Here is a 124,817-nt window from a genome sequence, read left to right on the forward strand (position 1 = left end):
TGCTGAGGTTCCCCGAGGAAGGCAGCGGCCCAGCACACTAACAGGAAAGGATTTCCATTTCTGCACCTTCAGCAGAGCAATTTGTAGCTGCCAGGATCTGACAGGATCCCGCTGCAGAAAGAACTGCCTCCTCGTGCGAGCTCCCAACGCGCGGGAGCATCAAGGCAGGGCAGGGGAGGGGACGAGGAGGGCCAGGGCGGCTGGAGTTCTCTGCTGCGCACTGAGGTGCAGCCAGGTGCAGAAATCCACCAGCAACATGTGTTAACGAAGGCCCCGCGCCGGCGGAGGTGAGGTGAAACGTGCCTTCAGATATGCCCTTAGTTCAGTGTATTCTTAATGTCTTCAAGAGCTCTTGCTGGTGTGCTCAAGGCACAAAGCAGTGCTGTCACACCTTTCACGGAACCAGAGACTCATTATGGTTGGAAAAGAGCTTCAAGATCATCGAGTCGAACCGCAAACCGCTTTGCTGCCCGTTTCCCTGGGAGCAGAACTCCGACCTGGGTGGAAGAGTTTTCCAGCACTTGGCCAGAAGATAAAAGTCTTTCCAAATACAAAAAGACTCAGGCTCTGGACACAGAACTTTGCTTTGCAGGATGTCCCCAAGATCTTTCTCTTTTGCATCTGTCCCTGGGTGGGCACCAAAGTCTGGAAAATCATGTCCTTCTAATCACGGGCTAAGACAGAAGCCCTTGGCTAGAAGATGAGCTGGGACACGACGCTGCTGGAAGAGCCCTGAGAACCTTATAGCCAAGGTGATTTATCAGCGGCTCAAACGAGCATCTCCAAACTATCCGTGATTGCTCCTCGCCTCAACGGGTGTTGCAGCAAATCGGAGCTATTGCAAAATCTTCTCCTGGGAGGCTGTGTGCCTTGCTCCCGGTCTCCCCACAAACTTTATTGCCAGAACATAAGTGAAAAACCACCTCAGCTGAAGTATGAGAGTGGGGTGGAGCTCGGTACCTAAGCAAACTCTGCAGTGAACTCCTGTGCAAATCAAAGGAGCCAACAGCTACAGAAATCAACCAGGGGATTCTGCCACTGGATAGGAAGATGCTCTATCTGTCTCTAAGTGACAGCTCCTTCTTGGCAGGCCTGGGGCTCTGGACGGGCGGAGGGAGGCAGGACCCGCAGCTCAGCTCTTCGCACAACACCCGCTCCGGCGCTGCTGTTAGCTCAGAGCTGACCTGCGGGGTAGCCTGTGTCAGCCCTCCGGCTCCGGGAGCCGTTTAGTCGCTCCTTGCTCCTTCATCACTGTGAAATCTTACCAGTCAACACGGAATTGCTACGGCGCCCGCAGAGCTGCTTCACGGGATGTGCGAGTGGGGTGTACGTGGCGGCGATGCACGCGGTCACATCCCTCCGGCTGCCTCCCAGAGAACAGTGAAGGAGAAAGACGCGGTGAGGAAGAAGCAGCACAACTTAAATGCTCCTCTTTGATAACATTTACATAGACACCTGCAAAGCGGTATGGAAATATCAAAAAAGGCAGCCCACGGGGACAGTTTAGCGAGCTCCCTCTTCCCGCGGGTCCTCTTGCTGCCCTGCAGAAAGGAGCCCGGCCGGCTGCAGGCCGCGCGGAGCCGAGCGGGGCGCAGCCTCCGCCCTGCACGGCGACAGGGGAAATCCAGCCCGCGCTTAATACCCACGGCGCAAAGCCAATTTAAAAGTCTTTAAAAATCTATCTTTGATCGAAAGGAAGATGTTGTTTAATTGAAAAGTCTCCTTTTCTGGAACAGCTGGATTTTCCGCAAGCTGCAGCCACTTCAAAAGGATTCCCAGTAATGTCAGAGCTTCTTAGGTTTAAACTGTCAGCATCGAAGGGCTGCTACAGGCTTTCGTCTCCTGCAGGTTCCTAAAGACCCCGAGTGTATAAAGATCCATTTTAAATAATATAAGTGCTTTAAAAATACAGAAGGGAGGGAAAAATGCTAAGAAAAAAAAATTCCCTCCATATATAAAGTTATCATGGTTTCTGCTTAGGACTGATTTCTGTAGCAGCTGGGTATTTTTTAAATACTTTTTCCCCTTCATTTGCACAACATATCATATTACTATATCATATTACTATATATAGTAATGAGGAACCTGTTGCTGAATACACACAAGAACATGTTTTGGAATTGCTGCCTTGCTTCGGATGCGTTGCATTTAAATGCAGATGGAAAATGCACTTAGGCAGGCATTATTCTTGAGGAAAGGGTGCCCTGTCATGTCTCATCATGCTTGACTAAAACTTTGCAACTCTGGCATCGCTGGCATAAAAATCGGGATGTGCCAGGATGGGGATGGAGACGTGACATTCTCCTCCGGGGAGAGCAGACAGCAGCTTAACACAATTGATGTCATATCCAAACTCCACAAAGCCCTCAAAATAAGACAGTTTGGATTTTTTAAATCTCAGAATTTCCCTCTGCGCCTTAACTCCCATGACCCATGTGAGGATTTGCAATTTTTATATTAAATTTAAATTCCTGGCATACACTGTCTTTATGCAGCAGAGAGAACCACAGACGAGGGGCTTTGGAAACAATTCCTGCACTTGGACAATGCTGAAGTCTGTTCAGGATTAGAGCAGATGAGGGGGCAGGATCAATTCCCCCGTCCCCTCATCTCTCTGCCTTAAGTCTGTGACTTAAGTCACAGGGAGCCTTAAGTCACACATATTCAGGTGACCTGATCTCCGTGTCTGCTGTGCCTTTTCCTGTGCATTGACTCCAAGAGACTTTCCTTCCAGCAGCTCACATAGATGTGGGGACTTTCCTTCCCGGGACTTGCATCTTTGGGGTGAGATCCTGTGTGAATCTTGTCCTTGCGGTTTTTGACCTTGTGTTTAAATTCCTCGTTTGCACACTGGGAACCGCAGGACTTTAGAGGCTGTTTGGGAGAGCAAGCAGGGCTGCTCAGCCCGTAAGAAAGGTGGGACACGCCAAAACACTGGACACCACATGCAGAAACATACGCTCAGACATATGCATATAGCTAATAACAACTGAGTTTTAGGTCCCCATGCATAAGCACCAGCAAAGAATCTTCTCTAAGGTCACGCTGTGTCAGTCACAGCCAGGTCAGCATCTGGGGGGCTGGTTTGCTCCATGTTCATGTTTGCTAGCAGCAGATTTGGGAGTGGGCAGCAGGGGGAGGTCAGGACAACTCAGAACTGAATCCATTACTCATAACTTATATTGCTGTGCCAGCCTTACCAAAGCAAGTCTACTGCTCGTGTAATTCTGTTAAGTCTTCGGAGTAGCAGCAGGGACAAATTTGGCTCAATATGCTTAAGTTTTTTTTTTCTTTTTGTATTTGATACTCATGGCTGTATTTATATCCAAAGCAATATGTCTCTTATTACAAACATAAGTCTTTGTAATGGCATAAGCTCTGAATGCATAGAACATTTAGCCCATAAAAACAGCCAAGGTCCCATCCAGTTTCCACTGAAATCATCTACAGACCTCCCCTATTTGTAATGGCAACAGAATCGGGCCCCAGCTCCGCTGCCCTTGGCGGGGCGGGCGGCGTTCGCGGTTGCTGGTAGCAGCCCCAGGCCGCGGAGCCGCTCGCTCTGCAGCACAGAACAGTTTGTGCAGCGCAGAACCGCCCTCCCTGCGCCGTTCGTGTTAGGAGGGGATCTCGGCCCGCGGAGCTCCCGCCTGCCCAGCTCGCTCCCAGCCTGCCTGCATGTTCGCTGCGGTAACGAGCGCTCAACGGGAGCGGGTGATACCAGCAGATCCCAGGTGGAGAGCGAGCTATGGGCTAAGGTTTCGGTGAGCGAGCGTTTCCCTCAGCCTGCCCACCCCATTTCTGCAGCGTCTTGATGAGGTGCTTGGTAAGCACAAGAGCGCGTACCCTTGGAGTGCCCTTTCACTCTCACCCGGCACTGTGTGGGACAGGGAAGCTTTTCAAATATGTAATTACATGAGCAAGGGCGGCCACCAAGACACCGCTAAAGCGTGTAGGCACCTCGGCCTGCAGCACCCGCTCCAGCACGTGCTGGGAAAGCGGGCAGGGTCACGCACCGGCCTGCGCTGCAAGGCGGGCCGATGCCCAGGGTCACGCACCAGCCTGCGCAGCAAGGCGGGCCGATGCCCAGGGTCACCCACCAGTCTGCGCAGCAAGGCGGGCCGATGCCCAGGCTCGTGCACCAGCCTGCGCAGCAAGGCGGGCCGATGCCCAGGGTCACCCACCAGTCTGCGCAGCAAGGCGGGCCGATGCCCAGGCTCGTGCACCAGCCTGCGCAGCAAGGCGGGCCGATGCCCAGGGTCACCCACCAGCCTGCGCAGCAAGGTGGGCCGATGCCCAGGCTCGTGCACCAGCCTGCGCAGCAAGGCGGGCCGATGCCCAGGGTCACCCACCAGTCTGCGCAGCAAGGCGGGCCGATGCCCAGGGTCACCCACCAGTCTGCGCAGCAAGGCGGGCCGATGCCCAGGGTCACGCACCAGCCTGCGCTGCAAGGCGGGCCGATGCCCAGGGTCACGCACCAGCCTGCGCAGCAAGGCAGGCCGATGCCCAGGGTCACGCACCAGTCTGCGCAGCAAGGCGGGCCGATGCCCAGGGTCACGCACCAGCCTGCGCTGCAAGGCGGGCCGATGCCCAGGGTCACGCACCAGTCTGCGCAGCAAGGCGGGCCGATGCCCAGGGTCACGCACCAGCCTGCGCAGCAAGGCAGGCCGATGCCCAGGGTCACGCACCAGTCTGCGCAGCAAGGCGGGCCGATGCCCAGGGTCACGCACCAGCCTGCGCAGCAAGGCGGGCCGATGCCCAGGGTCACGCACCAGTCTGCGCAGCAAGGCGGGCCGATGCCCAGGGTCACGCACCGGTCTGCGCTGCAAGGTGAGCCGATGCCCAGGGTCACGCACCAGCCTGCGCAGCAAGGCAGGCCGATGCCCAGGGTCACGCACCAGTCTGCGCAGCAAGGCGGGCCGATGCCCAGGGTCACGCACCAGCCTGCGCTGCAAGGCGGGCCGATGCCCAGGGTCACGCACCAGTCTGCGCAGCAAGGTGGGCCGATGCCCAGGGTCACGCACCAGCCTGCGCAGCAAGGCGGGCCGATGCCCAGGGTCACCCACCAGTCTGCGCAGCAAGGCGGGCCGATGCCCAGGGTCACGCACCAGCCTGCGCAGCAAGGCAGGCCGATGCCCAGGGTCACGCACCAGCCTGCGCAGCAAGGCGGGCCGATGCCCAGGGTCACCCACCGGCCTGCGCAGCAAGGCGGGCCGATGCCCAGGGTCACCCACCAGCCTGTGCAGCAAGGCGGGCCGATGCCACGCCACCCTCGGGAGCACGGCCCGCGCCGGGCCGCGGCGGAGCGAAGGAGCCGCACTGCCAGCACCGGCAGGGCACGTAGGAACAGTTAATTCCCGCGGATTAAGGCACAAATTTGCATTGAGATAAAGATGTATAAGTGGATAGGGCATCAAATGATCTAATCGGAGGGAGGCTGTGTTCCTCTCCCGAGCTGTGGCCCATTTTGTAGGCACCCAGCAAGCCGTTACCTTGGCCACTTGCTCTCTCTAGTGGCCGCTCTGGAGAATAACCCTAGCCCTAACACAGAAGAAAGACAAACTACAAGCTCTAAACGGGCCCCATTAAACACGGAGGCTGCCACTGAAGTCCCTGCTGTGTCACCACCCCACAGGGGAGAACCCTTGGAAATGGGGCTGGAGCATCTGACTATTCCCAGCAAACCTCCTGGAGCTGCTAATTTAACCCCCCGCTGCCATTTCTGACTTGCTCGGGGTGTTTTAGGTGCATGGGCACTGCACGGGATGGCTTTAGGTGGGGGAGAGGTGGATTTATTTAAAAATATATACTGTCCAAGTCGTAAAAATCCCAAACCTGGCTAGCTCTCATCCCCCTTGTGGAGCAGGCGTGTTGTAAAATATTAGAATAATTACAAATCAAGAGCAGCAAAAATCATGTTCCTGGAAATTAAATTTGGGCTCTGAAAAAAAAAAAAAAAAAAAAAAAAAAAAGGTAAGTGTAAATTAAACAAGGACTTATCGCATGAGAGCAAAAGGAAAGACGGTGCCAAGGTTTTCACTTTAAGTAGAATATTCTCACTCTGGATCATTTTTTTAACCCAGAGACTGAAGTTAGAAGGCACTGCCTCGGTCTAATGTTTAATGACATTCATAACTATAATAGTATTTTGCAGAAATTTCTGCTCGGGCTTAATATTTCTGATTATGGAATAGACAATACGGTGATGTCATGTATACCAAGTTAGTAAATTATCATGTCATTTGGGTTTAAACAAGAGTATTCCTTCAGACAATAGGCGTGATGAATATAAGCGCAAATGAGCCATGAATCTCTTGTTATTTAGATTCATTTTCCTATGAATTTTCATTGAACTCCGACACAATCTCTTCACTGTAAATCAAAGGCAGCCCTGCCTTGCAGTAACGCGTCTACCTAGCGCCGTGAAGAAACACGGTCGTCCAAAACAGCACTGCTCTGTTCCAAGGATCCTCTACAGCAGCAGGCCCTTGTGTTTGAGGGTACAATCTTGTCCTTCCTGACATGGATCTGCTGCCACGAGCGTGGGCTCTGCTCGCGTTGGCAGTGCCGAAGATGTCCCCTTTGGCTGTCCCCCTTGGCCGGCAGCAGACACCATGTTTCCCAGCACAATCCTCGTCCTCCGTCCAGCTCGTGCCACCTTCTGGGTTGAAACCGCCAGGAGATTCCCGAGCTGCTCCCGACGGCTCCCTCTTTCCACGTACCGGGGCCTCGGCTGCAGCCCCAGCCCACGAACGCCCCTCCGTTCTCCGAGGGGCTCCCAGGGCTCCTGCGCGGCGCCGGGAGCCGCTGCAGAGCTGTGCCATGAACCCTCTGCGTTGCTTTCCCCTCGCCAATTCACCTCGTGCTGCTCCGTGGCACTTCAGTGCTCCGCTTCAGCAGCCTCGGTGGCACTCGGGTGGACACCCTGTCCCCAGGGGGACCCTGCTCACCACGGCCGCTCCTAGGGCAAGCTGGCGGGACAGGCACGAGGCGAGGAGATAATCAGGCAGCCGCTGTGGTCTGAATGCAATCCTCGTTATCTCTTCATGCATTCTCTCCTCAAATTGTATGACCTGCATTTCAGGCACCCTTGGGCTTGGGATTTACATTTTTAATATTGGGGGCTTGTGACGCTGTCCTGTTGTTGGTTAATTGGTATCAGAGAGCAAGTGTTTTCCCTTCCACTGAAATAAATCTCCCCTAAAGCTGCAATTGCTCATTCTTTTGTTCCATCCTCATTTGAAATGGGTTCTGCAAAGCCTCCACTCCACGCTAAATAATCTTCAACTCTCACTTTTTAAAATCTGTTGGTTTATGCCTTAATGGCTTTGATGGGCTTTGCTATTCAGTCTTGTTACTTAAACCACTTTCCTCATATTCCTAAACTCTGTGTTTTCATTCATCCTTACCACAGTGGACCCTTTGAAGCTGAAAGGATTTATTTATTATCCAGAATACTTTTCCCCCTGATTTTGGAAACATACCTTTTTAAATGACAATGTGACACACACGGTTCAGGATATTTTCTTAGTCTAGAATACTGAGCCTGAAACAAACGCATTTGGGGTTCTGCTTTGCTCAAAAATCCATCTGCAGCTCTCAGGGAATCATTTTTCCAGGGGATCTTGTGTCAGCTCCAAACAACAGAAATGCTGCACTCGTGCCTTTATCATCATTTGAAATAACGTTCTGTGTGAATTCGGCTCTTAGTGGCGTTAATAGAAGCCAAGCAGGGACAATGGTGAATTTCTGCAAGGTTACTGCATATGGACTGTGCTTCTGTGTCTTCAGTATGCATTGCATTTTTAAATTAAACTAATTTGGACATGCATAGGAAACGTCAGCCTGGGTAACACTGCGTAAACAGACTGAAGTATCACAGAGGAGGATCAGGAACAAATAAAATTTTCTGTGTGACTTTGTTCTTAAATCAATGTTGACACTTTCTCTGGTCCTACAGTGATAATGTAACTTGCAGTTCCTTCTTCATGTGCTGGCCTTCTTGTGCAATTATGGAAATCCTGAAATGTGTAATCATCATTTTGTCAGTCATTCATTTTAATATCGCTCTCCAAATATTTGAAAATATTGAAAACAAGGGCAGAATTTCTGAAGCTCATCTATCAGTTGGAGGCACTTGGCTTTCTCTCCAACCCACACGCTGCTTCTCTGCAATCTGGGAAGACGTCCATGTATTTGAGACATTGCCAGTTGCTGCTAGGCCAGACAGCAGATGTGCCCAGATTCCTCCGTTCCCTAGGAAAAGAAAACACAGCTAGAACCAGGAACCCTAAGTTGTTTCATTTTACCTTACATTTTAACACTCTGTTTCCAGAAAGAGAGACGGTGTCACAAAATACTTTGGTAAAAAAGAGGTTTTCTAATGACTTAAGCTGTGGCTCAGCCCCAGAAGACACTGATCTTGAGTCAGCCTGAAGCCAAAGACTTCACTTCTTCGGGTTTCTGGTGGGAAAGGACTGAATCCATGTGAAGGCCCCGTTCCTGTGCTGACACGGAATATCATAGAGGCCTTTTGCTTCAAAGAAGTCACCTGCGCACACGGGGCTGGCCAGAGACCTCTGCCTTCTGTGGCCTTGCCAGCACGCGCCGTGGCACTGAATGGACCCGTGACTCTCCGGTGTTGCAAAGCGGCCCCGCAGGGCCCTGCTCTCCCGGGCTGGGACCCGCCGCGCTCGCGTGCTCCGACCAGGAGGCAGAACCATTGGGTTTGATGTGCTCAAAAGCAGAGGCAGGAGCCCAGGCTGCCCATCCGCATCGGCTGCCGTGGGGCTAACGCACAGAACGGCCTCAGGTCTGTCTGTCCATCCTCTTTCTGTTACGTTGGGAATAATAGCACCCATTTTAGTGTCCCGCCAGGGAGGAAGGCCTGCGAGGATCCGTTGGTGCTTGCAGAGTACAACACGACGACACGAGCCTCTCCTTACCCAGTCTGCTGGGCAACAGATTTTTCCAGCATGAAATTTCCAAGCCCTATAGTTCCCTGCTCACGTTTTGGTTTAAGCAGAACTTGGAGGAATCTTGTTCTCGGGCAGAAAAGGCCAAGGGCAATGCTGTGACAGCACATGTTATTTTCCCCTTTGTCCAGGACAGCACCTTGTTCACCTGAATGCAGACCCAACGCCACAGCACGCAGCTCTGGCGGGACTCCCCACGCATCCTGCTCCTCGTCCCACTGCTCCCACATCCTTCTCCGTGCCGTGCAGAGAGGCCAAATCTGGGTGGCCAGCTCCTGCCTGGCGTCACTGCGGCCACTGGCTCTCATTTTCCTGGGATGCTTCTTCCACCCTGGCAGTACCAGGCCACAACTTGGACACAAAACCAGCCTCAGCTGCCTAGGAGGGACAACATTTTCTCTGTCTTCACTCCCTGATTAGTATTTTTTATCTGCCTATACTCCCCTTAAAACTTACAATTCAAGAAGTGGAAAAAAAATAGCCCTTTTCATTAGCAATAATGGCCATATGAAAAAATACTTGTCTAACTAATTACGGGCATTGCGTTCACAGTCCATTTGCTCTCGATCACCGCTGCCTCTCAGCGACTCCTCGTGCCTCCTCGCGCTCAGGGTGCTCAGTGAGCAGGGCCGGCAGCACAAGGGGGCTCCTCCTGCTCCCCTGCTGGTTCTTGGCGTCCTCCTCCTCAGTGAGGCTTTTCCATCTCCTTCCCTGCGGGCTAATTAGGTGGAGCATCAAAAATAATCAATTCTTCCTCTTAAAGTTTAGGGGCAACAAGTCCTATGTAATATTACTCTTTGGTGACATAGCATATCTATGCCTGGAGAATAGCTCTACAGGCAGTGGTATTTTTCCATGGAGCTGCCTTTATCCCAAAGGCAAAAAAAGAGGAACCCAATAAGCTGAGTCTTGCAAGCCACCTAAACTGATTATTACTTCCATGTTTGTCTGAAGAAGGGAGACAGGACAAGATATCTCTGCACTTAAGAAATGAAATTAGAGAGAAAGATGAGCTCAGCATTCCAAACTGGGGGGAAAAAAGAAAGGAAAAAAGGCAGTGATGATTCCAAACTGCTTTCTGTTCATCTTATTTGCAAGCAGACAAACCTCGTTAGAGCTGGATTTCTGCAGAGCATCAGGGTGACATCCAGTGGCCCGCTCCTGAAATGTGCATTTCCTCCAAGAAGAACGGAGCTGGAGCAGCAACCCGCCGCGCTTCCCGACTCACTTCCCTGACAACTGCACACCCGAAAAACAAGAACCACAACAGCGAAGGAATCGCTGCGTGGGGATCACCAGAAAAGGTGCGAGTGAGCCAAGAGAGGAGGCAGCTGCCCCCGAGGCTCCGCAGGGAAACGTTCCTTTCCGGGGGGCAATCCCCGAGGACACGGCACAGCCGCCCCAGCAGGGCTCCCCAGCAGGGCTCAGCCGCCGCGCTCACGGCTCTCGCGCACAGAACATCTCTTGGAGGCAGCTGGAAAACACATCCCGCCATTTCCCTTTCCAGACTCAGCCGGGCCCTGCGGAACTGCTGCGGAGCAGGATGAATCGGGAAATGCCCACACCTCCTTTCAACCGCTTATGTCTTTGAACAGCAGGCACCATCTCATAGTTAGGACTGCTGTATCCAACTCTATTCTATAAGGAAAGCAACATTCCTTTTAAAAGGACAGATTCCTTTTAAAAGGACAGATTATTCCAAACCATTATCTTATTTTAGACTATAGCAATGAAAAAAAAAAAAAAAAAAGTAGAAGTCATTGGCAAATTGGACTGTTGTTGAATATGCCAATAGATTTGTTTTGTTCTGCAAAAGGGAAGCCGGATAATTGCTTTGGCAAGACTGCACGTTGGTTATTGTACAGAGCTATTGGAAAACTTCTGATAAAGAGGGATTTACCAAAGTAAAGGTTTCCAGAGACTCTGGAGCCTACTCCTGTGCTCCCAGCACCCTCTTTTTCTACCTCAAAATCTCCCATCTTTCCTCTATCCATGACTCCTAAATCAGCATCAAAACTGAAACGTGACAAAGCTGCCCATGAAGGTATTTGAAGGAAAGGCAAATGAGAAACAAATCCTAAGCAGATTTTGGCCATTTAAAAATATTTAAAGACAGCAACCACAAAATGCAAGTTCTGAGTGTTGGACCCTTTTCTGTACTGGACTAACTGAAAACAGCTTTGTATAAAAACAGGGCTTTGCAGCCAGCCCCCTGCACAGGGAACTATCCCCCCAGGCTGCTCCTGCAACGCCCCTGCCCAGCAGGGACTTGTCCCCTTCTCTCCTGCGCTCCGGCTGGCAGGACGGGAGTGACCCAGCGTCTCATAAACCTCTAAGCCCTCGAAATACCCGCGGCGGCCAAGGCAAAGAGCGGGAAAAGCCCTTTATTTCGTCCTCGTTTCCCTTTGGGGAATCTCGGCGTGAGCTGTCTCTGGACCCAGGGCTCAAGGGCAGCTTCGGTTCACACTCCGCAGGGGCTTCCATTGACTTTAGCGGCTGCAGAAACTGGGGGGCCAGGAACGAACAGACGAGCCACAGCCCCCCCGCTCTTCAGAGCGGATCACTCCCCTCTGCAACAGCACTGCAGTTACATTGCCCCACCATCAGCCCAACTCAAAGAAAAGCGCAGGAAGAGTGAAAAAATAGCTCCGACTTGCTCTCCTCTCGCCAGTCAGTTCACCGCGTGTGTTCGATGGCGCTTCACGAGGAGCTGGAGACCCTGCGCCTGCAGCGACCCCCGTGCGCACGCACGACACGCGCACCTCGGCCAGAGCTTCGCCCCGACGGGACGCGGCCTCGCTCCGCACTCGGAACGTGCAGCCCCACCTCAGCATCGGGGCAAGCAGAAACACAGAAACATGTTCTAAAAATATTTCAAAGAACGTATTTTTAAAAAAACAGTGTAGCAGATTCTGAATGCTCTGTTTCTATGAAATACTTCCCTTGTGCTTTACAAGTGCATTCATCCCGTGGCGCTGGCCGCTGTCCACAGAGCAGACCCCAGCCCGCAGCACCCCCAGCTCCCCCGCCGCTGCCGGAGTCGAGGGACTCAGCACCCCTCTGGAGAAGCTGCAGGACTGGCTCGCTTTGATCCCAAATAAGTGCTCGCATTGTTTGTGATTAAAGCTGCTTTCCTCAAAGCCCCAAACTTATCCGTTCTCCTCGTATTCGCAACTTTATTGAAAACAATACATGAGAAATCACTAGCACCACACATCGTATTGAAGATGAAGTTAATTTACAGAATCCAGCCTTCAAAATACAAGGGTTTCACAACAAATGTGTTGCCTTAGCAACAGAGTAAGCTTATGTGAACTTCAGGCATTCATATTCATAGAAACTCCTCAAGCAAGACTGACTGTTGGCCATAACATCCCTCCTCTTGCCAAGTTTCAAATAGTGCATGAATTATGCCAAAAATAAATGGGTGTGACTAATACAAGCACACAGAGCACGGAGAGAAAAGAGCAACACCCAAGCTTCTGCCTTCAAGGCAACATTTGCTGATTGAAAAGACGGGCATTTGGAGCACATGTCTTTCCCTTCTATCTTTTTGCTTTACTGGCCCTTCATCGAAGCCCCACATGCACGTTTGCCTCCCACAAGCAAGCTGCCAGGCGCGTGCCCGCATCGTCCCGCTCCCCTTCTCCTGCACACCTCTGCCCACGCGGGTTTACCAAGGCCAGCCTTTGGCAAGGTAACGCTGGGCACGGAGGTTCCCAAGCGCCTGCTACTGCCCGGGCCTGGCTCCTGCAGCAAGCTCCAAACTGCGGAGCGCCCGCGGAGGGAGGAGGGCAGCCATCGTCTCTTGCTCGTAGGGACGGGTTCCAACGGGACCAGCAATCCAGACTAACGATACGTGAGGCACCCGCCGTGACTCACGAGAGAGCCCAGGACACGCAGGGGGGAAGAAGATGAAGAGAAACAAGAAAAACAAGTAAGATTAATGCCTGAGCTCGCCATGGGTCGCACCACTCCATTAGGAGCTCACCTTCCTATGCTCTCTATAGAATAGGGGAGTCCTGGCAATTTTGGATCCCAGAGATTTATTCCAAGCTACGCACCCTCCCTTTCTCCCGGTCCCAGCTCCTTTTGCCAGGCCGCACACCAGCCCTGTTTCCCATCCCACCTCGTCCACAGCCCAGACCAGCACTTGCTCCGCTCTCCAGAACGCAGGAAGCGCTCTGGGCTCCCACGGACTCCGCAGAGGCTGAGCACCACGTTACTCCAAACCAACACACGGGCACTGAAATCCCCTCTCTACCTCTCATTTCATCCCTTGGGCGCTGGGATGCTCTTACAGTCTTCACCTCTGCCCAAACCCTGGGTTTTGCTTCATGGTGGAATCCAAGACATGTCAAGAGGATGACAGGACACGGTAGGGTGCAGAAGAGCCAGGTGGAGGCCAGCAGGGAGCTAAGGTCTTACTGGCGCGGTGTAGAAAGCCCAGGTGCCCACAGGACTATCTCTACAAGTGATCTTGCACTTCAGCATGGTGCTAGGGAGGAGGATTCCTTCTCTTCATGCATTTCCTCAGCATCCAGTGCCCCTCCCCAGATCAAGCTAACGTTCGGCTCCGAGTTCACAGTCTTTCACAAGGTGTTTGGAATAGCAGCACAGCGGCCTCTGACATTTCCTGTCAGGCATCACGTCAAACGGCCACCAAAAAACACAGCAGTTAACACCTGCACGGCCAGAACTTTTCCCAGGCTTTACGATGACCACCTCTCATTCCCTGCGAGATGATCAGCACAGTTATTTTTCATTCATCTCATTCCTAAACAGCTTTCAAGCCATCGGAAGAACTGCCCATCCCAGAGCCTGAAGAGCGACTCTGATAGGACTCAGCTATGACAAGAGCTGGACAAAACGGCCGACCAAACGGGATACATTAAGCAAGCAGCAACTTGCTGCAGCCTTGGCTGCTTCAGGACTGCTGCCACTTGGCTGGGTTTCCCTGCGTGTGTTTCACTTTTGGGGAAGGCTGTTTACTGATTTAGACATTAGGCTGAGTTTATTGCTTGCTCCTGCACAAAAATAAATATAAGAAAGCTGCCCCTATTTTGCTTGCTAGTTATACTATTTTCTGTTGGGATGGTTGCAAACTTTCAAGAATGGGTAGGTCAGAATTAGTAAGGATATTATTTCATACTCCTCAATAATGTTTACGGATTAGGAGGATGAGAACAAAACTGGACAATCCCTTTTGACCTTGATTTGTGCATGGTGGAAAAGAGCTGATTCTAACTTCTAGGAGCAGGGCCTGGAAGCTGGGAGACTCTGTGTGAAAAGATCACAACAACAGAAAGACAAGGAGGAGGGGAAGGAGGTGAGAAATCACAAAAAATACTTGTGGTCCTGGGATTATTTAGGAGCAGCTACGTTACCCGAACACTGGCCCTTGCTCTGCCCTGCGTAACTCATAGCGCTGCCCCCAAGCCAGCAGTGGCCAGGAAAGCCGCGCGGGGTTAGTCCCCGTGCCGCACAGCGCACGTGGCCACGAGCCTTGGCCTGGCGGGTGCCCGTGCCCCAGCCACGAGGTGCTAGGCAGCTCACCCGCCGGCCTCCTCCTGCAGAGCGTGCCGGGCGCTCCCGGCTCCCTGCCCGAGGGCTCGCTCGGGGCTCAGCGGGATTCAAAGAGCCCGCAGGGCGCTCCCCCGGCATCGGGCTCTCGGGGGAACCAAGATGTGGACTCTCCCGCTAGCCTTCGCAGGACTCATCACACATGATCCACTTGCCACTTGTATCAGAGGCTTCCCCAGCCCAGCTGAACTCGGACATCTCACTCTGTATGGCTGCATCTTCTTCTCCAGTGCTATAATGTCAGCAAGGTCTAGCAAAAGGGCCTGGACCTTGCTTTCCTCCTTACCCGTTGCACATTTTTGCTGCCCGCTGCCTTTTGGCAGAAATATTGAATTAACAAAGAACAGAAGCAAATTCCTGTAGCTTCATTCTCACAGCAGCCAAGACCGTGTTGGCATGGCAGGTAGTGCCCATTGCCTTTAAATGCATTCATCCTGCTGTTGGAAGAATTATGCAATTGTGTCTTGGCAGAACAAGGATTAACATTTCTGAGAGCCTGCCCTGTAACTGTAGTTTAGCTTCAAGAATTACAGGTGTTCTAGATGAGGGCCACCTTTTTCAAAACGGTACTATTAATACCAATTCCCAGAATTGCCCAGGACTTGGAGCTCTGCCTTCCGTTGTCATTTTGATTAGTTGGCATTTCTGGAAACTCATGCTTTCATCCCAATCAAGCTGCTATTTCCATTACTTCCTTCTAGAAGAGATACATGTACTGCTAGGTACCTGTTTGAAAGAGCTTTACTCCTTGCCTTCACAAAAATGTTGGTGACCTCCAGCCTGCAGTTTCTGGAGAAAAGGAAACACTAGTTTCAGCAAAAACAAAACAAAACAAACAAACATGCACTTAGTTTGTGGCTGGTACAGCCAGAAAGCCGTTGCTCTTCTGTGAGCAGGAAGAGCAGTCTCCTTCAAAAACAAGTGTCAAATGTTCTCGACACCGGCTCCAAACTGCCTCCCGCCCGTACGACCGTGTCCGGGACAGCCCAGAGAAGCAACGCGGCAGTTTTGGCCAGGAGCTTGCAGGCCTGCCTTGCCAGGGGAGATAGGGTGAGCCCAAGCACCTCACGGGCCTTAACCTGCAATACAGACGGTATCCAGAAGCCTTCTGATACTTCGCCTCCAGGTAGGTGCCCAAGTCTTGGGAAAGACATAGTCAGGGATGTGAAAGGCGGCCACTGCTAAGGGCGCATAGGTGAGACCTACTACTTGCATGAAAGGAGCTTAACTCCTTCTAAAAGAGAGGAAGGAAACTCCGTGCCTAAGTATTATTTAACATAACTCCAGTGCTCCCAGTAAGTGCACTAAATACCCAGTGAAGTGCCAGCTTCAGAATCACTCTGCTTTTGCTAAATGAAGGCTTCAGTTTTCCTGGTAGCAAGATGGAGATGCGGTGAATGGAGATGAAAAACATTTCTCTCATTAATTTCAATGGCTCTGCCTGGAGACCCAAATCTTAAGCACATGCTTCTGTACTTGATTGAACACAGAAAGAACTTAAGCACATGTTTAAGCGTTTTGATGAGTGTTGCCATATGAATTTCAACATGGATTTACAGATCTATGACTTGACTGACAGACTCAACCCTTTCAAACATATATTATCTAATTAGTGCCTGAAGGGGAAAGGCCCAGATATAGAACATTTGTCTTTTAGCACACAACTCACACAGCATTTCACGACGTCTTGACACTTATTAATTGCGTTCAGCTTGAATATAAACACTGTCACATGATGCTCAATCGAGAATTGGCTGAAATACCATAAACAAAGGATTATAACCAGAAAGCACGGAGGATGCGGCTCAGGGGATGCCGTGGGGAACTTTGGTTGTGCCCAGTCTTGTCCTCAAATCGTAAAGAAAGTGGAATGAAAACCGAGCCAGAGTTTTCAGGTGACAGAAAACAGGGAGGAGAGGGAGTTTAAAAAAAAAAAAAAAAGAAAAAAAAATGCACAGCACTAACTATATTTGAAACTCGATGAAAAAAAAGAAAAGAAAACGAAGAGTTCTCAAGGAGAAGGAGGAGGAAACTGGTATCTCCTTCCTTTCAGCGGTTACAGAGACAATGCACTCAACACGTTCTGGCCAGAGAGTGAAGAAAAACCCACGCATAACTGGAGCATGCCCAGGGAACATGCAGAGACAGGACACAGCCCTGTGGAGCAGCAGCGCAGAGACCCTGTCTCCAGGAACCAGACAGAGGGAGAAGGTTCCCACCAGCTGCTCTGTCTCCTAGGGAAAGCCACGCAGCAGCAACGGCAGCTCCAGCTGTCCCCCACCAGCGCCTCCGGGGCTGCCCCAGCTTGCCACTTCCAGCCTGTGGAACCTCTGGATTCAGGCTCCCATCCGTTGTCACGGGGTGCCACTGTCGAGGCAGCAAGGGGAACCGCTCCTCCTTGCTTTGTCGTGGAGCCTCCCAGAGTCCTGCCTCGGCGCAGGACGTGACTGTCCCCAAGGGGCGGCGCGCGGCAGGCGGGGACGTTGCGGTGGCCGCGCTGGCCGGCAGAGGCTCCGGCAGGCACCCGTGTCCTTGCGTGCGTTCACGAGAGCGCGGAAACCTTCACGGGGCGGCAGGCCGAGGGCCCGACCTCGCACCGGGAGCAAAGGAAACAACTGCGAGCCCTCGGCCCCCTTTCCAGACGGATCTCCCTCTGTCCCTGAGTACGAGGAAGCAAAACACCCGCTTTTGCACTTGCAGAGCTGCAAGAAGTTAGCCCAAAGACATTTTTTCACATTAGCTAGGCATTTGTTAAAAGCCATTTCAGCTGCAGTTAGAGCATATCATTTTTCAGATGACCAAACGACTTATTTTCATCTGCCTGTCAACTAATGAATTTATCGTTTGGACCTTCCCTTTAAGCGAAAGTGTTCTCTCATGACTTTCATACCATTGTAAATTTTTACCATGTGAGGGAATCGAGCAACATTCATCAGAGCTTTCAATCAACGTGAGATATATATGGGTATATATAGATGGATAGATGAAGAAAGTGTGGTAACAGCATTAAATTTCAGTGCAAAATCATTTATTCTGCCTAACAATGAAGCTGCTATCTGGAAACAAGAGTGATTATTCATAAAACTCCCTACTGCTATTACCAGAACTCTTTACAGCCCCCAATAAGCTTTTATCCTACATGTTTTAACATGTCAAAGCCAATTTACCTTTCCACATGTATAGTCCGTAACGTTACTTAAGCAGACCTCAGACATCCAAGTATTCTATAGCAAAGACATTTGTTTACATTTACTTAACACTGTCCTTGCTCTCGACAATTCCAACACTAGAAATAACTGTGATTTCTTTAGGGAGACATCACCCATGAGTAGTTCTATTTTGTCTACGCAGGTTATGGCAGAGCATTGCCGTTTTAAACTAAGATGAAAAATAGGGTAATTATGCATCTTTATAGCCACGTATGGCAATACACAGTATATATTAGAAATCCAGACTTAAAAAGGGGCAGGTTACACCTGCCACCTCCTCCTCGCAGCTCTCAGACAAAAATGAAAGACTAAGGAAAGTTTATTATCTGTGAAACACAGACTTACTAAAAAAAAAAAAAAAAAAATACAGAACTGAATTGAAAGCCATTTTGAATTCACCATCTCTGCTAATTTAATTGAAAGACCCGCAGGAATGCAGATACTGGAGCACAGGCTAAGCACACCTAGCTGCAACCTCATTTCCTTCCTGTTCCTAGGGAAGTGTTCCTGAAACAACCGCATCAAGAGCCAGGATGTTCCTCTGCCTTCCCACCACCAAAACCATCATCAAAATCTGACCTACCATGGATAAAATGCTTCTGGAAAATTCAGTGTAAACTACACAGATTTCCTCTTATTGCAGAGCACTGCATACATCCCCATGCCCAAGAGGATGCTGTAACACAATGTTTTTCACTTGTGTTCTTCTGAATAAATATGGCAAATACTAAAGACTTGCCCCAGTCTTACTGTCAAAAAGCTCCTGGATTCATTCCTGCAGTCTCCGAGTACCTCCTCTAATTACTGCAACACAAAGACCAAGTTTGTGTCAGAGACACAACCTTACAGCTCAGATAAGAATCATTTTCATGTGTCTAATAAAAGACACATTAGCAAATGCAGACTAATAAGAGCTACATTAGCAAACACAGACCATGCATAACTATTTCCTTGCGACAGAGGTCTGACCGGTACACAAAATGAACTTGAGACCCCTTTAATATAAATCAAGAGCCATTTCTTTTTTAATTATCATCATTATTTGAAGTATCAGACAGGTTCTTTCAGTGCAAAATGAAATGAAACTACACTTTGCCTATTGACAGCACATACCTTGGACAGCGCTGGAAAAAGTGGGGGTAAAAAGGCCTCCCAACTAACTTGGATTGAATTTTACTAACAATTTGAATTAATGAAGGCAAGAAAACACCAGAATCATAACAGCAGCCCTGTTTTATTGGTAGGTTACTGGAAAAGGATCCATCTGTTGGCCAGGAGTGCAAATGAAGATAAGTGTAAGTACCAGCCTGGGGGCTGGATTCTGCTCTCGATTAGAGCACGGAGGTAACCACACGTACTACAGCGGGCAGGCCCTGCGCCACGCAGCTGCTGAGCACCTCACACAGAATGCAGCCCCCAAGGAGAACGTGGCTCCGCTTGCCGCCAGCCACATGCCCCTCACTAAAACTAGCATTAGAAAGGAACCCTGGGCTCAGGTTTTAACTCTGCCCTCCTGCACGCTGCTCTACCTCCCTTAGAAAGTTAGCACTGTGCCTGGGAGCATGGAAAAGTAGGAGGGAGAAAAAGCTCACAATTATTGTTACTTGTCAGACTCAAGAATTTAAGGTGATTCTGACTGATGACGGCATAAAAAGATCAAATAACTTGAACAGGTAATAGCAGTACTGTTAAGGCCACTGGTTTACAGGTGGCAGACTTTTATCCCAAGGAATGTTTGGCATAGAAAACAATTTTCAGGGTGAAACATGGGAAGCTGCTCAGAAGTAGGTAAGTAGATCTGCTCCTGGAATTGTTTTCTATCTCAGTTGCTCTGGAAGGCTCAAGCACCAAAGGCACCCAAGCCAGCTGGCACACAAGTGCCCACATCCTGGCAGCTTTGTGTGCCACACTTACTGTAAACATCAGCTACTGAACATTCACCTCATGATCCTTTCAGAAAACAGGGATGGTTCTGGAGTATTTAAAAGGTATGTGGCACTCCAAAAAATGGATACATTTTTGACTTGTCTTAAAACCAGGGGCAAAGTGTCTTCAACCAGATAAACTTTAATCTTGTCTTGCAAAGTAAAAAATGTCCTATAAACACCCTCACACACACAGAGATGCACATGCTCAAAGAGAAAATTTTTAACAATATTGTGCTCAAGTACCGCCACTACCAAAAAATATCTGGGCGTTTCTTTTCACCACAAATCCCTAAAGACAGATAATGGGAGGGACCCTCTGGGCAGAGTGGGAATTTGGCAATATGAACTCGCCTGCAGACTTTGGCACTGGAGTGGGTGCACATCTCCTGCAGCCACTGCCTGCCATCTTAGACAGCCTCAAAGCATCTAGCAAGTTGGACACAGGCAGCTGGTCCTCTCCCTGCTTTTGTACAGAGTGTCTCCGAGGGAAGGGAATGGGAAATGTGTGTATGGGATCATGTTGCCCTCTAGTGACCACAACGCAGCGAATACCCAAGGCCTAACACTCCCACACAAGGACAAACCCTGCCGGGCACAAGGCAACGGGTTTGCATAATCTGGACCACGGGGGCAAGTCTCCACAGAAGAGTTTCTCATTTGATTTGGGTGACACGGAACTGAAAACCTGCAGAGGGGGCAGTTTTGCAAGGACCATTTTGTGTCACCCTTCAGCTTCAGGGACAGCTGGCCAGCCCAACCACACCAGTCCCATTCCCAGCAGAGGTACCAAACTGGACAAGTCTTCCCTGGCTGCCCCTCCATACCTCGGATTCGGCAGTGGAATACAGCAGAAATGCAGGTCTTTCCTACAGCCCAGATGACACAGATGCCCAGGACTCATTTTGTTAAATGACCAAAATAAGAGAAACAAAACTGCAGGATTCTGCACAAAGGTACTTGTCTAAATACACCCTCGGGTCTTCAGTCCTCTTTTACCCATCCAAGGCCAAGCCACTCAATCACAGTCCAAGATGCTCAAGGGTTTTTCAAAGACCCCTCTGGGGACAATTTGAGAAGGCAACTTTCTCTCATCAACATGCTTGTACTCTGCCCCATTTCCATGGGAGAGAGCTTTACAGATATGTATTTACATATAGCTACATATACACACACACACACAGCCTCCTTCCCAGGGTCAAATCTTTTTTCTCCTGTATATGCTTTGCTATGCAGGCAGGTATAAACACCTGGTAAAGGAAAATGAGATGCTGTTATATGTGGCTTTTTGTAGTATTTCTTAGAAGTTCACCTAAGTGCCAGTCTTAGTCACCTGAGAGATTGCTTCACCCCACGCTTTCAAGATTTGGGGAATTTCTCTTTGTTTCCCCCTTACCAAAAGAAGCCCTTCTGTTTCTGCCTTAACAGACTCATACTTTAAACAGAATCAGTATCGGCCTGTTGGTTTGCTGATCCTTTCTATAAGGATAGAAACACACACACACAGTTACAAAAAGAGTTCATGTGGTTTCTTGTTATTATTCTCTGTGCCATCTCTTCCTTTTGCTCTAGGATCTAAAGAGCTACTAATTTGTTTTTATTAAAATGTAAGTAAATCTTAGGCATACAGTCCTTGATCAAATACAGACAATGAAAGCCTAATTTCAGCATTCTTTTCTCCTTAAACTGTTATAGGAGTCTCAGTGTGGTCTCCTGAGAGATACGATACATTTGAGAACTGCTAGCAGATATAATTTACTGGCTCCAATTTATTAGAGATCAAAGAATGTGGAAAACAAGCCTCATCTTTCCTTATTCTACTTAGCAGTGGAACTTTAAGATCTCTTAAAAAAAACGAAAGGCAAAAGAAAAAGGACCAATGCATGAAGATATACAATTGCATTGGGGAGAAACTCCTGACTGCACTGAGATGTGTAGAGGACCCACAAACGGCTTCCAAAAGCCTTGGTAACCATGAGGTGCATAAACCAGGTCAGATACTTTTACCTAGCACCATGGACCTTATCCTTAGCAGGATAAATCAATCTCCAGGTATCTATGCCAATACTAGCATCTTTCTCCACTGTGCTGACGCTCCAGGGTCTGGGAGTAGGTTAATTCCCGAGGAACATGGAGGAGAACATGCAACTGCACAGATTTCTGCCTGGCCAATAATGAAATTGCAATCGCATTTCTAATTTTTTCCAGCAAAATTCCCTAGTTGGTGAAGTTGGCCTCTGCCACTGCTGAGATTTGCTCAACTTTTCTTGCTGAGCACAAAAAAAATAAAAAGAAAGGAAAAACACATGGACCAAATGAAGCACAACCACATGCAAAATTGCTCGTTTTTTTCCTTTTTATATTTATACATCCATGTTGTCAGTTAACTGCCCCTCAAAAGTAACTCACTAGTCAGAAAGAGACTGAAGTCTTATTCTCTCCTCTTTGAATTTATGTTCCCTAGGCAATTTGTTAAAACAGGTCTTCTACTCTTGGTTCCTTTACAGGGAGACCTTTCAGAAGAAATTAGGAAGTTCTGTAGTTTCTTACTCTTTGAAGGGTTGAGCAGAGAGTTCAAGCCCTGGCCTTTCCCAGCCACCAAGGAGTTAATTTGTCGAGCAGCTACTTCAGGATCTGCAGCTCTGTACATACTGATTAGCAGTGGTTGGAACAAGAAACTATAGCCCAAGCAAGGCGGAGCATTCTCAGAAAGAGCAGCCTGGCAAGAAGCTGTCCAGGGAACAGATTCAGAACCCCCAGGAAGAATGGGATGGACTGACTGGGAACAATTAAGGAAAGCAGCCCCATTCTCTACCGAGGGGAGAAAGAGCATCTTTCTGAAGCCTCTGCTGTTGGGTCCTTGGAAATTCCCCTTAACGTGAGATACAAAAGTGACTAGAAGACAGCAGCAAGTCCTCTCACAGGGAAAGAGTGGAAAGCCTTCCCCATTATTCCCCATTATTAGCTCCCTATTTAATGTGTTAACGATGGTAAGAGTCCTTCTACAGCTTATTTCTGGGAGGGTAAAGGGGGATGACTGAACAGACAGGATAGCTGTCGTTTATCCACCCAGCTATGCAAAATTTCAAGTAGTAAAGTGGCCAGTCTCCTCATTCTGGAGGTGCAGAGGCTGCTCTACACTGCTAGGAAAAGCTGTCCCAAAAGGCAAAAAGTAGGAGTCCATCCCCAAGCCCATTAATACTCTGACTAGTTATTGACAGTGCTAACGATTAGCAATGACTATGGGGAGATGTGTGATTGAACTGCCTAACTAACCAATGTCAGCATCCCAATTTATACTGGCACCTGAATAACCTGATCAAATCTAGGAACTTTCTCACTGAATCCCACCCAGGTTCAACTCAGAGAGCAACAGTCATCCCAGAGAAATATGCAGGACTATATAGATGAAGAATAATCTGTTCCTCTTCCTTTTATTTGGATTTCATCTTGATACTATGAGTTTTCTTCAGAAGAAAAAAAAAAAAAGCTTAACAAACTATTGTGAATCTGCCTCTTGCTGAGTTTTGGTCCCAGTATAATCTATTGGCAAAAATGTGTACAGCCTTATTACATGTCATGTGAAGATGCCTTACCACAGAGCGACTGTTATCCATCCTGGGAATCAGCAGTTTGGAAGTTTGTTCCGTTCCAAGAAGTATTCCTCTCTGGCCACCTCTGCACCCTTCTTTCTTCCGTGTGACCTCACGGCACAAGGGCCTGGACCTGGTCCTCTGTCACAAGATGAACAACACAATTACAAGGAAAAAATTACAACACTAAAACAAGCTCCCTTGCAAAACAGTTTATTGAAACTACTAATGACCAACATGGAGCTGGTCTCCTTAATAATCAGAGAGCCAACCGGATCCAATTTCCAGCTGTTTTAGTGGAAAGGAAGCTCTCCTGCTCAGAGCCTTTGCAGCTCAAGTGCATTTTGTGAGGACAGGTTGCAGAGCAGCTCGATGCCTGGCATAACCTCAGCCCTTGTGGCAAGTGCTCCACTGCCTCCACTCTTGTTTTTGGAGAGAAAAAGGGGCAAAATCTGTAACATGCATCCGGTCAATCAAGGGGCATCCCCAAATTCCCTTGGGCCAAACAAGCCTGAGTAGAGGAAAAGAGACAACCCTCTTCTCCTAGAGGAATACTCTCACATCTGATGTGGAAATGGCAGGCAAATCCAGGGTCTGGATTTCAGAGGCATTTGGCCTTGCTCCTTTTTCCATGGGAAGAATGGGTGCTTTAAGGGCGGTGTGACTTACCCAGGGTTATTTCAGCACTCCATACCAGAAGCAGGCTCCCTTGGCCTCATCTCTAGGATAATCAGATCTGTAAGGCGGCTGCTAATGAACCTGCTCCCTTCACGGAGCCCATCACCTCGTGATTCCCAAGAATCACCTGGCAGAAGACAAAACACCTGGAGACGCTCAGCCAAAAATCACTCCTCCCCACACAGCTGGGGCACCCCGGTGCAAGGGGCTAGAACAGCTAACGCAATTTAGCGCTAGTCTGGAGTCATTTCGGGGAAAGAACGGGGGAATTTAAGGATTTTGAGCGTTGAGGCGGGCCACAAGATGGCGCCCGCCCCTCAGGCAGGCGCGGGATGGCGGCAGTGCGGGGGGCCCCGCGGGCCTGGTCCGCGGCAGCCCCTTCTCCGCTCGCGGAAGGCCGGGCCGGGCCGGGGGTGGCTCCGTGGGGTCCCCGGGGGCTGCCGGCCTCCAGCTGGCGGCGGCCGCCCCGGCTTGGTGGGGAAGGAGCCGCCGTGGAGGCGGCCGCCATGTCGCGGAGGCGCTGCAGGCCGCCCCGGAGAGGGGGGCGCCTCTCCCAGCCCTCCCGCCGCCCCGGGCTCTTGGTTTGGGCCCGGCTCTTTCCCCATCTGGGCCCGGCCTCCCTCCAAAAATGATTAAATGCAACAGTTTGATGCTAAAAATCAATATTTTCCCTAAGGATGATTGCATCTTTCTGTGGGTCCATCTCCATGTCCTGCTCCCAGGCCATCACCCTGTAGTGGCACCACTGCCTGGCCCAGCAGATGAGCCAGAGTGGGAAAGGGCTCACTCCTAACCCGCTTCATCCAGGGGCTCCCTGGATGGCTTCACCCACAACAGCTCATTTCCTTGCTCATTCCTAGTGCCTTTTATTTTTTGTAAAAAAAAAAAAAAAAAAAAAAAAAAAAAAAAAAAAAGAGCAGGACTCCATTAAAGAGGAGACAGGATAAAGGGAACTGCTGTGTTCTGAGTACCAAGTGGTTTTATCAAAATCCTCCTCTTGGAAAGAATATGGAATAACAAAGCCAAGAGTAAGGATAACTCCCTCTCAAGCACACCAGTAACCTGTAATTAGGGATTCTGGAGGAGCCCTCCAATCCCCACTGTACAAAGCATCTACCGCAGCCCAGACCAAGCACATTAATACTCCGACTATTAGTAATACGGGAAGTTAGAGAGTTATATGGAAATTTAATGCACCACAAGGAGATAATCAAACCTGGAGCACAGGAAAATCCTATGTAGCTGACTGCCAGGATTAGGTTTTGTTGACAACCATTTCAAGGGGAAATTAAAATGAGTTTAGGAAAATACCACACTTCATTAAAACTTTGCCTGTATCTGTAATGAATTAAGTTCTAAACAAAACATGCTTCTTTGTTGTCTGTGCTTATCCAGATAGAATTTATAGATTGAAGCACATTCTGAGGAGGTTGTTTTTGTTTCCATGGTAAAGATAATTTTAACTGTGTATGATCAGAATTGCCTCCTCTGTTTGCTCATAACTTTTTCTACTCCTCCATTTTCCCTTTCTAAATATATAAACAAACTTTTTTTCCCCCTCCCCTCTTCCTGTTGCTTATGTAGGTAAAGGAGCAACAATCCCTCAAACATACCCAGCAGTGACACCTGTTCATTAACTGGTTTGGAAAAATAACAGCCCTGTTTGTATAGGTAAATATTTGAGCTGAAGCCAAGATTTGTAATGGCTAGAGGTTAAATTGTAGAAGCTGTTCATATAGGGTTGTGGATCCAGGGGCATGGGATGAAGATGCACAGGGAGCCAAGCTCGTTATGGCAGCAGTACCCAGAACAACTATTGCAGTGACGGATGCTGCCCACGTGGCTGCAGCCACCTTCAAGCAGCACCATAATCCCAAACCAGCACAAATGATTCTTCTCCCCCAAGAATACGCCTTGCCATTCTACCCAAGCAATTTGAGCAGAGCACAGCGGGGAAGATTCTCTCCATGAACTACTGAGCAGGAATATCCCTTATCTTGCACAGCCACTGCCTCCAGACAACCTGTGTCATGCCCTTTGCTTCCTGGGTGGGAGCCAGCCCTGCTTGAGCGATGAATCAGGAAGATCCATAAGGAAAATGAAATGGAGGTACCTTATTTGGTACCTTTCCCTTTCGTTAATCGCTGCTGTATCTGATCCCAGCCCTGCCGAACTGCAGGGAGGGTGACTCAGCTGCAGTGTACGTGCTCAGAGGAGCAGAGTCTCCCTCCTGGGGAAGGGTGAGGATCCCCTCACAAACCCCAGCGCTCCTCAGGCTGCTCGGTCACATACACCCTGCTGCAGGTCCTGCCCGTCCCACACGGGCTCCCTCTCTCATCCCGCGCCGCCAAGCAAATGGATGAGGACCAGGACACCGACAGCATCACGGGCCAGCGAGACAACGCGCTCACAGCAAAGCTCTGCAAGGAGACCCTGGGCTTTGCTCTCCTGTACGCTACCACTGCCCCATCCAATATTGCTGGCAGGAGAAACAGCTCTGAAACCAGAAACACTGTTCTCCCAGCCCTGCTGCAGAAAGGCCAGCATCGAGATGGGCAATGCACATCAAGAAAGGCACTTATTTCTTTGGGAATGGCACTTAAATCCGATAGTTTGGCTTGTCAGTTGTGAGTCAGTCCTCAAGAAAGCATGTGCCTTCAAGGTACGGTAGAGATGCTTCAGCATTGACATCTAATAAGTCAAACTATACATGGAAAACTTAACCATTGCTCTTCCTAAGTAGAGATTATGCTAGATGGAGGGGTTTGCATTACTGGTAACTAGAAAGAAGGAGCCAAAATAAAGTTAATAAGATTTCTTTTGAGATAACTGCTGGGTCCTTCTCCTCAAAATATCCATATATTTATACATAGATATAAAATTAATAAAGGCCCCATAGGTAGAAACTGAAGGAAAAAGTTGGTGAATACAAAACAAAAAGTGAACAGCAACAGAAATTGGAAGCATGTAAAGCAAAGACAGAACAGACAAGACTTTCCAAACTTCGCCCTTCAGCCCAGCTCCCAGAGACTGCGTACAGGGGAGTCATTAAGGAAAGTTAACTTTTCTCCTTTCTGTGCTCTGTAAAGAAGCATTTTGAAAATGTAACATAGGAGTTCTTTAAAGAAAAACCCAGAAAAGGCATTGAAATTTGGTTGGCACAATGCTCTCTACACAGGAACAACCTGCTTCTATGGTATTTGCCCCACAGTTTTTGAACACCGAGGAAATACTCAAAGTATTGGTGATACTGCGTGGGTTCCGCAAATTAACAGTTTGTGCCCTGGAAATACTGCACAGCTATACTGCTTTCTAGGCATAATGAGATCATTTTCATAAGGTGTCTACATACAATTACACTGCCATCAAAAAAAAAAAAAAAAATGGTGTCAAAAAAGAAAACTATGAAGACGGATGTCTGGAGACCTGCTGAAGCCTGTAAGGGTCTGCATTATAAAACCAGTATTTCCAGGTGTGTTGCAGAGGGTCCATTCGTGCTGCTGAGACCCCACTCACACCACAGGGACAAGGGGACACTTACAACAGTGACAGTGGCAGCAAGGCTTCTCCAATTGGGATGGGTCAGGGCTTAGAGGGATTTTTCACCAGCCACCACAGTCCCTACAAGGCTGGGGCACAAGCATCAAGCTGACACCTGTATAGGTCTATTGCCAGCATTTCATTTCCAGTCAACACAAAGCTTTGAAAGGGAAACTATTGCCAGGAATGTCTTTTTTTTTTTTTTTTTTTTCCCTCTTCGCCTCCTCTTTATCTCTCATTTTAGCCCGTTTCCCAGCTAGGTTTACTAAGGAACAAGAAAATCAAACGACTTGCATGGAGGTCACAGAGTGAGTCAGCAGCTCAGCCCAGTGACGGTCACATAATGCTTATTTGTAAAACTATAATTTTATAGTGCTGTACCACATAGCTTTAAAAATGAATGTATGGGAAAAATACACCCACATATGACAAACGTACTTCTACTCTCTCCGCTTTGGGTGGACGTTCTCTTAGTCACAGAGGAGCATCTGTGCAAAGCTTTTTTTGTTGCTGCTTTTTGCTTCTTTAGACGTTTCATCAAAATGGTCCCTGAGTCAGAAGAAGTGGGTTTTGCTATTAAAGTCTGTGTGGAGGCTGCATTCCAAAACTGTTGGAGGATTCAAAGATAAATATCCTTACTTTCAAAAAATAAAATAAATCTTTTTTTAAAAAAAAAACACACACAAAACAACGATGATCCAAATTGCATGCACTGTTCATGAAGACAGCAACTAATGATCCTGTCTGCTTGATAGTCATTTGGAAGTGAAAAATCAAATCCAGAGGAGTTTCATTAAAGCATAAGTTCCTTTAAAATTGCTCTCGACTGTATAACGTACATGCCCGCTGCATTAAAAAGGTATTGATTCCCGGTTCATGCTTCGTGCTCCTCCGGCTTCATGCTAAGAGCGCCCCGGTCGCGGTGGTAGTAAGAAACGCGTTGTCCTTCCTCACTCACTGGGGCTTTGCATCTCCAAGAGCTGCAAGTCTCAGTCCCACCACACGCTCAGGAGAGGGCCACGAGCCTCCAAAACTGGAGCTTTGAGCGACTGAGGCTGCACAGAGAGGCTGGGAAACGGGGACACGTTTTTGGGAGCAGCTCTGGCCCCAGCCACAGGTTGCCCTTCCAGTCCTGGCCCAGGGAAAAGCTGTCCTGGTGCTAAGTGCCCTGCACCTCGTTTCTGATGGACAACCAAGGCAGTTACCCTCATAGCCAAGAAAAGCCAGGAAGATGAATGAACAAAAGTGCTGAAGTATTAGATCATCAGTAGAACAATGAAAACCTCAAAAAGATTTTTTTTAAAAAATGGCAGTAACGTTGTTTGTAACTACAAGCTGAAAACCTGTTGGGGCCAGAATTTCTTTGGAACCGTGCTACTGAATGTGCCTATAGTTAGGAGATAAAAAAAGGAGGTGTTAAAGCTGCTAGGAGATGCGATCACCACAACCAGGGACTGGTTGCAGCCTGCAGGAACCTGAGCAGGGCCTGGGGAGCGCGGGCGTTTGGAGACATTGCTATGACAACACAGCAAACCACCCCGGAGAGAAGAGATGAGAAGAGACGAGAAGAGCAGGTATGTGCGGCCGTGCCAAGAGCATAGGCACGGAAACGTATATCCCCAGGGGGGCAAATGAAACAGGGGCTTGGAAAACAAAATGATGCCCTCGGCGTGATTCCTTCTTTATCCGTAGCATAATTTCTTCTCTATCCGTAGCACCTCTTCAGGAAAGGCGTACCCTTGGCGGAGGGAAGGAACTTTTCTCCAAGCACTTCTTTGCACAGTCCCTGTGCTTTGAGGAGGCAGCAGGAAGATCTATGTTCACAGGCTTAGGTTTTAGCTCGCCCAGGGCCGTTTTGAGCAAGTTGCCCCTAAGGAGGTCTCTGTGCTTGTCTCCCAACTAACACCTACTGAACTTGTGAACAAGTTTAAGTCTAGCTTCCTTACATTTCCCCTCCTTCCGAAACCCCAAGGCAACAGCCAGGGCTGTTCCATGCTTCCTCAACAAGATTCCCAGGAAAACAACTCCCCAAAACCATTTCCCACACGGTTCCTGGAGACCAACCCCGGGCCTTGTGCAGCTGGCACTGCTCACGTGGCTCCGAGCTCGGTCCAGCTGGTTCTACCCAACTTGCCAAGGCCTCTGCAGCCCCACTAACACATATCCCAATATTACCCGCTAATAAATATGCCCATTTCCATCATATCAACCCAACCTGAGCGAGAAGGAGCACTTACTTCAGCTCAGAGGCATCAAGTACCACGTTCCTTTGGAGACAGGACTCCTCCGTGCTGCCCCTCATCAGCACAAGGCTGGGGGTCACTCTGGATCAGCTCCCAAATCAGCTGGATTAATTTAAAAGCCCTTTGCAGCTCCATAAGCAAACACGCTGCACAGCCGGGGCGGCAGCGCAGCGTTTGTGCTGCCTCAGCAAGGGGGCATCAGTGCTTAGAGGAAACAAAGTCTTAAAAAAATCATTTCACACTCGTATTAACTTAAGAGCAAACAGCAAATAGGTGTCCCCCATAAACAGAAAACATGCAATCCCAGCAGAGTGCAAATTCCTGGAGCACGCGGTCCTCTTCCACAGCAGCGCGAAATGCGGCAGCACCTGGTGCCTGGGGGTTCAGCCGTTCAAATCAAAAGCATAATCTCCCCTGGTGCAATCCAGAGGTGTTTCTGTGATCCCAGGAAACACCCATTGCTCTTTTCTTTTCCCTCTTTTAATTTAAATCACATCAGGCCCCACCCAACCAAACAGCCCTTGTAAGGAGCCTTAAGAAGGGACCTAATTAGCACAATGAGATTGCAAGAGACAGCTAAGCAATTAGGCAAACAAGCAGCAAACTTTCCTCCTAGGACACCCCTTTGAAGGTACTGCTCATTTCCTGTGACAAACACTGTGTCTAAACGATGCAGGGTGTCTGAACGGATTTGGCGTGTAACATTTTGCTGAAAATCTCTATCTTCAGACGTCAGAGTTTTGAAATAGCATCTGGATCAGCAAATAAATAAAATAGAATAGAGCACCCAGGGCTCTGGTTTAGTGTGGCCTGGCCCTGAAATGGCCCCACGCTGAGGAGGGAAAGGGAAGGCTGCAGGATTGAGGGGAAAAGAAGCAAAATAGTTGGACAGCAACATGCAATTGAACCCTCAGCGTCTACTCACTGTCTGCTGGAACTTCCCCCTCCAAATTTTCTCATGAATTGCTCTCCCAACAAGTGTGAAAGGAAATGATTAATTTACCCCTCCCATCCAAGCCGATTGCCGAGCCTTCCATATCTGCCGGAGCCGAGTAGTGAATGAGCTTCCTGCGATTATCCCGGGCACGGCGCGGCTCCGGCCGCGACCCCGGCCTCGCAGCGGGGCGGCCGTGCTCGGGCAGGCGGCAAAACCCTCTGGATGTGCCGCACCGCGCGGCCCGCGCGGCCTCGGCCCCGGCGGGGAGTCCTCACCGGGTCTCCCCCGCTTCCCAGGTGGAAGTTACGGAGCGGTTCCGTCCACAGCGAGTTGCAGCCTCGGTGCGTGGGCCGGCGCCCTCGAGGAGAAGGGTTTCTGTGTTAAACTCTCACAGCTAAACCTGAAACCCAGCCATGTTTGTTTTAGGTTTTGTTACAAACCTGGAGCGCACGCCAAGTTTGCAGAAAACCCCCGGGCAGAGCTTCAAGCAAATCAAGACCCGTTTATGGTTTCGAGTGGAAACCGTACCCACCTCGCCGCTTTCACCAGGGTTTGCTCCGAAACCCGGCACGGTCGGGCAGCCTCACGCTTGACGTTTGCTTTGAGATGGAGGCCAAGCCGGGAGCCCAAACCCGCACATGTCCCCAGGACACGGCGACAGGGAAGGATCCGGGGTCGCAGATGCCCACGAGAGCCCATGGCCGCACAGCAGCAACAACAGACTGGGGTAAATCGAGGGATTTCCACACAAAACACCTTGTAACTCAAACGCTGGCCCGTAATTATTCATTCACGGGATTTCTTCCCCTTTACTGTTTTTGCTTGTCTGTTTTGCTTTTAATCTCTTTGCTCTTTGGCACGGTTGACTTTTTATCAGATGGTAGAGAAAAATTCTGCCGGTCTTGTATCACAGGCCTGAAGTTGCTGCAAAAATGTAGAGTGCTGTTGTGGCACTGATAGCAACACACCAATTTTAGCGAGAGATAAGGCCCGTGCCTTGCAATGTGCTTTTACTGCATTATCTTTGGGCTTTCTCCCCCTCTGCCCAGCACAGATGCTTGTGTGCATTTTAGGCCTGCTCTTTGCTTCGGAAATATTAAACAAAAATGTTTAATTGAAGAAAAAAAAGCAAAAGGATGGCAACTGTGCCTTGCTAGACAGGAGTGAGGATTCTGCAAAGGCAGAGGAAAGCTGGAGTATGTAGGAGAAACAGATTGGCAGGATCATCATTTAATGAGCCTGTGCCCGGCTTCTGAGATTATTTCACTCATGAAAAGCAACGTCCTGGCTGTCCCTTTCTCCAAGACCTGCTCAGCACCTCATCGATGCAGACCCCGTGGGTTTCTGTGTCCCCAAGCTGATCCTTGAGAAGCTGCAGACGGTCCCGCTGGGGCAGCGAGAGGCCCGAGCACCCTCCTTAGTGCCCTGCAGAGATGTGTGTGTGCGGGTGGCACCGGGCTCCCACGGCGGGGAACACCACGGGAAGCTGCCGTTTCTGTGCGACGGGCACGCTCTTAACAACAGAAACGTTCTTCTTTCGCACGTCCACAGCCCCCATCCCAATTCTGTGTATCTGAAGCAGCTTAAAGTGTGCAGCAACGTCTCATTTCACGACAAAAATGCCACTAGGAATGGTCCTTTGTATAGGATATCAAAGAGCCATCTCGAGACGCGGCTGCAGTGAGGCTGGCACAGAGGAGGTGAAGCATCCCAGCCACGATCCCGGCTAAAGCATCCTGGCTAAAGGATCCCGGCTAAGGCATCCCGGCCACGATCCCGGCCACGATCCCGGCCACGATCCCGGCCATGATCCTCCCCAGCCGGCAGGGAGGCACAGGGAAGCTGGCTTGCCAGCTGAAGGGGGTAATGGAAATAGCGAACAGTCCAGCGCGTTCTCTGCCGGCCTGTTGGGCTGCTATTCCTTTATTTAGCATTCCCAGCTTCACAAGGCTCCGTGAGCTTTTCAAGCACAAATCACCCGGGTGATCAATGACTTTCTCCATATTCACGTTTGCCCACGACGCCACCGTTCAACTTGCACGCACACCAAGATAAGCCCAAGCAGGCCAAATTCCTCCCAAATACAATCTCGACGAAGGGAAGGGTCTTCCAGCAAGTGTAATTCCTGCTTGTTCGTGCTAGACACGCGTCCCTTCTTCACAGCTTCCCACTTACATTTTAAGTATCCTCCTTGGAAGCTAAGTGCATTAGGCAGCCGTGCGGCCTGCAAAGACCGGAAAAAATTAGGAAGAGAGAAGTATTCCAGCTGATGCACAGCTGGATATGTTTTCTTGTCCTCGTTACTCGATGCCCCTTGGGATAGAAGGGAAGTGGGTGCTCCCGGCGCCGGGCCCCCGCGCGCTTATCAGGAGGGAGCACGCGGGAGCTGCCGGGCACCCGCTCATCCGCCTCCCTCCTCGCGCTCCTGCGGGAGCAATGGCTCGGCCGAAGCCCAGGGAGGCCAAAACAACTAAAACATCGAGGGAGGAAAAGGAGAAACCCAAAACATGCAATTTTGCAGCTTCCCAAACGAGGGAAACATGGCGAACGCTTCCAACTGCACCCAGAATATAGGGGGGGAGGACACTCGTATTGGCTTTGTTTCTCTCTCTCTGAAAGAAAGGGTTTGTTTGGAAAACGCCGCAGCGTTTTATTGCAAGGCCTCCTAAGCGCAACCTCTGATTTGCCATTTGGAAGTGGCATTTTGCACTTAGAGCCAAATCAAAAGCAAGTGTGGCAAGCAAGGGGGTAACTAACCCCAGAACAGCACAGTACATGCAAAACGTGATTCCGTCGACCCAAAATAACATGTTTGGCTTCTTCCCGTTTCCCCCCAAACAAGGGAAAGAAAAAGAAAAGTGGACCTTTGTCTTTGACCCAAAGCAGCTCTTTTTCTGTCTGTTTTTCAGCTCAGCCCCTGAGCTGAGGCAAACGTTATTTCCCCGGGATTTCTGGAGGAATCTGCTCTGCTTGCTGCTTCCCTGCTGAGGTAATGCATGGGGCACAAAAAAAACCAGCACTCTCTGCTGCTTTGGGGCAAACCCAAATGCCACGAGCCTCCTTTTTACTCAGTTTCCCCCTAAGAAGCTAATCTGTTATCCAGGCTGCATGACTCCCAAATTTCAGGAGCATGTAAAAAAACCAACACCTCCCCCTGTCAAAAAACCCTCAAAATGGGCAGTTTTATGCAGATGCACGAGGCGGGCGAGGATGCACGAGGCGCCCCAGCGGGTCAGCTCCCATCCCGGGGGATTTGCAGCACGGATGGGACGGGCAGCCCCATCCCCGTCCTCTGCACTGTGACGTTTTTCAGCAGAATCCTCCCGGGAGGCCTTTATTTATTCATTTATTTAACAAGACAGATTTAACGTTTGGGTGTCTTTCATGTCATAGTATAGGAGGAAGCCCCATAACCAGGAATCCAAGTTTAATTCTTCATCCAAGTTGCACGTTGGCACAAGTGCGAAGGAAAAGGCTCTCATTTAGGTAGCAAAAGAGATTTGTAAGTGAAAGAACTTGTTTGGATGTTGAAAAAAATGTGTTTAATCTGTAGAGAATTATTTTAAAACTTGGAAATGAGGATGTAGAGAAGATTTCCTTGGGTGGAAATGCACATGGGAGTACGTTCACTTGAGCCCCAAGAACCATTTGATGGAGCCGCTTCCATGCATGATTATAGAGATGCGCCAACTGTATCAGAAATAGCAGTGTCATTTATTACCTGGGTGATATTCCAACTCGTTACGCTCTTCGGTGATTAACTCCCTCCTGTGTTTGAAAAGCGGATACGAGAAGGTTCCATGTAAGGAGACGCGCGGGAGGAGCGCGGACGCGGTGCGGGGGCGGCTCTGCGTGCCGCCTATTGCCAAGCTGCTCCCACACGGGCACAGGAGCCCGGGAGAGCCCTGGCCGCGGTGCCAGCACCGGCACCGGGCCCTTTCCAGCAGCACCAGGCCCTTTCCAGCAGCGCCAGGCCCTTTCCAGCAGCACCAGGCCCTTTCCAGCACCGGCACCGGGCCCTTTCCAGCAGCACCAGGCCCTTTCCAGCACCGGCACCGGGTCCTTTCCAGCAGCGCCAGGCCCTTTCCAGCACCGGCACCAGGCCCTTTCCAGCAGCGCCGGGCCCTTTCCATCAGTGCCAGGCCCTTTCCAGCACCGGCACCAGGCCCTTTCCAGCAGCACCAGGCCCTTTCCAGCACCGGCACCGGGTCCTTTCCAGCAGCGCCAGGCCCTTTCCAGCAGCGCCGGGCCCTTTCCATCAGTGCCAGGCCCTTTCCAGCACCGGCACCAGGCCCTTTCCAGCAGCACCAGGCCCTTTCCAGCACCGGCACCAGGCCCTTTCCAGCAGCACCGGGCCCTTTCCAGCAGCGCCGGGCCCTTTCCAGCAGCACCAGGCCCTTTCCAGCACCGGCACCAGGCCCTTTCCAGCAGCACCGGGCCCTTTCCAGCACCGGCACCGGGCCCTTTCCAGCAGCACCAGGCCCTTTCCGGCAGCACCGGGCCCTTTCCAGCAGCACCAGGCCCTTTCCAGCACCGGCACCAGACCCTTTCCAGCAGCGCCGGGCCCTTTCCAGCACCGGCACCGGGCCCTTTCCAGCAGCACCAGGCCCTTTCCAGCACCGGCACCAGACCCTTTCCAGCAGCGCCGGGCCCTTTCCAGCACCGGCACCGGGCCCTTTCCAGCAGCACCAGGCCCTTTCCAGCACCGGCACCAGACCCTTTCCAGCAGCGCCGGGCCCTTTCCAGCACCGGCACCGGGCCCTTTCCAGCAGCACCAGGCCCTTTCCAGCAGTACCGGGCCCTTTCCAGCAGCACCAGGCCCTTTCCAGCACCGGCACCAGGCCCTTTCCAGCACCGGCACCGGGCCCTTTCCAGCACCGGCACCGGGCCCTTTCCAGCACCGGCACCGGGCCCTTTCCAGCAGCACCGGGCCCTTTCCAGCACCGGCACCGGGTCCTTTCCAGCAGCGCCGGGCCCTTTCCAGCAGCACCGGGCCCTTTCCATCGGCGCTGCTCCAAGCGTGCGTATCCGCGGAGGGAAGGGCGGATCGGCCTTGCTCCGCGGCGGAGAAAACTCCCCCCGCCGTGTCGCCCTGTGCGTTTTCGAGCAGGACACACGTCCGTCTGTCTCTGCAGAAGACAAAGACTTATCCTGGCTCACCCGAGGCGGGAGAGAGGCCAAAACCCGGCCCGCCGTCTCGCTGGCCTTTGATCAGACTATTTAGTTGCCTCCAGACTTTCAGGGGAGCTTTCACGTGTATTACTTTCTTAGAATCAGAAATGTCAAAGGGAAGATCTAAATCTCTTAGAGCTGAGCAGGAACTGCTTTTATAAGTAGCTTTTCATTGTCACACTTATCCACAGCACTTCATACGGTGATAAATTAACTAGTGGCAGCGTGACGATCGCTTTGGTACAAGGAGCAGCCCTAATATACTGGGAAAGGCATCCGGTCCATGCGGATAGTTAACTCTGTCGCCCAACGTGGCTTTTGGGCTCCATTGCCCAAGACACAGGAAGCAACGTATGAGATCTTGTAGGAGAAAGCAAAAAAGGGATGAGCTCAGACTGTGATAGGTCTGACAAAGACAAACCAGGTGACATCGAAGTCATCAGCCACCAAACTGCTTCTACATAAGCTCCCTATTTGAAGAAAAAAAAAGTGATAAAATGCTTAAGATGACAGATGACACTGCAGGGTTGGGGATGTCTGCAGAGGTCGGTGTCTGAGGATGATCTTGTTATCCCAGGAATGTAGGGCAGCCAAAAGCTTTCTGAAGCAAAGCCCATAGCTTTGCAGAGGTTCGGGCACACGTTTAACACCCGTGACCCCGAAAACGCGTGTGATCCGAGCGCGCACGTCCCTAACGGTGTCAGTGGGCCCTCTCCGGCGTGCACATCAGGGTGTAGCACTGAAGGTACGTGCTGGATTTTTAGAAGAAAACCTCTTTTCTGGATGGCGTGAGCGGGGCGAAGCGGGCAGCATTCCCGGGGCCCTGTGTGCTCCGTGCCGGCCGGCCCTCCAGCCGCGCCGTGGGAAGCTGCCCTCGAGCCCTTACCACGTGTTCACAGCACGTGCAGGAGAGGAGAATTCCCTCCCCGAACACAGCTCTCCGTATGTCCATTCAGGTGTCAGCGTGGAGGTTTTTAGACACACGGAGAAACGAAGAACAGAACCAAAGGGAAATGTCGACCTGCCACAGATGCAGGTGTCCTCCGGGATCACTGGGATGCAGCCCATAAATTGAGCCCTTCTGACTTAGTGAAGAGGCCTGCTTTCCAGAATGCCCTTCCCTTGCTGTTTTCCAGCACATTCTGAATAGTTCTCCTCTACCACAACAAACCTCATCTCCCCCCGCACTCCTCCCCGTCTGTAATTTCAGCAGGGAGGTATGAAGTGTAGAATGAGCACAAATCCCCGCAGCAGCCACCGCGGCACCCCCAGCCTCCCAGCCAGCTTTTACTGGCAGCTTTCGAGGCCAGGACACTCACCCAGTAATAACTGGCCCTGGTTTTTGCTCCTCTGTGGGTTAAAGGACTTTTGTGGGCGTTTGAAGGAGCAACATTGCAGGGCTTTTTGCTCCTTCCTGGAACTGGAAGTGTATGTTATGTTAACAACCGAGTTCGACGCAGAGCTATCCGTCTTCATTCTCTAGGAGACGGAGCTGGAAAACACAGTGGAGTTTATGTACAGTCCCAAAAGATGACTAATTACTTTTCTCTTCAGAAGTGGGCAGGGATGCATAATATATTCGTGATTACAAGGACATAAAAGGAGCAAGTGCTGGTTTTCCATGGGAATTCTCGGGAATGGCGAGGCAGGCGTCTCGGCGGATGGCTGGCTAAGCTATTGCTCGCTGCAGTTCATTAAGTTTTCCTCTGGCTTCCTCGTTATGTGACTTACCCCTTTCAGAGCCATCCTCCTTAACGGCAAATGAGTCATTTAGCTTTAACTCTCCTACTCCGAGTCTTCCCAGTGCGCTCCTAAGCCAGGCCATTCGCAGGCGCTAGACCTGCTGAGATGGAGTTTTTATAAGGACGTGGACACAAGGGACAATACCACTGTTGGTGCACTGCTACCCTTTGGAAAGAAAGGGTTTCTTCTGCCCATACCTGCGTGCTAGTTTCTGCCACGGCCGGCTTGGGCCAAGCTACTTAACTAGGACTTATTCAGCTTATTCAGCTACACAACACCCAACGCTAGGTGAGAACAACGGGGCAATCCCAGAGAACTGTTTTTGCCATGTGCCCCAGACAGCCCTTGTCACACGCTGGGACTCATCAAGGAGCCTTGTGCCCAAGGGTGTTGAAGGGACCATCTCTCAGGAGCTAATTATTAAGCTAAGCTTGGGGCAGCAACACAACTAGGTTGCTTCGTGCAGACTCCGACTCCTTAAAGGCTGTGGCCTCATTCAGCTACTTCCTAAGCAAGGGAGGAAAACGCGTGCACAGGCCTCGCGCTGTTCCCAGATCCATCCATTTCTAGGGTTACCCGAAGGAGCCTCTTCTCAGACCTCGAAGTGGCCACCAGGAGAGACCAGAGAGCCCGAAACACATCCTACCTGCAGGCGGGGAAGCTCGGGCTTTTCCAACGCCTGGTTATCTCAGATCCAGGGATTCCTGTGGTAGCTGCAGAGTCTGTGCACACTCACCTTGCGATCCGACGGGCCTGACACGCTCCGAGCCAGGAAAGCTCCAGGACCGGGGAGCCGATGGCAAAATGCAAAGGTTCCTCCTAAGCAGTTTCTCTGCCTAAGCATTCCTCAAAAAAAAGAGATAGGAAACGGGTTAAAAAAGCAGCCGTGCACCTGCTCCCTGGACCCGCTCGGGGCACTTCCAGCACCGCGTCCGCCGGCGCCGCCGTCTCGCTGCGGCGGGGCAGAGGCTGGAGGCTGCGCGCGGGCAGAGCCTTCCTCTCCGCGCGCCCCGCTCCGCCAAGGCCCCGCGCCGTGCGCTCCCGAGATTACGATTTGGGTTTCTTATCACCTCTCTATATCAAACGGAAGTTATGCACACAAAGGAAACACCAAACCAGCGTGTCAGGAGGGCTGTAAATCACTTTCTGTTGAGTAGGAAGGGACATCAGAGAGCGCAGGAGGGAAGCCAGGGTTTTGAGAAACCCCCATTTCCTTGCAAGCACTCAAGTTCAAGAAACACGCCTTTTGTTTCGGGTGAAGGTGGAAGGGAGCGCACGGTCACGTCAACGCAGCAACTACTGAAAGCAGATTTGTCCCGCACGATGCTCCTGGGACCGCTCCATCCCTCCTCCCCAGCAGGTGACAGAGATACTCGTGACAGTTCCCCAACCCACACACGGGCACCCCTGTCCTGCAGAGAACCGCTCTGCGTTTCCAAGCTCCACGACCTGCAGAAATGCGTCCACGCCGAGAGCTTTTGCGCTGGCTGCAAATGGTTCAGGTCATTTCTGTGGCCCTGAGGTCCTGAGCCATTCCAACGGGGAAAACCATGGGCGTTATCGCCGCTTCTAAGGCACGACTGCTGCTCTCATCAGGATCATGGCGGGCAGGGTGATTGCTGGAGTGATTCAGGATTCCAGTCCTTGCTCACAGTCACCAAGTGAGTCAGTGGAAAAGTCACTTAAACCAGCGCATTCAACACGGTACCAATATTCGTGTTTAGCTTCCCCAGTCAGTAGCATGGAAGGTTTCAGCTCAAGAATGGCTCATTTAGAGGCACGCGCACGCGAAGGTAACGCTGCGCTGGAGGCCCACGATAAATGCCCCGCTCCACTCAGCGCTTTCAGATTCCACCGCTTTTCGCCCAAGATGAGCTAAAGCTCTAACTGTGCTCGGCTGAGCCCACTTTCAGCCCCAGTGCAACCGGGCTCCCCCAAACAGTTCACACACACGTTTCCTCCCAACGAAACGCGGCTACTCGTGGCGTGCAAATCATTAGCATGCAGCAGCCGCTGCCTTGAAGCGCTGCCACCCCTGGCTAATTAATTCTAGGTGCTGTAATGCTCGCGTCGCCGGGAAAACACCAGTCCCTGCGTAGCAGGAACTCTGTATACAAACATCAGAATGCACAAGCAGAAATTGCACCTTGGAGAGCCTTTTCATTCAGAAAAGTCGCTCCTTTTCAAAGCGCTACTCGCAAGAACCCCTGCGCTAGCGTCAGGACTAGAAAAATGCCGCTCATATTGAGGAGCGCTGAAGGCATGGGCACAGGAATAACAGGGTTGCACAGGGACACAAATCATTGCAAGGATAAACATCTTAGCACCTTCCAAATTAACGTGGCAGCGAGAGCAGAGATCCAATGTGAGATCTTGCAAATCCAGCGGCTCGAGAAACTAGATCCAGCAAAAATTCCCAATCCCAGATGCTTTTGCACCTACCCATTGCAGCAAACACAGGGACAGGCACGAAGTGCACAAAGCGGCACTCGGATCACGCAGTCGGGTGCCAAAACGCCCGTAGCCCGGGTGCAGCGGTTCTGCAGGAGCTCGCTGCTCGGCACCGCTTTGCTCCCATCTACGCTTGCGTTGAACACTGAGATTTGGGGCATGAAAGACAAAAAATGAAGATTCAGGAGCCTGGCTACTCTCAGCGTCGTTCGCTGCGGGCAAAGGGGGACGGGTGGAGAAGCGTCGGATCGTTGCGGCTGGACTTCCACGAGGCAACAGCCCTGACGCTTATTGGGCCGTTCTGAACCGAACCAGTCTGGGCTGAGCCACGTCAAACCAGGCTGGGCCAAGCCGGACCAGGCTGAAGAACTGAACCAGCCAAGTTCAAGTAGGCCAGACCGAGCCAAGGGGAGTCAAATGGCTATGGGCCAAGCCGAAGCGGGCCGAGGACCTGAACCGGGCTGAGCTGAATGGGTTTCAAGAGCTGAACTGGTCTGGGTTGAGTCAAGCCAGACTGGGTCAAGCTGAGCCAGGCCGAAGAACTGAACCAGGCTGGACCGAGTTCAACTGATCCAGGCTGAGCCAAAGTGAGTCAAACCGGGCTGGGCCGAGCAGAGCCACGGCTGGCTGAGCAGACCTAGATCAGGTGCAGCAGGGACAAACCGAGATGGGTCGCGTGAGTCCAAACAGCCGAACCGGTCTGGGATGAGCCAAAGTGGTCTGGGCTGAGTTGAACCGGGCTGGGTCAAACAAGGCCATGGTGCCAGACTGTGTTGAGTGGAGCTGAACCGGACCGAGCAGAGCTGCTGTGGGCCGCAGAGCTGAACTGGGCCGAGCGAAGCGAGATCAGATGGAACCGGGGCAAATCGGCTCGGGCCAAACGGGTCCGAAGAGCCGAACCGGTCTGGAAGGAGCCAAACCGGTCTGGGCTGCGTCCAACCGCTCCGGGCCGAGCCAAGCCGAACGGCGCCGCAGAACCGAGCCGGGCCGCGCAGCCGGAGCGGGCCGGGCCGCAGCGGCGGGCGGCGCCGGGTGGGCCGGGCCGGGCCGCGGGGGAGGCGCCAGCGGCGGGCGCGTCCCCTCCTCGCTCGCCGCCGCCGCCGGGGCTCGCAGCCTGCCCGGCTCCCGGCGCTGCCCGCCCGCCCGCAGCCGGGGCCGCCGCCCGGCCATGGCGTGAGCGCGGCCATGGGGCTGCCCCGGGCCCGCGCGCCGCCCGCCGCCTCCTCCTCCTCCTCCTCCTGCGCGGCCCGGCGACGAGCGAGGCCGTAGCTCCCGCGGCGCCGCCGGGCCCGGCGCGGCCGCGGCCTCCGCCGCCATGTGAAGCGCCGCGGGATGCGGAGGCGCGGCCCGGCCGCCCGCGGCCCGCCATGAGCCTCGACGGCGACAAGATGAGCGAGGACGCGCACCCGGACGAGTGAGCGGGCGCGGGGGCGCGCGCGGGGGCCCGGGCCGCCGGGGTTGGGGGGGGGGCCGCAGCCCGCGCGGCCGCCATTTCCGCGCGCTCCCCCCCTCATTTGCATACCGCGTTTTCATTCATAAATAATAATAATAATAACGACGACCCCGCAGGGATTAAGAGCCCCGCGGGGCCGCCGCGCCCGGGGGCGGCCGCTCCCCGCGCCGCCCGCCCAGGGACCCCCCCGCTCTGCGCCGCGGGGCGCCCCGGGCGGCTGCGGGGCCTCCCCGCGGTCCCCGCGCGGCGCCGGGGACGGGACGGGGCGCGGGGACCGGCGGGCGGGGGGAGGCGGCCGCGCGGGCCCCGCCGCCGTTTTGTGAATAGGAGGGAGGGCGCCGCGCGGTCACGTGACGCCGCATTCATAAATCCGGTCCGCGGCGGCGCCCCGTTCGCCGCCCCCCCCGCCCGGGCCCCGCGCGCGGCCCCGCGGCCCGTGCGCGCCCCCGCGCGCGCCCATGGGTGCAGGGCGAGCCCTAGGGGTGCCTTGAATCCTATGGGAGCTGGGCAACCTATGGGGCAACCTATGGGTGCAGCGTGAGTCCTATGGGTGCAGGGTGACCTATGGGTGCAGAGCGAGTCCTATGGGTGCAGGGCAACCTATGGGGCGACCTGTGGGTGCAGGGCGACCTATAGGTGCAGTGCAAGTCTTATGGGTGCAGTGTGAGTCCTATGGGCGCCGTGAGTCCTGTGGGTGCAGGGCGACCTATAGGTGCAGTGCAAGTCCTATAGGTGCAGTGCAACCTATGAGCATGCGTGACCCACGGGTGCAGGGAGAGCCCTATGGGTGCAGGGTGACCTATGGTGCCCTGCAATCTATGGGCACTGCGAGTGAGGTCTGTGGGTGCTGTGCAGTCTATGGGTGCTGTGCAGTCTATGGGCGCCGCGCAGCCTGGGTGCTCTGTGTCCTGCGGCCCGTCCTGGGTGCACCCAGCGGCGCGCGGTTCTTCCCGCGTGGATAACCCCTCGCGGCGCTTTTCCCCCACAAGGATGTTAAAGAAGGGCGTTATTCCAGGTTGACAGGAATAGCTCCAAAAGCGGCAGTCACCAAAACGTCCTTCCTGGCCATCTCCTGGATTTGACAGTCGGAAAAGTGACTCACTGCACAGCAGACCGCTGTAATGCCAAGTGCCGTAGGCTGCACCGTGCTTTACAATGACTTCTGCCAGGGCTCCTCAAGCATCCCCAAAATTGTGCAACTTCAGCTCCGTTTTCGAGGCTTCCCTGGTGGCGAGCGCCGTGCTGCGCGTTGATAACGTCACGCTAATTGTCACACGTTGTGCATGGAAACGTCAGCGGAAGGGAAATGGCTTCTGACTACAGCACATGCTTTAAGAGGAATTGTATTTTTGGCACTTCTTAATGAGGAGACTATAAATATATGTTTATATGTAGCTTCTGAAATTGTGGCTAGTTTGAAGTCAGTGCAGTTCTTCCAGGAAAAAACAGAAAAACTCAGTTTCTCTCACAGATTGCCCAGTTGGCTGGGAACCACGGCAAGCTGGGTTCCAACGCAAACGTGTGGATTGGTTTCCTCTCGGAGCGGGGCTCCCGCGGCGCCGGGCCCGTGGGAGGCCGCGGGTTTTGGCCGCCGCAGGGGCTGGTGCTCGGGGTGGGCAGAGCCGGGTGCCCTGCGCTCCGCAGCCCGGGGCTCCCTCCGCGCGCGCTCCGCTTCCCGGCTCATCCCAGTGTCGCCGCGGCCGGCGACTCATCCCGTGGTTTTCCACTTTGGCGGTGGGCGAAGCGGGGTTTTTATGAGTCTATACGTGCTAAAAGCAATAAGGATGGGCTTTCCCAGTAAGTTTTCTGGAGCTGTCAGAGCAGCGGTGCTATTTGCCCTACATATCTGGCTTTAATTTGCAGAGCTCGTCCCGCTTCCCCGCGTGCACGGGGAGCAAATGTTAGCAGCCGTGTCGCAAAAAAAGGGCCGCTGTCAGGGTGCACTTTAAAATACCCCTCTTGGAGTAAATTAAAGGTGTGTGGGGGATTCTTTCTCGTTTTGGTGCATTTTCACTCTTCGGCAGCGCTGCAACATTCGGAATGTGTAAAACCCAGCAGGAAAAATGGGCATTCCTGGGATCCTTACGGGCTGCAGCATCTCGGATCAATACTTGGAGGTCGACTCGTCATTGCCGAGCGAGCGCCGCTTCCTGCTGCTCTGCTCCCGGGAATGCTGGCGCGGGGGCACGTTGATCCGCGCGGGAGCCGGCGCTGGAGCGCCCGCCGGAGCAGCCGGACGCGTCGGGCGATCCCGCGGGCTCCCAAGAAAGCCACAGGAAGTAATTAGCTGGAAAAGGTCAGCGGACGAGGAAGTGCGGGAGCTCGGCCGCTCGGCACCGCGGAGCCGGCCGCCCGCGCCGGCTGCTCCCGCCGCTTTTCCACGCGTTTGCCTGCGCCCGGCTGCGGGGCCGCGCGCGCCCGGCCAGCGCCGCGGCGTCCCGGGAGCCGCGCGCAGCGGGATGGATGCGGCGCCGCGCCGGCTGCCGTGCCGCCCTGCAGAGCGCCGCGGCGCCCGCGCTCCGCGGGCTGCATTTTTCCCATTCCAGGCCTAGGGAATTGGACTTGACTCCTGCTCATTTGTCCTCTTGCCGGTCCCCAAATCCCACTTCCTTCCCGTGCTGGAAAGGGACCAGCGGGCACTTGCTCTGCCCATGCAGCGGCCTTGCAGCCTGCGCTTTGCGCTGGAAAAAGAAATTGTTTCTCCCAGCACTCGTTTTCCAGCCAGCTTTGCCCCATGCTGCTGGTTTTTCTTTAGCTGTAATAAGCGGCTCATTGAGCTAAATTTCTTTCGGCCGGGGGAGGACATGGGACATACTGTGTGTCAGGACATTATTGCGCACAAATAGGACAGGAAGTGAAGGATTGCCAAAATATAACTGTTTATTTCTTGGCCCGAAAACACGGCTGTTTAAAATATTACATGTAAGTAGCTGCTTTCTTCGGTTGCTTGGAGAGCTTGCCGCTCGTGCGGGAACGGCTCTATGGGATGACAAAAATAAAGCGACAAAAATAAAAATCTGCCCGTTTCCTCCTGCCGTGTTGGAAGGAGCCGCAGGGAGCGGAGCCGAGACGGCGCTTGGGGAGCGCTCGGGCTCCTCGGAGAGGGCCTTGGGGAAGGGGAGCGCACGGGAGTCCCGTCGCGCGGCGAGACGCCTTCCCGGCGCGGGCTCGGGGCCCGGTTCAACCACCACGTAGTTTCCTCGGGGCCCCCAGGGCGCAGCGAGATAATGACGGTTATTCCGCCTCCGGACCGGGTTGGAAAATGGAGGCGTTGAAGCTCCGTGGGGCCGCGGAGCAGCCCTGGGCCGCTGCGGGGAGCAGGGGTCCTGATCCTGCCGGGACTCGTGGCCGGCCCGGCCGCGCTCTGCGCTTCGGAGCCTGTTCGGTGCAAGGCACCGGGGTTTCGGCTGCTTCCTTATAAATACGGATACGCAGGACAGGAGTCTGGTGGCGAAGCTGAAGCGCAGCTCTGGATGCGGCGTTTGGGCTTGGGAGCTGGTGGGCTGGAAAGGGATGGAGAAGGGAACAGGCCGGTCGGCCGGAGAGGGCAGCACCGTTTCACTGTGCGCCTGCACGTAGATTGGTCTTCGCTCTGGTCTCGGACCGGCTTTTTGGAGCAGGTTTGGGGCCGGGGAGCGGTGTGTGGGCCCGGGTCACCTTCTGAAGGCAGCGGGCTGTGCCCAGGCCGTGCAGCACCTTCGGCCTGGGCCCGTGCGGTGCCGGGGCCGCCTCCTCGCTGCCGCAGGGGCGCCCTGGGGTGTTCCCGCTCCTCCTCTCCGTTCCGCTTCTCGTTTCGCGCTCTCGTTTCCTTTCCCCGCCGTTCCTCTGCCCCTCGCCTGCTGCCTTTTCCAGGACTCGGTTCCTCCAAGCGCCGCTCCGGGCTGCCCGTGGCATTCGGCCCCCAGCCCTCCTTTTCCCGAGGCCGAAGCAAACCCTCTTCCTCCCCTCGCTGTCTGCAGCCGAAGGGAAGGTCCTCGCTCCCGACACGGCCCTGCAAACCCCATCCCGGCAGCGGCGAAAGGAAACGCTGGCTGCTTCGTGCAACGCAAGTCTTCCCCTTGGAAGTAAATGGTGTTTTATCCAAAACAGCTATTGCAGAGCACGCTTTAGAGCTTGTGAAGAAGCTCATGCCAATAGCCAGCAGGTTCTACCTGTTGCATTAGGTCTAAGTGGGATTAAACCCAGATTGCTTTTTTTCCTTACTCTGGTTTGCTTGTTCTTTGGCTCTTTGAATAACCCTCTTCTTTGACTCTCCTTCCTTGCCACTTGCCCTTCAAGAGTTGTGTTTTACCTCTGGGAACGCTGAGATTTTAACTCGCATTAGGTGCACGAGCCATCCCGGTAGTCCCGTAGCTCTTTCTTATGGGGTGGGGGGTCGTGGGGCCGCTCCGTGCTCGGGTGACGCGGGCGCCCCCGGAGCTCCCCTCCGAGCCGCAGCCGCCCCGCGCTGCCGCCTTTCGCTCAGAGCCTCCCGGCCGTTTGTGCGCTCCTTTATTTATTACCACACCCCGTGTTTATTTATTAGCACCTTATCGATTTGTGGGAAGCAGTTTCGGTGGAAGGTGTGAGGCGGAAGGCAGCTTGCCCGAACCGCCTTCGTGCCTACGCTCGTGCAGTTTTCGGGCTGCTTTTCTCCTCTCCCGTTCTCCAGTGGCTCTGCCACCGAGCAGCATCGGCGGAGCCGTCCCCACCGCGAGCGCTCGGGCCCCCAGAAACAAACCCCTTGCACCCAGCACCGTGCTGCCGCGCGCGCTCGTGTTGGCGAGACCGGGACCGGGCTTCGCCCGAGCTCGTTGCGTTGGCTGCCGTGAACGTGTCTCGACAGCGCCTGCTCCCCGAGCCCTTGCAGACGTGGCTGCGCGTGCGGTTTGGCGAGCAGAAAGCCGTGCCCCCGAGCGGGCCCGACGTTCCTGAGGCTTCGCGTTGCGGCGCAGAGGGCTGCGCGTGGAGGCGGCGCGTGGGCGAGCGCGCGGGTGCTGCGGGAGGCTGGCGCGGGGCTGCCCTTCGGGAGAGCATCCTCTGCCGGGAGGGAAGAGACGAGGAGCGACGGCCGCGCGTGCCGCAGAGCTGCGAGCGGAAGCTGCGGGGAGACAGCGCGGAGCTGACGAGTAAACGCGGCCGCCGCCGCAGGGCTGCTGTGCCTGGAGCCGCGCGTTGTTTACAAACAGTCTGATTCTTAAAAAGATCGCGTGGACGGCGGAGAGCACCAAGCGATCCGACCCGGAGCGCTCCACGAGCCTTCCTCGGCTCCCTGCTGCATTTGGGGCGTCCTTGCCCCACGGCCCGCTCCGTTCGGTGCCTGGATCTCCGCTGGCTGCGTCTCCCCAGGGGCTGCTCCGGCGCGTGGCCGGGGCGCTGGGGGCACCTCGGGCTGCGGGATGCGAGACAGGACCCTTGTTCCTCTGCGCGCCCTGCTGGGTATCTGCAGGTGGTGGCTCTGAGGACACACGAGCTGCTGAGTTGCACAGAGTCTTCAGAAGCAGCAATTCTGGCATTTCTTACATGAGTGCCGTGCTTTCAAGCGGGCAGGAAAGACTCAGTAGTGAACTGGAGAAAAAACTTCATGCAGGACCTATTTGCTGTATGTAAAAAGAAAAGGAAAAGGATAAAGTGTGATTAACACAGGTGCTCAAAAGCTTGTGTGATTATTTCTTTTTCCTTGGGACCAAAGGTGTTTTAAAGGTGCAATTACAAAATGAGAAGGCAGCGTGTGTTCTGCGGGCAAGGACAGCTCGCAGGTTTGTCCAGTAAAAACACCTAATACTTTGGATTTTATACACCTCGGTTGCTTGCATCTCGGTCCTGCTGAAGCGTGGGGCTTGCAGGGAAGCATCCACGGCCTGCGGGTTTGCAAGGCTCCGAGTGTCGACCTTGCAGCCCTGCTGGAGGGGAGCTGGGTGCGTGCGCCGAGAGGGCAGGCGCGCAGAGGCAATCAGGAAGTTCTAGAAATACCCTGTATAAACACAGCATCCTACAGGAAGAATGTTAAAGCCCAAATAAACCATTTTCCTCTCTGTATATGTATACATAAACTGTTACCGGTTTGAAAGATCTTATCCGATTCGAGATGTGCCTTTTTACAGTAGTTCCGAAAACAAATCGTACAATAAATATCAACAGTTTTCTCGGAGCTGTTCATCAAGGCTGTCAGTGCTCTTACCAATGCTTAAATGATCTGCATCTCCCTCACCCTGAACCAGAAGTCATAAAACCTGCGGAGTCAGCGAGCTTGTTCTACTGGCTAAGTTACCATTTTTGGTTAAAAGGCCTTTACTACGCCTGCCACGGAGCGAGCGAGCAGAGGCGAGGCGAAGAAGAGAGGGTAATGTTGTGTGCTGGACTCCATGCATGCTACCCAAAACCCCGTTGCTGTGCAGAAATAATGCACAAGCAGGGGATAGAGGAGAGCTGGGAGGCCCCCTTGGCTGCCCCCAAAGCGTGTGCTGGTCCTGGGATCGCCGTGGCCGTCACGCACAAGGCCAGCCTGGATGATGCAGAAACACCCGTGCCGGTAGCAAGACAAACCTCGCACGAGCGATGGGGTTCCTGCGTGTCCCGAGCACGTTGCCTATCTTCTCCTCAGGAAACCAAAGCACAAAAAGCCCCAGTTGAGGTATTTGGTCTGGTGCTTTGGCTTCCACACAACCCTTTTGCTAGGAGGAGTGCTGGGATGCAGCTCCCCGTAGTGCCTCCGCGTTGGCCTGCGGCCGTGTTTGTGTGCCCGGGACGGAAGAAGCTCTAGGTGTTGATAGGACAGGCCAACAGTCATTTTACACTTCCACAAATATTCCTAATAGCGCTGTTGCTGGGGGAGGGTGCCGGTCTGTGCGTTATTTTGGGTTTCTCCTGCCTCTCCTCCTTGCTGCTGCTGCGTCTCGGAGGAAGGGCTGGCCACCTTCATCAGGCTGTTGGCGGGATGGCTTCCCCAGCCTTCCATGAGGTCCCACAGAAAAACAAACACTCCCCCTCATGGGAAGGAAGGGATGGGGAGAGAAGAGTGTTTGTGTATGCTTTCCCATTCTTGTTTTAAAAAGAAAACATATAAACGTTGGGAGGCATTTCAGCGTCGCTCCTGCACTTGCAGGGCCCGAGAATGAGTTGCTCTTTTGGTGGTTGAAAACGCCAAGGGAAGCGGAGGAGCCCTGGTTTGGGCTTAGATGGCACGGAGATGGCACTTCTGTATTTTGTTTTGTTGCTCCGACAACTGGGTTTTGAGAATTCAGTAAAACACAACTTGCATGAAAACTTCGTATTAAGAAAAAAGTAGCCAAATGTAATACTAGAGTATTTCCCTCTTCGGCTTCCTTTCTGCTCCTGGGAAATGGGGAATAACGTTTCACAAACCCATTTGCAGGACTGTGGTCCTGCCTGGTCCAGGGTCATTCTGAAAGAATGGACTTCCAGTGGGATCCCCGGTGCAGTCCTCCCAGGTGGGTGCCCTAAGGAGGGTGCTGCAGCAGGGCTCAGCTGGCTGGAAGCACAAGTGGCTGTTCCGTGGAGTTGTGTTTGTCCAGGCGGCCCAGCCTTCCCCTTGCTGCGTCGCACTGCTGTGGGTGCAGTAGAGCAACCAGCCCCTGCCTTGTAAGCAAAGGTGGAAAAACAAGCCGCAAGACGTTACGAGTTCCTTCATTGAAGAGGGCTCCCAGTAACTGATATCCAACCCTCGCACAAACTGCCGCTTCCCTGGATGGACGGGATAAGTGTTCAGCTTCATGTGACTCTGTCAGCAAGAAGGTTCTGCTGCTCTCTGAGTTTTGAAGTAAAAATAGCTGCTCAGGTTGAAAAAAGGGACCTCCTGAGGAGTGCCCTCCAGCACTGGAGCTGAAACGTGCCTTATAAAAGCACCTTGGGACATTCTGTAATGCGGAGGAATTCCTTCCTGAACCCAGTCTAAAGTCAATAGGCACGAAGAGGTGGCTGAAGCATGAAGGGTCGCGGTAGCTGGTGGAGAAGGGAACACAGTGTGGAGTTCACCGTGCAAAACAAACAGTAAGATGAACAATGCTGCGTCTTGCAGAAGCTGGATCCCGATGGGAGAAAAGGGCCCAGCGCCCACAGCGGTGCTCAGGGTCTCTTGAAAGAAGTACAGAAAATGCTGACGGGGATATTAACAGCACGGGAAATTAGGGAATGCCGCTCTCCTCATCTCCTGGTTCCGAGGCTGCAGGGGACGAGTGTTGATCTTCGCGTTTCCACCAAACTGGCTCTTCAGCGGATCCATCACGGGGTGAGCTGCCGGCCGAGGTCCCCGCGGTGCCGTGGGGTTGTGTGGAGCTCAGGCGCTCGCCTGCGCTGCTGGCTTCAAAAACGACAAACACCCATCGAACACCACGTAGGGGACGGTAGATTTTCTTCGGTCTGTAGGTAGCTTTGCTGCTACGTCATGCGTTTTGAAGAAGGTAGCGCACTGGGGGATTTTGCCGTTTCAACGTCTCGCTTCAAATTCTAGACCGAAAAGCATAGGAGTTTACAACCCTTTTCTGGAGGATGTACAGTGTAAGTCCCAGGGAAGTCGTATGAGTATCCTGCCTAGGAGGGCGAGTCTCCTTTGCAGATCACTGGGCCGGCGAGCTGGCAGAAAACTAGAGTGTTGTCTTTGGATGGCTCCAGCAGGAACCGTGTGCCTGGTCGAACAGCGGGTTCAGGTGCCCCTTTTGCAATACAGTTCGTAAAGAGGGTTTAGACGTATTTCTCTTGATACCAAAGGTATTTGTGTAAAAACAAGAGAAAAACCACTTCTGGAGCAGAGGGGAACCGTGGCTCCCTGGAAGGTGCTGTCCTGCATGGGGCTCTCCAGGCAGTGGAGAAGCTGCAGCGGTTTGGACTGGAAGAGTTTCTTTGCCTAACTGAATAGAAAAACACAGGAAAAAACGTGTGCACGCTCACAGCTCTGCGTGCTCTGCCTGTTTGGTAATTAGCTCGTCCTAAAAGCCATGGACTTTAAATTTGGGAAGGAAATCCAGATTGTCCAAGCCCGGTCTTTGTATATTGATTTTTATTTTGGAACAACTTGCATACAGGAACATTTTGTAGGAGTGTCATTCACGGCCTAAGTAAGACATGGAATACGCTGACCTCCTTGGTGCTTCTCCACGCGGTAACTTAGCTGTAACTTTGTCAGCACGGCTTGTTAGGAAAGTCGAAAGGTGGTTCCTGCCTGTCCCTCCTGTGCCCGGCCAGCGGAGAGAAACGCATCCCCGAGACGGGTCGCTGCGGTTGTTCCTCCCGAAACAGGCGGCAGGCTGGCGCGGGATCTGCGAGCGTGCGAGAGAGCTGTTTATATAAGAGGGTTCTCGTACACAGGCCGTGCTTGGTGACGTGCGCGCAGCTCCTGCCCGCTGCCGCCAGCGGGGCCGTACCGCGGCGCGCGCCCGCGGCTCCGAGACGCGGTTTGGAACGAGCCCTCTCCGCGTGTCGGTGCCTGCTCTTGCCGCGTATCGCTGCGCTAACGTGGACGTGTGGTGACTGATGCACATCGCTTTCGGCAAGCGCTCCCCAGACAAAAGCTGCCTTGTTTTGGTCTGCTTTGTTCTGGGGGTCTGTGCTACCTGCGGCAAGAAGTGAAATGCTTTTCTGCGTAGGGGGTACCTTAACGCTTGGGATAGATTTTGACAGTTAAGCACAGCACAGGCTTCTTCGCTGCGTTGCGTAGCATTGCCACGTTGGATTAGGCAGTTCATGGGTTTAGCTCTAACTCTGCGAGTCCTTTTTGCCATTTGTCTTCAGCTTCACAGAACAGGTATAAATGAGTCAACCAACATCACATCGTGTCAGCGCTGGAGTGTGTGACACAGCGGGGCAGGACGGCTCTTCATTTATTTCAGCGGGGCGACGCGCTGCACGCGTTCCTGCTTTTGGCTAAAATTAACGCCCTCTCCCCACCCAGGCCGCTCTCCCACTCGTGGAGTGCCACCATCCCAGGCATGAGAGACATGCGGCGCGCACGGGAGGCTGGGGCCGTGCTTCAATTAACTATTAAATGCTTGAGCCTGGTACGTGTCCTAATTACGCTTGAAGAGTATGCTTGCCTCAGGTGGATCGCAAGCCTGCCTTAACAAGCACTGGGACACCAACCAAAAATTACTACATATCAAAGGGAAAGCTTAAATTAACCTTACAAATCCAAACAACATGGATATAGCACCTTTAACAGCCCGTGGGTGTGGATTACGGCTTTGCCAGCTGTTAGCACATTAGAGCTAATAAAATTCTGCTCAGCCAAAGTGCTGCTCTTGGGAATCACACAAGCGCCCCAAGAGCCGTCGGGGCCAGGCCCGTTTCTCAGGCTCCTTAATAAGGAAACACGGCGGGTTTTGCGCAAGGGAGCGAAGATCCCCAGCTGGAGGGCCAGGGGAAGGGTTGCCAGAAGAGTGGAGATGATTCCTCGTCAAATGGTTAAAGGCCCGGGGTGTGTCTTGGCTCTGCCGAGCCTCTGGAGGAGGCAACTCCTTCATCTTCTGCCTCCCAACAGCTGAAGGGCAGGAGCTCGAAATCCTTTGGCAGAGGCTCGCGAGGGACAGGAAGTCCCCGGCGCAGCATCCAGGAGGAGGATTTCTGGAATAGTCCCCGGGCTGGCAACAGCTGGTCATCACAGGCACGATGGGTGTCTCGGGGCGTCTGCCGGCAAAGCCGGGCCGCGTACGCCCGCCTCGGCGTGGGGGACAGCCGCAGGCCGCAGGAGCCGTGGAAGCTGGGGAAGGACGCTTGAGAGCTCCCCTTCTCCCGAAAGCATCTTCGGAGCGTCCCACGGCTGCTTGGGTTTGGGTAGTCCTGGCCACATGTGAGATTGCATGGGGCATTTGAAAATAATATTATAATTTCCATAATAGGCTCATGACAGGTACATTTGAGTGCTTTCCTGCACTTGCTTTGGGGACAACACAGTTAAGGACAGAGTCAGCAGAGTTAGGAAGGTTGTTTCGGGTAATGCATGTTTCCCTGCAGTCACAAAGTGCTCTGGAGCTTCATATTATTTTGATAGATGATTTTAAGGAAGGGATTCAAAGAGCCAGCCTAGGTGAAGTATCTGATGTGGTATTGATAGCTAAAGGAAGAAAAAACAGACACTTCTATTTTACTGGTTGGCACCTATTTAGTGAACAACAGCCTTGGCAGATAGCACAAGTTGGATATTTTTTGTCGAAGTATCATGCAGTTTTTGTCCTTTGCAGTGTTGATGTGCTCTCTTAGGCATTCCAGGCGGGAGGTGAGGTGGTGGGAAGGAGAATGGCGAACGCTGTGGGTGTCACGGAAAGGAAAACCCATTCTCCGACCATCCCGATACCGGGCCAGGGCAGAGAGAGGGTTCCGAGGCCCTATTCCGTGCCACAGCTGGAAGGCCGAGGAGCTTCCCCCGTCCTCCGAAGGGGACGGGAAGGGGAAGGGCCGGCGCCGTGACGTGCCCAGGAGCCTTCCTGTCCCCCGGAGAGCTCAAGGACAGGACGTCAGCGGGACGCGGCCTCGGTTTCCCCCCGCGCCGCCCGGCGCCGCCGCGGTTCCCACATGGCCGTGTGGTGGGGAGGCCTCCGCTCCCGCCGCGGCGCGGGCGCCTTCCCCGCCGCGCTTGCGCACGAGGGACCGTCTTGACTTGTCACCACGGTGGACGTTGGGTAGCAGCAAACGCAGCCTCCAGCTGAAGAGCCAATACTCGGCATACAATCCAATGTACAGATATATTAATATGTCCACGAGAATGTTCCATGCAATAAGCATGTACATGTGGCACATATTTGCTCACTGTGCTTGTGATAGAGGTCACATCCAAGGGGGATGCTAGCTTGAGAGTACTGAGTTTATTCCTTAGTATAGATCGTTTTCCCCATATAGTTAATTAATACAGAAATTTAATTATATTTCCAAAGTGACGAGTTCCCCAGCTGAAACTGGTTACTTTAGTGGACAGACCAAAAAAAAAAAATCAACCATGCACTGTATTAAAGATTGACAAGAACATTACAAAAGAGTAAATACTTTAATGAAGCTCCCTTTGAAGTTTGCATTAAAGTGCATTTCTGCAGTGATGGCTTCCCATAGTCTGGCCGTTCTGCAGATGTGTTTGAGCTTAACTCTTACCACGGGCACTAAGGATGTGTGCACAGCATTGGCTCTAAATGTAATTACTGACGGCTCTTTTCTCTGCAAGAAGCCCGGCCCGGAGGCAGATAAGTTGCTTTAAAAACTTGCTGGATGAGGACAAGTTGATGCGGTGTCTCCTTCCCCTCCCTTCCCTCCCTCCACCCTCTTACAGGGAATAAAAAATTTTTAAAAAGAAAATAAAAGAAGAAAATAGCAAAGTGGCTGCCTTCTGGGTATGGGGGATTGGTGGGGTTGTTGGAGGGTTTGTGCCACCGAGGATGCCCACCACGTCCTCGTGGGACACGGTAATTTCCAGTGGCCTTCCCGTTTCCTTTGTGTGGCCCAAAGCCAAGGCAGGAGCGTGCAAGACACTTTTCTTGATGGTTTATTTAGCGGCAAGACCCTTCATTTCTGACAACATGACCTTAGGTGGGCATTTTGGGAAGCTGGCCAAAGAGCACGGTGGAGATGACCGCCCTTGGATGACGGAATGGCTCTAAATGGTGTGGAAAGAGAGGAGTAACAAGGCTGGCCAGCTTGTGTGCAGGATGGGCTCCCCGACCGACAGCGCAGGGGCCCGGGCGAGGAAGCTCTGCAGCTGCCTTTATGTAGGAAATAGTGTGGGACCTGCACATGGAGGCTTTCGACAGTGTCTTGAGCTTCGCAAAAACAAATATTCACTCAAAATAACATTAAAAAAATAAACTTCCACTTCTTCCTGTTTTTCTAGTTTGCTTGTTTCCTCTGTCATGATTTCTTCTCCTGTACTGTAGATTATTAATCTACAGAGGATCAGGACCTTCATAGTAGTATTTCCTGTACATGTTTATCTGTCTCTTTAACAAATTAGTATCTACTTGTTCTTTTCTGAATTTTTGCAAATAGTAGGAAACTCTCCCATAGTAATACAGCTATTTTTTTGCTAGAAAAAATATCTAAATGAATCATTGCCAGGGGTTAAAGTGCTTTTTGTATGACTTAGTCAATGGCATCCTTTAGGTCATCTGCAAGTAGCCCCAAATTCCAGAGGTCACTATCTCCGCGTTGCTTTTGGCTTAGCGTTGCTTAAGCCAAAGGGAAGTTATTTGGTCATAAGCACGTCTGGGAGTCTCCCGTGGAAGTGTTACCTGGAAAACTTGGGAAGGGCTGGAGGTTGGTCCAAGAGGACCGCGGTATTTCCCTGGCGTTCACTGGCGGGAAGGTGCACACAAGGTAAACTCAGCCCTTGCTCTGCCTTTTTACCCGGGATGGGTTCTGTTTCCCCGTGGAGGGTGAGGTTTTGGTCCCGCTGTGAAGGAGCGTTACGGCTTCAGCATCCCTACGACCAGGTTGTGGAGTGCTCCAGCCTGTCCCGACGGTGCCGGGGTGCCGCAGAGGCTCCCCTGCGAGCCCGAGCGTGGGGAGCCCGCGGCGACGGCGAGGAGATTCCCGACGTGTTCGTGCGGTTCGGCGATGCCGTTCTGGGATGAGTGGCTGGCTTTCTGCCTGGCCTTGCTGTTTTGAATGGACCTCCTGTCATCCGACTCGATCGCTAAACCCATTAAAGCTGCAGGCTGAGCTCCGATGCCCCCGGTAGCTCGCGCTGCTGCTGGCCGCGCGCCGGCTCCCCGCGGCACGCGCGGGCTCTCCGCAGTGTGCCCAGCGTCTCGTGCGCTCCTCCACGGCTCTCCTTCCCGGCGAGGAGACCAGGGCTTGGCAGCATCCTTGCCTTGCGCTCCGGCTGCTGCAAGGGCATCCCAGGGCCAAGGAGGCCTTGCTCCTCTGTGCATCCTGGTGTGTTTGCAGGGCCAAACATCTCCAGCGTCTCCCGGGATAGGGAAGCCTGCTTGGAGGCCCAGGGTGGACTCCTGCTAGGGCAGAGGGGAGCAGAGAGCGATCCGTCACGCAGGAGCGTGGCCGATGTCTGCTCGACCAGCAAGCATTCTCTTGCCTTATTTTAAAAGCGTAACCTTCTGCCCACGCCACAGGTTCACACTGAAAATAGCACTTGGACTATTGGGAATAGCCGGGCCGCCCGGCTATCCCGTTTCCCCCGCGTCCCGCTCCCAGCAGACAGCCCGGCCTCGCGTGATGCTCTTGGCACGCCGCGCTTCCACGGCAGCCTCGCGGCGGAGCCAAAACATCCTGTTCGCATCCCGGGCATGGGACTCCCATCTGTTTACACGAAGGCACCGTGGTATTCGCAGCACTCCCTGCCACTAGTTCAGCCTTCAAAAAGCTTCTTTTTTTTTCCCTTTTTGTTTACTTTCCGTATTTTACAGCCTGGTTGCTTCTTCGGGGGATGTTTGCTCTTCGGCAGAGCACTGAGGAATTCGGCTCTGCCGGGCCTTCCCCCCGCCAGGTCGCTGTGAATCCGGGTGATTCATCCTCGTGCTGGGACCGACCCGTGTTCCTGCGCGCGTCCTTTTAGAGCAGAATGCGCCATTTTCAGCCTTCCTTCCTAGATTTTCCCCATTTCCAAGATATTAATGGGGCAGGTGCATCCTAAACAAGAAAGTCGTGCGTTCGTAATCTAATTGGATGATTCCACCTTAAAAACAACAACAACAAAAAGCTACTAGGTTTAGCATCCAGGGATAATTTTGCAAAATGTTGAGTTTTGTGTTCTGGATAAGCTGGAGTTAAAACCTTAGCTAAATCTGGGTTTCAGGGGGGAAAAAAGGCTAGTTTGAGTGGAGATAAACACTTGTGGTTCCATTATCATGTGCTAAGCATGCAGGGTGGATGTAACACAGCTTGAGAAGCTGAAAAAGAAGTGGGAACTTGAAAAAAGTCCTGGTAAATCTTGTTTCCTCCCTCCTAAACATCACCCTGGTGCTGTTCCTGTGGGGGCGAAGATGAAAGGTGACCGCTTTCTTCCCGCAGCTCCCAAGTTCAAGAAGGATAAAGCTGCTTTTCGTCTGGGCTGAAGAATGCCAAAACAGAAACATAAACCTTTTTTTTTCTTTTTTTTTCTTTTTTTTTTTCTGGGGGTTAAAAGCCAGCTTAAGTGCAGGGTGGTGGCCTGCAGTGCAAACGCGCTTGCATAAGCTGGTACTAGAGGATTCCCAACCTGGTGTATTTTCCTTGTCAGCGGTGCTGGGCATCAATGCTCCTCCTGGCACGCGCTGATAAATCCATAAAATTGCAGGATCTCGGCTGGTCCTGCAGAAGGGAATATAGGATTGCCCCGGTGTGGGCTCAGCTACGACCCTTTTACCATCCGCGAGCCAAAACCTTCCTTGCCCGCGGTGCCTTGAGCACCGTGCGCTCCCGAAATACGGAACACCCGTTCCGAACGCGGAGCGCGAGCGCCGGAGTGAGGAGGGGGCTCGCAGGAAGCGCCTGTTTGTTGGTGCTCGGAGGCCATCCTGCTCCGAGGGGACGGGAAGGCGGCGGCGTAAACAGGAAAGGCCGCGGCGGCCGGAGCGGGCGCTCCGCGCGCGCCGCAGGAAGCCGGAGGCACCGCTGGGACCGGCCGGGCTCCCCGGCAGCGCTCGGGCAGATGAAAGCCCCGGAGCGATGGGAAGTGCTTGGTGCTCCGGCCCTTGCGAAACGGGCTCCATTAATAGCAAGTTTAAAAATGCTGCTGAAAGACATGCAAAAAAACCAAAACAGAACAGGCAAGTGACCAGTCTGGGAGCGCTCGTGTAGGGAAACTTCCTCCTAGGGACAGGGCAGGCGATATAAGGCAGTAAGAGAAGATAAAAGAGAGTTTGGGCTTTAAAAGCGTTTTCTTGGGAGTGTTGTGGAGTCTTCGTTCTTGAGACCTTCTGCTGCAGAAAAATGAGAATGAAGCATCTTTTGGACTAGACTGGATAGAGTATAGCTAAAACGAAGCAGAAGTTTGTTTGAGGAGTAACCAGCCAAGTTCTTTAACTGTGTAATGGGCAAATGGGTCTTCCTAATGTCTCTCTGAGGGGTTAGGTCTACGAGTCTGTCCATCCTTGTGGCTGATCCAGGCTCAGAGGTGTCAGCACCGGGGCCAAGGCAAACCAGGGATCACTTGAGTATTTAAATGTTAAAAAAATAAAAATATAAGGAAGGAGAAAGGTCCTGTGTTTTTACCAACAGCTGAGGAGAAAATGGAAATTCACCATCTGCCCCGGCACAATGCAGAGTCCACGTTACACAAGTGCAAAGCACATTTTTAGATTTCCTGTATTGTGTTACAGCTGTTTGTCCATATACCAATTAGGAGATGCAGAAGAAGAGTGTAATTAGGGGCAGAGCACAGAGGCCCTGTCGGTGCCGAGGGCCTTGGCGCCTGCGAGCGGGGAGCGTCCCTTGGGCTGGGGATGTTTATTTGGAGGCTTTGATCTGGCTGCAGGGAAATGAAATCCATGTGGCCTCCGGCAGGAGCCTCGCGGCAGCCCTGGAAATAGCCCTGCGCGCCGCAGCCGGGGCTCGCTGCCGGCCGGACGCACAAAGGCTCATTCACCTCTCAAAGCCGCTTGTCTGTCGCAGGCCTACACTTAAAAATAAAATAAGTTGTTGGAGTTGTCAGTCATGTTGAATTAGCCTTCCTAAGGTAATATATAGATAAATGCCTTGGCAGTGGGAATGCAAAGGAACGTTGCCTCCGCCGCGCCGTTCGGCACCTCCTCGTTGTGGAAGGGCTTCCCGGCGCGGGCAGCGCGGTCGTGCTCGGGTGGACACGGGGGCTGCGGCGGTGCAGACCGGGGCGATCCGAGCGCTCCTGCGAGCGGCCGCTGCGCGTGTGCAGAGCCCCAGGCGCATCGTGGAAGTGGCTGCACATGGGCCCCGCGCTCAGTAACGTTTAGAGCAGCCTCCTTGTGTGTCCTCATTCTGACATGTGCAAGCAAAGCTTTTCTCCCTGACTTGCCCTGGTCCTGGGGCACCAGAAACACAAACAACTTTGCATAAAAAGTCCCCCATGCAGGACTGTGGAGCGGTCCATGGAGCAGTGGGAAGGCAAGAGAACAGGCGAGCTTTGGGGAGATGCAAGTGCTGAAGCTACGTTTCTGAGGTGTGATTACAACGTGGTTGAGTCAAAGATGCTCCAAATGAACTAGGTATCTTTTATTTGACTGGACTCAGCTTTTATGTAACTTTTCTGGCTATAACAGCAGGGCTGCTGCCAAGCTTGAAGAGGAAGGTGCAGTAGCAAGTTGAATCCTTGCATGTCCTAGCAGGACCAGCCTTGAAGAGGAGCTATATATTTTTAAAAATGCATATTTATATTCTATTCACTACAGGGATATCAAAGTACACTGACCAGCTAGTGAGTTGGCCAGTGATGACAGTTTTCCACCAAAGCATAGTACCAGTTGTCCATTAAATTAAGGGCCTTTTTGGGTTGTATATTGAACTTGAAGGGGGGTAAACACAGCAGCCACTCGATCCCCCTGCAGCAAAGTCAAAATGCTGTCTGCTGCCTCTAGCAAGGCCTGGGGCTACAGCTGGGTTCCATCCTTGTTACCAAATGCGACCAAGATGGAAAGGTCGCATGGATGGAGATGGAGAGGTCCCTCCAGCTCCATCTCGTCACTCTGCTCGCAGGATGCCGCGGTGAAGAATCAAGCAAAAGCTGCTTCCACCCAACCTGGTGCCCTGGTTTCTCACCGTGTCCTTGTCTTTGCCCTTCGACCCTTGTGAAATCTTCCCTGCGCACAAGGCAACGGAGTTCAAGCCTTGGGGCGCTCACGCTCCCTACTTTGGTGGTTCAGAGTGGCTGTTTCCAAGAATGGACACGATTTGGGAAATCCTATCTACAAAACTGTGTCCCCTTCCTCCTCCACAGCCTGTTCCAAGAGGTGACTTCTGCACAGTGTGACTCTGGCTGCTTTTCCCAGCCCTGAGAAGAAGTGATTTTTAGCCATGGACCATCATTAAAACGATTTGGATTTGAGAAACCCACAGTAACTAGGCCTATAAACACCTAGATTGCCTTTCTTCCATCCTCTGGTTCAATTGTCAGTGTAAATTAGTTCAGAGGTTGGGCAAGTATTTCTAGAACTTGTGTTTTCAGGGTCGCAGTGTTGCAATTTTCTTGCTCTTTGAGCTGAGGCAGCTCTTGGGCGACATTTTTGCTTCAAAAACGCAGAGGGAATTTGGGGATAACGCGGGGAGGAGGAGCTGAGGGGGCTAATAGCTAATCCAGGCAGTTGGGAAAGTCTTTTACATAGTGAAGAGCTGCTGGAGAGCTAAAGGGAGCAGCGAGGATTTGGTGTTTCGAGGGTTGCTTGGCTTGCGCGCGTGCCGTCCCGGGATGGATGTGTGTGCATATACACGCATGTACATCACCACGTATATACAGGACGTTATTTTACAAGCAAAATACCCCCGCCGGCAGCATCCCCGGGCAAGGTGCAGCCGGGTTACCCGCAGTGTTACCCCTGCTGTCAACGCCGATGCCGTTCACTGTGCCGGGCGCCAAGGATGCTCCAACCGCGGGCTTGGTGCCGCTTCCCGTGGCTGGAGCAACGGGGCGTCTCGGCCAGCCATTTTTAAAGAGCTGCCTTCGGAGTTTAGGGCAGTCATAATTACCATTTTATTTTTTCCTAAGCCTATGAGCGGGGCGGGGAAGCGGGGATCTTTGGTCAGCTCGTGTGCCTGCGTTGGGAGAAGGAGGATGTTGAAAATGAGTAATGATCCGCCCGGCCTGTAATATGCAGAATAACTGGGGGATGACTCATCCCGTACAATGCAGTATATCCGTCAAGGAGACTGAATCATCCATGGGGGGAAGCCACTTTTCAGCAGCTGGTACTCAGGTCAGCAGAAGACGATCCATTTTATCGGGAGGCTGTAGTGGCAATAATGGTAAGGCAGAGCGAGCCGGGGACAAAATGTAGAGGAAATGGCATCCCCGAGCAGGTACGTGTGCTCTGTTGCTGTGCGTGATCTCATTTTCTTTCTCTTTCCTTCTTTCTTTTTCTCTCTCCCACATCCCCCATCTGCCTCCGCAGCCCTTCTGAATCCTTTCTGAACGTGCATGTAATTTTTCAGTGGATACGAGTGGCTCGTGCAGAACGCAGGCTTCCCGCTATGGCTACATGGGTGTTTTCCTGTGTTGTTTTGTTTTCCAAAAGTAGTGCCTGTAATGGGCACCCTTCCTTAAGCATTGCGTGGAAAATAGATGCTGCCTGGGAAGCGATGTCCCGTGGTCGTGTCCCTCCGTGCGGCCGGTCACCGGCGCGTGTGTGGGCAGGGGTAGAGGGACAGGCACACCGAATGTGCACGAGTACACGTGGTGTTGAGGCGTTCCGGAGTGCAGGTTGTTTTAAACGCGTTCACCTGGCAAAAGATGGGAACACGGGGGTTTTACAAGGCACAGCTCAGCGGGATGAGGAGCTGGCGCGGGTCCCCCGGCCTGTGGCCACCGCGGCCGCCCGCGAAGGCTTGTGAATAACTGCATGGGCTTGCCCGGCTCCGCTGAGATCTGGGGCGTTTGGGGGACCCTCGGGTCCCGTTTTGCAGAAGCACAAGAGGGATAGAGCTGCGGCTGCCGCGCTCGCCAGCGGGACGCGCGCGCCGTGCCAAACGCCGTCCCTCGTGAGCTCGCACAGCGCTGCTGTCACGCAGGGTCCGCACCAGGGGAAAGAGGGATCAAACCCGGCCGTGTCCCGTGGGGAGCTGCCCTGGTTTGTTTTACCTTTGTTTATTTGTTTGCATAAAGGAATTCAGGATGCAGATCTCATGCAACTACCTGTTGGGCTGGATATGCCATTACGCACTTTTTGCTTATCTTGCATGTGTTATAAAACAAATAGCGTCTGCCATGCGCTAACAACTTCCTGCCTGGTTACAGTAAATGATAGTATTAATTAGTGTTTCTTGTAATTGGTTCATACTTTGTATTCTTTCACAAAAAAAGAGTCCTAGGACTTGAGCGTGCAACTTTTGTCTCTACTGTGTGCATGCTTAATGCTCTGCAGGATTAATCTTTCAAATGCATTATCACATTAAATTAGTGGGGTTTTTTTTTTTTTTTTTTGATTTGCTATTTCTTAAAACTTTCCAAGACATATTGTTGTCTACAACTATAATGATTTATTGCATAATTGAACCATTAAACAACTTTGAGAGAAGTATTAAAAAAAAAAAAAAAAACTAATTTGCAGTCAGTGACAAACACGCTGCCCTGGGGAGCTGATGTGAGACCGGTTGGAAGGCATCTCAGGTATCTCACTAACCACTGAGGTTCCTTGTGAATTTGCAGCTTTTGTCCCGATCGTTGCTCTTGAAGTGGTGGTTTTTGCATGTGTCCTAACGGTGGATATTGGTGCTGTCCAAGAGCAATTGAGACACACTGGCCTGTAAAGGATAGGCAGGCTTTTTGAAAACTGTATCTGTAAGTATTTCTGTAATGACTTTTGCTGCCATTTCTATAGCTCTCCTTCCAGCCCGGTTTCAGGAATGTGTCACAGAGGTGCTTTCAATGCTGCTCATAGTAACCTAATCTACGTACCGGTGCAGAATTGCTTGTTAATTCAGCACTGGCTGTGCACTAAGCCAGTTTCCTGGGAAATCCCTTAAAATCCATGGAGCTGAAGCTTCTCCTTCAAGCGATCTCGACCTGTCCTTCAGCATTGGTGCACAGCGCTTCCTCCCCGAGCTGTCAGTGGGTTTCGTTGGGGTTTTGCCCGTGTCCCCAGATGCGGTTCCAGGCAGGCGCGCAGCGTTGGCGAGGGCGCTTCGTGGGAGCCCCCTGCTTTTTGCGTGGCCCCTTGCAGCAACGCGCGCCCGAGGCCGAGGCTGGGGTGCAGGGGGTGCGAGGGGAGGATCTGCTCCCGCCGGGGCTCCGAGCTCCGCTCGAGCGCTCCGCGGGAAGGGCCACGTCCCGGCTTGCAAGGAGAGGAGGCTCCGGAGGACCGGCCGAGCCGCAGCCCTTGCCCTGGGGTCCTCTCCTCCTCCCCGGCCACGCACAGCTGGGTTTGGGGCACAGAGAAACCCCCGCTTGTCCCCTGGGGAGGTGCAGAGCAAAGCGACGCGGATCCCCCGCGCCGAGGCCGGGAGCGCGGCGTTCCCGTGTGCGCCCTGCCGCTCGCCGTGCCCGTGCATGCCTGGGAAGGGCAGAACCGCCCGGCAAAAGTTCCCCTCCTCGCAGGAGCTGATGCTTTTGTCTGTGTTGTTAAAAACACGCACGCATGCACACGCGCACGCACACAAAAGCCGCTTTTCCATGTGCTTCCTGGAAGGGTCTGAAATATTTATGGGATTATGAAATCCCATTTGAGCAAATATGATAGGGCTGTTTCTCGTAATCTAAATAAAATCGTGCTTAAATGTTTAGCAAACATTTTGGTGAAAGGATTCCTTTGTTCGTCGCGGCCTTCGCGTTTAAGGGAGATGTGGAGGTGGGTGGCAGGATTGTTGCAGGTGTCCCGGGTTTTTTGTTTTGGAGAAGCCCTTCCCCTTCTGGAAAACAAACCAACAAAACTACTGTTAATCTTTCCTACTATGGGGCTCAATGAGCGGCTCTTCGAGGACCCGCGGGGCTGCAGGCAAATCCAGATGTGCTGGGTCCTCCAGACAGACCCTGAGGACTTGGCCAGCTTTTATTCTCCCTGGGGCTGCTCCAGAGCCAGGAGGGCATCAAAGACAGAAAAACACCAGATTTCTGCTGGGGGCTCGGAGCAGTTTTCCTAGTCCCGTTGCCCACAGGTCTTATTCACATCCTGCCTACACCTACACGGGGCCTATCACACATGCATGGCAGTACATCTTCAGTCCATTGGAATTTATGCCTTTTTTTCACTTTTCTTGGCCCTCAGCTGCTGCTACCGAAGAGCTGGGGATAATGGAGAGTGGGATCGTTGCAATGAATCCCTTTCTTCCTTTTTCTTTTTTTTCTTTATTTTTTTAACCCTGCCTTCAGACTTTTGAAATGCAGGCTCCTGGGGCAATTGGCTTTCCCAATCGTGTGCAGTTCAGCATCATGCAAAACTGCAGAGCTGAAGCTGAAACCCCCTAGGATTTCCCTTACATGTCACCTTCTGCTGCTCCTGCCACCATTTCCCAGCTCTTCCCACTGCAGAAAGGCAGCTTGGACCAGGAACAGAAGGTTTTCCCCTCAACCTGAAGGAGGTTTCAGGACAGAGGACATGGTGCCCGTTCTCCCTGCACAGCCAAGCAGTAATTGTCTGCAGGGCTGTTTTGGTGTCAAAATTTCTTCATAAAAGGAAGGAATGTTGAACTACGTTGGTGTATTTGGATTGCAAGAAATTCTGGAGAGTGAGGAGTAAACCCTGAAATGGTGGATCCGCATAGAGGCTGGCTGTCAGTGTTGTATTAAATACATATATATAGGTTGGACGTTCACTGTATCAGAGGTCAGTTACAGATGCAATATTTTTGTGTTCTAGGGGTGATGACACAGCTGAGCCCAAGGAAAATGTTCAAGGTTAAGACCCTTAGATGTTTCCTCTCCCCTCCTTTGCCAGTGCTGCCTTTGTGAGCTGAACCATCGCCTGCTGAAATCCAGGAGTTTTCCTTGAGTTCCTGCATGCTCCCATGTAATATCAGGTTTGGCCAGAGTGTCACAGATGCCTTTTTTCTCTTGTTGTCACTTAATGAGAAGGCTTCAAGCCTGCTAGAAACCTAAATGGTGTCAAAATACCAAACTTTATTTCATCATGATGGGGTGCACTCAAAGAGTGCTCTTCTTATTAAACTGCAAGTGCAGTCACACAGGAAAAAGTGCTGTTCATAACCTGCAGGTATTTCACTCTTACTGGAGGTTTCCAGAGCCAAGCATCAGGTCAAGAAAAGGGGCTCGAGCAGTCGTAGCTCTTCATGGTTTCCATCAAAACGCAGGTGCTCTGCGCTGCAGGATTGAGCTCCTGCAATGTCATTCCAGCAGCCACTCAGGCAAAATCAGATTCCGTCTCTTCCGGGTGCAGGGATGAAACACGGACCACGCTATGAAACGCTTCCCTCTCGCTGAAGATACGTCATGCCCCCTAATCGTGGGGTTAAATTTACATGCATCCACCTTACTCACATGTTGGTTAAACACCCAGGCCCGGTGGATAAGGCCAGCTGAGGAGCCCTTGCCCTCATCACACAGGGAGCCTCTTGCCTCCTTTCCCTTCTTTCCTTAAAAGTGGGATCTAGGAATGCACATTAAAGGCAACAGCCCAGCTTTTTAAAACTTGTTAAGTGTTTGTTTTGGAGAAGGGGAGTCAAAAAGCCCTTCTTGTTGCTTTGTCACCAGGTGATGGCCAGCGGTAAATGTTTATAGAATCAGTGACAGGTGTAGATGATCATGGTGAAATTAGCACCGATGATGGTGAAATTAGCACCGATGATGGTGAAATTTTAGGAAGAAGAAGGGAAGATGTTGTTGGCTGCCCAGAAGAAGTAAGATGTTGTTGGCTGTTTTATTGTGAGAGTTTGAAAGCTTGTGTTTGGTCAATTTGCCTTGCTAGGGAATAATTTATACCTCTTAAGAAGTGTTACTGAAATGTCAAGGTTTTGGGATGTGTTTTAGATGTTAAGGGAGATGGAAAGGAAAGTAATAAATGTTGGAGGGTTGGGGAAAAGCAGAGTTGCTTCTTGGGCTGTTTAGCTCCAAACCACCTTAGATATGATATTTGTAATTGCTGCCTTTGAAGCAGGGTAAGAAAGGAAGGAAAGCGGTGATGGATGTGGTAGAGCTGATCTTTCTTTGCAAAGCTGCTGGCCTCGGACTGACGGCGCCTTTCGAGAGCGGTGACACTTTGATGGGGAGCGCTGTGCCCGTTGAGAAACCCTCTGTGAGATACGAGTGCTTTTAATGCCCTGGGTACCGATGGGTGCGCGAGCCTGGAGCTCTCCCGGGCCGGGCTCGTCCTCGCAGCGGGGCTCACGGGGGCTGCTGACACGCGGGCAGCGCGAGCGGTGCCGCTGCCGGCGGGGACCCCGTGGGCACGAGCGCCCGGGGCCGTGCGGGGCCGTGGGGTGAGAACAGCCCTCCGGGGAGGTGGGGTGGCCTCCCCTCCCTCTCTCCGTGCACATTGGGTGTTTTCCCCGCGTGGTTTCCTTGTAGATCGGTCGCAGGGCGCAACACGGACCGCGTTAAGGAGGTGTTGGTTGTGCACCGGAGAAAAAGCGCTTTTATCCCCTTTAAATGTAGCCTGTCTCTTGGACACACAAAACTTCTCAAAAATGGGCAATCTTCGGGTATGATTTGGGTATCACAGAGATTAACATTCACCGACTTTTTTACAGGAAAATTCTCAGTATCCTCCAGAACAGGCGACCACGCATGCCTTTACATATGCACACATGTATGCATATATATATATATATTTATATGTGTGCATGCATATACACACCCAGGGGCTATAATTTTTGACGGGCTCGGGCTGGCTTCCAATGCGAGCAGGCTGCGGCCGGCAGCGCTACCTTTGCTCCCCGGGTTCATTCTGCTTTCTGCTCTGGGTGGGACCGGCCCACAACAACCTGGAGCAGCCCTGGGAGGAGCTGGCGCGCTGCCACGCAGCTGGAGGAGCCGCACGGATACGGATACGGATACGCGCTCCCGGGGCTCCTAACGCTGCCTACGACACGTCGCGGGGGCTAGGACGGCAAAGCGTGCCGTTTCAGAGCATGGTTTGCATGAGGTGCGTGGTGTGCAGGCCGTAAACCCAACGATTAGAGCAGTTTTGGAAGGCAATAAAACAAGGGGAGCTGAGGCTACTGCTCTTAGCTGCTCGCCTTGAGCTCCGGGAAAGACCTGCAGTTATCTAATCTCCCTTCAATCAGTATGTCATTAATGGGAATGAATCAGATATTTTCACATGCTTAATGAGCGTTTCTGGTGCTGGGAAGGGGCCTGATTTAAGCAAGGTTGGCTCACTTCTGAATTGAGGCTGCCCTGGTCCTCCGCGCCGCCCGCGGGGTTTGCGGGTTGGTTTCTCGGAGCGATGGGGGATTTGGTGGCTTGCAGCTAGTGAGAGCCTTTGTGCACTCCCATAAAGTTAAATCACAAAGAAAATAAACAGCTCTCGTGCTAAGGAAGCCCAGGCCTTATATGGAGCTCTCGCCGAAGGATTTGAATGCCTCCCAAGCGTTTATCTGGCGGCACCGGCGGGAGGGAGAGCGGCGTTGCTTATTCCATGCTGTGGATGGAGACTGCAGAGAAGATTTTGCCGTAAAATTAAGGGAAGTGGTGGGCAGCCTTGAAAATGCAGCTTGCACCTTCCATCCCAGCCCCTTGTGACACAACCGATTATGAAGGTGATTTTAAAACAAAAACAAAACCTTCTTCCTAAGTCCCTCCGTGTCCGTAGCACATTGGGAAACATGAGTGCTGTGGTGGGACATGCGGGCTGTCCCGGGCTGCAGCTCCCTGGGACTTTTGGTCATCCCGAGCGGCGTGCCAGCGGGTTGCACTGGGAGCGCTGCCTACCTGGCCAAAGGTAAACCCTGCTGCTGAGCAAGGTCCTCTTGGAACAGGGCCACAGAGGTGACTGCACTTCTTGCTGGGGCAGGAGGAAGGAAATTAGCTTTTCTTGCCGTGTTTCAGTCAGAAAAAATCCGCTCCTGACCTGCTTTCCGCAGCCTCCGAGCCCTCTGTGAGTTATCTTGGCTGTAGGCAGATCCAGCTGCCAAGGCTAATCCCAGGGCTCTCTCATCTCTCAAAATCATGGAATGGGAATGGTGGAAGTTGCAATGGGCCTCTGGAGATCATCCACTCCAGCCTCCCAGGTGGGGAGACTCGGAAAGCTTGAACTAGGTGTCTTAAACAAGCCCAACCAGCCTAATTCACCCTAAGTATGATGCCAAAGCAGGACTGAGTCACTTCATTTGGTGACATCTGCCTTTTCCACTAGCAGAGGTCCCAGCTAGTCACGCAGCTGTTGGACACATGGAGGTTAGAAAAGAGCTGTAGGTTGAGATACCAGCAGGAACAGGGCAAGAAAATCCTTACGGCTCCGTGCGCTGCTGCCACAGGGCTATAAACGGCAGGGGTGGTAGTTGAAGAGCCTGAATTTCATACCTAGGTGGCCACCAGTGTTCAACTACAAGCCTAGGGAAATCACTGAGGGCTGGAAGAAGCATGCAAATAATAAGTAGAAATCAAAAACGTGCCGAGTTGTTGCTGATTCCTTAACAAAGTGGCTGAAGATGTCTTGCAGCGTTACCTGTGGGGAAGCCAAAGGCTGCAAGTGCTGTTGTACAAGGGTATGATAAATCCCACGGGAAGCTGCATTGCAAAAGGTAATATTCAAACATGGCAGGAGAAGAAACTGTGCGTTTGCATGGATGGCTTTTGTATTTAGTTGCTCCTGCTTCAGAGAAGAGCTTGGTGTTTCCTGGAAGTTCTCCAGAAGGCAGTGAATGGAGTTAATATGAGAACAAGCCCAAATAGGAGCTTTGGAGAAGAAAAAGGTTGGGGCAGCAAGATATAGTTAGCTTTCTCGTGTTTATCTGTTAGTTGCTAATCTTTAAAGAACACATGGAAAAAGTACATGGGGGAAGAGAACAAAAATTGCCCTGGATGGAAGCAGCTCAATTTTGGCACAGCAGGAAATTAGCTGCGGTAATTTGCTTAATTCTGTGTATCTGGAAGCCAAGAGATTAGAGTTGCCACAGGTGAAATTTGGAAATGATTTTTAGTTAGAGAATGAGACTATAACTGCACTCGTTTGTAAGCACACTTGTCTTGTTTCCTTTACCAGGAGGGTGTTCTAAGAACTCAGAGCAAAAATACTCTGAAAAACCTGGTGATTACCTCCATCCCTTAGGCCTGTGCAACCTTAGTCTGAAACAGAGATAAGGCCCGTTTTGGGGCATGTCTCCAATAAGTGCCTTTCTTCTCGTTAGTGGTTTGCCCACCAGAAATCCTGGCGAGGGAGCCCAAAGGATTTTCCTCTTTTTTATTTGTCCAGGCCCACTTTGCTGTGAGGGCTAAAGGAAGGTGTCGGTGTGTCTGATCCAGGTTACTCTGATGACTTTAATTAGGAAGGATGAATTGTGAATCCTTAAGCAGAAGGTTAAGGACTAAATGAGAGAGTATTTGGAGTATGTCTGAAGCCTATTTTGAATTTTTTGAAAGGATTTCAAGTGTGTGGGGGGTGTTAAATAGGGGAAGAGCAATGTGTGTCCTGTTTATTCAACATGCTTTGCCATCTGCGTACCGTGAATTAGGATCTGTGCGGCTGATTTCTTAGCTAATAAATTGTGATCATATTAGAGAAATAATCATTCGGGCTTGGATTGTAATGGAGGTGCAAAATAACGTTCCACAACAAGAGGCAGTTTGTCCAGAGCGGGACTCGGTGGCTGTTTGAGGAGGAAAAAGGGATTTTGCTGTTTCTCAGCGCAGAAGAGCCAGCAGGAGCGTGAGCAGCTCTGAGGCCAAGGGAAGGACCAAGCTGTTTGCTCGAGGCCAGTCGTGTGTGAGGTGCTTGGCTTTGGTGGATGTCCCACACCAAAGTGCACCCTCCTTGCTGGAGATGTCCCCATGGGACACCGAGGACAGGGAGCTGTGACGAGGAAGGACGTCCCATCCCGGCAGTGGTGGGGCCCCTTCCAAAGACGTGCCGTGGCTTGGGAAGTGGAGGGGAGGGAGCCCTTGGCTGCCTTCCCCGTGGTGCTGCAGGCCCCTCGGTTGGAGTGAGCGGGTTCTTGGGCTCCTGGAGCTTTTCTCTTGGTTCGGGGGACGTCTCTCCTTGGGCCGTTTGCTTAGCACACCAGTGGCCTTCCCCACAGATCCATAGTTTAATGCCAAAATTAGGGCTGCTTTTCAGGGACTTCTGATGACAGCTGATGGACTTACGCAGCTAAAATTTCCAGGAAAGCAAATGAAGCCTTTGGGAAGAAGTGCTGTCAGTCTTCACCTTTGTTTAGCTCTTGTTTTATGCCTCTTATTCTTCTGCTGGGGTCTGGTGTTGGTGGGAGCGTGCATGTTTCTTGGGTTCTTCCTCCGTTTGGCCTGCTCAGGACACTGAGGTGCCTTTGTGTGCACGTGCTTTTTTTCACCCCATTTATTGTCCAGTCACCTGGGTCATCTTCAGGTCCCTCAGTTGCTTCCAGCAGAGTTTCATGCACGGTTGTGATGTGCTGCCTTTGCTGCCGCACAGAAGAACTGACCAAGCTGCTTTAGAGCCGCGCTGTGGTCCCAAAGCCTGAGCCGCCTGCATCTGCACCAGGTGGAGATGCACGTGCTGCTTTCCTGCAAGGAAAACAAGCGTCCCGGGTGTGGAGGAATTCCTGAGCATTGTTTTCAATAATTATGTCATTGCTAATTCAATGGCAGAAGCCTTGAAATGCTTTGCCCTGGGCTGCTTGGAGAAGCTCCCCCTGGCCAAAACGCTGGGGACGGCCGGACTGCTGCAGTCCAGCACTCAGGGAATCATAGAGTCATTTGGGATGGAAAAGACCTTCAAGATCATTGAGTCTAACTCATGTTCCTTCTCTGCAAGGCACAGGGGTGTTTAGGGAATGCTGCAAGGCTCGCGCCATCCTGTAGGTCCGCATCCCAAACGGCATGAGGGAAGGGGCTTCTGGGCTGTTAGCGATCCGATTTCCACTTGGATATTTGGATACCCATCTGAGCTGTCCTGCTGCTTAGCGGCTTCCTTCCCAGGGAACGATAAAGACCATCCGTCGCGGAGGTGGGCCCGCTATTCCCAGCAGAAACTCTGCGTACACCTCGGGATCCCGGTCGGTGCTGCCTTAAAAAAGAGAAGCGCTGGGATGCGCCCGCATGATCCTCACAAAAGGTTTTGTTCTGTTTTGTTACTGTTGCAGTGACAGCTATATTGTGCGAGTCAAAGCCGTGGTCATGACCCGAGATGACTCCAGTGGCGGATGGTTGCCGCAAGAAGGAGGCGGTCTCAGTAGAGTTGGCGTCTGCAAGGTCACGTACCCAGAGGGCAATGGAAGAAGTGGATTTCTAATCCATGGTGAAAGGCAGAAAGACAAACTGGTAATAGAACCTATTTCAACTTTTGTCTGTTCTTATAGTGAGAATTACCCCATATCTGATACTATTGTGTTCTTGCGCAAGTTTTTCTTTATCATTATTAAAAAAAGGCATCTGAAAACAGTGCCAGGTTGGACAAAACAATCCCACGTGCCTCCAGAAGGTTATTGAATTGTCATCTCTTGCTATCTAGGTTGTCGTGCTGCCACCTGGGAGTCGCAGGTAAATGTCCCACATCGCTGTGCAAAGACCCCCTTTTTTGATGCCCCATGTTTTTGGAAGACGTGTCAGGGGTCTGTGCTCAGTGAATGGAGTGTGAAGACTCCTAGAGGCAGTCACATTGCGCTGAGCAATGCAGCGCCAGCCTTGAAAAACGGCGATGAATAATTTATGCCGCCTGCTATTCAGGGTTGGAGCTCGCAGAGGGAGGACGCGAGGACGAGTCGTCTCATGAATTGACGCACTCACTTTGGGTAGCTGGTTTGCTAAAAAAAGGGCACTTTCTTGCACAGATTGAATTAACGAAGCCTCTTCTCCATGTCTCGAGACCGCGGTGGATGTTACGTTTTCTTGCCCGGTTTCACACATGTGATCCTTCCGAAATTTGCTCGTGGCATTGCCTGGCAAGAGCTGCTTGCACGGGCTCGTGCTGCCCAGTGCCGGGGCAGCAAAAGACCTGTCCCAGTTGAGACGGAAATGATCCTGCTTTCCCAAGGACTGGTGTTTCCAAGCTGTTTCCAGCACAGCTTGTGTTTGCACCATGCTGTTGTTCAGGATGCTTTTCTTTGGGTGTTTTTTATGAACCCAGCTTACGCTTTTTGAGCAAGGCGGTAAGACTAGCGAAGTGTCCCCACTCTCCCCAGGCCTCCATGTCCCCTAGGAGTGCTCGGGCCGGCGTTCAGCACGGCAGCATTGGAAACGAGCACTCGGGGAGGACGAGGAGGAAGAGGAGGGAAGGTGGGGAGGTGACAGAGCCTCCCAGACCCGCTGTCGGAGGACAAATGTCCCCCCTGTGGAGTGGGATAGCGGAGCAAGGAGGTTCTCCCTCTAGCCAAGCACCGGGCTGTGGCCTGCTTGGTTGGTGTGGGCTGGTGGGAGGCGAACAAGGCCCGACCCAACGGGTGCTAAAGTGCTGGTGGTGCCACCATCCACCCTCATCACGCTTTGGTGGCAGAGCTGCTCCCGGGCCGTTGGAAGGCGACACCGGAGGCGCCCGGCGAGGCGGCGGTGGCAGGGCCGCGGCGCGGGGACGCTAACGCGGCTTCTCTCGGGCGCGCGCCCTCGCAGGTGGTGCTGGAGTGCTTCGTGAAGAAGGACCTGGTCTACACCAAGGCCAACCCCACCTTCCACCACTGGCGAGTGGACAACCGCAAATTCGGGCTGACCTTCCAGAGCCCCGCCGACGCGCGCGCCTTCGACAGGGGCGTGCGCAAGGCCATCGAGGACCTCATCGAAGGTAGGGGCGAGCGGAGGGCTGGCTGCGCGAGGCCGCGAATCCTCCCATCCCACCCATCCTGTCCATCACGATCGCGTCCCTCCGCCGTTCTCCAGCCCCTCGGTGCCTTTTCGGCAGACCCGCTTTCCACACAAGCAACCCCAGCTTAAAAGACACGCTGGGCTCTTCGGGCCCCCACGTGGAGCAGAATCTCTTTTTTACCCAGTTTGTTAAATTCAAAGTACGAATTCCTGCACAGGCCTGAATAAAACTTTGTTTTGTTTGTTGTTACAGTAATTGCTTTTGTCTGGGCCGCTTAGTCAGATGGTAGTCCTTGAAGACTGTCGGAGGGTTGTTTGTTTGTTTGTTTGTTGCTTTTGTTCTTTTTTTTCTTTTAATTCTGTGAAAAATGCGCTTGCATTGCCTGTGCTTTGAAGTCCTCATAAATCTTTCCTTTCCTCATTTCGTGGCAGCCAAGCAATCTTGATGCTGCTCTAGTTCAGTACTTCTGCTTTCATGGGTCCTTTTGCTCCTTTTTTAAGCACTCTACAGGAAGACCCAAGCAGTCTGTCGCCGTTCTCCTCCTCACCCTGCATGACCGGGATATTTTGATAGGTAACAATTAGCTTTCAGGTATTAGCATTAAGCTTCCTTTGCTTTGTTAGGCAGCCGAGGGTTTTGGATGCCCTGACCTAATTTTAACACCTTATCGATCAGAAAGAGCCTCGCAGCTGGTTGTGCATACGCTTGTTGCCAGCCCAAAGTGGTGGTGGCCAGGACCCCTGCTTGCTTGGTGCCCCTTAGACATGGGAAGCCCTCGGAGTCGTGCAAAGGGCCATGTTTGCTGCCAGGCCATGGGCCGTGCAACGTTTCATGGGGCTGTCGCCGGGTTTGGGACATGCTCGTGTGTGGTGACTTCAGCTCTGCACCTCTCCAGCCTCTTTCCATATTGCAGACACCTCAAAATCACCACATCTGTATTGACGGCCCCTGCTTTGCTTCTTGTAGTATCGGAAGCGTCCGGGTTTTGTGCACAAGCACAGTAATCCTGCGCAGCTCTGTACAGAGAGCCTGGATCTTATTTTTATTTTGAATTTGACACAGCAAACGGTGTGAAGGTTTTCAGGTTGCTTACAGCTTAAGTGGGTTTTCACCCTTAGCTCCGCACATCTTCATGGCAAGCAACCGAGAGCAGCCGGGACTAGTGCCGTTAGCCTTATCTAAAGCACATTATTAAAGTATTTTCCAGAATGAAGGTGATAACGTTGCTTTGCTTGAGCACATCCCAGCTGGGATTCAGTGCAACAATGGGCTTTGGTCATTTTTTTTCCCCTAACTTTGGGGTTTTTACCTTTTTCTTGCTGCTCGAAACTTCCTTTGCAGCCCCATGGATTGCACTTATCAGAGGGTTGTAGGTTTTAAATTATAAATGCATGCACTTCAAAAGAAAGCAGACAAACAAACAAAAAACCCAAAGTTTCAATATCCTCCTATTAAAAAAATGTAGTGTTAAAGGAGGCTAGAGGGAGGGTCTCTGGATAGTTTCCTGCTTTCCCAGGTAGTTGTCATGTAGATAATCAGAACTTCAGCTCGGTATTTCACTCTTGCTTATGGATTCACAGATTTCAGATCTTTTTAAATGCTTTGCTTCCCCAGGGAAAGAGGGTTCTCTGAGGAACAGCTGATAAGAGAGAAGACCTTTAGAATATTTACTTACTTCCTAAATTACAAGAAGAAAAAAGCAACCTAACACTTCCCCTTCAAAAGGAGCTTTATTTTTAGGTGTAAAGTAATTTCTTTCCCTAATTTTAAGGAACATACATTTTCAACTGAAAAATAACTTACATACCATTTCTTGACAGCTGAGGATCTGGTCTCAAGCACTGATTAGTATGGAGCTTTATCATTCCTCAGAAATGAAAGTGTTCTGTAATTGGAAATGTTAATTGCTATTTTTAACATTGTTAATTAGCATTGGCAGCCGCACAGTTGCATGTCAAGAAGCACTTTCAGATTTTACCTTTCCAACCCCGCTAGCACTAGAGGATTTTTTCATCCTTAATTTCAGCCATTCACTCGGTGCTCTTTGCTGCCGCTATTGAGTTGAGGCAGAAAGGAGTTGTGCTCCAGGCATGCAGAAGTGCTCGGAATACAAATGCACCAGCCTCAGGAAGCCCCGAAACAAGGTTGCACAGAAATGTCCTGTTTTTACAAAGCTGTTTCTTCCTAGGATCCACGACGTCATCGTCCACGCTTCACAACGAGGCAGAGGTCGGTGACGACGATGTCTTCACGGTAAGTACGGCGCACGCGACGTCTCCTCCGCGGCCGGCTTTGAAAGGGCTCTTTTTACTGCTCGGAATTGGCTTCCGGCCTCAGTCGTGTTTGGCCAAGGGGCGTGTTTTGTTTAATGGAAGTGTGTCCTCTGCAGAAGGTAAACTTCTGCCTGCCTTTCACCTATAGCAAGAGCGTTGGGTTTCTGTTGGCTTCCTGTCGTCACGTGAGGAGCAGAGCAGATGTGCCCGGGGCTAGACCTGAGCAAATAATAATATGACCTAGTCCGAGTGGTGCTTACACCCCTCTCCTCCTCCCTTTCTTGTCCTTAGAAGCTTCCCACAAACTGGAATAGGTGACTGCTTCCCAGGAGCATGCTGAGGGAAAGAAAACTTGGAGGAGTTGCCTTTGTGGTAGTGACAGAAACCAGCTCGGAAGGTTGTGCACGATGTGGGTCCTCCAGCTGGAGGAACGAACAGTCGTGCGCAACCTGTGTGCTTGGCAGCACCTGGAGCGGGAGCAAGCTAGGAGCAAGCGACCCGGGTGTAGTTTGTGGCAGTGCCTAAAACACGTGTGGGAGCTTTCCTGGCATGGGAGATGCTGTCCCTGCAGTGCTGCCCGCTGCAGAAACACGCAGACCAAAACCTGCGGCTGCGTCGGAGGGGAGCGCAGCAGGAAAAGCAGGAAAAAGGGAGTTTGTGGCACCGAGCTCTTTATTAAGTGCCCGTGCTCGGCCCCGGTGACAGAGCGTGCGCGCTGAGCTGTCCTGGCACCGCGGGGCGCACAGCAGGAGGGCTGAGGCAGGATGTCCTGCTGAGGGTCAGCAGCGGTGCCCGGGCGCTGCCTTGCACAGCTACGGGCTCGCTCAGAACCTTCCTCTCTGCCTTTTCCTCCCCGGGGCCGCGAGGATCGGGGCGTGCAAAACCAGGCACCCGCAGCAGATGCAAAAGTGTCTCTGCAAGGGGGAAGGAGCGGCGGCGAAAGGTGTTTTGGGGAGGGGGCTGGCCTGGCCCACGGGCCGCGCTGCGGGCAGGTTTCCAGCGGCGCTTCCAGCCGCTCCGCTCCTCCTGCTGTCCGGCCTGTTGTCCGCATCTGTTCCTTTGTCACCGCTCGGGGACAAACAACAGCAGGCCGGGTTAAAAGGTGACTTCCTGTGCTCCGGAGCGAAACTATCATTAGCAGCTGCTTCCCAACTACCTGCCAGCCGGGATTTACAGGCGCCGGGACAGGACGGCGCGGGGGAGGCCCCGCCGGGGCGCTCGGCCGTTCTGTGCGGTTGTGTCCCCAAAGTGGCCGGGGCTCCGCGCTGCCACCAGAGGAGCCATGGACACGTGTGCCCGCAGGGCCGGGCATGGAAGTGCTCGCGCTGCAGCAGTGAAAATAGCCGCTCGAAGGGGAACACGGAAATGGGACGGGCTATTTTTACTCGAGCGGAGCCCGCGGGCGCGCGGGGAGCTGCGCTGTGCCCGGGTGTCCTCCCGGAGTCGCGTTGCGCGGTCGGGTGCTGGTTGGAACCCAGGCGCTGCCGTTGCGCTCCCCTCCGACTGACCCCAGCGGGGTGACGGATAACCCCCGCGCGCGGCTGTGCTGCAGGGGCTCCCCTCGCACAAGGAGGCACAACCCGCTCCCCGAGCACTGTCCTGCCCTCAAACTCGAGTGATTCGTGCACCAAGAAGCTCCGGTTCTGGTCCTTTCGGGTGACCCGCAGGGTTGAGGCTCACTTAGCCGGTGGTGCTGCTTCACCTGGTGGTGCCGGGCAAGCCGCCGGGCACGTTGGAACCCTCCAAAAATCAGACCTGTGCTTTTAGGAGCATTTTTTTCCCCCCCTGATCTATCTGTCTTCTCCCTTTTTTTTTTTTTTTTTTTTTTTTTTTCTCCTGCTTTTTCGTTACAACCTTTAAGCTCTTTGAAGTTCCTGATACCCATTGATCTGGGAATCCTGGTGTGTGATGGTGGAGCTTGAAATCTTCTGAAGCCAAAAATAACATGCTGTAATGCAGAGGGTTATTAAAATGAGAAAGATTGATAGAGATGTGGGTTTTTTTTCCTCTTCAGTTTTATTCTTTCTTGCACTTTTTTCGCTTGTGCATAGCAGCCCATCTGGTCACCCTTGCATGCAGCCTCTGCTACCACCATTTGTAAACTCCCCTGTACACCCTTCCCCAGACACAGCAACAGACTCCTGAGGGTTGGGTTTTTCTTTTTTTCTTCTTTTTTTTTTTTTTTTCCTGTTTTGGAGACCCAGTACATTCATCCTTTTTATTTCTTCCAGTGTTTATTAGCACCTTCACAATCCTCCCCCTCTCCCACACATGCAGGAATAAACCAGGCTGCGTGCAGCAGGATTTTCAGAAGCATCTGCAGGATTGAGTCATTTGCTTGGCCCTTTTTGCCTCTCTGAAAATCACTGCGGCTGCTGCGCTCCCGTCTCTCCCGTCTCTCCCGTCTCTCCCGTCTCTCCCGTCTCTCCCGTCTCTCCCGTCTCTCCCGTCTCTCCCGTCTCTCCCGTCTCTCCCGTCTCTCCCGTCTCTCCCGTCTCTCCCATGTTTGCTCCAAGGCCTGGCCTCTCCTGGAGGACATTTCAAGTCTCTTCAGGCACCACGAGCCCAAATTCCACATTTCTCGTCCGGCTTTACCGAATCCCCCTGCCCAATTTTATAGCGTGCATCTGTGTTGGCACTGGCAAAGCATCAGCTTAACCAAATTCCCATGTTGCGTTTAACCCCTGGCTGTGATATTCCTGCTGGTTTTGATGGAAACAGGGTTTTTGTGCTCTCCCTGGTGTGGATAACTTTGCTACCATCCTGTTTTTGTGCACATAACTCCCGTGTCATCTGTTTTGTCGTTTGTAACCTAGCACACAGCTCTGCCGGGGGACCCAGCAGCCGTGCAGGCTGTTTGCGCCCAGAAAGGGGAGTTTTGCCCCAGAACGAGGGCTCTCCCTCGGGCTCCGAAGTGCCAGGGACAAGCGGGAATGCCGCGAGGCTGCGGCTGGCGGAGGCAGCGCTGCCCTGCCCGTCACTGCGGCACGCGTTGGTGGCTGTCGCTCTGCAATGCAGGTTGTGTCTTCAGAAAACAGGACTTTGCCATCTAACATCTTTCGGTGGAGCAGACCTGTAGTTACCAAACTGACCCAAACCTCTGTTGGGAAAGCTGTAACAGCAGGAAACAAAAGCGTATAGAAACAAAAGTCACTGACTTCAGGGAAAACACACTTATTTCTAAAACGCAATCTCCATTTAGAAGTTTTAACAATACATAGTTGTGTTTCTTTAATTCCAGATCCTCAGTAGAGCCCATAAATGTTTTCCATATGTTAGCAAATAAATTTCTCCTGTCTTGTACATTATAAATCGTCCTCTCAAGAGATGCAATCTGAGTAAGACTCGCCATCCGTTCTGCCTCCACTGGGGGAAACACTGTCTTTGCAACGGCCTGAGACTGCTCTGTTCATCTGCATCAATCTAGCCTGCATCTTCAGGCTTCTTTAATTAACATTCATTCCAGAAATAATGTTTAATAGGGAACAAATATATTCCGTAGGTCCTCAGCCACAAAATTTGCCATGTAATTGAGTTCTTGGGCTGAACTTTCCCTTAATCTACACTTTTACTTTCAATTAGAGCTAATAATCCCGTGAAGTGAAAAACATGAATTGAGTCCAAGGAAGGAAAGGTCAATGTCTTCCAGAGCTGCGGCGTGCCGGCCGCGGGCCCTCGGAGCGAGCCATCGGAAAAGCAGAGACGTCCCTTTTGAAACGTCGCCCATGTGTTTTTCAGATATATCCTCCGTTTTCTGCCTGCTTTAGTGCTAACGAGAAGACACCCACGGGCAGGAAGAGCCCAGCTCCCGTGTCGGGCCGGCTTTGCGGGCCCCGGAGCGGCTGCCGTGCCCTTCTCCCTCAGCAGCAAAGCGAGGGGGAAAGCAAGAAGTTTGAGGCACGTGTTGCAGTGATCGTTGTTTCATCTAATTAATCGTTAAGTTTAAAAATACTAATTTTTGAGAAAAATCAGAGAATTTTCCAGCTAGAGGATCCACAATATCTAGTGGAAGAAAGAGCGTCTGAGCTGCAGGTTTAGGTTTTGCGGCCCTCGACCCGCTGTTTCTTCTGTGTCTCCAGTGTCAGCCTCTGTTCTCCAGCTTCGAGATGGGGGAAATAGGTCCCTGCTTCACTAAGGTGACGTGGACCCATCTTGCTGCTGCTGGCACCGTTTTCCTTCTAGCTGCACCTCGCTTTTCTGGGAAACAGGAATCCCTGCGGTCGGATTTACACGTGGCTTGCAACGGGATGCGTCGGACGGGTGTTTGCAGCACCAAGCTGTGTGTTTGGGGGTATCCTTCCCCCCTGAGGCCTCGTGCTAGGCACGAGCGTGTGCTCACGCGCGTGGGGACGTAGCTGGTGGGAGGTTTGGAGGCTGCCGAGGGTCCTTCAAGCCTCAGACACAATTGCCCATTCCCTGCAGATCCGCAGATTGCAGCAGCTGTTAATGTTGCACTCTTCCTCGCGTCTCTTAACAGTTTCATAATTAAAAAAGCAGATTTCTCCCCGCTGCCTTGCCATGAAACCTTTTCCCTACTTTCATCTCCCATGTGGGCCTCAAGTGTGTTGCAGCCTCACTATTAAAATTTGTAAGATTTATGTTAGTTAGATAAACACTAAATCTAGCTTCTTGCTGGCTTGGTTGTTTCACATTCAGATGGTTCTTTTAAAGAATGGCTGTAGCTCTTTAAAGTAGATATGTAGAAAGCCAGTCCAATTTTGAATATATTGTAAATTGGATAGATGTTTGGAATATGTTTGCAGATTCCTGTAAGCTCTATGTAGGGTTGGAGCATCTCTCATCCCAAGAATCCACCAAGAACAGCGGTGCTGCGAGTAGAGAAGCCGTCGTTCCCAAGACTCCTTTCATGGGTGAGCAGGAGTTGGCAATTGCCCTTTTCTTGGGATGCAGACACAGCACCTGGAAGCAAAACTGTCTTTTGGAAGAGCGAGGTCCTTGCGGGAGCCGGGATGCTGTTGTCATCTCCAGAGAATCCACCTTGTCCTGTGCAGCCAAGCAAAGACACGAGGGGATGGCCATGGCTGCAGGTGCCGGGGTTGTGCAGGCATCACAAAGGGTTCACCCAACCTGGGCGCTCACGTTCTGCAGATTAATATATATATATATTTGCAAAGAAGAATTTCAAACGCACATGGCATCAGCTGGAATATGTCGGATTCTTCCTGTTTTCCTACCAGGAGGAGAAGCAGAGGTAGCTGGCACCAGAACAGGGAAAAGGCCCTGAATATCCATACATTTTAAAACTAGGCTTGTTTAAATCCTTTTTATCTTAACTTTTTTATCTTAACTCACTCTGCCCATAGCAACCTGGTGTCAGCTGGTGGGAGTGGATAGCAACACCCAGAGAGGTTTTTCAGGAGGGAAAGTTGATTGTAAAGCTGGTTTCCGGTCATCACGTTTTACCATGTTGAGTTTCTTCTTTTTCTTTGGAAGCTCCTGTTTCTTTTAGGGTACATCAGGAATTTTGCTGTTTATTTTCTTGCTGTTTCTGCCAATGCAAGCAGGCTATACTTGCCATCGAGCAGGGCTGCTGCTGAGGCAGAGCTGTGATCGCTGTGATCTGGGGTGGTAGCTGCTATTTCCTTTAGTTTTGCAAAATTGAAGGGATAATGATGATCTACTTCAGCCTATAAATTGCCCTTTTTCTCTCGCAGCTTGCTGTGTGGATAGAATAAATTATGAAGATTATTGTGGTGTGGAAGCTTGGAATATACATATTGCATCAGATTTGTTTATCCCCAAGAATATTACAGATTCATGAGATGTAAATGACCTGAAGAACTAAGATGAACTGAGACTTAAGATAACAAGTTGCTAGAAAGAAGCTTTATTTTTTTTCTTTTCTTTTTCTTTTTTTTCCCAAAATTTATGTAATATTTTTTGTTTTCAGGTTCATTTCTGGTGGGTAAGGCAGGTTTTTGCTCCAAGTGAGCAAGAATAAGCAGTTCAGCTCAATTCCTGAATGCACAGAGCTTCGGTTGCTTTGTTGCCATTTCACTTTAGGGCTTTAAAACTATTTTCTCTCATTTTCTTTCTTTTTCTTTCTTTTCTTTTTATCTTAGCCAGACTGTACCTGGTATACTACATGCAATAGTTGGATTTCTGAGTCCTTTGCAAAGACAGGGCCACCAAAAAAAATGCTTCAGCTTTTTACTCACAAAAAGCTAGACCCAAAAGAAACAGTGAGACGTTTTACTGCAGTAATGCGAATAAAAAATAAGTAAAAAATAGCCCTTTTCTGGAAATAACAGCCTCCGGAGGCCTTGTACCACTTGGGGTGTATGTGTGAAGAAAGACAAGGAGCATCTGTAGTGCAGTGACAAATTATTCAGTAGATAATATCTAGACTGCGCTCCTGCGGGTCTCGCTGTCACGTAGTTCTTGCTTAGCTAATCATAGCAGCAATCTGGACGCGTGGAGCTGCTTCACCGAGGGTAAGAATTTTCTCTTGTCCTTTCCCCAAAGACCATTTTTTGTAGTGTCTTTTCTGGCTCCATCCCATTCCCTGCTACAAACACCGTTGGTTCTGCAGCGGGAATGGGATACATCCTGCAGGAAGCCGAAATCCGATCTTGTGCCGGGAGGGAAGTTTCCTTAGAGCTGTGTCTGGCCAGCACTCGGAAGCGCTGGGGCCTGTGCTCTAGCTTGGTGTGGTTTTATGCTCATTCTGCCCCTTTTCTCTTGCTCCAGCACCTAAAACGGAGTTTATTGGGGTTTTTTCTTCCGTATTTTCTCTGCTTTAACACCTGATTTCCCCTCTGCGTGTGCTTGAACGACCCCTTTGCCAAGGATCTGCTCCTTGCAAAGGTCTCCTGGAAGCCAAAGCAGAAGCGACGGCAGCTTCATCTGGCTCTGGCCCTCGCTGCCCAGCAGAAAGCCCGGAATGCACAAGCGCCGCTGCATTTTTTAAGCAAAGCCTGGCATATCTGCAGCGCCTGCAAAGAGGGTTTGCTAAAAGTTTGCATCAGCTGTTGGGTTCTATTTTGGTGCCGGATTCCAGCAAAAATAGTGGGGACGCTCAGAACTGTGTGAATAAATGACCCCTCGCTGAGCCTTAAAATATCCTCCCCGTCTGCTGCGGGGAGGCTGCGTTTAGCGGGTTTGGTCCCTATGGGTAATTAAGGGCATTACACACGAGGCGTGTGCCCCTGAATTTAGAGGCTAAAGAGTTTAATTTGTGCACAGCAAAGACATTAATGATGGATTAGCTGCACAAATTCTTTGAGCTCAGCTAATCTAGCTTTTGTTAGCTTTTTTTTTTTTCCCTTTTTCCTTAATCTTATTTCCCCCTGCTTGGAAATATTTGTACAGTAGAGCTGAGGTTCAGCAGTGCCTGATGTGGCACCATCTGTTCCCATCGTGCCGAGCAGCGGCCCGAGGTGCCACCGTCGTTCCAGCGCGCGCCGCGTTGAGCAGCCCGGGTTCAGCTTCGCTGCTTTGTAGGATAAAATAAAATAAAAGAGAATATATAGAATAAAATAATAAATAAATTAAATAATAAAATAAAGGGAAACTGGCTCGCCTTCTGCACTTCAGAATTGGTATTTGTGTAAATGGAGACTAGGAAGCAGTCCAAGAATTTGAGAAATTATAGCCCTCTTCTGGTTTGGAAAATCCGGATCCGTGCTTCTCGTGAGAGTTGCGCGCGGCCGGCTTGTCCCGGAGCCGGGCTGGAATGGGATCAAACGTGAAGCTTTGCTTTGGACTTGCTCTTGGGGACGGGGACTGCGGCCGTCGGAGCTTCCCTAACATCCGGGGAAGCTGCTTTCCTAAAGGAGATCCCGGGCTGCAGGAAAAGGGTGCTGAGTGGCATAAAACAGACAAATATGACAAAAGCATTTTCTTTTGTGGATTCCTTTTTTTTTTTTAAGACAAGTTAAAAGCTTCTGTCCAGGAGGCAGAAGTCTAAACGCAAAAGGATTCTCCATTGCGAACTTTTTTTCCTTCTTTTGGTATTTAAATGATGTGGCCTTGTCAGACGGGCTATCCAAAATGCATAGGGCGCTTAGAGGTGGTGTGGGAATGCAAATTGTTTCCCTTTCTAGTTTCCTCGGATAGCGGGAAGCGGGCGCTGGGAGACGAGACAGGACGCAGCCGAGGGACGTCCGGGAGCTCGTGATTTAGGGCTAACGTCTTTGCGAAGATGCAAGTTTATTACCACACATCTGACTTAGCCCTCAAGCCACCGTCTCATGCTTTAGAAAGGCCCAAGTATAACACAGTTCTTGGGTTGCTTTTAGGGCTGTTCCTTGTGAAATAACTTGCTGAGCATCCTGATGCTTTCGTTCCTCCTCGCCCTCCCCACCTCGGGTGACCATTAAAATCCCGGGGGGGGATTTTCCCCAGGCCAGTTCAGGTGCCGGGAAAGAGGGGAGGGTGGAGGTTTCCGCATCTGCTTTCAGACGAGATCCTTATCCCGGAGGGATTTGTGGGCACCTGATTAGCCAGCCGCTCTCGTGTAACAAATCCGTCTCAGGGAGAAGTAAACGGCACTAAATGATTAACGTAATCTTCTTTACTAAGGACTTTTTTTTTTAATTTTTATTCTTAAAATCTGAGGGGAAAAGAAGGATACCTGTTCTTTTTCATCTAGTGGTCACAGCGCAATCGCTTGCACGTCGAAACGCAGTGCTTTTTCTCAGCGCTGCTGTATCAAACACGCGGTACGTGTGCTCCTTGGGGTAGGTAGAGCTCACTTGTATCACCCATTCCGGAAAAAAAATGGTCGTGTTTAATGATTCTGTTACCCAGGCAGTGAAATCACAAGCCTGCGTGAGCACCGTAGCCATCCAAGAGCCCTAATACAACCACCCCAAACTCCCACGTTAATGTTAGAACTGAGTTTCACAGTGCACTCGCTGTTGCAGCAACCTCGGGTTTGGGTTCATTCCTTCATCTGGCTGCTGAGCACGTTTTCAGGAGCTTCTCCTCAAAAAACCTGGGAACTGTAAAGGAATCGGGTTCTTTTCCAGCGGCTCCGTGGTTTGGAGCATCTTTTCCCGTCGGGGAAGCGCAGCTCTCGATGCGATGGCACCAGTGAACACATTGCATGGGAGCAGCATCGCTCCCTGCGGAGCTGGCCGCGGAGCCGGCTCGCGGCGGGGTTAGAGCTCCCTTTCTTCGCGTGGCCGCGCTCCCGTCGGGCGCTGCTCCGAGAACAGAGCTCCTTTCAGGGAGCCGGCCTCGCGCCTTTGATCGCCGGCCACTTATTTTCTTCCGAGCGCTTCCGTGTGGCTGTTTGAACCGGGCTGTCACTGCGGGCTCTGTCAGAGGCGCTTCCTGCCGTTCGTTTGAAGCTCATTTGAGCCCGCGTCGCCGAGCGCCCCGTGTCCTTGTGTCTGGAGGACAGCGAGGACGTCGCTCCCGCCCGGCCTCTCGTGCCCAGGTCGGACAGAGCGGGTGATGCAGGAGCAGCCCTGTGGGCTGCGTCATCCTGAAGCTTCCACGGCGGGAATGTCCTCACCGAGGCGGCAGAGGGGACCTGGAGCGACGGCGAGGGCTAGGGAGCATCGGGAGGTGCCACCGAGCGCAGCGCTGTCACATTGAGATGCTCTCCTCACCTGCAGCTCTCTGGGGTGTGCCGATACATATATACATATGTATTTTACCATCCATTTCTCCAGCGTTGTGATATTCTTGAGTGAATTTTAGGGCCAGCTTTCATTTACTGATGCCCGTGATTACCTGGGTGGCATCAGAGAACTTGGCTGCCTTGTTCTCCATCCTCACACAGGGTAACTCCTGTTTGGAAACAGGGAGTCCAGCAAGTGCTTGGAGAAGAGCATGGGAAGAACTTCCCGACCTCCTGGGGCTCCCGCGGGTTAACGAAACGAGCAGGGTTTGCCGTTGTGCCGTCGAAAGGAGCTTGCCCTGGAGCGCGCGGCAGGCCCGGCGGGTGCGAGCGCTCCAAGCGGGGCCGTCCCCGGCCGGCCAGGCCGGAGCTCGTTTCTCCATGCGGGTGGCAGCAGTTTTGGTGGCCTGGCAGCAGATCCACGTCTTGCGGGTGTTTTACGGGAGGCTCCAGGAAGCTGCTTCCCCCCAGGCGTTGCCGGTGCGCGCGAGGCCAGCGGGCAGCAGGGCAGCCCCTTGGTGCAGCGGTGACAGCCCTGTCCCCTTTCTCTCGAACACAGTACGCCACAGACAGCTCCTCCAACTCCTCCCAGAAAAGGGAGCCGCCCGTGCGGACGCTGGCGTCTCCGGCGTCCTGCGAGCACCGAAGAATTTGCACTCGGAGCCACCTGCACGACCATTACAGCTCTGACCACTACCATCTCGAACAAGTAAGCGCTCTCTGCTCGTGGAAGGGCTGTTTGTGTCCTCATAGCTCGGGCTCTAGAAATCCTGTGCCCCAGCATCCTTCAGAAGATCCCCTGCCTTCCTCCCCTCCTCCTCAGCTAGTTTTAAAAGGCTTTTTTGGTATTTATACATACATTCATACATACATAAATGCATTTAATGTTTCCTGGTAATTTGTGCAATAGACTGTGGCAGCTCTGTGGTGGTTGCATGGTTGCTGATGGTCCCAATGCACCCGGGAGTTGGTGACTGCCTTGTGCCCGGGTTGTGCCCGTTGCTCCAGGCCTGTTTTCTCTCAGCACGCTGGAATATGGGGAAAGCAGAACCTGACCCTGCTCCCGTGGATGGAGAGGCGCTCCGTGCCCATGCACTGATTCACTCGTGTTCTTAGATCAAAACGGAAGAGGACACGGTCGCTGAATATCGGCCTTTTCGTTAAGCCAATGAGCAGAAGGTGATGCAAAGTTGAATCCCTGGTGCAATAACTGATTTTTTTTTTGTGTGTTTTCTGCCTTCTCCCTGCGTCCACAGTCAGTACCACGATCCTATCGGCACGTCAACTTCCCCGATGACGACGAGGAGATCGTGCGCATCAATCCTCGGGAAAAGATCTGGATGACCGGCTACGAGGACTATCGCCATGCCCCGGCGCGAGGCAAGAGCTTCGATCCCGACGACGTGGACTCCTACGTGCGCTTTGCCAAAAGCGAGGCCTCCAAACACGAGTACACCTACCCTTACATAGATAACTCGGACTTCGACCTGGGTGAAGACATCAAGGGTGCTGTGATAAAGACTCAACCGGTCAAGTTCAAGCCCAGGCGGAAGGAAGACGGCGAGCGATCGCGCTGCGTCTACTGCAGGGACATGTTCAACCACGAGGAGAACCGGCGGGGGCAGTGCCAGGATGCTCCGGACCGCGTCAAGACTTGCATCCATCGAGTGAGCTGTATGTGGTGCGCGGACACGATGCTCTATCACTGTATGTCCGACCCAGAAGGAGACTACACGGATCCTTGCTCATGCGACACCAGTGATGAAATGTTTTGCCTCCGGTGGATGGCCCTTATCGCCTTGTCTTTCATCGCTCCATGTATGTGCTGTTACTTGCCGCTTCGGGCTTGTTACCACTGTGGGGTTATGTGCAGGTGCTGTGGTGGGAAACACAAAGCTGCGGGATGACCACGGAGGAGGCAGGCGCCACGTTTGTCCTGGAGTCCGAGGAACACGTCGCTTCGGGAGCATCGGGATCCCGCACTTGGATGCAGCCACTGTGCCCAGCAGCACCGAGACGCCGCCGGGGCCGACCCCGCCACCTGCGCTCGCCGGCGCCTCGCGCTGCGTTGATTTGCTCATCAAGTGTTCTAACTAACTAATCTACAGCATAGACTTTTGTATTATTAATCTGTAATCAGACAGACTGTCTTGTACATGTTTATATTATTATTTTTCTGTTCCAGTTAGAATGAGTTGGAGGAAAGAACTGCTTGCAGTGGCGGCGGATCGCGGAACATCTCCGGGTTGTGTCCGTGCCGCCTGACGCGCGCGGCGCCCGCGGGCCCTGGAGCGGGGTGGTGGCGCGGAGCGAAGCCGTGCTCGGCAGAGGCTGTAACTTGCAGCCAGGTGATTGTGTGTATAGAGGGTGTACTGGTAACAAACCTGTACCACAACACAGTATTCCTGTCACTGGTTTTCTTTCCTTTTTTTTTTTTTTTTGTCCTGTTTTCAAGCCAAAATAGCCACCTAAGCTGCAGTTTCTCTTTTAGAGTCCATCGTCATTTCCTTCAGCAAACATTTTAAGTTATTTCTCTGTTCTTAAACGGAAAGCAAGGCTCAGCTACCCTAGTCACGTAACCTTGAGAATCTGGTAGTTCTCCTTACCTGTAATCATTTCAGACCACCCCTTGAAAGGGAAACTTAAATTTTAGGGCTCTTTTCCCTAAATAGCATTGGAAAAAAATAATATTTCCAGAGTTCTGCCCAAAAGAGAGGAACTTCTTCATTAGCCAGTGTAGTGATTTGAGAATAAAACACTAAGATTGGAGAGGAGCGACGTCGCCGTGAGGCACCCTCAGGAGCACCGTTGTAACCCGGGCGGTTCTGGGGAAATGCTGCATTAAGTGGTTGTAAGGAAAAGAAGTACTGGTTTATTGGCTTGCAAACTGCGTGTCGCTGTCCACGCGGGATGGTCAAAGAAAACCAGGATTTGGGCGGCCACGTCACCTCCCGCTTCCCAGTCCCGGATCCCCGCGTGTCCCCGCGCGTCCCCGTCCCTTACACGTGTCCCCGCGGCTCTGGCTCCTGCACGCGGGTTACGTGGGTGACTCTTGCAGGACCCAGGGCCAAGCGTTGTCCTCGTTTTCCCCAGTTCCCCGCCGGCTTCACCCAGCGGATGCCTGAGGTGCGGACAGCAGGATAAAAATACTTTAATTATTTTTTTTTTCTTTAGATGTCATATCGTCTTGTGTACAAGGCTTGTAATTAGCTGGAAAAAGAGTATTTTTCTAATATATTACAAGGAATAGCCAAATAATTTTTATTAAAAAGAGAAATGATTTAGTGCAGTCAAGCTCTAACTAGCATAGTACAATCCGAATCCTTTGAGGCAGCTAGGGATTGGCTTGGCCAAGCTGGCACTGCTGTTCCTGCCATAATTTCTTTCTGCAGTAAATTGCCAGTGGGCGCATGTCCTTTCCCTCCCTCTGTTGCACATTGACACCAGTCTTAAAAGAGGAATTTTTTCGTTGTTTTGGGTTTTTTTTTTTGCCAAATGGATGTAAGGAATGCTTGCCATTCGCTCTCGGTGGAACGTCCCCACGGTTCCTCTGAGAATTAATCAAAGCTTTTTAGCAAACCGTGAGTTAAGTATGCAACGTGCTTATAGACTTCGGTAGGCTTCATTTGTAGCAGTTGCTGGGGTTTTTTGGTTGGGAAAAAAGAAAAAGAAAAGGAATGATCATGGAAAAGGGATGGAGTGTTTCACTCGTGGTGATGTGTCTGGGTTCGCTGAATGAAATATAACTATTTTGTGCCTAATCGCAGTGGACAAATCTCTCAATGGTGTCTAGTAAACATCAAGCCAGCCTCAGAAACACACAACGGAACAACCTTTTCCTTTGATTTCTGTTCTCCGAGTTGTTTCCTGGAAACAAATGCCTGTAAGATCTTCTCTCTAGAAAGCACAACACTACAAAAAGATCTTACAGCTTTTTGTCCGGTCTTGAAGTGCCCCTATTTATTTAAGTAAAGTAGACATACTCCAAGCCTTTCTGTATGTCTCAAAACAAGTGTTTTTTTGGCTTTTTTTTTCTGAAAAGCCCTCTTTTGCCCTCCCTCCTTCCTCCCTCTCCTCCTCTTGGGTTTTTGTAACTCGTGTAGGTTTTGCTGCGTGTTGCTTGGTTTGTGAAGGCAGTGGTGTACGGGCACAATGATAGCAAAGGGTGTTTTCTGTAAATATTCCTCCTTAATTTCCACACTGCTGCTGAACAGTGTGTAGCGTTCTCCCGGTCAGCTTTGCAATACTGACATCAATCATTTGAGAGAAATTATGCAGATTTTATTTTTGTATCTGTGGTAACAAAACATTAACCAAATTTTTTGTTGTTGTTGTTTCTGTTGTGGAAATTTTTTTTTTCAAGCTATTGCTCACATTAACGAATTAAAGTGCCTGAAGCGTCATCATTATTGTATCTATATACTAAAAGTTAAAACCCTGTTGTATTGATTTTTATAAGCCTTTTTACCTCCGTGTAAAAAAAATATATATACAAGTGTATGATGTACATTTTAGTTCTTAACTTCTTTTTTTATTGTTTCTAATATGTATGATCAGTGTAGCTATTGCTTTCAGATGTACCCTGTAAATAGAAATACACCATATGGAAGCGGTGCCCTCGCGTTATTTGCCCGCGGGGGAAGCGGAGGAGCCCGCAGGGTGAATCCCGGGATGCGGAGGGGGTTTCTGAGGAGCGTCGGCCTCGCGTCCCGCTCGGGGGCAATCGGGAACGGGGCCCGTCCCCTTTCCCACCGGGATGCCGCTCGGGAAAAGCCCTTTTGTTATTTCCTTTCACCAGCCAACGGGGAGAGGAGCAACATCCAGAAGCCGCTGAAGCTCCCGGATCAGCAAGGGCCGCAGCTCTCCCTCCTTCCCGACAGCTTGCTGGGTTTCCAGGTGATTCTCTCTTGACTATTTGGCTGAATTTCCCGTCAAGGACTCCGGCAGGTCTCCGAGATCCTTGGAATATCGGCCCTGCTGAGGTCAACGGGGACATTCCCACTGGCTCCGATGCCGTTGCAGCACCTCCGGGCGGCAGAGCTAGGAGGACGATGCGGGAATGGCTCTCGGGGTCGTCGTGGCTTTGCGCAAAGCTCTTCCACGTATCCCTCCTTCCTAAAGAGACAGAGATGCCGCCACGGGCTGGTCAAGAGGCAGCTCCTCCGCCTCGGTCATGAGCAGGGGCTGCAGCTTGAGGACGCACCCAAGGCTCCCAGCGGGGCCTTCGGCAGGTTCGGCACCACCGGCCATCCTGACGGATAGCGAGGAGGCCAGGGACGCGTCCTTCCCAACCAGCACGGAGGAATGTGCTCAGTAACACCCGGGTTTCGGTTTCTTCCAGTCCTTCTCGAGCTGCTGAAGAGACTTTTTTTTGCAGCCCGTGACTACGTCCGGCCACGTTCGCTGCCTCTGTGAGTTCTGCTTTCACCGTCCCCGATCTAGGAGCATCTTCCCAGTTATGAAATTAAACTACTGCCGTTGGAAAGCCAACAATTCCAAGAGATTTCCTTAGGCTTCTCCTTGCACGATGAGAAAGATTCCCAGGCTCCAGAAAGGCTTAGGATGTCTGAGACTTGTTAGTAATAACAGCCCAAAGGGACCGGTCCCGCTGCCTGCGTGCCAGCCAGGCTTCATTAATTAACACGTCGGGATAATGAGCCAGCAGCTTCTGGAGCCTCCTAAGCGCAGTCGCCTGCAGCGATGGCCACCAGCACAGGAGGTCCCGTTGGCTTGAGCTTCCCAATCCAACAGCACACAGCGTTTCCCTGTGGGATCTCCCCAAAGCCGAACGGAGGCCGGAAGCGCTGCTTGCAGGACACGTGCATCCCCTCGTGCTGCTGCCTGGACCGAACCCCCGGCGCGAGGAATAAACGTCCTTCCCAAGCGGCTCCCGGCGCTGCCAACTGGCCCCGTTTGGAGCTGGAGCCAACGCGCCCCGTCCTGCAAGGGGCTGCTGAACCCGCCCGAGGAGGCCGCCTGCCCGGGGCGCCGGTGCTGCCGCGACTGCAGGACAGGGAGCCCCGGGGGCTCAGGGCTCAGGTGAGGCGGGACGGCCGCGCGGGCTCCGGGCTGCAGGTTTTGGGCCGCGCTCTTCACATTCATCCCAGTTGCCAGCCGGGAGCCTAGGATTTTGCAAAGCCGCCTTTGCACATAAAGACTATTAAAAATCCATCAGGACAGGGAAAGAAAAGGAAAAAACTTGAATAGTGCTGTGAGGCTTAGAGGGCCTTGCATCGACTTGGCTAATGCTGGTGGGGCCAAGTTGGAGCTAACCCGCGTTAATCCCCGGAGCGGGGAGGGAAAATCCGCTTGGGAGCTGCGGGGGCTCCGGCAGGAGCAGGCGGCTCCTCCAAGGGGCCGTGGAGGCCGCTCCGGCCCCGGCTCCTCGGACACCCGCGCGTGTCCCGGTGCCGAGGGGAGGCTCCCACGTTGGGACGCGGTGCCCCGTGTCCCCACGCAGCCGCCAGCCACACGCAGGACTTTTTGCTAATATTAGCCGGGACTCAAATAGATCCCTCAGCATTTCCTTTCTTAATATATATGTTTTTTTTTCCAGCGAGTCTTGCCCATGCCGACCGCTTCCCCGAGGCTCTTTTTTGTTTATCCGCCACCATTTCCTTCCTTCCCTCCTTCCTTCCTCGGAGCCGGGCGCCCGGCTCCCCCGGGGCTCCCTCGGCCAGCGAGGCCGCTCCGGCGCGCGGAGCCTTCCTCCCCCTGCTTCCCGGCGAAGGAGGATGCGAGGCAGGAGGGGGATCTGGAACAACACGGCCATTCATTGTTCGCGGATCTGGGAAATATCCTTGGATTCGCCCTGTAAATTAGCTGCTTCTTGAGTCACCCGCAGCTGCTGCCGGTCTGCCCTGTTCCGTTCTGCGGGAATCGCCGCGCTCCTTCCATACGATCCGCTCCCCCCGACGTACGGACCTGCCATTAGGGTCCGTCTGCTGGGAATGTATGCACAGAAACGTTTTCTTTTGTACTTTGTAAAAAAAAACACAACCCAAACCCCAAACAAGTCTTGAAAACAGATTAAAGACAGACGTTTGCAATTATTCAGATGGAGCAAAGATGTTGGAGCGCCGCAGAGCGCAGCCTCCGTCGGGAGCCAGCGCCTCAGTTAAAATGCTGCTTCTGGCAGGAAAAGTGGAGCCAGCAGCGGTTTCCCCGGCTTCGTCCCGCCTGGGATGCACATGGGTCTCCGCCGGGATGCCGGCTGCCCCGGACTGCAGCCGGAGCCCCGAAGCAGAGCCCAAAATGCCGCTGTTCAGGCACCTTTATCCCAAAGCGAGAGCTATCCCAAAGCGAGCGCTATCCCAAGGCAAGCGCCAGCGGAGTTGGGGCTGGCCCCGGGCTGCCCACACGGAAAGGAGAAGCGGCTTCCGACAGCAAAAACTGCACCGCGATCCCAAGGAGCGACCTCGGTCCCCAAGTGAGCCGATCCCTTGGAGATGCTGGAAAATGGCTGTTCTTGGCTAGCAAGAGGAGCAGCCGGGAGGAGCTTCCTGGGCCTCCGCTTGGTCCCCAGTTACTCTGGTGGCTCCCGGCTCTAATCGCACGATCCGATTGCAGCCGGAGGCCGCTGCGCGGAATTCCCTGTTCCCACCTGTGGTCATAGGTGGTCCCGCTGTGGCTGGGCCCTGGTTGGAAGGGGAAGCAGCGGGGAGAGAGGAGGGAGGGTTGGGGACACCCAGGCCTTGGAAAAGGCGCCCCAGGCCTGAAGCGGCAGCGCTGCTGCCCCGGGACCCGGCTGGGCTTGACCCATTTCCTCAGCTTTTCCCCCTAAATCAACGGGGACTCCTGGTGGTCCCGTAGGATGCATGGAGGGCAGCTGGGACCCAGGCGGGGCTTTTCCCTCCCCCTTTCCCGCCGTCGCGGCCTTCCTGCCTCGTGCAGCTGGGATGCTTTTCCCGGCTCCCTCCCGCTAATTATTGTAGCAGGCCAGACGATAGGAACCGGGAGGACGAGGGGGAAGAGAGGAGTCACTTCCTCCGGGCCCACCGGCTGCCTCCCCAAACCGCCGGGAACAGGGGGCGGCCTCTTGGGCCTCCCCGGCTCCGTGCCGGCCTTGGGAATCCGCGCGGGCACCACGGACGCAAGCGGGACACGGCTGAGCGTGAAAAGGGAGCCCAGCTCCAGGCGTAATTCCCTTGAAAGTACGAGCAAATGGTTGAACAAAACATGTCTATGGGTACGCCAAAGGCCAACAGGGCCAGCAGCGACGCCTGGAATTAGTGAATCCTCCTTAACTTTGAGCTGCTGCTTTGTCACAAGGGATATCCAGGTTTATGCGCCCACAGGCAAAGACTGTGCTCCTAAAAGTGCGTTCCTGGGCTTGGCAGAGCACTCGGAGCATCCCGCTGGGAACAGCGACATTCCCACTGAATTGCCATGGTGCAAGGAGCGGCGCTGAGCTGGCAGCTAATGAAAATGAGCCCGCTGGGCCCAACATTCCCATTTCCGTGGTGCCCTTTGGAAACCTGGTATCCGTTTAGTGAGCTGCCCCACGGGGTGCGCTGCAATGAGCGATCCCGGAGCACGGTCCGGAAATCCCACCGGCTTTTACTGGACTTTGCCACAGGGGAGCTCAACGTAATGCTGACACCCCCTGCAACGGGAAAGCCCTGAAAGCTTCCCGGGAGGTTGTGTGCTTGGGCACCTCCCTAAATCCCGTCTTCCCTGTCCTTAATGCCGCCCTCGGCCTTCCCGGGCAGCCCGGGAATTGGAGCAGCGCCCAGGAGCGCCGCGGTGCCGGGAAGGGCCCGATGCAGCTCGGGACTTTGCGAGCGCCGAGGGCGGCCGCGGGTGATTAATTAATTCCTTAAAATACCTTTAAAACCAGCGAGCGCAAGAGCCTGAAGCCACGTAGGCTCCAGGGCAAGCAAAAATGAGGGGAGGCGGGTGCAGGAAGGAGGTGTGGGCAAAAACCGCCTCTATTCCTGCAGCTACGGCCTGAGCAGCAGCCCCAGGCGCCGGGGAACAGAGATTAGAAAGGAAAAAGGGAAGGAGCAGCAGGTTGCGGGTGGAAGACGCCCTGCAGCAGCGTCCTCACGTTCCGCTGGAAGATCCTTAACCTGCTTTGCTGGGATAGAAGCCGCTTCCCTAAGCCTCGGCCTCGAGGGTTTCTTTGGAAGGGCAGAGACGTCCAACCCGAGCAGCCTTTGGAAGGTTCCGGAACGTCTCGCTGGGGCAACACCAAAGGGTTGGTCCGGGCTTCCCAGCGGTTTTCCATGCGGAGCACAGGCTGGAGCCACGGGCTCCGGGGAAGGAGGGCCTGGGCCCGCGACGGCCTCGCTCGGTGCCAACCCTAGCGCAGGGGAGGGAACAAGGAAAATCATGGATTTGTGCTGGAAGGAAAGTGCTGGGGGGGTCTGCAATGACAACACGACAACGGCTCCTGCCCACAGAATAATAAATTAACCCTTAGAAGGAAACGAGTGTTTCTGCACACAGGGAGGCTTGGATAAAACAATTTTTCAGTTGAGATGTTAATATTTGCTAGAAAAAAAACACCTTTTTTTTCGCTAGTTGTCCTGTTTGCACAGGAACATCCACAAACGTGATTTTCCACAGCAGCGGAACTGCCAACGGAGCCAACGTCTGGGGTGACGCGGACACAGGGGGACCCGCTGCCGAAAACGCTGGCTGAAGGTTGGGTGAGAAGAGGACACGAGGACGAGGCCTGGGTGTATTTTAGGAATCCGGGCTGGCGTTGGTGCTGCAGGAGGCAGTAACGTTATTGGGGTTTTGTTGCTGTTGTTTTCCATCCCGAGACAGGCACCGGTGGGGAACGCCGCCACTTTGCCATGTCGGGGTTCCTCAGCAGAAACAGCTCGTGGTAGCTCCGAGAGGAAAGGTAAGGAAGAGAAAAACTGACAGAACTGATTTCCCAAAGGAAACAAAGCAAACGTGATGTAATTTGAAAAAATCTGGTTTTATTTTCTTTTTTTTTATAGTGAAAAGACCTGTCAATTTAAATAGATGTTTATTTCCATTCATGGTCTCTGCCAGAGCTGTGTGTTAACATTGTTCAGATATGTATAAAAAAAGCCATTTGTGTTACATGGGTTAACATCCTAGAACACAGGGGGTGGAGGAGAGCGGGGTTTGAAGCAGCTTAACATTGAAAATAGGACTTAAAAAACTCACAACTGCGGAGGCATCTGCTAGTCTAATTCAAGAGGAGCGCATTGCAATTGCAACTCAAGTTATTTGGTCTTGGAAAGAAAGGGAAAAAGAAGCTAAAGGCAGATCGCTCGCATGGCAATCCTGGAGCTCGGGAACACGCGCCGAGCCCGGCCAGGGCTCCCCGCTCGGGACTTGGGTTAAGGATCAATCCGACTCCACATAGCAATAATTTAAGATGCTAGGTGTGGTTTATATATATATATATTTATTTATATTATATATATAGTATGGTTTCTGTGGCAAATGAAGTTCCTGCACAACTGAGTGGCATCTATCACTCACGGTGCTGTGGAGTGCTCCGAGCACAACGGGCAGATTCCCGACGCTCGGAGCGTGCTCCTACACACATCCCTACCCGAAGCGAAGGGGGGACGTCGCCGTTTAGCAAGGAAACGCGGGGTTCAAGATGTAGATCTGAAAAACCGTCGGGCAGATTGTCATTCAAAAAGTCATTTTTTTAGGTCATTCTTTGGTTTATTTCCATGATTCTCAACACTGTCCGAAAAGCCCGGAGACAGGAGAAGCCCCAGCTCTAAAGCAAGCCCACAGCATTCCTACGTCTCGGGTATTAAATGTTCAGAAGACTACAGGAATTCCGAGTACCCCTTACATTCACGTCCCCAAAAATCTAGAAACTGTGTAAGTGCATGCGCTGAGGCATGACCGGCATGCCTGGAAATTCATATTGTTCAAGTTAAGAGTAAATATAGCTGCAAAAAACCCCACCCACCTATAATTAAATGGTCATTACTAGCAATACTACAGCAACTGTCCTGTTATTAAAGAAATGCAGGCACGGCCTCTGCCCGGGGAATCTCTGGGCCGCAAGGAAGCGGCCTCCTCCGCTTCGGAAGCGGGCGAGCTGCGCGGGGCGGCGCAGGGGAAATCTCCGCGTCCCCGGGGACGATTTTCCACGTCGAGATGTGGGCAAACGGCAAGTGCAGGGACGTATCCCACGCACATTCCGAGGGGCGGAAGTCGGGAGCAGATCTTAATTTCCTTAATGTCATGGGAGGCTTGGAAGACCAGAGTGATGTAATGTTTCCGTGAAAAGCTAAACAGAACTAAGTCTAACGCTTGCATTTGAGCGCCGGTTTTCTGCTACGCTCTATGCGGGGCAGATTTTATTGCAAAGATACCAGGATGCTTGCACAGAAAATAAAAAATACAGGCGACTACTCGGAGAAGGTGGCTGATAATCACTAGCGACAACTTCTGTTTTTCAGTACAACTTAGCTTTAATGTCCTTTCTGGAAACAGCATTTTCATCACTGGTTTTTACTTCCTTCCCCATTCCATGTTAAGTATCAAAAAAACAAGAGTGGACAGAATGAACGGGATATTTACCAACCCACATCTCGTATCCCAATGTTATTTTTAACTGCAACAAATATAAGTCATTCTTTAAAACCTGCTGCCAGTGGTTGTTTATAAATATCTGCTTGCTGTGATAAACACTGGTCAGGGAAACATCCATTCGCAATAACTTCTTGGCACTAGGTTAATGTGTTTGTAAAGTTTAATGGAAGTGCTTCTGATGTACATACAAGCACTTAAAACATCAGACTTCTGCAACTTAAGTTTTGGGGGATTTTCATATCCATAATTACAGTTTTCACAGGCATTTCTGAAAGTATTAAAAATCTCCTCAGAAGTTTAGAGGCTCCTGTCCCAGCATATTTAAGTTTCTCAACGAGGTCTCTGAAGCCCAGCAATTATGCAGTAGTTAATATAACATTCGTGCTCCCTGTGCCAAGACAAGATGGTACCAAAATTTAGCTACAAAAACGGGGCGTTTCTGGTCAGACTGCCCCCCAGCTGTTTGTTGGCAGAAAAGCAACACAGCACAAACCTCTGTCTCCTTCCTCCCAAAAAAAGGACACCTAAGGCCACAACTTTACATTTACCAGAACGTGGGATGTTCCTGTGGCACCTGTGCACGTGCCCAGCTGCAGAAATGCAGTAAAGAAGCTCCGTCACCTTTAAGAATTCTGATAAACCACCTCAGAAGCCAGTTTAGGCAGCAGTGCATATGGAGGCCCATCGCACCGAGACCGTGTTAAAGCCACTCCAGCTAATTAAACTAGTTTCTAACTATGTTTAATCAAAATTCCTAATTGCACAAAAGAAAAAAATCGTTAAGGTAGAGAGAGGCAGAAAGATGCAGAGACAACCACCACAATGACCCAATGGCAAAAGCTTCTGTTTTAAGGTTTTCTTACGCTAAAAAAAAAAGGCACACGACCCCTTGTGAACTAGAGACAAAAGCTAGCAGGACTACAGCAATAAACCCAGAAGAAAGAGCCCACCAGAAGCGCCCAGCTCTCTACTGGGGAGGACCAATGAAGTAGACAGGCTGCTCTTGCTCCGCTTTGTTTGCCGGGAAGTGGTCAAATTTAATAGTCAAATTTAGCCACATTAAGAAACATTTAACAAAAGCTACCCCAAGAAGCCAGCCCAAAACCTGACCTTTGGGTCAAAGGCCCCGGGCAAGGCCTTTCCATAGCATGGAGCCGAGTGAGTTCGGAGATTGGCAATGAAAGGGAAGAAAAGCTTTAGACAAGTGATGGGAAGGAGCTTGGGGACCTATCGAACGGTCACCCCAAGCTTCTCTAGCACCCGCACGCCCTTCTCCTGGTACTCCTGCCGGGTCATCCAGAAGTTGTCCTTGTCTTTCATGATGTCCGCGAGCACCGCGCCGCCCAGGAACACCATGTGCTTCCGACGAGGGGGATCTTCAATGCGGATCTTGAATTTCTGAGAAAAGAAAAGAGAACCCATTACGAGCATTCTTGGAATGAAGCCACTTAAAACAAAAATTGAGCTTGCTTTCTACCGGAACAATGAAGTGGAAATTGCTTAGCGAGAAGAATCCAAGTGCAAAACTGAAACGCTAGCACGGGGCGCTCCGCATGAGCTGCCCGCTCGCACTGCCCAACTCAAATAGCTACTTTGGGCTGGAAATTGGAGACAGCTATTCACACTTTCCCCAAAATTATATCTTCAGTATATCCACGCAGGAAGAAGAAAAAAAGCAGGAGTCAGAATACTAAATTTAAGATTGCATTTTTGTATTACATGAACGGAGTAAAGCAACAGTTACTAAGCTTTCATGGCTGAATCTGTTGCAATTTACCAGATCACCAAGTATTTGGGGATTATACCAAGTTTTAGAAAGGCAGAAGGAACAGATTCTAAATCTGTACAATTTAGACCAGCTTAACTGATTAAATACTCCCTTAACCTCTCTGATGCTCAATCCCTGTTTTCAATAACAGAAATGAATACGGTCAAATCCACATGTAAACTATTAGTGTTCTAGACAAATACTCTGCACAGTTGCCACCAAGTCATTCCAAAGAGCTGCAGAACATCCTTAGATGATACTTTAAGAACTGCCCAAGTTCAGTTCTACGTTAGAAACTGCACTGAAAAGAATTTCCTTGGCATCTGCTCCTTGAACAGCAGTTGCCTCTGTGATGGGCGTTTGGCTGCTGCCTGCCTTTCCCAGAGCTACTGGAAAGGGAAGGTTTATTTCACTTGAACATGTGTGAGAACTCCAGTCTCTGAGTTTTGAGCATCTCAATTAAAAGGTACAGCATGCAAAATTAAAAAAGAAAGGTGATTTTGCTCCGTTGTGAATTCCTGGCACAACTAAAATTCACTAGCAGCACCAAACTGCACATTTTACACTCAACTAAGCCAAAGTTTCAGGAATCTTGCCACTAGCATGGGCTAGAAGGGGTCTGGATTGCAAATACCCAAATCACAGCTGTGCAGAACTGAGCTGCACACAGCCCCAGCTGCAAGCAGGGCCACCACGGCCTGACCTCTTGGTTCCCTCTAGTGGGGATTCAAGACAAATACACACAAATACACAGAAATAAAGCAGCGACTGGGTACTTACAGAGAGCTTTTCCACATCTCCCTTGAGGACCCGTTCCAGGTAGAGCTGTTTGAGCTCCCGCTCCAGTCGCGAGGGCAGCCCGGGATACATGGTGGAGCCTCCGGACAGCACAATGTGCTTATAGAATTCAGACCTGGTGGGGAACAGAGCCTTGCAGAGGACACGCTGTGGCACAGGGAGCAGCTCCCAAGCTCAGCAGGAGGCAGGCCCTACACAAAGCGGGCTTTGGCGCTCCCTTGGCACACGCGCGCGTGCTTTTCCAGGCGTCCTTGGAAGCAGCAGCAAAAGCTCCGCGCTTCCAAGATTCCCTGCTTGCTCGTTCATTCCTAACCAGCCTGGGGAGCCCGCCGAGCCCCGGGAGCCAGCGCAGCACGAGCGGGGCCTCTCGCAGACGCTCCGCTGGCTGCCCTGCACCCTGGGCTTTGCTCTTACCTGGTATCGATGTCGGCAGCCTGGATGGTGTTGAACAGCAGTTCGGCCACACCAACGCCCTCCACGTTGATTAGGTGAGGCTGGAAGAGGGCCTCTGGTGCCTCAAACCGCTCTCCCCCAACCTTGATGATCCGGCCATCCGGGAGCTAGGGAGGAGAGAACGCGTTCAGCACGCTGCTTTGGGCCACTCCAGCACTCAGCCAAGAGGAACTGACCTACACGGTTTCCTAACGCTGGGAAAATGTAACGTGTTGATAATTATCAGCACTGTAAAGAGTTACTTAGTACTATGAAAAAGAAAATAGATTTTTTTTTCAATCATTATGTAATTTATTTGCAGAGATTGGGGACCAGATATACTCATACTTGCAGACCAAGCATATCCTTGCAGGTACAGTTCCTATTATTTGTTTAAAAGAGCGTTTGTTGAAAAATTTTAAGAGATGCCAAGTTAAATGTTACCTGAATTTAGACCTCTGAGATTCAAGACAACAGAAGCTGTCTCCAAGCGCTCACCGTGTAGGATTCCACTAGTACTGTGGTCTCCAGGGCCAGCTTCTGCTCCTGCTCGATGTTGTAGCCCACGTAGCAGAGCTTCTCCTTGATCATGCGGACGGTCTCGAAGTCAGCAGAGTGGTTGAAGGCGTATCCTCGCAGCAGGAGGAGCTGCAGCCAACACAGCACGTTAGCAGGGAGCAGGAGGAACAGGGAGCAGGAGGAACAGGGAGCAGGAGGAACAGGGAGCAGGAGGAACAGGGAGCAGGAGGAACAGGGAGCAGGAGGAACAGGGAGCAGGAGGAACAGGGAGCAGGAGGAACAGGGAGCAGGAGGAACAGGCACCGCAGCACATTCAAACACCTGCATCTTTCACTGCTTCCCTTTGGTAACAGCACATCTAGTATTAAAGTCTGCTCTTCTTCACTACAACTTTCAGTGCAAGGGAAGAGGGAGATAATGAAAATAATTCTTATGTTTAGGACTTCAGAACATCAAGGTTAACCACTGCTGTAGAGTGCCTGATTAACGAGGAGGTAAGAATCACTACATCATTGCAACCCTGTAAAAAAGTCCTTTGAAAATAACAAGCAGATCTGATGTAACACAACCTCATTTTTGTTTTCATGTATTGAGAAAGCTAATGGATTTTTTTCAATTCTTCCTGCCCAAGAGAAACAGTGTTCCTGCCTATAGGGCTATCATAAAAAAGTGAAATCTCTCAGTAATATCCATTATATCACAAGTGATTGAGATGAACAAACATAATATAGATTGAAGCAACATAGAAAATACAGGAGTAATTAATGCATTAATAAGATAGGGAAAGGTGCGTACTGCTTTCATGGTGTCAGGGGATTTTAACTTGAACCAACCCACCCTGGGCATCGGCCTCAACCTTAAAGATTCTCAGCAGCTTACCTTAATAAGATACCTAGTAATATCCCTCCCAGCAATATCTAACCGTCTGGTGAGATGAGGGAGAGAGAAGCCTTCATAAACTGGACAAATATGAGTTACGCCATCTCCAGAGTCCACGACAACACCAGTCAACAACCCTTAAAGAATGGAAAAAATATATATATTTTTAATTTATAGTACTTTTGTAAATAGGGTAGAATAATAGAGAGACTAAAATTAAAATGAAATAGCTATTTTCAGGCCACCTCTGCCCCCTCTGTCATCATTTTGGGGAAACTGATCACGATTAAAATTATTTCCATTAAACAAATTTCAATATATTTATTTTAATATATACTTGATTTTAAATTTAAGATTTTCACACCAACAAATGCTTTCTCACACATTTTTAAATGGTATTATATGTAGGCCTTCCTACATGCTTACAACTCTATAGTTCAGAATTTATCCAGTATTTTGACATCGTAAATTGCCCTCCAATTAAAGAGAATACCATTATTCTAAGATCATTAAATGCTGGAGAATAAATTCCTCGACAGATTCACCTGATATTAGTTTTGGAAAAATAATTTTGGAGAAACCTGGCACTATTTATGCCACAGATTCACCTTCTTAGAATTATTAGGGATTGTTGTTATTTCAGATCTTCAGATTTGTTTGTGACCTGGCAAAACTACTGAGACTCCACTTGCTCCATGGAAGCAGCGAGCACATCAGAAGAGACCACATGGAGCTTCAAAAGACTGTCAATTCAGAATTGCTCAAGAATTTCCTAATTTAGAATTAGGCTGTGATCTATAAACCCTTTTGCCTTAAAAAGGGGCATTCACAGGCAGAATTGCAAGAAAGCAACAACTGGTTCGAAGAGTTTTAACAGCAGCAACATTACTTACTGTGACAGAATGAGGTAAGTCTTATGCATAATTTTGCCACTATTTTAATCGTTACTGCTCTTGATTTAAATGAAAAGTTTTAAAGAACTTCTCTTTTCAAAAGCAAGCATTCCATTTAGGTGTTGCTTGGTTGTTATATATTAGAAGGTCTTGAACTTTCATTTAAACACAGTTTGGAAAAGCTCTATGGACTGCTCTAAGTTGTTTTACATCTTCCTATTTACAAAGTAATGACCAGAGTTGAGCTTACTTAGGCTAGTATTGAAATAAGGCCAAAATACATCAATACTATATTAGAACTTTGGTTCGGTAACAGATTTATGAACTGAACATTTATTTTCACCTACCTTGAGCATACAAAGTAAGAACAGCCTGAATGGCTACATATACCCCGGAAAACTGGTAAGTCTCAAACATAACCTGTAAGACAAAGGCAAAAGGAATGCACAAATAAAGACAAACTCTTAAAAGATATTACACAGACATTTAGAAGAAAACTGTATTCCAATAATGATATTTTTGCTAAGGAGAAAAATAAATCCAAGCTGTTACATCCCACGACCATTAGAAACCACCTTGCTTTACAGCAGTAAGTAGTACATTCAGTTCTGTACCTTACTTGCCCATTCATGTCAGAGGAGCAGTATCAAGGAGTTAAAACATTTCCCATCCTTTTAACAACCCTGTTTAATACCTTCAAGAAACCCACACACCAATTTCTGTAGCTTTATTAAGCCATTTTGCAAAGCACTTAATGAGTGGGAGGCAGCCAAGTCCTTCATTAGTGAAGGGTGGCGAGGGAAGGAGCCGTTTGCTGAAGGCGGGTGCCCTGATCCTGACCACGTTCAGGCTTTGCCTTCGTGATCCCAGGTCTGCAGTGCTTCAACAACCACAGACTGTGACAAACAGCCCCAGCAGGCTCCTGCCCACGCGGGTGCACAATCCGCACGGGGTCATGAGCTATTTGGGGCAACTGGACCTTCCTCTTTCCTTCCTTACAGCTTCTGACGAGCTTCTAAAAATGGCTTTTTGTTCCAAATCCACTGTAATTGAAGAAATACGGCCAGTGCCACTCAGGGGCTGCCTACAGGTTTGCACAACACGAAAGGCAACGCCTGCTTTGCAGGCTGGGCTCCCCTGTCCCTCCAAACTGGTTTCAACGAGGAAAGTTTAAAGCACACGCTGTTTATAGGCTCTTTATAAACACAAAGAGGCCACATAAACAACTCATACTGTACAGCAGTTTTCCTCTCAACATACTTCATCAGAACAGGAAAAAATGATTAACTTTTATTATTCTAGCACAAACAAGTTATGGCTTTGTTATTCCAGGGTATCTTGAGCACTTCTGCAAATCTTCGGACTATAAACCAATTAAATGGTCAGTACTCCCACTGTTCAAGAAAGATACCTAAATATTTTTAAAGAAAAAAGCTGATGCATGACAACTTTAGTATTCAGAAGTATTTGAAGAACCCTTTTTGTTAGATTAGTGGATTTTAAATGGCTGGCCAACTCAAAAACAAGATCCTCGCAAAGTCAAGTTAATTATTTCATCTTTTTCTAGGTGGCAGGCATAAATAACTCAGTGAACTGTGAAGCATGCCAAATAAGTTCAGTATTAAATAAGCCCTCTAAGCTGGGCTCATTTTGTTTTGGGTAATGGAATACTTTGCAAAAGAAGAAGGAAATACTTATGATTCGTTTGTATCTGCACTTTGCTTCTGAAGCAGAAGGATGGGAAGAGAAAAAGAAATGCCATCTATGCCACACACAAGCATTTTGTTTGAGACGTTCAATCCTTTTGAGGGCAATGAGCAACATCCTGCACGGGGAACCCTACAGGAGGGCCTTTCTCCCCCCTTTCACCAGGGCCACCCCGAACGCTGTCAGATTTCTCCATTCTCCAGCTCGGCTGCCACATTCCCTCTCAGCGAGTCTGCAGGAAGGGAAACAATCCTCACGTCGGAGGTCAAGCCTAGTTTAACACACCTGAATGGACAAAAAACCAACCAACCTACCAAAAATCTGTGCCAATCATAGTCATGAGCTACTAAAGAGCGCACGGAGGGCGCGCCGCGGGACACCTTGCTGTGGGAACACCGTTTGTTTTATAAAACCGTAAACAGAGTAATCTAAAAGGAAAGCTGGCACGAGGCAGGTGCACGGGCTGAGGACAAGCATGCTGTGACAAGGCTGGCTGGGGTGACGGCCACCACCAGCATTCACACAGCACTGGCAGAAGCAAAGAGCACAGAAGTGGCTGCAGAAGAGGAAAGCTGAAAGGGAAACACTCCGAATTTCAACAGCCATCATCTAAAGCCAGCACTAATTCAGTGGATAGAGAGGAATGAATCTCACAGGCAACCTGAGTGCTTTCAAAATGAAAGCAGGATCTAGATTTGTATCTTTATACAACAAAGTGAACATTGGAATGGCATTAAGTGCTGCCTTCACACATTGTGCCATCCTCAAGAAGTTATTGCAAAAACCTTTCGACACGTACATGCAGGGCTTGGAGGTTTTCTTTCTTTCAAGAGGCCTAAATCTGTTCTGTTTGACATGGAAAAAATGCCTTACCACATGACATGCACACTAACAAATCTACGATGCAAATACTGAGCAGAATACCCTCCTAAAAGGGAGTAGCATTGCTCTAAATGAGTCTAGCAAGGAAGAGCTAACGCCTGGGGAATAAGAGATAAGGAATCCTAGATTAGGATAAGGAGAAGTGACTGTACCAGAGTATCGCTATGGCTACATGATATGCCACAAAAGCCTGGCAGCTCCTGAGTGCATTGCACAACGAGAATGCACCATGAAACTAGACTAAGGTACTGCAGCACAAAGCAAAACTGAAGGACTGTCAGTGTCTTCTAAGTGCTGTGAACAAAAACATTTTTAAAATACATATTTTACTCTACACATATGGCAGGTGGATCCTTTTTGCTATTACAGTGAGCTGGGCTTGGATAGAAGAATGAGGTGGGGAAAAAGATTCCCAGGAAGACAGAATGAAGTACAACATATATAGATGTATGTATATAATGTGGTGGGGGTTTAAAGGTATGTGTATGGATGTATATATATCTGTTGTGTGTGTGTATACACAAATTAAATGCACATATATCAATCTACCTGAAATGGAGCAGATGACTAAACTTTTTTCTTACCATAAATTGAAATGGTTTGTATAAAATTACTCAGAAAAACTAAAAGTAGCCCGTTGTGTTAAGCAGGAAAACAGAAACAAGAACACTATTGTAAATAGCTGGAACGCAGAGAAGCCTGAACAGGAAATTCAACCATTCCTGCCCCACGGAGGCTGCTCTGCCCGTCACACCACAAGTGCCTGACATATAAGACATGTTGTTAATGTGGCACCACGTGATGCTAAGGTGACAGGTCCCTCGTGCCCATAATCACTAAGAAATCTTGAAATTAGAAACAAACTCAAATTGCACAGTTTGATTTTTTCCACTGAAGTTTTCCCACTTTTGCTTTACTCAACTTTTTCTCCAGCCATGGAAACGTTAGTGCAAAAACTGCCACTTTGCAGACTGTGTTACCACAGCTGTGCCAACAAAAGGATTTTAGAGGCAAAGTTTGCATGAAATTACAAAAGTCTTATTAAACTTATCAACTGAGTTGGGGTGCATGGAATATAGACTTTCACACTTCAAGTCACTTTTTAGAACCTGTAACATTTTTGTTACATTGAATACTTACAAGAACTGGAAATATCTGTGACAATTGCGAAAAAAAAAACCCAAACTTTTAGCTCTCCTCCCACATTATTGCTCTTCAGAAGCTAAGTGTTTGCCACATGTTATTAGATCTATGCAACAAGCACCTGACACCAACATAAGGTTCAGAAGGAAGTTAGGTCGCCCAGGATCTACCTTCTTAGAAAGCTTTCATTAATGATCCCTAATATTAATCAGAGATTAGTAAATTGCTTGTCATCACGCTTCTCTTCGCTATGTCTCAGATAGTTCCAATATCACTGCCCCATCTTGTAAATATTTTGCTCAAGCCTAAATTTCCTCAGAAGTCTTATGAGCTAAAGAAGTCTAGGTCATTTGAAGAAACTGCCATTATCCAAAAGCCAATCTTGGTTCTTGGATCCCTGGAGATAAATATGTACACCCGGTTCTGAGGTTTCCTTGTGATAGTTCCCTGGAGACAAGAAGCCTGCCTGTAACTTTGGAATGAGACGGGCCTGTTTGTGTTTGACCACAGCAGCCTTGATGACCATGGCTGAGGCAGTTTTGGTTAGAAAACCGGAGAACTGCTTTGCCTCAACGGCTAAAGATACGACCTCTTAGCCATTCTTCAACAAGGGTAATAACTAGTTTCTGTGTGCCAGACATACCTCCACAATCTTCTCTCTGTTCTTAGTTGGATTCATGGGCGGTTCTGTGAGTAATATTTTACAATTTTTTGTGTCAATATTAAGTTTTTCTGGTCCAAACGTGTAATCCCAAAGGTGCTTCATATCATCCCAGTTCCGAACTATGCCATTCTCCATTGGATAATTAACTTCCAGCATTGAGCGTAATTCGCTTGCTTCATCACCAACCATGAGGTCCTGTAAAATTGTAATACAGAAACATGTCAGTGTTTTCACAGTTCTCTTGCTCGAAATGCTCCAGAATGACAGTGAACAGCTCCAGCTTGTGTCCAACTGTGCTCTTAAACAATGCCCACGTTTTAGAATGACTTTCCAGTACTTAAGAAATAGAATATATTTCATATAGTACAGCTGTGACCCATCCCAAACCTTTCCAAAATCAATTTTAATTCCGTTCTCTAATTAACCTTAAACATACCAGCAAATCCTGTTAGAGCAAGCCTCTATGAAGACCTTTACAAGCATAGATGTTTCTCCACTGACACCTCCAAAATGCTTTTATCAAATACTCATTTGAAAAGGCTGAGATGCAAAATAGCACATAAGGGTAGAGGTGGGATTTGCAGAATAGTTTTCCATGCATGTTGCAAATTTCTGTGCACATTACCAAAAAAGGAATAATGAGTGGTGCATAAGCATACAGAACAGTAGCAAAAGCAAATAAGGGATTAGAAATTCCACACCAGACATTAAAAGAAACAATGGGTCACATATTAGCCTAGGCCAGTAGGGTGTGAAGAAGAGAGACATCTAAACAGAAAATAACCCATCTGGTCCATGCCAAAATTCCCAAGCCAAGAATCCCATTCTTACACAAATGCAACCAAGTAATCCACAGTTTTATGTTCATCTTGCACTAATTAAGCGGTCCTTTCATCAAAGTTAGTTATGTGAAACACTGCACATTCAAATTAGTACCACCATATCTTTTCCTTTCCACATATTTCCCAAAGGAAGTATGCACAATAAAATGTAACCTTTGCTCCGTGTTATATCCCATGCTCTTCCAAAGAAGCCTTCGCTGACTTAATCATATTTATACTCTGAGAACACATTTCTAGGCACCAGCAGTCCTGCTTCCATTCATCATTTCATTCAACATCAAAACAAAAAGCCCACAGCTGCCTCACACAAAAATATGCCTCCAGTCTGCAGCTACTGTGGCACACAACACTGAAATGTAGGTTACTCAACCCACAATTCAATGCTAGGGAAACAGGAGAAAAAGATACACAAAAAATCTAGCTTATATAACGCCTTAAAAAAAAAGTAGGAACAAAGTTGATCATAAAGTTCATTTAATTCACACAATTCCTCTTCTGCCTCCTCTCCTGATTAAGGCCTTTCATCTGTTTTCCCTTGCACAGCAGATCACCCTTTGGTTACCCCAGCTGTATCAAGTCAGAAGCCAAGGCTATTACATTCTAAAATCAAACGTACTTTAGCAAAATACACCATGAAGAGACCGTGCAGCCACATCACCTCTGAGCACCAGCACCAAAAATCTGAAACTTGCTCTGGGTACTGCTTTTTGAAGCTTTATTCTACTGAATAGGACATAAGCTAGGAAAAGCCATTATTCTAATGCACAGGAAAAGCTGCACAAAATCTCCATGTCCTTTTGAAACCCAGCCAAAGGGCAGAAGAGCTGTCTTAACAAACAGCCTGCACACTTGGGTAGGTGAAGTTGCAGAGAGAAACCAGGGACAGGTCATTCAGTGTTGCCACCACTTCTCTACTCTGAATAATATTTGTCTACCTGAAATTTGAAAGTTGTTTGAAGCCCTTAGTTTGTAATGTTAAATAAAGCAAGTCGTGCTGTTGAAGATACTGAGCTCGTGTTCATCTGGAAGGGTTATTCTTGCATCTTGCAAAACTACAGGTTATGTAACATTTAGAAGCAATACATACAATATTCTAATGAATTAGTTGCTAGTAAACCAAAGCAATGAACATCGTCCAAAATAAGTATGTATTCAAATGTAAAATGTAGGACAAGACAAAACAATAAAAAGCATCAAAAATAACATGACAGCTACTAGGTCCCATCAAGCAAAAATGGTGAACAAACAGCACAGGGGGCACCTCACTTACCATCTTTTTGTTATTCTACTTCAACAGGTCAAGAAAGGTGAAGAAAGAAGGTAGAAGCAAGAAAGTCAGAAAAGGCCTAAATGAAATTCTCAAATTATTTTAAGTACACAGTAGAAATAAGCTGAGAAGAGAGGCATGTACAGCTGGAAATGATCTGAGCTAGTGTAGTTGAGGCCAAGCTATTCTCGGGATCTAAGATTAAAATCTCTCATTAAAGTAAGTTATTGCTACAAGTCACTGCCATCTCAATTCTATGTATCGTATGCTGCACATAAGATCAGTACATCTGCATCCTTCTAGTAAACGAGATTAGGTCCATAAATATTCTGTAACACTGGAATTTTACCCTGGGCATTGTGTTTATTTGAAGTACACTAGATAGCACAAGGTATTTGACCAAAACTAGTTCCAGCAATTGCTAAATATTTACCCTTAAACACTCAAGAACTGAAAACAATAACATGAAAGCATTCGTCTGTAAACATACTAATCCATATGTCATGGAACAAATACGTGGAAAGTATCAAAAAAAGATATTTACTTCATTTATGCAATCTAACTTTAGAATGGAAATAAGTAATCATGAAGTGAAGTAGTAACAGCAGTTACTACCGAAAGCCCCTGCCTATAGCAACCTATGGAGGAAGAAAGAAAAGAGAATTAAAGTTGGGAAGCACTAAGGAATACTTACAATATATGCATCTGTACGTTGTTCACAATTTTACTAAAACCATTTTCACTATTAATGTGGTTTTCCTCCTTCAATTAAATCTACTTTGAGTCACTTAGGTTGTTAAAAGCAATATGGCAACTATCAGTTCCATGAAGGCAAATCTTCTTAGTATACAAATCGAGTCAGAGGAAAAGTGCTTTAGTCTGTCTAGTAGCTATCTTTGAAAACGAACCTAGTAATAACAGAATTTGTGTGTTTATGCTGCATATTGATTGTGGGAAAAGCTACTCCCCTACTACCGAGGCTGACATCCCACTGTCATTTCTCAGACAGCAGCAGAGACCTAAGCAGGCCCTGGACATACTCACTTGTGTTACCTGTTCTGTGGGTGCCTTTATGGCTGTGTAATAAACCAATACAAGGGAACTACAAACATAAGTAAAAAACAAACAAAACAAAACAAACAAACAAAAAAAAACAAAAACAGATACCAGCACCCCAATCTGATCACTTCTATAGCAGCAAGAAAATTCTCAGTGCTGCTGCGCTGTGTTGGCATAAGCAGCCCTGACCGCTGCCCTCAACAAAACTTCCCTGAATCAGGAAACTAGAATCTGAAAGTAAAAATGGATAAAGCAACTTGAAATTCATAGCTCAACAGATGGATGATAATCATTGTTTTCAAAATATTCTGGATTCTTTTCACAGAGTTTCTGAATTTCACACCAAAATATAGCTTTTCTGAGCACTTTTGAAAAGTTGAACCACTAATCTTCTTGCCAGCTTCCTTTATTCAGTTTTAAAGTTACCCAGCAAGAACTTGCAGTTAATAGCTAGACCTAAAATTTGGCATAAAAGTTATCTGCTAAAATGCTTTTAGGAAACATACAGGAATTCCACACAGAAAAAACTTAACAAGCCTTCTCCTGTATTATCCTACTGGGATACTTGAAACATCTGTGGCACAGATTTCTTCTCTTGATATACCATTTTCTTAAGAAAGAGGGACTAGCTATCATAAACAGAAGCTACAACAACTAGGAAGAATTGGGACACAACACTTTATACTCTCTAAAATACACCCAAGTATTCCCATGCTCAAGAAAAAAAAGGACAATACATAAAAAATTAAGAGATTATTGTAGGTTTTAGGTTGTTTGTTTGTTTCTGCATCCATCCCATAGCAATTAGCCCCTTCCTCTTATCTTCCTAATCCAACGCTGTCATCTTTAGTGGTATTATAATAAGTTATTAGCTAAGCAAAGGACACCAAAACTGGCAGGGCAGGTTATATCAGATCAGCTAGAAAGAAAATAAATATGACTTCATCGATAAGATTTTGTGCCAGCGAATTTCCCCTGGACTTAAACCTTGTTACCACAGCATAACTTCCATAACACTTTATGGGGACCTGCTTGTCACACCCCGTTCAAGTATACATCTGACGAAACACCTCTACCCAGGACTTGCAAGAAAATGGGAAGTATTTTTCCTGTCCCTGCTAATCCTCCTACCTACTGTGTAAGGCAAAGAGATCTCCATCCTTCCACCCACACCACCCTTGACACAAGGTAAAGGGAACTGCAATATGCAGAGCAGGGGGGGAAGCAGTTTGGAAAAGCCTGACGCCTTTCTTCCTCTCTGCCTATTAAAACTGCCCTCTGCACTGATGTTACCAGCTTTTTTACAGGCAGCAGCTGAAATCAGAGAGCCTAAGTTCTCATACAGAGATCTGAAAATATTAAGACTGGCCTTTTTTTTTTTTTTCAGCTAAGCTGTTGCTCAGCTAGTAACAGATAAGGCACAACTGAAAGACTGTGGTTCTGCTTCACCTTAGCTGCCCTAAGTGACAGCTTCTCCAGTTCCACGTCCCTCCCACTTCTCCTTCAGGTTCCTGGTTCTGCCTTGCACAACTGTCGAGTGAGGCAGCCAAAGCTTTAACTGACAAAGATACTACTATTTTTCACAAACAAATTACTCTTTCTCCATTGAATTGGCTTTCTAAAGTGGCTCACGACATGAATGCACAAACAGCACTGCCAGCATGAGGTGAGGTGTGTGGCTAGGAACAAGAAGGGAGGCTCTGACCATGCCAGGCCAAGATGCAGCTATTAAAGTCTTTATTGCCCAGCCAACTACTAACATTTGCAGCACTGCTGTGCATTTACAGAGTACAGTGAGAAATGACAGCTCTGCCAGACTTCGGGAAAAGATTCTCAATCAGTGGTTCCTCCCTGAGCCCAGGCCTGAATTACGTCTTAAGATGAAGTCATCAGAAGCGAGGAACCTCTCCCTCCCCAGCTGGTGTGAAGTACTACGTCTATCGTCAGCAGAAACAAAACAAACCAAAAAAAAGCAACAATGAAATGTAAACACAACTAAACATCTTATACAAGATCACGGATGATCAACTGTGAGCAGTAAGCAAACAGGATAGGAAGAACTGAAATGTTCAGCTGTTCGTTATTCAGCACTGTCTTGGGAATATTACATTACGGCTAGGCGACACTTCTGTCAGACTTCTGCCTTTTAATCTTAACTTCATTTATACATTGGCATTTGAAGTCCCCTTTTCCCCAGAACCACCTGAGTCCTACCTGCTACCTCTTCCATTACACTAGCTGAAGGCCTCCTGTAGCTTTAGATCACCCTCTCTGTTATTTTGCAGTATGTGACAGGCTAAAATCCAACAGATAAATGAATCAAGAGATACTGAAGCAGCATAAACAGTAACAAGGGGGGGAAAAAAAAAGCTTTTGCAAAAATTATGCAAGTCAAAGGCTGCCCTATTTTCATCCATTAGAAAGAAATAATAACAAAAATTACCTTGATTTCAATGTTTCCCACTTTAGCAGTTGATCTTATAATAGGTCTTCCAACCAAAGCTGGAAAAATATGCTCTGGAAAGTTTGAGCCTGCATAGCCACACTTCACAAACTGAAAAGAAATAAATAATTAGGTTAGAATATGCATTCTGTTTGTTTACTACCAGAAACCTGTTTTAGGGTAAAAACATTAGCCCCCCTGTTTTAAAAGCATGTACCCCACTGGAAACCAGCTGGATTTATGCTTTCAAATCACTTTTGCACATTTTCAGTGATGTCTTGATCCATAACACTGAACAGAATGTTTTTTTTAAAGGAAGTGGTCAAACTTTGAAGGAACAGCACTAAAGCTACTAAGTACAATGAGAGACGTAACAGCTTCCAGCATTTGTTTTTTTTTTTTATTCTTCTCTATGTAAAAGTTCTCCAGCAAGCTGAAACAGATCATTTTGAAACAGATCACCTTTTAACAAGCACCTAGAGAGACCAAATTAACTAAGCCCTCCTATTAGAGGGAAAGGCAGCAGGACACACATCAGAAAGAAGCACAACCACATGAATTTAAGCTGTCATAGGAAGGGTTCAATGGGGAGCAAGCAGAGAATCTCTGAACAATTCATATTAATTTTTATCAAGAGTTTCAGAATTTTCAGAATTTGTTTTAAGGGAAAAAAACTGAGTTTGCAGTAAGCCCTTCTGGAAGGTACAGGACAAATGAAACCTTAGCTCTTAGTAATTCACAAACAAGACAGGCTTAAACACTTTTTGTTATAAATACATCTGAAAAGAGGAAATACCGTGTCACTGAGAAAACACCGAGGAAAGAATGAGTGTAAGAAACACACAGGTTCAGCTGAGGAAGCTCATCTGTTCACCAAAAACTGCAAGAAGCTACAATTTAAGCTCATGGTAACCAGCAAATTACCCACTTCAGTCATCCTACTCTGCTGCCTATCAGGGTTAATCGAGAGCAGGCTTCTCCTCTTTAGTACATGCGTCACGGTATAGCAGTACGGCAGAAGAAAATCACGCAGTCCTGAACCAAACATGACACATTTTCTCCTGCAAAATTCCTGAAGCAGCCAGGAACACAGGGGTAACAGACTCATAGGATCCCTCGGGTAGGGGAGAACCTCGGCAGCTCACGAGTCCAGCCTCAGGCTCATGTTGCTCTGGGCTTTGTCCAGTTAGGTGCCAAAGGCCTACGAGGACAGAGAAGGGACAACTGCTTTGGGTCCCCATCTTGATGACAAATTATCTATTTTGGGTTGCATTAAAAGCCACCTGTTAGAATCTCCAAAATTCTCACCGAATTTTCTGAAGCGAGTTCTGAAGGCTCCCACTGAAGCAATTACCGTAGCAATGGGTACAGCTAATTACAACTAAAACCAGCATGAATTAGTACTTCAGATAATAGATCCTCATTCACTTAAGGGTTTAAATGTTTAACTTCCTTCATTGGCACCCAGTAGAAAACATATAATGGTGGAGGAAATAAATGTTTTTGCTTTTTGTGGCCCCCATCCACTCTCTGCAAAGGCAGGGCTATTTGCCATATCCAGTGAAAGATACTGTATAAAAAACTCATTTCACTTACTCTGGTACAAACTATGTTTTCAGAAAAGGCCAGCACTTATCTCCCCTTTACTACTACTTTAAGGAGTTATACAGATTTCATGTATGTATTTGAGAATGTGGTGCTGATGAAAAAGAGTAGCCACAAGCATTTTTGGATCACACTACCTGCATGCACCAAAAGACTTGACAGTTGGTCTTTCACACCAGAGGAAGCACTTGAGACAGTCTGAAGGACCAGCCTGAGCCCAAATAAGGGTGAACAGATTTTTACAAAAAATAATCTTCCTTGCAGGCATGCTGAATTACCACATACAGAGCAATCACAATCACACAATTTTTATTACTGCTCCAATATTAAGGTATGCTTATTAGGGATCAGAATTTCAGTGTACATTGAAATTCAGGTAGGTTAGCAGGAGATCCCATAAAAGTGTCTGCACACTCATATGCTCTAGTTTAGGGAACCAGAAGTTGTACGAGCCATAAGCACCTTCAGGCAGTCCAGACATCCAAACAAATTTTTACAACTTGTCCTGTTGGAACTTGGACTCAAGAAGCTCTGCTTTCAGTGTTTGAATGCTGAATTCCAAAGATACTTAGTCTAAGCTCCTGCAGTTTGAATTGGAAGGTAACTTCTAGTATCTTTCTACGCTAAGCCCTCAGGGATTTGACACACCTTCCCAGAGATTGGGTGATAGCAGCATACTGACAATGACAAATGCCTGATTTGGAAAACAAATTGTCATTTCTACAATTTTGCAATCAGCCTGTCTGAAATCAAAACTAGATTTAGTCTATATAAAGTATGATGAATGAAACTGAGCTTCGGCATTCAGAGACTATTCCCTTCCTCTTTCACAATGGAACCAAGAACCTTAAGAACAACATTTTTACAAAACTCAGGAGCAAACAGAAAGGGGAAAATTTTACCTCCCCTTGCACAGATTATAATTTTTCCCCCAGGCTACAGAGTTATTTGGTGAAGGTGAGAACAAGTCTAACCTCATGTGTCAGCCTCTTTAGACCCTTTTCCCAGGCTCGGGTTCTTCCTGCCCTTAGATAGATGATATTCAGCTAGTTTGGTAGGTTCCTTATGACACAGTATTGATTATTACAGCTAAAGGAAAAGACCTAATAGTAGCACTAGCTGCTTCATCCAAGGGACAAAAATGTGTTCATAGATAATAAGTCCTAGACAGTTTTCATTTTTTGAGAAGGAAAAAATAGATGTTTCTCCTCCTTATTTTCTTTACAAGCCCCCTCCCTCCCACCCCCCAAAACCTTATTTAAACATTATAAACTTAGCAGTTTGGGATATAGCAGGTTTTCATTTTCTAATGACCAAATTCATTGCACTTTCCACTTTGAATTTGAAACCTCTGAATATAATTCAACCACAGCACACTTATTTCTCTCCCGTTCATTATTGGGTACATTCTTTGAAACAACCCTCACATAACTTCAGCACAGTGCTTACTACGTACTATGCTTGTAACACTAAAAATGCAGGGAATTTGCACATTTCTTTAAGGAGGCCAAGAATTCAACATCATGCATTTTTGCAAATGTTTGCTCTGCACCAGAGGCATTTTAAGATTAGTACTCAAGTTTGCCTGTGTGCAAGACCACATATGTAAGAGGTTTTACCATATATAGTTTCTTCTCCATTGCAGTGTGGTTTGTACCGACTCTTTCACTTCCTACTGAGTCATCAAGCAGTAAGAACTCGTATGTATAAGTATTCTTTCAAACTAAAAGAATGAGGAAGCTTTCTACATCTGCTTGTAAACTTACCACGTGACAAGTCTTAACAAGAATATTGTTCTTATCAGGTATCTCTGCTTGATTCTTTTAATTGAAGGAAATGTTAAACAGAGATGGTAAATATAATGAGAACAACTGTCAGGGCATTAAGGAAGTCACCATTTGGCTTGTACTAAGAATCCACCTCAACTGCTCTAAGATGGCACTGACAGCCTCTCTCAGAGTGTGTGTTGCAAGAACACACTTCTTCATCGCTTCTTCCTCAAAGACTGATTGCAGCCAAATGCACTAAAAACCCATATTTCAGAGCGACGTGAACAGCATGCTTCCAGACAAGTCAAAACTGCATCTAAAATTTCTAATAATATTCTGCATTTTTGTTTTTAGCACTGAGCAAGAGAGGCGAGTCAGGGGTTAATAAGACATATCACAGTGCATCAGGCAGTATTCTAACGCAAAGCAGCTCTTTTTTACTGTTTAACAATATTTACTATAAAAATACAACTTTGGCAATATAGGACGTGATAGTCTCAAGATATTCTGATCTTATGAACTGAATTTTATTGAATTTATCCCAATTCAGTCTGAATATTTTGAGTTTACAGCTTCAACACCAATCATTTGCACTGCACACAGTTATCTCTGGGGCCAGGGGATGTCCACACAAGCACAGTTCTGCTCAGAGCTGAAATGCAGCCCCCAAAAACAGAAGCTGAAGCAAAACACATCCCTACTCTATGGACTGTAGCAGCAGTGTAACAGTCATTGTCATATTTATTTATAGCCAGGTGGTACCACTGATGGAGGGGAAAAAAAAAAAAAAAAAAAAACACACATAGATGTCTCTGATTTAAAAGGAAACACATACGGTACAAGAACGGGGTCCCAATGACAGCTTGTAAAATTGGGTGAAAATAATTGCTTCTGTGCCGTGCTTTATCCCTGAGACTGCCTACAGCGTGACACAATGTATTTAGTAACAACTAACTCACTGCTATGCACAAAAACTGTATAAAAGCAACAAATCCTGAAACTACATAAAATTCTATCGAAGCCAACAGAATGAATATTCAAATACAAAATGCAAAAAAAAGGAACTCTGCTTCCATGTCCATTTGTAAATGTAAAACGACAAATCTCTTTTCCTTTTCACTACAGGATAGTGTAAAAAAGGCCCAAAGGCATTGCGCCCTATCAAGGAGAATTTTTCTAAGGGATGAAAAACAAGGAGACTTCAGAACTGTCAAATCTGATATTTTTCTTTGGGAGCCCCTCAAATCATCTCAGATGCTTTCCAGAAACTCCTTGGAGATCCAGCACCCTGACACTGGAATTAACTGTGACATTCTTTGTCTCGTCTATTCAGTCACCAGCTTTAGAAATTTTTGTATTTATTCAAAAAAAAACCCTTCCTTTTTTTGCTATTTGAGAGTTCCTGACATGCTGTCAGATTTGTTCGCTCCCCTGAGGGTTTTCCTGGAGGAAAATCTGCATTGCTGAACAAAATCCCTAAGGTGGGAATCCACCTACACGCTCTTATCTGTCGCCTTTAAAATGGTATCCCTGTCACTTCCTGCCGCGGCGCCCCACAAAAGCTCACGCTTCTCGCGTGGGCGCTGCGCAGCACAGCAAAGCCACAGGAAGAGGGCAGAACCTCGGCGCTCTCCTCACCACAGACCCGTTTTGGGGGGCTTCTGCAGGCCGCGAGGCTCTAAATGAAAGGACCCCGGTGCCTTTTCACGACGAGCTGCGCAAAAGGCTTCCATGGGGAGAGAAACCCCGCGCGTGGCGGGTGCAGCGCTGCCTGCCTGCGTTCAAAACGGATCAGCTCATCGTTCGGATTAATAAATACAGAATTTACAAAACATATACAAATTACGCTTGTATTCTGCGCCCGGCCGCCTCGCTCCGGAAACACCCGCGGAGCCCCACGCAGGAAAAGCGCACGCGGGCTCAAACGGCCGCCCGGGCGCGGCGCGGCCGGCCCCCGCTTCGGGCCATTCATTCGGTGCCCGGAGGCCGCGGCCGGGCCCCGCGGTGGGGGGGCGGGCGCGGCCCGGATGCCGGCAGGAAGCCGGGCCGGGCCGGGGCGGAGACTCGCCCTCCTCGTGCCGGTGCCGGCGCGACTCACCCCGGTGCCGTTGTCGCACACCACCACCTTCCTGCCCAGCGTGTCCATCGCGCCGAGCGAGCGAGCGAGCGAGCGAGCGAGCGACCGCCGCCCCGACCGTCACCGCCGCCCGTCACCGCCGCCTCCCGCCCCGCCGCGCGCCGGAAGCCGTCACGGCGCCGCGCCGCCCAATCAGCGCCGGCGCCGCGCCGCCAAGGCCCGCCCCCTCCCCCCGCCGCGTTGCCATGGCGGCGCCCGGCGGCCCGAGCGCGGCCGCTTCCGGGGTTGGTTTCCGTGGCAATAGGGCTGTGGCGGGGGATCGTTTGGTTGTATTTTGTTTTACCTTTTTTTAAAAAAAAAACCTTATTTCACTTTATTTTGTTTCACTTTACTTTATTTTATTTTATTTTACTTTATTTTATTTTATTTTACTTTATTTTATTTTACATTTTTTACCTTATTTTATTTTACTTTTTTTGTTTTTGTTTTTTCTTCTTTGATTTACAGGCCAGCAGGAACAATCCAAAATTCATTAAAAACCTAGAATATACACAATATCTGACTTTTTTTTTTTTTTTTCCGTTCCTTCCTCACTCGAATGATGCCCAGGAGCCGAGGGCGCTGAGGAGACGTTGTCCCAAGGCCCTGTCTGGGAGGATGAGGAGGCTGCCCAAGCCAAGAGAGACCATCCTGATGCCATGGAGCCATTTGGGGAGAATTCCTGGCGTTCTGGAGCAGCAGCAGCCTCGCCCGGGTATGCACTGCACCCCCATAGACGACACACTTGTGTTTAACAGTCATTTTGAGTCATTTTCGGGGTGTGAGGCTGATAAAAGTGAAGGCTTCAGCTGTAGGAGGTCAGGAGTCCTTGTGCCCTCCATTCTGAGGCAAAATATGTCTGAAACCTGGGAGGCCTGGAGAAAAAAGCAAGCTCTAGTTAACTCCTCTGAGATTACATATGCACTGTGTCCCTATAAATATGCTGAAGGTTTTAATCCGATTATGATAACACAGATCCCCGGCAGCTTTATTACACCATCCCTTTTCTAAAAGGAGGGATATTGGCTATAAGTTAAAGAAAAATCTCTGTTTTAAGAGATTAGTTTGAGAATTGCATTCAGAAATCAAAGGCGCTCAGGAAAATGGTTAATTTGCTGTGCCTAGTGTAGCCTGTGAGGCTGCACATCAAAGGAGGCAAGTTCTGTAACCGAAATGGGCCCATTAAGGAGGAACTTATGTGCTGAGCAATATAGTCATTAAATCCATCACTGTGCTTGCTGCCAGCTACTGCTGGCAATTGCTGGGTAGCCTTAAGAGATTCTTAGTGTTTTGTTAAAAGTTACACGCAATGTAGGAGAGGAAATACAGTGTGGTTTATGGCTTGACTGCGTTTAGAGCTTGTTTTATGGGTGTAATTGAACTACGAAACCGCTTCATTTTCAAAAGTTAAAAAGCCTGCATTAAGGAAGCTTACAAAGCGTGGCAGCAAGAGTGTTAATAGGAGGGACATTAAGTTGTAGGGCAGTGTTTGGCAGTGCCCTTTGCTACGAGCAGGTAACGGAGAATATTCCCCATGTTGGGGGCTCAGGAACTGCCCAGAGACGGGGAGATTCTGGGATGTGTCAGCATTTGGCAAGTGCTTGGACCATGCTGAAAGTACAGTGCATTTATTAATGAATCATAGTATATTCCACCCAAGATCCAGGTATATCTTTTGTAGATCAGGCATATGATGCAAAGATATATTGGACAGGAAAGCTTAAAAGTCAGGGAACTTATGGGTAAAAGTGTAGGCTACCACGTACGTTTGAATTGTCTTTTATTTTTATACATATATATTATACACACACACACGTATATATATATAAATCCTGTATGTATTCTGTTCTGTATGTATTCTAGGTAGTGCATCCTGCTCAGAAGGTTGTAAAGAAATATGCAAGCACATAAGAAAATAATAACTGAACATGTTTTCTGTGTTTTTGGAATGTAACAATCTTGTGTGTATGCTTCATAATTTAGTTTTCTTGCAGTTAGTTGAAAAATGTCCTTTGCAGAACATGGTGTAAGTGGAAAATTTCGCACTCAGAAGCGTTTGAGCTCCACTTCTTGAAGTGCTAATACGACTAATACTAATCATCACTTTTAGACAAAGCTGTTTTGTTTCCTATTGAGGTGTTTTGCCTTGGTCTCAGAATTAATTCATTACTTTAGCTTTAGCAAAATGTGTTTTCTCATTCCCAGAAAGAATCCCTTTAGAAATGACTAAATACTTGGTATTTGTTGGATTTATGAAATAGTGTATGTAACAAGTTAGCAGTATTTAGAGATGCTGAATACCTCTAAAGACATTCTGGTTTTAAAGGATACATGCTCAGCAAGCCTGGATTTCTGTGAGGGACAAGAGGGCCTGGATTCTCCTCCCTATTTGGCACCACCCAGCTGGCTCATGTGAGTTGAAAACAGTGGTGTGATTGCAAAGCATCTTCTTGCAGATCATAGACACAATGTAGGTTACACTACCATTCTCAAGTGAGGCATTTGCGTAAATAATTAAAATATGTTGAGAACATGTTTTTACCGTTGGGATTTTCCAATAATGTTTCTTCACAAGATGGAGAAAACTAATTTCCTCTTTAGTGTCATTGAGCTGGAAAATATGAGCTACTAATTTTATTTGTTTCCAGATAAACACAAGAGCATAGTGTAATGGTCACTTTATTTTTGACATTTGATTCCAAGAGGCACCCCATGTAGCGTCACTGGTGTATTGGGCATCTGCTATTCCAAAATTATAAAGCACACTTGAAAACAGTGAAATTATAATGCAGAATTCAGAAAAGGCAAATCATAATAAATTTTGATCACTGTGTGTGTGAGGATGTTTTGTTGCAAAGGCCTAGATCCTTGTAGGGTGTATACTGGAAGGTAGGGACCTAAACAGTTTATGGACCTATAGCAATGCAAGGAAAACCTGCCTTTTCAACCGTCATCTTATGTGTGTCATCTTATATGTCATCCCATTTGAAGCGCTTTAATTTTTGATGACCTTAATTGAAGTCCTGATATGTGCAAATTAAATTATGCCCAATATGCTTTGGACATAAAAACTCACTTACTGCAGGTGTCAGGATGCTCTAGGACTCTGTTTTCCCTTGCCTCAAATGTTTTGTATTGCTTAGGCATGTGCAGTGGATGTAGGCTATTAATAAATCTGAATTATCCACCTAAATCAGTGGGTAAGTCCACTGATAAACCACATAAATCAGTGGTAACGTTTTGCAGAGATATAAATGACAACCACTGGAAATTCAGACTTTCAGAAACCTGATTGCAGAGATTTGAGGTAGAATTCTGAGAGCTCAACTTTGTTTTCACCTCAGTTTTTCAAAGACTAGACATTTCGAATCAGTCCACGCTTAATTGCTGTGAAGTTCAGCCCCTTATGAATAAATGTCACTTTTAACAAATGCTGTATTTATTTATTTATTAGCATTCTCCAATTTTATGAGTATGGTTATTTTCAATTTCTAGATAATACTTTCATGTGAGTATATGCCTGGTCTCTGTGCAAACATGACCATGGAAAGCCATTCGTTAGAAGGAAAATATTGCTACATGCTATTGGATTTTAAGAGTCTCCCTTGACTTGCTTTTTTTAATAAGAACACTAGAAAAGCAGAAAAATTCCCGAGAACCTCAGGTAAAGCAAACTAGAAAGACTTTTTGTGTTATATTTCAAAGGAAATCATCTTTTCAGGAAAAAAAAAATATTTAAGGAGTTTATTTTTAAGAGAATTGTTGCCTGGCAGGGCACACTAGTTTGCTCACAGTTGCATATTACACCTCACAAATCAAAAAGCTGCATGAGGAAGGTAGGTAGAGAGACTGAGAGTCTTGAATGCGTGGAAGGACTACAACATGAACATTGAATAATTATTTAGTTTAGTGAGAGCAATAATTTTGTTTTGATTAAAATGCACAGAAGAGAAAATGAGGCAAGGCCACTTCTACTGGTTTGAGAAAAGCAACCTCCTGTTTTAAGAATTATCATGATACTGAAAAGCAAAGTTTTGTTCAAGGTCAGGTACAGATTAGTATACAGAACAGTGGGAAAACATCCTTTCTTCCTTTTTCTAGTACTTTTGGACTCCCTTTCAGTTAGAGTGCTCATCACGAAAGAATAGCAGAAATCAAATAATTGCAATGTTTAAATTTAAACACTTTAGCAGATATGAAAATGTAGGGATCCAAAATATGCAGATATATGGATTTGATTTGCGCTGCATTCTGTAATTTTGTTTCAAGTTGAACCACAAGCGTAACACGGTAAGGAAGTTTTTCTGTGATAGTTTCAAGTGTTCCCTTGCTACATGAGTTAAATACTTCTACATGATGATTTTTATGCTCCCTTACAAGGGAAAATTGAGCTCTCAAATTAGATAATAACACAATAGCTTGTGTTTACTGTGACTGCAGCAGTCAAACTCTTAAAATGAAAATCTCCCCTGTGAATAAAAGGTTTCAAGGCTGCAGCCTAATTGATTATAGGGAAAGAACTATCAGATGTCTGATGTGAGCAAAGCATAAGGCCGTCCTCTAATTTCTTAATTTCAGGAGTTTTGATGCCACTTGTGCTTAAAGTTAATATTAATCATAGCAAAAAAAAATGCAGCCTTTCTCTCTTTAATTTGTCTCCGATTAGCCAACATTTATAAATCCAATACCACATTTTAGATGCTACTAATGTATTTTTATCTTGGGGTTGGTTAACATGCATAATAAAATATATAGGTCTGTGGGCTGACACACGCACAGCGCAACACAGCATTGTGGTACCTGACAGGTAAATCACCTCATTTTGGGATTTCCCTTGGGTATAAATGCCATTTGCTTTGGTGTAAGAGGGAAGTAGAACCGTGGGGAAGAGGGATCGAACATACTGTGCAGTCGCTCTGCTTCCTGCCTTCTTTCTTCTTGTGGCTAGGGTAAATACCTGCTTGTAACTGCTAGAAACAGCCCTCCTATATATACCATTAACTTTACGAGCAGAGCAAGCGTGTTAGAAGCCCAGGTGAGTGACAAGGGGTTTAAGACAGGAGGTGGCAGCCTTGAGTAGCAACTCACTGCTCATAATTTAAGCCCAGATCCTAGTGGGAAGAGGAGCTGGGCAGAGGCAACTCCTATCCGAGCCCCTGTTCTTAAACACTGAATGACAAACAGCCTAGCTACAAAAGGGGGCAGCAACTTGATTTGCCCTTTTCGCCTCATTCTTAACAAAATGTAGCAGTTAATGGTTACAGTGTGGGGTTATGTGAGTTTTCATACATTTTGAAATATTTAGGCTCAGATGTCTAAAGGGAAAGACTGCAACGTAATGGAGAGGCAGAATTTACACTGTCTCATTCTCTTCTGGGCTTGTTTCTTGTCTTACTAGGGAAAATCAACTTGCAAACAAGCATAATCTCCAATGAAATATTGCACTATTTAAACAATATGTATATCCACTGTTAGAGCTTTTTGAAAGTATTCTGGAAGGGCAGAGGATTAGCTGATGCCTGTGATCTATATGCACATTACAAGGCACTTTTATCTCCCTAATAAACTAACATAAAGTAATTTTGTTAAAAATGCCAGGCTGAAATTCTCTAATCAGTGCAGATCCTTGCACTTAGCCCTGCCTTAGCAGAGAGAGGAACACAATGACATAATTGATTTTTCCCTATGAAAATGTTTAGTTGGAAAAAGACAGTAGCTACATGGCCAGGGCATTTCTCTAGCATTGCTTGCTTCAGTGGGTGTTCATTGTAGAAATGTGGGTTTCAATTTGTTTTTATAAATTTTGTATATTTGTTGATTGATTTTTCTCTAGAGTCTCAGCTCTTAAAAATTTGCATTCTGGTCCAAAAATTCAATTTAATTTCTTTTCATTCTTTTTCTAGACCTTCTGTTTGTGGAGAAAATGTTGATAACACAATTTCAAATGTGACACAAAGGCTCAAAAGCTGGGGGGGAATAAATATTAATGAACCCCTTTCCCCCAAAAAATGCCTTTTTAAAAATTATTTTCCTTGTTATTTTTTTGAGAGTCCTAAGAATAGGCATCCCCGGTGCTGCCTCTTATACAGACTGTGAATATGTGAATCCTGCTGAGGATTATTCAGGTTTGCAGCCCAGCCAAAAGGGTTAGTTACAGCCCCCCAGGTATAAGCAGCACCGATGCACACCAAAAATCCTCCTTTAAAAGTCTGTGAAGCAGCAAATTCTTGAATAGGATCAGTTGCAACTCTGCTTGGAAAGTATACATGGTGTAAACTTCAGGGATAAGCCTCAATCCCTAAAAGATCTGATTTCCCATGCTTATTTCTTTTTTTTTTTTTTTCCCCTCAGCCTATGGACATGAAATGCTGCCTTCTTCTCTGCCCCCATGGCTGGAGTGCCACAGTGGAGCTGCGCCCCACGGATGCGCCTGCCCCACGGACACCCGGCAGGCTGGGAACAGGTTTGGTGGAATGCCCACGTCCTGGTGGAGGACCTTGTCGTGAAGCCGTGTGTTTAATCTTTCCATTAGGCAAACATTTCCTTACGTTTGCATAAGCAGGCGCCCGGCCGTGCCTTCCGTACAGGCCTTTAATAACGAACAGGGTGTGGAGGCTGAATTTCCTCCGGGCTTTCCTCCCATCTGACTCGCAAGAGGAACTTATTCCTCGGTTAAGATCATCACTTGCTTTGTTTCTTCACCTCCTTCATCTGGAGGAGAGAAGTCAGTGAATTAATAGCGGTGTTTTTAGTGCATAGAGTGGTCCGTGGAGCCAGATTCCCTAAAACAATACGGCTTACGTGATCCTGCTCCTCTGTCCCAACATCCGGTGCTAATAATACAGCCCCACCTTGACTGTTGCACTTAAATATAACAAAGGGACAGGGAATTCCAGCCTTCCAGCTTCCCACTAGTTTGACGAAAACGGGCTGCAGGGAGCAGGAAAGAGGTCCTAGCACTGCCGTCTGCAGAGGGAAAATTTGCCGTGTGAACTCATTTCTTCCAACGGAACATTCACCCAAGCTCCCCTCTCCAAGAGGCCGATTCACTGCTCGCATTGCTCGCACATGAGGTGGAAATAACTCTAACTCGGGTGGGCAGCACTCCCAGGAGCAGGGCACGGGCAGGTTTCCCTGGCCTTATGGAAATCCTGCCATGAGAAGATAGCTATCACAATGTGAAAACTTGTTTTTTTCCCTGCTCTGAATATGCAGCCCCTCTCACATGGGGATGTGATAGCAGGATGCAGTTGTCATCATGGTATTTCAGGTTACTCAGTCTTAAACGTTGCTGTATCATTCTGAAGGCAAGGAATGGAATGAACTTACTGATTTAGAGGTATTAAGCACACACAATTTTCCTAGCTGAATCTCACTACTGTTCGGTATATGAGTTTAAACCAAGCTTTCTTTAATTTTCACTCATTCAGAGTCATGCTGCTGGAACTGGAGAACAAAACAAAAATATTTGCTCTATGAAAAAGTGCAATAATCATGAGCCTTATCATATGTGTAGTGGTGAAGAAATAGGGTTTTCCTCTTTTGCCTATGTAGTTTTGAAGTCCAAGTGGCTCCTTTTGTTTCTCGATTTTCTTAGGAAAACAGTAGCTGCATGGAAAGAAGTTTCATTCATGATCCAGACATGCAGAGGAAAGAGACTTCCCATCCACAGCTCTTGGGTCCTTCTAGTAGCCAACTCCTGACCTGGAAGCAGAGTGAGTTTTGTGCGTTCTCCCTAATTTACATTAGAATAATCTGGCCAATTTTCCTTAATTAGTTTAAAATTCTGATTGGAGATACACCGGGTGACTTTGCCTCACCTGATTTAATAGCACTCCCAAAAACTCTTCTGTTAGCACATCTGGGGAGTGGTGAAGAACTTCTGGCATGGTAAATTCTCTCCCTTGGCACTGCCAGAATTAGGGGGAGGCATCAGTGTGTGACACGAAAGCTTGCACAAGAATATGGCAGCAGCAGGCAAGACAAAAAAGGCCTGAATATCCAAGCTCAGCAAACAGAGAAACAAAAATGTAGGCACTTCTACAGCTAACACTAATGACCATCTGAGGCTTCTTACACTGAGAAAAATTCTAGGTAGATGGAATGAGTGTATCCGAGGGGGTACTGAAGAGTTTGGGGCCCAAAGACCTATTCTGAAGTCCTCATTAAATATAAATTACAGTTTTTAAGGAGAGTGGGCAGTTTAACCTCAGGCTGTGAATGGCGTGTTTAGAGAATTCTAGTTCTTTGCCCAGTAGAAAAATCCAAGAGAAGCAAGCAGGTAGGTCCATGAGCAACGGAATCCTTGAAGCCTGGTTTCCCAAGCTTTGGTGTTTCGTAGTGGAGTCTTTCTTGGCTGGTTGGGGACAAGCTCTAAGTTTTTCCCCTGGCCTGGACGGTCTTTGCACCTATCCTAGATGGTCGTCCCAGGTCTGGTAAGAACAGGGCTTTGCTCCGTCCCATCCCGTGGCTGGACGCACCATTTGGATCTCTCCTTCTTAGCAGTGCACTAGGCTTGTAACAACGATGCTGCTTAAAACCTCTGCTTTGCCTTCAAATTTAGGTGGAAACAGACCCTAGGTTCCGAAGTTATTTGAGGAAGAAATGAGAGCAGTGGAACAGGCACTCGTGCACAAAATACGGTGACACAGGCCTTTTTCTCTGGGAAACGGGAACGGTTAGACAAGGTGCTTCCCCAAACACGGTG

The 124,817-nt window shown here is 49.7% G+C and overlaps 2 protein-coding genes across 4 annotated transcripts; one reads left to right on the forward strand and one right to left on the reverse strand.

Annotated features, from left to right (window-relative positions):
- Positions 1–41,255: 41,255 nt before the first annotated feature.
- Positions 41,256–85,732, forward strand: SPRED2 (sprouty related EVH1 domain containing 2). 2 transcript variants are annotated; one of them, XM_088521274.1, is made up of 6 exons: positions 41,256–41,463; positions 70,264–70,441; positions 71,726–71,894; positions 74,104–74,168; positions 84,340–84,489; positions 85,037–85,732. In XM_088521274.1, the coding sequence occupies exons 1-6, from the start codon at positions 41,417–41,419 to the stop codon at positions 85,685–85,687; spliced, it is 1,260 nt and encodes a 419-aa protein (XP_088377400.1). In that variant the 5' UTR covers positions 41,256–41,416; the 3' UTR covers positions 85,688–85,732. The 2 variants fall into 2 exon arrangements, with proteins under 2 accessions (XP_088377400.1, XP_010213201.1); XM_010214899.2 differs by lacking the exon at positions 41,256–41,463 and adding an exon at positions 60,282–60,396.
- Positions 85,733–95,178: 9,446 nt separating this feature from the next.
- Positions 95,179–116,143, reverse strand: ACTR2 (actin related protein 2). Of its 2 annotated transcripts, XM_088521237.1 has the most exons (10): positions 116,093–116,143; positions 110,621–110,731; positions 107,122–107,136; positions 104,989–105,204; positions 100,961–101,033; positions 99,721–99,857; positions 98,821–98,970; positions 98,305–98,450; positions 97,873–98,005; positions 95,179–96,722 (listed from the first exon to the last, which is right to left on the reverse strand). In XM_088521237.1, the coding sequence occupies exons 1-10, from the start codon at positions 116,138–116,140 to the stop codon at positions 96,552–96,554; spliced, it is 1,200 nt and encodes a 399-aa protein (XP_088377363.1). In that variant the 5' UTR covers positions 116,141–116,143; the 3' UTR covers positions 95,179–96,551. The 2 variants fall into 2 exon arrangements, with proteins under 2 accessions (XP_088377363.1, XP_088377365.1); XM_088521239.1 differs by lacking the exon at positions 107,122–107,136.
- Positions 116,144–124,817: the final 8,674 nt, after the last annotated feature.

This window comes from Tinamus guttatus, unplaced genomic scaffold (genome assembly GCF_059628265.1).
Source record: "Tinamus guttatus ecotype Peru unplaced genomic scaffold, ASM5962826v1 Tinamus_guttatus_pri_ptg000116l, whole genome shotgun sequence".
Classification (NCBI taxonomy): domain Eukaryota; kingdom Metazoa; phylum Chordata; class Aves; order Tinamiformes; family Tinamidae; genus Tinamus; species Tinamus guttatus.

Bases quoted from the DNA above. Each gene is read 5' to 3' on its own strand.
- SPRED2 (XM_088521274.1), top strand. From the start codon at position 41,417: ATGAGCCTCGACGGCGACAAGATGAGCGAGGACGCGCACCCGGACGA. The intron at 71,895-74,103 runs GTAGGGGCGAGC...GTTTCTTCCTAG, and splicing joins CATCGAGGACCTCATCGAAG to GATCCACGACGTCATCGTCC. The intron at 84,490-85,036 runs GTAAGCGCTCTC...CTGCGTCCACAG, and splicing joins ACCACTACCATCTCGAACAA to TCAGTACCACGATCCTATCG.
- ACTR2 (XM_088521237.1), bottom strand. From the start codon at position 116,140: ATGGACACGCTGGGCAGGAAGGTGGTGGTGTGCGACAACGGCACCGGG. The intron at 110,732-116,092 runs GTGAGTCGCGCC...ATTTCTTTTCAG, and splicing joins TGTGCGACAACGGCACCGGG to TTTGTGAAGTGTGGCTATGC. The intron at 99,858-100,960 runs GTAGGTGAAAAT...CCATTCTTTAAG, and splicing joins TCTTACTTTGTATGCTCAAG to GGTTGTTGACTGGTGTTGTC.